Source organism: Centruroides vittatus, unplaced genomic scaffold (genome assembly GCF_030686945.1).
Source record: "Centruroides vittatus isolate TY-2023 unplaced genomic scaffold, ASM3068694v2 contig_355, whole genome shotgun sequence".
Lineage (NCBI taxonomy): Eukaryota > Metazoa > Arthropoda > Arachnida > Scorpiones > Buthidae > Centruroides > Centruroides vittatus.
Window position 1 is genome coordinate 2231230 of NW_027122178.1, and position 144179 is coordinate 2375408.

Consider the following 144179-nt stretch of genomic DNA (forward strand, 5'->3'; position numbering starts at 1 on the left):
TTTTAATTGAGGAATAAACAATTTATGAAATACTATATTATATTAAACGTTACTTGAATATGTAAAGAAACTTTTACTTTATTTTAAAATAAAGTTTTGTTTTAAAAATTCAAAATTTAAATTGTTTTAAGTGGATGAAATACAAATAATACAATAATTAACTATACAATTGGCATTCGAATAATAAAATATTCCTTAAATTGTTATTTATTTAAAGAAAAAAATAAAACTTTTATTGAATAAAAGAAAATTAAACTTCTTTTATACAGAAAAAAGTAGAAAATTGAACTTTTATTAAATAATCTTGTTTAAAATTGATTAATTTATATTTGTTTTTAGATTTTAAAGAATATTTATTATTCATCTGCCATATGTAATTTATTTTCTTTCTATACTCTGATATAGCTTTTAAAAAATGTTTATTTCAATGGATTGATTTTAAATTCAGTAATCCACATTTAATTCAAATTTCAATACTTTTCTTTAATTTAAATAGAGGATTTCATATAACAAAAATAGAAATATCGAAATAAATCCTATAACAATTAAATTTTCGTTTTTGTATAAACGAAGACAATTTTTTGTTGTTTCCAATTTAATACACCATAAATATTAATTTTGAAATATTTCATGTAAATGCAAATCAAAATGGATTTAGAATCAACTTAAATTACGTTTCTAGATTCATTAGTTGTCTTGGAACACTTTAACAAATGAAATGAAATTATTTAGTCTCTTAAAGCCTTATGTAGCTTATAGAATATTAGTCTTACGTCACAGCACCCCAGCTGAGAACTGTAACGTGATCGGCAGTGCGTATGGAACCAGTAGTTCCATACGCACTGCCGCACTTGGAGTTCGACTGGAACAATACAAGGTTCGCTCGATGCGGTGGTCTATCCGTTTAAGAATAGACCACCCGCCCGAGCAGTGGATGCTGTTACGTTACGGAAAAATGCAATTAATGATAACAAATTGACAGTTTTCATAGAGATATTCTCAACAATCTTCGTAACGTTAGAAAGCAATTTTGACCTAATTATTTTAGATATGTTTAAAAAGCTTGAACATATTTTGATAAATTTTACAAATAATTTTGACATTTTAATGCATTAATTATAAATTTAAATTAAAAATTACCATTTTACTTATTAATTAAAAATTGATTTGTGATTTAATTATAGCAACTCACTAATGGACTTCATTAACGAGGGTAAAATTTTTAAGGTTTTCTGTAGTTTATAGTTCCTTAGAAAAGATAAATTACTCCAAAATTATCTGCAAAAATTACTTGCATAATTTTACGTCTGCTGATTACTTTATACACAAAAAAAATATGATTTATTATCCTTTAATTGGCGATCCTAATTAATATTCTAGTTTTTTTTTAAATTAATATTTTTTTCAAGAATAAATTTCCATTTATCTTAAAACATTAAAAATATTATCAAATTATGATAAAATATTCGAAGTATTCCCCGTATTTATCAAATTTAATTTTAATGATATTTATTGACAATAAATTTTTACGAAAGTAGAAATATAACTATTAATTTCCTTTAGAAAATATAAAATTATAATAAATAAATTTTACTTTCTTTAATACTATTTTTATATTTATAAACAAGAATATATTTAATTGGTAGGTCATGGTTGAATGAATAAAATCATTGAACACTGATCACAGTTCGCATCTCATCTCGTGTTCAGTCAGATAAAGTTCGGGGGTTTTTTATACATAGACACGTATAAGACATCTAAATAGGGCCAAATTTTCCGTAGAAAGTCCTCCCGGGTGGCACCCCTTTGGCAGCTCTCCCACGTTCGTTGTGTTGCTTTATCCCATAAATGCAATCGAATTAATAGGAAGAAAACCAGTAGTTTAGAAGCACTATTTTAAATATTTTTGCTGTTTAAATTAATTGCATATTTTAATGAAACGTTCAAAAGAAACAAGTAAATAATTTAAACAAAGTCAATTTAATGTCATATGATCTTAAAAAATGTTTTAGATTAATTATTGAAGTTCGTTTCTTGGCATTCACTTAATTTCAGGAAGGTAACGAATAATAATATAAATGTTAGCTATAATAAATGTATTAAAAATATTCCCAATATCCATATTTATTGTAAAAGTTTAAAGTTTTGTTATAACTTAATGAGATGATAAAAAATACTCTTTAATTGCAAATGCTGCATATCTTTTTATAGAAAGTAAAAAAATGTAAAAAAATTAAAATAAGACAAATATTAAATTAATTATCGAAAAATAATTTTAATAATTGTATTTGATTTTACATTTATGTTTCTATGAATTCTATTAGAATATATTATTTTCCTAACAAATAGGCGTTACGTGGAAGACAAAGAGTGCATTTTCGTGTGTAAATCGATTTCCAAGAATATATATTCTTAGATAGATCATATTGAACATTTGGAAAAAAATATTCATTCTTTGGTAAGAGAATTTTTGTAGGAAGTTTTAGAAATAAAATGTTGTTGTGTTTTTCTATCGAAAATTTTTGTAAAGCATCTCATTTGAACTGTGTTTGAAACTAAATATTAAACTAATTTTCTTAATAAAATATATAAGAAAATAATAAACATTAGTATCAGTACAATATTTTTTGAATAAGTTATCTTATTGCAATTCTATATATCTTAAACATTCAATTATAATATTTGATACTGAGGATGATAACGAACATTTAAATTCTAAAAACGTTTGTTTTTATTCTATCCACAAATCCTATAACTAGTTGACATTGTCCCATAACAATTCTATAATTATTTCATATTGTATCTAATTACAATATTAACGAGTTATCCAATACACTATGTGTATACTCTACGTGTACTGTATATACAAGAAATCGGCGTATAACTCTACATATATAACTTCACATGTAGCCTATATATAGCCTATACCACAGTTTTGCGGATGCTAAATAACCAAATCTTTAACTAAAATCAAAAGTTAGGCAAATACCATCAACCTGAATACGGGTTTATCTGTAGATGCATGCTGGGAAAACTTGACAGAGTATAAATGTAACAGTGTTGAAAAAGTGTAATATCCACTGAAGAGGCAAAGAAATTTGTGAAATGCATTTGGATAATTCAGATAATAACGTATGGATAAAGAACAATAAAGTAAGGAATATTTGTTAATTTTCAGTGTCCATCTCAGTTCTTAGCTCATTCGAAATCGGATAAAAAAGAGTTAATTTTTTGAAACTCGTTTATTTTTAAAAATTTTACAATTTTTAAAGATTATTGTTTTTAACGTATACACTAACCGATCCCATTGCTTGATATTTATTATTTAATATTTAACTAGTTTGTTCTATGACACGTTTTTAGTATAAAATATTAATTAATATCGATTTAAATACCCTCAATCAGTGCTTGTCAATCAATAGGTCACATTCGATCCGTTGAAACACGAGGCCGCAATATTGAAATTAATACGCTTATATTTTCTTTTAAGTGTTCGATAGTAACGTATGAAATAAGGATTAAAAAGATATTTTCTAAGTTGTGTCTTCTTAATAATTTTGTAACAAATCAATAATTATTTCTTTTAAATTTTTCAAGTAGACGAACAAAGTGAGTTTATTTCTTTTAGGAATGTTTTAAAATAAATAAAATCCAAATAGTTTAATGTGTAATATGCACTCTACGAGGTCTGGCACATGGCAGACATTGCTGTACATTTTGTAGCAGCGCACGCTTCTGTATTATCCTCCGGTTTGTTTACACACACACTTTAATCAGTTTGAAGATGATACACACGATATATAATTATAAGGTTACTTGAAAAACCTGCTAAAACATTATTGAACACATCACTGACTAAAATCAACATTCATAATGTTTCGTATGCATTTATTTATTTTACATGTACTGTGTATATACGGTTCACAAAAGCTTTATATAACTTACTAGGAATACAATAAATCTATTTTTAGATACGTTGTTGTCGCACTGCTTGTACGAAAGAAAATACAGTATTTAGGCATGTTAGTGAACGCAAAACATGTAAAGCGAAGCGATCACTACCCGATTTTGTCGTCTGATTTTGACGTCACAAAACGTATTGTCTTCAATTTGTTAATTAATTAATGTTGAAGACAAAGTCTTTCGAAGCATTGATAGTTTTATTCACCTTCATGTTCCGGCGTAGGTTCTAAGACAACATGTTGCCTCAAACAACCAACTAGCAAACGCATTGTATGATACTCGTGCCAATGCATAACTAGCGAGTAGCGATATCTATCATCTCCATCAAGATTTCAGAAAACATGGAGGAAATCGTACCGAAATACTTATGATCGCGTTTTATCGAGATAGGAATATCTTTATAATAATACGGATAGTATATGGATAGGGTTTATAGTTAATTTTTATAATAACCAATTATAAATAAAACTTTATCTCACTGCGTACTGCAGTTGTTTTGATAGGAGTAAGCTTATATCAAATATGGCTGCTTGACCATCTACATTAATTAAAGCTACTTAATACTAAAGGTAACTTAACGCAATGAAATGATAATCATTTTGTAATTCACAAGGATGATTAGTTTTAACAGCACATTTCTTTATGAAGACAGTCGCATTTCCTTGAAAATACTGTATTACCTAAGTTTTTAGTGGAGAAAGGTATTCTACTGTTCGCTTTCTCTCCGCTTAACGAAACTGTATTCATTCAACGCAAGACACTGTAGATTATGAATAGTTTACGAATTACACTTTATGGCACAATTGCAAATTATTAGTTACTTTCCACAGGGTGCCGGATTAACTACTTTCTGCTATATTCGCTATTGTTAATCACTTAATTTACTGTTATCCGTTAATTAAATCGTTCTTGGTATCGATTAATACCATAACAAGTCTTGATGAATGTTATCTATTTTCTTAGATTATCAAAACATTTGACGTATTTTATATTCCGAATTTCATTTATTCAGAATTTATTCGTGTATAAATGCACATTTTGATGTCATCTTTGAGAAATCGTAAATAATGTTCTTGATATATCAAAAACATTATTTACGATTAGGGTCAAGGTAAATCAGATAAAGATTCACACAAATTTGTTTCACACATCCTTAAACTGAAAAATACAAAGATTATATATTTCCCGGAAAGGACAATTTATTCGATATTATAAAGAAGATTGATTACATTTTTCTTTTTTTTCCATTTTAAAATTGGGTTAACTTTTCTTTTTTTTCAAATTTGGAGGTTGGAAACACGCAAAGCGATAATTATGCTGTTTAAACGAACTTGATACTTTCTTCCATTTTTTAAATCGCATTTACTGAATAATGAAACCGAAAGAAAATTTCTCTAAACAACTTAACCACACCCCTTTCATAAAGTAGATCTATATTTAAACGACTCGGTAATTGTAAAAGCGTAAGAGAAATTACCATTTATTTTATTTTTACTGGTTTAGTGCTTGGAAGCAATTTTGTTCATTTATCTAAAAGTGACTTTTAATTTAAGTTTTAAAAATGAATTCCAATTACAGTCAAACCTTCCGTAATACCTGATAACAACGGCCTCTCCAAACGGCAGCCATTTTTCAACGAACATTAAACAAAAATTTATAAAGAACAATTTCCATGAACGGCCATCCGAACAAGGCACATCGATGAACAAGTGGATAAAATCGCTGGACAATGGCAGTTGGTTCGTGCATGACTTGTCTCCTGAAATTTTCCAGATTTTCTGACTTGTCTAATATCTAAGTAGGGGTCAGTTTTTCATAGTTTTCCCCATGAGGCACCCTTGAGTTATTCCATTTTTATATTCTCGTCAGTCTCTGTTGTTCAGAAGTTTGACTGTACATTAATTAATTAAAATTGGCGTAACGCTACAAAAAATTAACCTGTTAATTAGTTTAAAAACGTTCTTATTTTAAAATAATTTTCAAGTGATTTCTCAAACAGTCAAAAGAGATATCATATAATTTTATATAAAATGGACTAAAAGACTTGGTCCACATATCGGATATATAAAAAATTTTAAAAATAATATTAATATGAGTTAATGATAATGGATTCATAAACTTATTATCATTGTCTCCACGGTTTAAAATATTATTAATTCGGGACTTCAGTGCTTGTAATGCAAAGAATTTCAAGTGTTCCTGCATTCTGGTGTTCTATATAGAAGATAATTTGCAAGATATAATAATTATTATATAATTCTGTCTTGTACTTAGATTAACTTCCAAACAACGGCTACTCCCAACAACTGTCACTTTTATGTTCCTGTCGGTGTCCTCTGTTCAGAGGTTTGACTGTATAAATATGTTATAATTCTTTGACAAAAGTTTTTTCATAATGATAATAATTAACTTATTACAAGTACAACTCTCTATCAGATGTAAAATTTCAATAAATTTCTTTGCTTTTTCTTATTTATTTTAAATCTAATTAAGTATAATTTTTTACAATTTTTAAAGCATATTTTATATTTCTATTAATAAATCTAAACATCATGGGTTGCACAATACACAAACGAATTTTAACCAAACCTCTGAACAATGACGGAAACATAAAAAATGGCCACTGTTTAGAAGTTTATATTTGTTCCTAATTAATGTCTACTCCTTCGAATGTTAATGTAAGAAGGTTCGAAGCCCAAATTTTGAATAGTTTGAATGTAGATGTTTACACGCCTCCACACTCAATATTACACTTGTTGCTTGTACTGTATGTTGGGTGTCTAGTCGCTAGGTGGCAGCATCGAGCAGAAGTAAAGGAAAGGTGCAGGCAGCATCGACGAGTGAGTGACAGTTGCAATAGAACAACCCTCTAGTAAAGACTTCAATTGCGCCGCTCCAAATTGGTGTAAGTCGATCTCTTTCCTTCTCTATAATAAACGCATTTAATTTTCCCAAATTTTAATTTTCCACTTTTTAAAAATTATTTCTGATTTTCTGGGGTATTTTGAATTCTTATACTCTTTCTTTCTGGTATAATTAATTTCCTACTTTGCTGTTTCGCACCTGAAATTTCTATATCCTTGTTAAATTTAATCCAGTTTATCTTTATCGTTGTTAAATTATTGTATTTAAAGGAAACTCTAAGCGAGTTAAATTAACTATTTAACTATTAAGTTAACTATTTAAATTATAAAATATTTTGTAGACTCGTGCATGTATATATTTTATTAACATGTGTATTAATATTAAGGGTAACTTTAGATGCGCATTAAACTTTCTAGTTTTATTTTTCTTATTTTTTTCCTATTAATTAACTCTTGTCAGTTGTTTAACTCTGATAAGGTTATTCAAGAGATCTTTAACTACACTTCACACTGTTTTCCTTATCTGGTCGACTGAATTAACGTTTTTGTTGTTTATTTACTGCTTTTATTAACTGAAAAAAAATTACATTCTAAAATTAGAATATTTATAACTAATAAAAATAAACTAAAAATTAATTAATGTTTTTCCAGATATTTTTTACAAATATTACAAAATATTTTAATTAAAAGATTTTAAAATAGCTGTTTTATTCTGTCGCGAAACAAATTCTGTGTAATTATGTATATGAAAAATATAAAATTTAAATAAAATTTTAATGTATTTTTATGAAATATTAATAAATTAAAAACGCGCATGAATACGATACACGTAATTCTTAATAGAAGCATTATTATGTATGTTTCTATAGTAGATTATGATTAAAAAATGTTAAGGAATGAAGTTGTAGGATAATAAAGGATATTAAAGGAAGTCTATTTGGAGCGAAGCCAAATAACAAATCGGTGGGTGCCATGGAAATCGTTAGGTACTTTAACACAAACATTCCAACTACTTGATACAATATTTATAAAATCAATTTGCAACGAATTTAAGCAGAAGTAAATCATATTTAGTGCGTTAAAGTAAAATATATCTGAATTTACTACTTGTTCCTGATGTGTTTAACGTTCTTGTATAATTAATAAGACGCTTCTAGTATTTTAAAAAAGTACTAGATGAACGATACCTTATGAATTATACAGATATGGATCGCTCTAAATTCTACCAGTCTTTCTCTAGTTTATAATTAGTACCCTAATTCTATTAAATTATATTTATGACCAGGCCATTGAGAGCCTGTGTAGGGACCGTGGGTAGTAAAAATAACATTAATTTATAAAGATAGAACTACTACGGGCCCTAAGTTGTCTCCAGGTCTCCCTTCTGGACGATCCTGTTTATAACAAAAATTAATGTTTTTAAAACATAAAACATAAGTTTAGTATTTTAAAAATTATATCTTTAAAGGAATAAAATGTTATATCTCTGAAAATAACCTGAGCTGTGTTATTATATGCACTGTTTTTAATATATCTTTACGACTAGAGGGCAAAAGTGAGGTGTATTTTATTTTCAATCTCATAGGGATCGAGAGAACTTGATCGAGTATTTTCAGTTTTGCATTCAGTTATAATACGCATCCTTTGCAACTTAGAACATTTATTAAAATTCAAATTTATGTCGCGATATAACGCAATTCGAACTTGTTCAAAGGAAAGAATATAAGCGTGGATTTCTGGAAAAACATTTTAAATTACAAGGTATCTTTACGATGCTTTACACATAAGGAAGTAGTTATTTCTTCATAGAAACATTTCAAACTAACTCCCCGCGGCTTTAAACTTCATCTAAACATGTGACATTATAAGTAAACTGTCTGGTATTCTATATGGGCTTGTAGAAGCCAAATGGATCCTTAATGTTTTCTGCTTAAGTAAAGCTCATAACATGAAACATTATACTGTACTAATTCAAAATTTCTCAGCTTCCTGTTAACAGTGACATAGAGAAACTTGTTTGAATCGAACTTGTCCTTAAACGGAAAAAGTCTTTAAAAGAATCAAAAAAGAGTCTTCACAATAAACAAAGAAAAATCTTCAGAAGAAAGAAATCATGTGTAAATAAACAGATCTTCATTTATACTTAATGTTTATTATAAAGTATACAGAAACATTAATATAGATTTTATTTTCAATTAAAATAGCTGACGGTAATTATTCACATTAAAAATACATAGAAGAAATGTCTTCACACTTTACTCATGTCCAATCATCAGAAACAAATGTCTTTCAGGAAGTATGAAGATGTTTTAATTTCTTCTGTGTATTTTTAATGTAAATAACTACCGTCGACCTTTTTAATTGAGAGCATGTATTTTTAATCGTTCTCTTATACCAAATGGCTTTTTAAACTGTAATTCTACGGAGGCATCTCTAATAAGCCTCTAATTAAAAAAAAGATAGTCTCTGTAACAGAAGACTGTTTGTTCCTAGTGATCAGATATAACGGAAGTGTGAAGAAGTTTTAGTTTCTTCCATGTATTTTTAATATTCAGAGATTTTATTTATTATAAATTATATACAGTTACAGATCCAGAAATCTTTGAAGGGGAGTGCAGAAAAGAAACAATATGCCTTACAAAATTTATTTACTACCTGAGGTACCCGGCTTTACTTGAGTAAATCCTTTGAGGGGGTGCTGTTGTGCCCTGATTATTTACAGTATGATACGAAAATAATATATTTTACTATTTATTTTACTTTCCCAACTGTTATAACCTAACACGGGTTTACTTTCCCGGCTATTATAACATATTATAATCGTGTCACAATTGATCCTCCTGATTTTTTGAATTTCGACATTTTGGGACCTCTGAATCCAGAAAAGTCAAACAAGTGATACCCGGAATGTGTTTGTGTTGACGTCTATTTCATTTAATATTTCAGGATGAAATATATAGGATATAGAGGAGGATCATGTGTCTTATCTCGAGTGAGGGTCGGACTTAACGAAACTTTTACTCGTTATTGGCATTTACGATATTTTTAAAAACTGCTCTCTACCTTCATAGTTAAGCCTTTTCCGCCTTTTTTATAATAGTTACCGGTGATAACATGAAAGTTACTTTTTAATAACATCTCGTGTCAGATGGCATCACACAGAATTTTAACTTTGTGTTAATGTGTCTTAGTGTTTCTAAAACAAATATTTTTTGTCGAAAAAGTTATGCAATTTTTTGCTGAAATTTATGTTTATAGTGTTTATATTAATAACGGCAGATCCAAGCAGCAGGTTACGAATTCGCGTTGTATATTACTGCTTCATATTTTTACATGGTATAGAGAAGGGCTATTTTATGTTATAGCTTAGGGCTACAACAAGTCTACCCAGCTAACTTTTATAACACGTGAAAATAAATATTTTGAATACAGGTATTAATTTAAAATAAGTTGAGTCAGTTTTTTACAAAAAAAGACGAAATTTTTAATTCAATTAAATAATTTAATTAGTTTTTTAATTAATAAATTTAGCTTTATGTATTTACATTGATTACATATTAAGTTAATGATTTGTTATTTATGTTTAAAACTGTAATTATAAATTGATATTTTTTATATTTTTTTTAAGTTTTATTAATTTTAGATATAATTTGATAAATCTTTATATCTTATAGAATCTATCAGATAATCTTTGAAACCGTCAATTAATTGCATGTTCAGTTTTTAGTTACTTTTAATTCCTTCCCTCCCTGTGTACGAAAGTGTACTTTTGGCAAACCTCTTCGGTTGTACAGTACGTGTTAATTAGTTCATAGACTTCCTGACACCGAAAAATGACTAAAAAATTTATGCAAATATTTTTAACTGGAAGTTCGTTTTGATTGGTAATAAGTAGACTTATTTTTATGCCACTAAAACCATTAAAACGTCTTCGTAGACGATGTCACGATCCCCTCCCTCTCCATCGTGTAAGATGACACACTTTTTTGTGACCCCTCCCCTTAAATCATACACGTAATTAATGAACGACTCCTTTCAAGCGAAACGTTACTTGGTGTCATGGTAACTCAGTAACATAATGAACACTGTGTAACATATTTAGTGTAATAATAAATCGAACGAAAATCTGACAAAAAACACTGGCAAACATAGATCATGTTATTGACAAATAATTGTTAGTTTGTCAGATCGATTAATAATACAAAATTATTACAGAAAATATAAAAAAAAACAACTTTTATTCATATAAATATGACAAACAGTAAACGATCCTTAGTAGCTGTTGCAGATCATTCAGCATCTTCAGCTTTTTACCTTAACGGCTGTGACCCGAATAGAAACAGCTTATTTGGAGCCAAACAAGAAAGAAAATGACTCACACGGATACAATGCACACAATTTTCACAAGAAAATATATCTCGAGGACAAAATAAATTTTAAATAATATATTTGTTTAAATTTTGAGTCGAAAATTGTGAAAGATTGAAGAAATTCCAAATGGTGAGTACTGGATGTAAAAGTATTACGTCTCTATGATAAATAACTTACAATAAAGTTGTCTTAACGGGTTAGCATTTTTGAATATAAACTTGAAAGAATATATATATATTTTCCAACGTTAAATAACTGGCAAGAACTCTTGCTCGACTTTCTCGGCACTCGAACAGGAAGTTAAGAGGACCATTAGCAAGTCGGGTAATTTTCAATTATACTAGGAAATAAAATTTAAGTAATAACAAAAGCTTTAAAAATTAAGCTTTTGTTATTTTGATTTTAAAAAATCTCTATTAAAAACACTAAGACACTAGCTTAAAATTAAAATTATATGTGGCGCCATCAGTTATAAGATGTTATTAAAAATAACTTTTATATTAATTATTATAAAAAGGCGAAACAGGTTCACTTTGAAGGTAGAGAGGAGTTTTTTAAAAATATCGTAAATGCCAATAACGAGTAAAATTTTCATTAACTCCGACCTCACTCGAGATACGACACATAATCCCCCTGAATCAGTAACTATCAAAATTTAATAGCATCTATTTCCCTTATATAAAAGTTACCACGTCAAATTTCGTTTCTTAATCTTTATTTCATCTTGAGATATTAAATGAAATAAACGCCAACACAAACACATACGAATTTTTGTTTTGTTTTCTTTGTTTCACTTTTTTGGTTCAGAAATCTCAAAACGTCGAGATTTTCAAAAATTCAGAGGGTGAAATTTGACACGATCATAAGACTTTCCGTGTTACGTTATAACAGCTGAGAAGGTAAAAGTAATGCGACTTGCATTATCTGCAAAGCTTAATATCATTCCAGCCATCAGAAAGATTTGATAAGAGTAAAGATTCTTCTTTAGTAATTGTGCAGGGTTTCGAGAGGCGGAGCTGAATCCCCCTCCCCCGATTTCGAAAAAACTTAGAATCTGTAGTGGCTCTTACCCCCATAAAATTAATACAATTTATAGCAACTGAAAATAATGTTCGAGACTTTGTTATTTAAAGAATAAAAGAATTCTAAATATTCCATTTTTTTTCAAAAAACGTCGAAACAGGGACCCGCTCTAACCTCGTGCTCCATACAGCGTACTCTCTAGGCGGACCTGAGTACTGTACTGTATATGTATTTATTTTTATAATTTTGAAAATGATCATCCGAAGGGATTACATTTTTGGGCTGTACATTGAAAAAATTGTAGACCCACAACTTCCCACTGTCATCTGTCTATCTCTCTTTCCTTAATCTCCAGAACGGATTTAGATAGATGAAAGCCGAGACTAGATATAGAAATCTTAGGGGCAAGAGGCCTCAGTTAACTATATTCGTACTTTCGATGCAAAAAGAAAGCCATGTTATTTCAATTCAAAAATTTCGTTTGAAAGGTGTTAGATAGACACTATTGTTAACAGAAAAGTATGGTGTACAGGGGCGAGACAATATGAGGTGGAGAGCATGTATTTTAAATTAAATAAATTAAAAATATGATTAAAAATTATAGTCCGACATTGTGACGATTATTTAAGGTTCATAATTGTGTTATAATTCATAAGTGTTATTTAAGTTTATATTAAACGATTATCAATATTAATCTATTCCTACACTAAGCAGTTACGCACAACTTTTAAAATATATAAATTTTATAAACATGAGAGTTAACCAAGAATATATTGTGCTATTTAGAGAATGAGAATAAAAGTTAAACACAAATAATCACAATAACAAACTTTATTTTGTTATTCATTGCAAGAAAATTAGCCTGTAATGTATAAGAGATCAACTGTTTAATTAGAAAATACGTTTACCAATTGAACAGTTACTATGTTGTAAATTGTTGAAAAACTCAATGTCGCAAGGCTCAATTGCTGTAAAGTTAAATGCTGTAAGGCTCAAATGCTCAAATCAATTTTCAGTAGTACAAGTTTCAATCTTTATCAAAGAAATAAATGTCGGTATCATTTAATTACTATTTTCTATTTAAATTTTGGACGAGGATTTTATATTTTTTGCTTCAAAAAGTTGTTACTTATCAGTGTTTATATAAAATTATTCAGACAAGAATGGGTTTACAATTATAAAAGACAAAAATAGTTTTTAAATAACTGAAGTAAAATTAGAGGTATAAAAAGATATTAAATTAGTTTTAAAGATGGTAATTTACAGAATAATTAACATTATTTTGCATTATAAAAATAGAGAGCATAGCTATATTTTAAACTTAAAAATAGAACGATTCTATAAAACAAAATAAAAATAATATATAAATTGTGTGTAGATGGATTTACATTTATATATACTATATATAAATATAATAAAAGAATAATAAAATATTATATAAATATATACTATTATTATATTTAGGTACTAAAACTGAATACTATTTTAAGTCTTTTATATAAATGAAATTCGAATAAAAATATAAATATTTGTCGTTATAACTCACGAAATACATAAAACAAATTAGAAAATTATAAAATATTTTCATTCGATCTTCCGAATAAATATGTTATCAATACATCTAAAAAAGTTATTAATTTATTAGATTATGAAAGTGTTTAATTGTTCATTTATGGGATTATTGAATATATTCTATTAATGGATTTTAATTTCTATCCACTATCAGCTTTAGTTATTATATTAAACTGATAGCGAGATATGACTCCTATCCTCTCTATCTCATACCCCCTTGCTTTATAATCTCTAGAATGTAATAGAATCAATGCTCCATATAGAATTCCTGCCAAACTACGAAAGTCTTAATTTATGGAGTTCTGAGATATAAGGCAAACTACAGGCCAACAAAAAGAAACAAAATTCTGTATATATGTATGCACATACATACAGAATTTTGTTCCTTTTTGATGTTTTTAAAAACCATGGCACTACTTTGAAGGTTTGCTTTGGTTTCATGAGATACGACAACACAACACAAAGGCGATTTGCTAAGGGGATGTAATTCAGTAGGAATTCATTTAGGAAACTAACTCCCATTTAGATGTGACACGTAAAAATGCAGAATACTACACGCCGCCAAACCGTTGGTAGGATACGAACCCGCGATCGAGAACTTCGATGGTTTTATCGATTCGGCCATCGGTGAGCTGATTTAGATAGAAAACTAGTTCTTTCTTTTGAAAATGTTGGTATTTTTTCTTAATTTTCTTTTCATATTCTTATATATTTCATTGCAGAAATTTGCACAGACATATTTTCAATATCAAACATAACAAAAGTTTTTGTTTAAAAAATATTCTTGCCTTATTTTATTTTCTACTACGTACTTTTACGAGCATCTCAAAAAATCCAAAATTTTCAATTAGAGAGTTTAAAATAAGCCTTAATTAGCAGCATGTTGTGTAAATTTTATTTGAAGACATTCAATATGAATACGATAATAATATCGATGACAAATTGTTGATCTGTACCGTTTATCTATAGAAAAAACAAAGAATGGACTTAAGGGTTTGCCACGCGATAAGCCAGAATTGATTACTATTGAACCAAAAAGAGTAACCTTTAATTGGTTCTGTATCAGTAGAAATGCTCTGGAGAAGATAGATAAAGAACAAAGTTTCACCATAATTTCCAAGTTTGTTCTACATTCGAAGTCAAACACTTTGATCACTTGGTTTGCTTCGATCGATAAATGCTAAATAAACTTCGTTTGCTTTAAGATCGAATATAACCGAATTAAAATTTTAAAAATGTAAGTTTCTTTCTAAATATAGCTTTAAATAAAAAATTTTAAAAATTTATTAAGAAAATATTTCATGAATTACAACATATTAAATTATAGGGAATATTATTGCATAGTGCGCCCTGTTACGTACAGTACGTCTAAGAATACACTTCGTAGCTTCATTCGCACACTAGTGACTACATCCACAGTGATGCAGGGGTGTAGATTTTCGCGTTATAATTCCGGTCCCCTTCTAATATCGCTTCTAGTTATTGCTTATATGTGATCTGAATTTCCTTGCAGATAAACACTCGCCTTTATAGCATTCGAGTAATTCCTATGATAAAATTATGAGCTATGTGTGAATCATTCATTCATTCACTCGTATTACTTATCAGATTGAAGTGCATTCACTCGAATAAAGGGAGAATGTGAGTAATTTTACCAAATAACTTTCTTCTTTCTCCAAGGCATTTCTTGTTATTCGCATACCAAATTATTCTTGTTTTTCTCATTCAATTACTGAAGCTCACTAGTGGCCGAATAGATAAAAACCACCGAACACTAGTCATGGGTTCGCACCTCTTTAATCGGATGGCCACATCGAGTTTTCCAGGTTTTCTTCGGGTGTCTGAAATCAAAATAGGGACAATTTCCCGTAGAGATTCTTCTGGGGAGGCACCCTCTTGGCAGATCACTCTTGTGTTGCGTTAACTCAGTCAATTCCAATCCAATAACTGAAATTATTAATATGCTTAATAAGTTAAAAAATAAATAAATATAAAATTAAACTTTTTTATATTTGTCAAAATTTAATATTTAAAAAAAATTAAAATATAAATTCATATTTTATTATATTCTATATTATTTTTTATTTTATTTATGCAATTTTTTAGAATAAAAATTAATGCATTTTGAAAAGTACTTAATTTTTTTTTATTAAAAATAATTCTCAATAATTGAATTTCATATTATTATTGTTATTTTTATTTTTATTTTATTTTTTATTGTTAGAGTTTCTAGAGAAACATCCTAGAATTGTTCTATTCATTGGAAAAATAACGTTATATAAATTTAAATAAATATTCGTAAATATTTTATACGTATGAATAATATTCTAATAATTACTTAACTTAAATTATTTAGTTTAAATATTTTTTTAAATATCTATATCTATATTTAATGTTTTTTACTATCATCGACGTTATTATCGTCATTAAAGTCATGAATATTTCGTTGTAAACAAGACCAGGAATGAGGAAACTCACTGCATAATGGGTTTTACTCATTCTTGATGTTGAGGAAAACCCACTGCGTAATGGGTTTTCCTCATTCCTCAGGGAGACTTGAATCGAGTCGAAACAACACTGCCATTTCTCTCTGTTTATTTGCATCCTTTTCTGTCAAACCACATACTCTGGTGTTTCTTTTCATCTCCTTCCCACGTTTCACATGCGCTTCTAAAATTTTGAATATGTTCCTTATAAATTTATAAAAAAATTCCAAACAAACAACCTAAGTAAATATGATATCAAATACTTTTAAAGTTATATCAATACAATTTAATAAAAATATTTACTTTTAAAATATGTATTTTTTTTATTTAAATGTAAATTAAAATAAAAAAAATATTGACATTTGTAATGAGACTTTAGAACTTTAGCTTAGGTAATCAATATTATAATTACTTAATTGAAACTAGATTTTAATAAGATAACCGACTATTATATAAAACCATTATCATATTAAACAATATTAAAATATTGGATTTATATATCAAAATGCATTTTTCTCATTCCCTAAAAGGGTGTTGTCAATGATCAATGGTCATAATTCTCCAGTAAAAATTCCATTTGGTAGAAAATATATCCCTATTATTATTATCTTATAGCAGTTATGGCATTTTATATAATAATTATGAAATTTATCACGAAATTTTTAAATTTTCGACATGATTCTTTGATTCGTACTTTCGAATTAAAGATAATCATAGTATATTAAGTATTGATTTGGAAGATTTTATAATCAAGGTGTATTAATGAAGATTTAAAGAATTCCACCTTTGAATTAAGAATAATCAATGTATACGGGAAGGAAAATCAAGATTGCACTAAAAGTCATTTTGTAGAAAATATATTCCCATTATTATTTTCTAACACTTTTTTTTTTTTTTTTTTTTTTTTTTTGTAACTCTTTCCGCCCAGTGGGCACTAAGAGGGCCTCTTATAGCAAGCCTATTATGGGTTCGGCCAGGCCCACAATGGGGCGGCCGGGTGGTGAGGGACGGGGACCGACATATCCGGACGGACCACCCCCCGAAAAATTCCTGGGGATTTCTCGACCCGTCCGGATTCGATCCCGGGTCCCCCAGGGCGGTAGGCTGCTAACCTTGACCGCTCGGCCATCCGGCCAACACTTTAGTTTTATACACTTTATATGATGCTATGTCATTTAAGGGGTTTTATTCACCATCCTTTAAATTAAAATACAAATTAATATAACTCGTAATATCTAAATAAAAGTTCTTTATATTTTTATTTATAAATTAGATAATTTAATTTTATATTTTGATTTTAGATTTTCAGAAATAAATATTGAATACTAAAATATGATTTAAGTGTGATAGGATTTTATAAACAGGAAAAGCATAAATATTGAAAATATAAATATTCCTTGGAAGATGGAAAGGCTTTTTCACTTATATTTTCTATATAACTTTTTGAAAACGTTTAAAGTTATTTTTATAATTTTTTTTTGATGTAAACATTTTTTTATCTGTTTGATTTTCTCTACAATTCTTTTCCTTTTTCTTTCTTTGCCAAACACACGATGAGAGATTTTACATTAAATATTTCTCTATAAAATTCTTCTAGAAATTTGGTAGTTTTCAGAGAAATGTCAAAGTTTGGGAAAGATATTGAATATTTAATGAAATGGTTATGATTGGCTGTAGGATGTCTCTTAACACAGTGTAAAGATTGATGTTACGACATCAGTTGGATGGTAGAATATATTATTAAATGATATAATTAAAGTAACCCAACATATATTCTTAGATAACTTTTACAAATATCTACAAGAGCGATTTCTATCGCATTCTGTCAAGTTTTCTTCAATATTTCATACACATAAATGAGAAATTGCTACGAATCGCCATTAAATTCTTTAAATTGGTAAATATTTTATATGACACATTCTATTGGTCTGGGACCACCCAGGAATTTTTTTGGGTGATCTGTCTCTGATATGTCGGATCCGATCTTCCCATTTTAGGGCTGGTCGGTTCCACGATGAAAAAGGCCCTTCTAGTGCCTAAAAGACGGAAATAGTAAAAAGTCTCAAAGAAAAGTGATTTTTTTTCATAAATTTACTCCGTGTTCAGATTTCAATTATCGTAATTAAATTCTTATAAAATTTTTTGTTATTAAAATAAAATAAACTCATTGAATTAATTAATTTCTACTTTAAAATTATTTAGCTATATCTTGTTCAAGTTTTATAAAGTTATTTGTCACATATTTAATCGATAACGCAATAAATAATTTAACTAATCCTGCTTTAGTTCACTAAAAAAATAGTCCCTTTAGATAAAATTTTTAAAACAGTTCTTTAAAATTTAATTAAAGAACTTTTTTATGGTTATTTTTGAAATTTAAAAATATTTTTTTGTGTGTTTAAAAAGTATTAATGACTGTTCCAAACATGATAAATTCCCCCAAATAAAATCGCCTTTAATATAATTTGAGTGAAGATTTTATATTTATTTTCTTTTATAAATACGAATAATTGTTAAGAATTTTAACAAAAATTATTTTATTTTTTACTTTTTTAATTAATATATAGGAAAAATATAATTTTTAAAATATTCTCCATTGTTATTTTGTTGTTTTACACACAACTAGCGTAATAAATATGATTCATAGTTTGGAACCTTTTAGTTTGATTGATGTAATTTCGAGATTACATCTGAATATTTTTATTTAAAATGAATAAATAAATAAATTCATTTAATATACTACAATCATTCAAGATGTATAATGAATCGCGTTTCATTCGTTTACAATCTTCTATATCTTATTGGAACGTAGGAAACTTAATTGTATTTTTGATCTCTGTAGCGCAAGTAATGGTTGTTTAATTGCAGAATTTCGTGATGATAACATCTTTGTTTGATTTTATTTAACCTATTCTTCGTTTTTCTTCCTAACTACATATGTAATTTACCTATAAAATATGTAATTAATTTAAACACGCATCAATCATTTATCTATGTCTTTAGAACCTTCAATTTTCTTTCTCAGGTCAATGTCGTAAAACTGTTCAATTTACTAATTATTATTATTTCTTAACAGAATATTTAATATTGAATAATGTTAAATTAGTATTCTGTGAAGAATATCGAAATATAGTATTTTGACTATTTTTAATTTATTCAATATTTATTTTACTAATGTAGCAACTTCCATATGTGTGATCGATAACTTCCTCTGTAGGTAAATAATGGTATATTGAGTTCAAAGGATTTCGATATCAGAAGTCCTTCATATTCTTGTGATGACATAATATTGATTTCTGGAAAGGTTTAATGCGGGAAACCAAAGTTAAAATGTCAAATTAACTGCTTCAATCAGACTAAAAAGCAAAAGCAATAAATTGTATTTCCTGTGATCGTCACGGGTTCGTTCCTGTCCAATGGACTGGCCGCATGGTTTTCGGGTTTTCTTCACGCGTCTAACTTTTAAATTAGAGGTAATAGAGAACTTTTAAATATGTTATGTTTCCTTATTTCATCAATCTAATCCAATCTGTGATTTACTTAGTGCATTTCATTTCTATTTGTGATGGATTCAAATTCATATTTATTTCCATGCACTATAATCTCATGTATAATATTTTGAGTGGTTATTCATTTTATTATTATTTTAGGTAGTAAACTGTCAAAATTAGATTTTTCAAAATGTGACGATATAATTTAATTTCAGTATTTTTTAATATATATATATATTTAATCATTAATTCACTTTTCCTTCAGTTTCGACACGGGCTAAGTTAATATTGTCGTGGATTGCTTTTGAAAAATAACAACTTTAGGATGAGTATTCTCTTGTGTAGCTTTCTCTGGACAACTTTTCGAATAAATTCTCTAGATTTTTTTGAAATCATTCTCTTAGAGCATCCGTGAAAGATTTCTGAAAACACTAAGAAATCGATGTATATTTCATTATAAGAGAATATTTCAATAATTGTATGGCTTGGATACCAAAGTACAGCTCAAACCGTTAAGAACTCATAATAGTTGAGAGTACTCATAAAGACATTTTCCTACTTCTTTTCATTTGTTGTGATATTCGTTAAATCATCTAAATGACAGGATTACCATAGTTGATCAGAATCCTGAAATATTAATAAATATATTAATAAATTGCAATTTTTCCATCGAGCTTATTTTGGTTTTTGACAAATCTGTGTTATTCAGATTTAAATCTTTATTTTTAATGTTTCTCATTTCAACAGTTTATCGTCTTTTTTCTTTCAAACGCTTTTAATTAATTTTGTGCCGTGTTCTCAAATCTTGCAACTCAAATTTCATTCATTTCTAATTAAGAAAGAAGGTTGAAAGTCTGAGGACATAACTAAGTCCGATGACAATTCACTTGATCATATGATATTTTACGGGATGGCTCCACCGCCTTATTCACACTACTTCGAAACCCGGGAAACATAACCAAATATGGAATTTAATCATATATACATCTAAATGCATTGTAGTAATGTATATGACCGGGATGATCCTAATCTAATCACATCCCTAATCTCAGAAATATGATCAATAAAAGCGCTTTTAAAAACTTTTAAAATTATTTGAAATTTCTTAAGAAATTAAGCTAATATAACATAAATATAACTTGAAGTTGTAAGTTTTGATTGAAATCAGTAGTATTGATTGATTGATTAATTAATTAACATGAAGCACTTAAGCTATAGATCGACTACAATTATGTCCATTACGGGCGGATCTCATTGCCGAATGGGGTCATCCGGTATGAGCCTACTTCTTTCCACAATGAGGAAGAAACGATGCCCAACGTACTGCATACGATTTAAATCTCGATCCCGATTCACATTGAAAATTGATAGAACACTAATGTACTGTACTGTACATTATTAACGGAGAGTCGTATGCAAATTTATGATCTCCAAAAGATCACTAATTTGCATACGAAATTCGAATTTATTGGCTTTTTCATAAACAGATGTTTACAATTGACAGTAAGAAACTGTTTAGCGAAATTCAATAAATTCCAATCTAAATTTAATTTGTAATTATTAAATCAATATTATATTTACATGATGCAGCAAAGTTCTTTATTCTGAATTATTGCAAAAATATTTTAAGTTAAGTGTTTATTTCAAGATACTCACATGATACAAAGTTTCTTTCGACATTGATTTTTGAATTAAATGTAGAAAAGCTTAATCAAATATCTGCACTTTACCCAAAAAAATCTTTCATTGATTAAATAATTAACGTAAAGCACTCACTGCACGTTGTAACTATAGAACGGTCACAATTAGTCTAGAAAGGCTCAACTTTAAAGTTAATAAATAAAATACCATGACACCAGATACAATCCACGTATATTTAACCGAAATTAAAATAAAAAATGTTTTACTTAGACTTATTATGGTCGGTCTTTCTAACGGTCACGGATGTAATTGACATATAATAAAGTTGACAAGCATGGACAAATAAAGAGAATGGACACGAATACCCATGAAAATTTTACAAGTAGGCTATATCTTCTTCCACAAATGAACTTCTTAGGGCTTGTTCTCTAAATGGAAAGGGTTCAAACACACGCTACCTCTCTGGTTAACGAAAGAAGAAAACTTTCACGATTCCGCCATTATCCGTATCGAGTCAAATCTTACTATTTTACGTATAAATTTGAAGAAATGGTCCATTTAAAACGAATGAATCATAATCAGATCTATCACGAGAAATACATTGCACCAAAAATCTGAGAATCTTCGCTATTCCTATATTTTGCATTGCAACTACCTATTGGTAAGGTTAAATATTTCGTTCTTATTTATTTGTAGACTCAACTGTAGAGTATTAAGAGATGTCGTGGTCAATAAGGTAAATACAAATAAGCAAATGAAACACGAACAGATTTTAATTTGATTTTCAATCCTGTATTAGAAAAATATATTAAAAATTTTTAAGAGTTTTGCATAGAAGAAAAACTTTTAAACATAATTTCAGAAGTAAACACCTAAATTGCTGTTTACGTAAAACACTTCTATGATATCGATTAAATCTAGTGTTTTCTGTATGAAAATACTTGTACGTAATAATACTTGTACTCAATAATTTGTATATCAATGGGTTTTACTATGAAATTGCAGAAATTGTTTGTTATATAAGCTATTCTTTCCTACAAAAAGGACTTTTCAGTTGTTATTTTGGGATTATTCAATACGATAATCCAATATCAATTTTTTAAATTTAAATAAACTTTATTCTTTTTTACTGTCTACCAATTTTCCAAATAATATAAAGTAAACATTTCTTTGTAGTCGTCTTTGAAACGTCCAAAAATTAAGGGTACGTTTTCTGTGAAACTCTTCAAAACTCGAGATTACATTTTCTATGACTTCTATGACAATTTTCTATTTAACAGATCGTCCATAAAGTATGTAATGCTATTTTTGTACTTTTCAACTATTAACTACAGGGAATGGACTCTGTAACGATCCTTTACGCTGTCATACATACCCACCCCAAAGTTATGTAACGAATATCGTCGATCTATTTCTTAATTGTAGTAAGGATCAACATATAGCGGGGAATACCCAACGTAATATTATTTTATTAATAACATATACAGCATATAAAGCAGTGATGTAAACAGTACGGTTTACTATGCAACATTTCAGGAACAGAAATGAATCATTCTGTTACCTGAGAGTTCGGAACCCTCGAGACAACAAACGTAACGTAATACCAGGGACGTGTATAACGTATTGCTAGGGAGTGAGGGTGTTACAAAAACACACCCACTCCTTGTAACGCGTCGTCAAAATTACCTGAATATCCAGCCAAACACTCATATCTGTGTTACATATATGTTAATTTTGAGTTTATAAATTCCATAAAATGGGATTAAACATTGATAATGTTTCTTTTAAATATATTCATTATCTCGTTCAGACTCATGGGATTCATTTTTACAATGAGTCAGTATATAGTTTATGGGTAATTCAATTTACTCTCGAGGGTTCTGAACTCTATTAATATTACTGTAATATAGTTGAACTTCCATAATGGCCATATATCTCAGGAATCTTTTTCAATAAAAGTGCATACGTTATAACCTGCGAACGACGGCCAATTTTTGTTTTAGTCTGTGGCTGTTCAGAGGTTTAACTTGTACATTGTTAGTAATTGATTAATCTCTGTCTTGTATTATGTGTAATGAAAACAAAATTGTAACTTAGCACATATCTTCGGATATTATTTTGATTAAATAGGTTGAAAGCAATTTACACAAAAGAAACATTACCTTACGTTGTTGTAACTGAAATAATTATTACTTAAACTTGTTTAGTAATTAATAATCTGTCTGAAGATAAGAGATATCATATTGAAAGAATGTAAAATTTAATACATCGATGTACGTATAAATATATGTACATAAGATGTTTTAAGAAAAGTTGAATTGACAATGATAAAATTGAATTGAATTTTAATGAGATGGACAATCTGCCAAGAAGCGTGCTTTTCGGAGGAGTATTTTTCTATAGGAATCGGCCCCCAGTCTAGATGTTATAAAGTGAAGAAAACTTGGCAAATACCATGTAAACAGTCGCAGGTCAGGCACGAACCCGCGATCAGTGTTCTGATAAAATTGTTTATGATTTGAAGTATTAAATAAAACTTTATTTAGTGTTTTAGAATTCATTAGATGTATATATTATATTCATGTAAAGACATATTAATTTATGCAATTTTATGAAATGAGAATGTTTAATTCCACGATTCAAATTAAGTAATTAGCATGATTTGCAAAGTAAAAAGTTTTCAATTCGAATAAATATTTTCAATAATTTAAATGTAAATTAGACGCTTCATGTAAATTTGCCTATTAAATTTTCAACATTGACTTATAAATAAATTCAGCGAAAAATTCTTCTTTACTTGAAATACAGAAAGAAATTTTACAGTAACAATTGACAGGATTCAAAAATTCTTACTCGTTCTTTCTTTCCAAGTTTCCACTTCATTTATTTAATTCTTAAACCATTAACTCTTAGATTAAGGAAAAGATAAATTTACTTTGTATGGTTTTTACTGACGTAATTACTTTTCTCACTGATTTAAAACTTCCTGTCTTTCACAAAATCGTTATTTCTATAAAACATTCCTTTCGACGAATTGAAATTTTTTAATTCTGTAATCAAATTTGCAACTCAAATTCTTTCATAAAATTGATTATTGTTGTAGAAATTAAAATAAAAAATAAACAGAGATACGTCTTGTATAAAAAAATACATAAATATCATAGCCCTAAATAATTGTAAATACGTGAGATTCGATGCGTAAGGAAATTTTTAAAGTTCTAAAATAATGAAAGAAACCTTTTTCCTCTTTTTCAAAGTTTCTTCGAAAAGATTAATGTTACAGTCTATTAATTTTTAAATTTACAACAGTTTTCTAATTCTGTTTTTCATATAAATCTTTTCTTTATCTCTCCACTTATCACTGTTACATATAAATTTTATAAGATTATACATTTATAAATTATCCCGAGCGTTTCAGGATGCCAAGCCAGTTAAGACCTTAGCCTACCGCTCCGGAGGACCAAAGAACAAATTCGGGCATTTTTCTTGTGCAATCCGTTCCGGATATACAGAGCCCATCCCGCCGCTCCTTTAATGAGCCAGGCTGAACCCACGATAAGTACTCACCAGTGTATCATTGGTTGTGAGTTCGCACCTGATCAACGGGCTAACAAAATGGCATTTTTTAGGTTTTTTCACGTGTCTAACACACCTAAATAGGATAAAACTTCGGAGGAATTCCTACCTCGGCAGATAACTCTATTCCACTATGCTGAAGCGATCACGATCTATTAGTTGGAAGCTCATATAAATATAGTTAAGAATCATTTATAATTTATAATTAGCTTAAAGTAGAAAAAACACGAGTTTGAAAGTATGATGGCTTTTTATTAGGGAGAAAATTGTGCTTTGCAGATTATAACTTTTGTTTTATTTCGTTAATTTGTGATTAATTATTTATGACGCGATATTATTTTATAATTTATCTTTCTTAGAAAAAGATGAATTATTAATTGCGTGTTCTTTATGTACAAAGCTACTTTTATTATTTTAGTTTAATTACTTTATCAGCAATGGTCACGCTTTCTTCTTAATTATATTTTAAAAAATAAAGTAATTTTTAAAATTATTTTTAATAAAAATATTTTTTATATTAATTAAAATAATTTTTAATTATAAAATGTATTTTTCTTATTTCATTATGTAACTAAACTATTTTAAGATCGTTTCAATAAGAAAACGCAAAAATTACATTTCATTAAACTTTATGATGTGATAAAATATATTATTATATATAAACTACAGAATAATTAACATTATAACCCGTAATGAATTACCAGCTCTCAGTGTCTTTATCCACTAGAATGAATTGCTGTACACTAGTTTATGAGTATATTGGATTTTGTAAGTTGAACATTTGAAATGCGGTATTAAAGTTAATATCAAGAACAATCAGGCCGCCAAGAGGAAGATAAAGGAAACACTTTTCTTCAGCCCTATATTTCTATACGTTTAGGGACCCGTCGAAGTCTAACCGATAAGAAAAAAAAAATAAACTTTGTGTTTGAAGAAGAGAAGAAAAGGAAATAAACATTATTGCTGTACGAGAATGCAGTGTTTTGAAAGCATAATCTGTTAATTAGAGGAGAATGGAACAATGGGTAAAACCGGACGTAAAATATTGTAAAAATTAATAGTTTGGCAGAACTGTCATCTTGTATCATGATGTGTATTAGTCACATATATTGTTGATATATTTGTCAATAAGTTTTTAACTCGTTGTTTTTTGAATATTGTCTGAAAGTATTTATTTCAAGTGTCACAGGCAGTTTTTAATTTTCTTTATTGTGAACAATAATGTGTTGTGTACATTTATTTACAATGTGTCAAAATGTAGATAGGATAACTTCCAAAGCTGACTAGAATTAAAACATGGCGATTTGGAGTAACCGCGGACATTTTCTCAGGACTATCACGGATGCAATTTTATAGTATCCGAAATTGTCTCGTGGTTCACTTTACGGTATATTTACACGGTTTTTTCACGATACTCTAAATTTTTAGGTTGCCATGGTCTAGAGCAGATCCTGGCCATGGCGACCAAAATTTGCCCCAGGTATTGTCTGCTATAACACTGCATCATACACGGCACAGTTATCCAGTTTTTTTTTATTTTTTCGGAAAAATAGGTTCTATTTTTAATGACATATATCGTACAGTCAATAGAATTGAATATCAGTTGATATAAAAAGATCTAAGTTTTCTCTAACAAGTCTAGTGATACAGACTAAATTTTATCCGTGCCTGAATTTTCCATTCTCCCTTATATACAATAAATATGAGCAAAACGAGAATTTTTGTCATTCAGAAGAATTATTTGTAGAAAAATATATGCAAATTAGAAGCAATTTACAGTTCGAATATAAAAATATATTCATTCTAGTTACTTTTCTATGTCATTCGGTGTTATATTCAAATCTTTTCGTAATGACGAAAGAAAATTAGAAGTTTGATCAATCTATAAAGCAAGTTTTGCATTATTCAATGTAAACAGACATTTTTGATTTTTAAATTTGAATGAAAGTTAAATAAAAATTGTATGAATCGATGTACTCGTGGTTCAATCTACAAAGATCAGCAATAAAAATATATTATTTTCTTTAATCTTCCTTCCAACTTACAGTTTACAACAATTGAGTGCTGGAAATTTTTACAATATATTGATATAACTTACTTGAATATATTGTAATGTATTAAAGAAAATTACAAGAGAAAAACCGATATTTTTTTACCAAATTTCTAATGATTAATATTAAAAGTCTTTTCCAAAAAGCAGAATTCAATAAGAATGTACTTATTTTTAAAGACATACTGTTCAGCTACATTTAATATCTCATTAAATTCAATGGTAACAAACTAATCGATCGCGATTTTGTGATTAAAATCTCGTATATTCTGTTGTATCGATCTATCAGAATAATTCATTTCTTTTAAGAAAAACGCTGAAAATTTTTCTAATCATATTAATTTTAAAATTTAATCAAAATCTCTTCATTGTCACGTTTTTTATTTGTCATAGAGCACCAATGCCCGAATAGATAACACCATTTTTTCAGAATTACCTGACCAACGAGCTGGCCACATGGATTTTTCAGGTTTTCTAACCTAAATAAGGACCAATTTCCGTAGAATTACCTCCCAGAAGGCAGATCGTGCACGTGTTTCCTTGCCTTATTCCATGAATTCAATTCATTTCACTCATTCTTATAATATATTAATATGACTTTTCAATTTCTTATTACAATATTTTTTAAATTAAATATTACTTTAAATTTGTCACTAAGTAATTTATGTTAATAACTGTTGAAACAATTTTTCCTGTTTTTCATTTGACTTCTAAGCAATTATTTCACAATTGACAGATTCTTAAGTTACAAGTTATCCAACAAAAGCACTTAAAGATTCCTGAACTTTATTAATTTCTTTAATAAAGAAATTGTAGAAGTCACATAGAAACATTTTCATTCTCTAGATTTATTGAAATCTAAATTAATTACTTTTTTATTTTCTCCAATGCATCAAATTTATGAAATATGATAATTTGAACGGTTCCTTTAAGCTTTATAATTATTAAAATAATTGTATTTAACACTACAATATAATTTTTTCTTTCTATTTATTGATCTGATTCCTTGTTACGTTCCTTTATTACGTTGTCATATGAATCATATTTACAGAGAAAATATTTATCCTTGCCTTTAAGGAATACAAATTACTTGTAATTTAGTCATTTTTCTTCTTTGATCTACAGGTTTTTGATTTCTCATGTAACAGAAGGTTCATGTATGATGCAGAAAATATCCTCAAATAAAATAAAAATGTATTGATTTTATACACAAGCAACTTATTAAATATATATGCAATGGGTTTATTGCGTATTTATCTTTTATTCATATTTAATAATTAATTATTAATAAAAATTTAATAATTTTGAATGAAATTCCGACGTAAAAAGTTAAATTTACTTCATAAATTCAAACGTAACATGTTGCACGTAACACCCTGAAACGTGATCGAGGTTTTAAAATGATTATACAATTTAAAATATTTTAATAAATTAGCCATTTATTATATTTATCCAGTGGGAAAAAAAACGGTAATTACTTTACTACAACATTTAATTTTATTGTTTTAACAAAGAAAATAGGTTTCAATTCTTTCTTAAAACAGTTATTTGTGGTTTTCAGCGTATTAAATAAACAAATGAGTGCTGCAACATCTTGAAGTCTTTTTAAATTAATTAGCATCAAAAACTTAATTGAATTAAAAGAATTTAATTCAATTAATCGATTCTTATTTTAAATACTTTTTGCTTTTCACTTCCTCATTTTCCGTCAGCGTTCAATTAATCACTTATTATTTTTTTAAATTTAAATTATTTGAATAAAATAACTTGCTTACTCAATTAATTAAAATTTTAAATTTTATGATATTATATGATATCTTTTAATATTAAATTAATAAAAAATTAAGCCTCTTAAATTTTATTTTATTGGTTATTTGATAAGTATATTGCTTAATACAATTTAGCTAAATGGCAATTTCCTTTTAATGTTGACTCAATAAATTGTCTTCTCTGAATATGGATAAAATAACCGAACAGCAGTCGTTGGTTAACACCTGACCAAGTGGGGTTTCTGGGTTATCTTCACTGTATAACAACCTAAATAGGTGACAGTTTCCCGTATAAAATCTTCTAGGAAGCATTTCCCCTTGGCAGATCGCATATACTGCATGTTTGCATTGCTTCATTCGGTCAGCCACTCCACTTCTCTGAATACATTTCTTACTTATAAAATTAAACTATATCTTATAAATATATAATTCTTTAAAACAGCAAATTTAATTATTCTAAAAGATCAACTAGCTACATTTTCAAGTTAAAAAAATTGAACATTTTTAAAATAAATAAATAATTTTTATAAGGAAGCTTTTAAATAAATAAAAACTCACTAAAATTAATTTTATAAGTACTAATCAATATAAAATCTACGTTTTATTAATTTTAACATTCCAAATTTTCTGAAATCATCTTAAGTCTTTTTTTTTATTCGGATTTCTATGAAAGATTTAAATTTTTGGGCTTTCGGGATTTTTACTTGTTTTTTTATTAGATTAGAAGAAAATTATTGCAGTAATTCCATTGAATTGTGCTTATGTTGAACGATACGTGACGATAGCAAACTAGCTTTACTTCATCTTTAAAGATGGAATATTAAAGAAAATAATGAATATACATCATTATTTATCGTATAAAGAATGAAAATAAAAATGTCTTTAATGTTCTGAATTTAATTTTTTCTTCTATTTCTGTATTTAGTTATGCTTACTTTTACATCTATAGACAAATATCTATTAAGTATCAATTTACGCTATTGAATACTTACATACTGTGTGTAGTGTACAGTACATATATATAATTATTTACTAGTACAGTTTAACACGTGTTGAACTATAGAAACGAATGTTTTATATTATTTTTAATTTACTATGAAGTGTTTTCTTCATAAATTTTCAAAATAATATTCTTATTTACATCTTTTAAAAATATATGGATGAACTGTACAGATATAAAAATTAGAATACAAAATTTACACTGTACGTTACAAAAAATGATTAAGTCTGACCTCACATTAGATACGACACACGAGCTCCCTATATTTCTTCACTCTTTTTTACCTTTAACTACCAAAATTTAATAGTCTTGATGCCCCATATATATAGAAACAACTCTGAAAAATTTCGAAATATTTGATTCAGCCAATCCTAAGATATAAAGCAAAATATATCCTACTTATACACATACCCAGTCACATGCACAGTCTCACACCTACGCATACACACACGTACAGACAAACACACCCACACATATCAATGCAAATTTTAACAGATTCATATATATGTTTTATATACTATTCTTATTAAACTTATAATACAAGAGCTTATTTAAAAATAATGCAAATAAAATTTGCTGAGAAAAGTTTTTAGGTACCAGAGAGACTTTTAATCAATTTACATAATCTTAGGAAAAAAAAAAGATTTAAAAACAGAATGATTCTGTCAGTGTTAATTGTGTTCCTATGGTTATGGAGGATACGAGAAGATAGCAAAATTTATTTGTATTTAATCTTTAATTTGTAATATTTTTAAATGTATTTCATCCTTGAATTTTGAAATTTTAGAGTTGTTTTGATATGTATAATACTGTATTTTTATCGTGGATTTATAACAGTTTTCAATAGTCATTGCAGTAGTTCAAGATCAGTAAATCTCGATTTTTAATTTCATCATTTAAATTTGTAATTTTTCAAAAATTTAACAATTGTGTAAACTACGAAACATAAATTCACAATTTGTGACGAAATGGTTTTTCAATGTTAAAAATATATCAACTTACAGAAAAGATGAATCCTAAAGTCAAGTTTTATCTTCACTTCTACATCGTAAAGTTTCCTCATAAATCGTAAATTATAAAATTTTATTGTGAAATTAGAATATTTATTTTAAAAAAGTTTTGATTCGTAATAAATCATGGATTCAATAAAAAATTATAAAAAGGTTATCTGCGATTTTCTTTTCTGAGCACGTTATTTTGTGAATGATTAATTATAAAATGAACTTCAGTTCAAAATTTTCATTCAGTTTAGTATTTTATTTTAATGTAAACTGATATCTTGTGTAAGATGAATGATTTGTATTAGAACATTTTGTTTGAGATAAACAAAAATAATTTTTAAATTTATAATTATGATTTAATTAAAAATTTATATAAATTTGAAATTCTCAGCTGTAAAAGTTGCAGTATACTGTATAAGTCTAGATTGGATCACAACGCACATATAAGCTCTATTGCAAGATCTGATGTATTTCGGGAGAGAAATTGGTCCTGATTTACGTGTTAAAACACTGAAAATGCGTGTTGTGACAATGTGCTAAGCACCCCCTATGCTTCGGCACCACGGGACCGAAGTGTCGACATTGCGTCGGCGAAGACTGCAATGATAAATTCGTCAGGACCGACACCACTGTGTCTTCTAGGTAGACACAGAAACCTAAGTGGTCGCTAATTTCGTATTTCCTCCGCGCGAGTGGTCGCGTTGTAGGCGTTTGGATCCGATACGAGGGATGGCACAGATTGAGGAAGTGCACCAAACACAATTCTAACAATAACAAATTTCGTTTATTAAGCTAGTTCTACAAAAAGGTTGTTATCTCATAGTATGGGTTACGTCTGCGATATTAACTAGTTCGCGAGTTGGAGAGAGAGAGTTTACAGATAAGGTTCATAGATACCTGGTAAGGGATCTGAGGCGAATCGAAGGATTGATGGAATTTACCTTTGGATGGAGGTGTGCACTTTTTCAAGGAGTCACTTTAAATGGGTTCACTTATTCACGGTGTTCACTTTATGGAGTTTATTTGAATGGACTTCATTGAGGATCACAAAGGATGGAGGGAGGTCAATAAGGTATCCGATCGTTGAGGAAACTCTGATTAGGACAAACTTTCGATGGCGACGGATTCTCGGAAGAACGAACTGTCCCCTTTTTCGGCGGACGAACTCCTCGTCAGACGGACGAACTTCTCTCGTGGACCAACTGTTGTCGTCATCAGTCATTACCTTTTATTGGGGGTCCTCCTTTTCCCATTGCCCTTTTTTTTGGCAATGTTGCAGCGCCTATGTCCAATAACAATTTCTTGTCGCCAACTTCCCGGTGACGCATTCGATGTATCATCTTGAAAGGGAAGTGACTCCACAGAGGGATGAAATCATATCCTTTACAATTTTAACAATCGTGGGAAAAATTATAGCAAATTTTTAATTAAATTTTCAGCCGAAAAAATATTTTTTTTTTCTCAAGTTCGATCTCTCACATCGTCATATGATAAAATGACTAAAGTTGTTGCACCAAGTCAAGCGTTGGTTTATGGTCTTCTTAGAGCGGAAAATTAAATGTTATAAATTCATTAAATTAATTAATAAAACGCCATTAATTTCATAAATAATTTGAAATTTGTTTTTATGTAAGAAAGAAAACTACAAACGCTATAGCAAGAAGAGTGCATTTAAATATCTTTTCTCAACGCCAATTAAATTTTTATAATGGGAACTCAAATGAAACATATTGAAAATGTATAAATGCTCACAAGAGTAAAGTTAAGAGTAATGTATAAATGCTCACAAGATAAGTTTTCAATCCAGGTGCTTAATGTCATGTTATATGAATAGCGACACGAAAGTGGTAAAAAATTCTTCAGTAAAAACTTTACCACTTCCAGCTCAACGACCTACAGTTGTTCAAGTGGATAAATCCAATGAAAACTGGTAATTGGACCTGGGGTCGCATCACACTAACGAACTGGTCAGGTGGAGTTTTCCAGGTTCAACTTTCTCATAGAAAGTCTCTCCGGTAAGCACCCCTAGTAGATCGTCCATATGTTGTGTTGCCATTAAATTAATACAGTCCAATTCAAGCATAAGAGCGTTTGTGGTTTTATGAGAATTCTCTACAAAGTTTCGTTTTTTTACCTCTGTCTAATGTAAGTAATTCATTTCAAATGTATTGATAATAATTAATAAGAAAGAAAGAACTTTATTACGGAAACTCTATTTATTGTGCGAATACATTTCAAAATAAACGTAAACACTGTTCTTCAGATATTTTGGTTAAATATTATTTATAGCATACACGTAAAACATCATACACAAAACACATTAATAATTTTAATTATTAATGTACCGGTACCTGTATAATGTATAGTAATAATAACGTACCGATTAATCGTAATAAAATTACCCGTATTATAAACCCTGAGCAATACACTACACAGCGAAATGCTGTTCTATTCTAAGTTGTAAAAACCTGTTGGTCCTTGAATAGGGTGTTCAACAGTAATCGATTCTCTGTAGTGCTTTTCATATGTAGTGTGATACTGTTTCAAGATTACCAAATTTGCGACATATCCTCGATAAAGCAAACTTTTTAAGTGTCACCACCAATAAAATTGAGTACTTGTTGATTGCAGCAAGTGCCAGAAGTGTCATAGTAACGAGTTTTAGTTCTAATTTTTGTTTATACAAGAAATGTTTTCCTCATGTCTTGAGATATTATCTTATTAAATTTCGTTTTATTAGGCTGCTAAATCTTTCTGTAGACATCTTTACATAGGGATACTTTAATTAGCCTCCGATCATCCGCTACTTATATTTTTAAGAAAAAATTTTTGATTAGTTTGAAAAGTTTAAACTTATAATCCAAACGGAATTATTTTCCAATTTTGTACAGAATTTAAATCAACTTTGTTGTTTTTAATTAAAAATACAGAATACAAATTGAATTTCTTTGTGATATATACTCCAAATTTCTATTTTTATGATAATAATTCTCCTATTTCGATCAAGAAATTTTTGATAGTTTAAAAACAAATATTAAATTTTATTAAACTTGAACATGTTGTATTGCTTCTATTGTTAACAGTCACTTTCTATTGGGAATAGTTAGCTATCACACACTCACATTCGATCTCTCTTTCATACACACATACACTCAAACTCACATAAGATCTTTATAACAGTTTTCAATAGTCATTGCAGTAGTTCTAGATCGGTAAATCTTGATTTTTAATTTCATCATTTAAATTTCGAATTTTTCAAAAATTTAACTATTGTGTAAACTACGAAACATAGTTTCACAATTTGTGATGAAATGGTTTTTCAATGACCAAAATATATCAACTTATCAATATATCAACTACAGAAAAGATGAATCCTAAAGTCAAGTTTTATCTTCATTTTTCGAATGGACTAATATAATATATTATTTTCTGTTTAAAATAATAATGCAGTCGATCTACCATTAAGCGAATTAATTGAAGAAGAGGTGTCAATATTGTCGATTACTCGCAGTTTCCTGGATGACTAAATAACAACAATAAATAGAAAAATTATAAAATTACCCAATAAATTAGTATATAGGCTAAATAATAGAATTATCGCGTGTTTTTGATTTAAAATATAAAAATAAATTTAAAGTTGCTCCATTTAGAAAGATGGAAAGAAAATAGAGTCGTGATCGTATAGAAGGATTCAGAACAATTAATTATTCTGAGTTAGAAAAGGCTATTGTGTTTCTGAAAATGGGGGACGAAGAACAGAAAGAAGGGGTTGCTCTCATTTTAAACAAAAGATTTCTTGCTTAAATAGAGCTCAGAACTCCATAACTATGAACATTTCTTTCTAAAGCACTTTTAAGTGAGAGTGCGTTATGTTGAGGTTCTAATGTAATTTAATTCTATTAAAAATAGCTACGTTAAAGGTAATTACTCATATTTTATATATTAATGTCTTACATTTCAGATGTAGGATTAATGAATATAATAACCTTAGGAAATAGTAAATGGAAACAAAATTAAATAAAAGAGAAACGTAATGACAAAGATCAAAAAGATCTATTGGAAAATGTAGAAGAATGAATTTAAGAACACACAGGATATTGTTGAAAATTATAATTAAGTGAACTATGAATAGATTTTCCATTCAATCGCCGTCTCTTTGACATAAATTCTCTACTTTTATCAACTGTCGTCATTTCCGTTCTCAAATTTTCTCAAAGGTGAAGCCCGAAAGATGAGAAAGAATATGAAGTTTCCTTTCATTTAGGACGAACCAAGCGTGAAAATTAGTGAAGGATGGTCATGTGTTGGTGACACTGTCACTCGGTTGTATATAAGATACAACGCTGTTATCTTCGGGTTAGTAACAGCTATATTTAATGCTTTACGTATCACACTTATCTATTTTTCATTTAATGTATTAATTTTTTTTCTTAAGAATAAAAAAGTTCAGTTTTATGTAAATTATGATAAATGACTTGTCGTCATATTTTTCATCAATGTAAAACAATTAGGAATAATCTATAATTAATTAGTCTCTCTAGGAAGTTTCCTCTTAAAAATATCACAAGAAATTACAGCTCTTTTAAGCTTTCAAATTAATTGATTAATTAATTATTTTTTATTCATTCATATAATTGATGCAGAATATTGAGTTCGACAATTGAGAAAAATTCTTTAATTTAAATAATAATATTTAATTACTTATCCTTAGACCTAAATAACAACATAAAATTCTTTGATGAATTGATTAGTACAAGGGTTTCAAATTTTTTGAAGCTGCGATCCGTTTTACTTTCGGCTATTTAACAGAGGGAAAGTATGGCTATACGGCAAAAAATGAAACAACTAAACACTGGTCGATCGTGGATTTGTGCCTGGCTAATGATCTGGCCACGTAGAGTTTGATTTTTTTTTTCCACATTTATAACACCTATAATATCTAAGTAGGAGCCAATGGCGCGTTATTCTATGGGCAAAATGGGGCTGGGCATCCCATCAACAGGGGGTCTCAATCCGATCTTTAACAAGAAAATATTTCCGCCAAAAATTTCCCTCGAAGAAAAATCTCTGAAGTCAACAATGAATATGGGGCCCCAAATTCAAATTTGCCTGAGCCCCATGAAGCTATGAATACTTGAAGAAAACCCAGAAATCCTCACATGCTCAATCCGTTAGTGAAGCACGGCCAGTGTTCAAGAACAGTATTCAGTGATTTTATCCACTCGGCCACTGATGGACTCTATTTTCAAAGTGTGACGAAAGGTAATGATTTCTTGATCATGTTCTTAGAAACACAACGTAGCTATCCAACATTATTTTTATATTTACTTTAAACTGCGATAGGTTTGTTGCAGTTAATTCCATTTGTAAATAAAATATTAGAAAGTTTTGTTACGTTAAAACATTTATTTCTGTAATTAATTTATTAAAAGTTAACTTAATTATGATAATCTTCGGTATATTTTATTGTTGGTAGCTTCACTTTTTTCTACAATTAAATTAAACAGTATTTGTTATATATTTATTTGCTAATTCAGTTATTTACTGCGCTAAATTTCCTTCTTTCCACATAAAAAAACATTATAATTCAGCGAGAAGAATTAAGCTTTTACCTTTTATTTAAACAAATTTACTTTTTTAGTATTTATTTTATCATCGGTTATTAAATTACATCACATTTAACTTTATTTAAATTCCACTCGTTTGAAAAAATACTTTATTTCAATTCATTTTTATCTTTTCTTTTGAATTTTCTAAACGTATCGCATGATGTATTTAAAAGAAAACAAAAAAGTGTAACGTAAATTAAGGTGTGAATAGAAGGTGTAACGTGGTTAAGAATTTTTTTCTGAAATCAAGTTCCTTTTATAGAAGAGGTTATTTGTAGCGGTGAAAAAAAAACAAATATTGATTTATTATATACAAATAGGCTGTTTTATACACTCTTCATAGAAAGAAAAAATTTAACTGAATCGTTTTAATTACTTTGCTAAAGACATGGTATTTCGTTGTCGATTCACGTAATTGTATATTGTCTAACATTCATTAAATTGCTGTAATTACGTTGCTTTTTACACGCACAATCACATAATTACAGGAGTCATGCTCTCCAACTCCATAAATATTCATAGTTTTATAAAATGAAATGCTCTATCCAAATCGTGACATAAGCTAGATTTATTATATGTAATTATTATTTTATACATGCCCTCAATATTGAGCCTACGCTTCACTCCTGCAAACCATCGTATTAGCATATTATTGTGCTATGTATGTATTATCTTTTTATCGGATATTATTGTTTTTAATTTGGTTTTATTTCATTTAAGTCGCTCAAATCTTATTTTTTTAAATTATAATTTAAAAATATTACATATTGTTTCAAACAATGTTGTACTCAATTGAATTTTACTGAAAGATTGGTACAGTATATGTATCAGACAGTATGTGAACTTTCCGGATAGAACCCTATCAAGTAGTTCAAGTGTAAATAGTGTAAATTAAATATTGTATCTATTTTGAGAGAAATAACCCCATATTACTCGTGTTGAGGATGTCACATGGTACAAAATCGTAGTCATTCACTAAATACTTCATATCGCGGAATACCATCAAACATTTTGTGTTGGTACATGAATATTTCGGAACTAAAGCACTCTAGACTTGAACTCGAGACTCTGTTATGTATTAGAAAAAATAGTTTTAATGGGAAATACTTTTAAAACTATTTTTTTCTAATATATGATGAGAGATTTAAGAATAATTGTCATAGCTTTATATTACTTTACGGTTCTATTATTTGATCCTATATTTAAAAATTCTCTTTGCACTTCATACTATTGTTTTTACATAGATGTATACATACATACATATCTTCCAGCTAATTTCCCAGAAGGGGTACACGGCAGGCAAAAGGACTTACACATATAGACTCATTCATTTATCAAATTTCTCTAGACACTTTTCCGTCTCCATATTTTTTTTCGCTTCTTCCATCTTCAGCTCTCTCCTAGCACACTTATCACACTTGGCTCTTAACCTTTCGCTCCTTCAAATGTTCATCCAATTCCAACCAATTGTTTTTATTTGTAGTTAAATAGAATACAGGATATTTTACTATACCATTTGAGGTTTATGTGCTTTAAAATTCTCTACCAAAACTTATATTAATCGGCTCTTTTATATCCGAACTTCTGTTTAAAAGACGTGAATGACTTGTACCCAATTGTTTTACACAATATTAATATCAGATTGTTGCATTCCATCAACTGAAAATCGAGGTTTTATTCATTTCTTTATCAGAAATTGTTGAATTAGAATAGATATTATTGAAACTTCTGATGTCAGATCTATCTTTCGAAAAATAATTGTTCAGAAAAACTTGTTTTTGTAGTCTTTGTTAATTAAAGAGAGTAACAATCAAAGCAGAAGAATTCAATTCCTTCTGTTTTATTGCTTCCTATAATAGTAAACTGTAAAAACTGTTCCTATAATAGTAATAGACTGTAAATACTAAAAATAGAAACTTGAATAGCCCAGACTGCCTTAATCTTATGCTATGCTCAATGTGCTTAAACTAATTAGTTTAGACACATTGGGCACAGTATAAATTAATTACTTCTTAAATTGAAAAATGATTAAGTCCAGTAATCACAATAAGAAACTAAAAATTAATTAACTTTCAAAGTAAATTGCAGTTTAATACTTTAATTAATGATTTATAATTAGAGAAAAAATTTCTTAAAACTAATTCAAAATTTGTAAAAATATACAAGAAAGAACGTTCGTAATTGAGTTGGAAAATATAATTTTACACAAAAATATCGATAATTTTAAAAAATAACATCAGATTTCTAAAAACGTAATTGAGAAACTTCAGAATTACTTTTTTGAATTTCTTTTTTATACATAATCACTATAATTTTGTATTGTTTCCAATATTCAGCGAATAATTCTGTTCGAGTAAGATACGCGAATTGCTGCAGGTGATGCGAAAAAGTGCAGATGATGAAGGGAATGCGATTTTCAAATTAAAAATAAATAAATAAATAAAAACATTTTTAGTAATACGTCGAATTATGTTCGATTAATCTATAAATTAGTCTTTAATACTACATTTAATTTGTATAATATGCTACAGGATGTGGCATATTTAAGCTTAAACAAAATAATTTCTTTAAAGAATAATGCATTAAATATATTACTTTTGGTTATTTTTTCAATTTTAAGAATTTATGAAGCTCCGAAACAAAATATGCGGTTTTATGCATTTTTTTACGTCCTAAACATGATACGAAACTGATTTTTCCATGTAAAAACTGCAATTTGAAGATGTTTTTAAACTTAAATTTTCTTCATTTTCGATGGAAAATGTCTTAAAAGTATTAAAATTACACAACCAAAGATTTATTTTACATGATAATGCTAACATTAAATGTTGAAATCATCTTTATTTTATTATACGATAAAAAGGACGTAAATATGCTTTATGATATAATATATTGGATAATTTTCATTTTATTTTAGATTATTAAAGTGAAAAAATTAAATAAATCCTAACTATAAATAAGAAAAGAAAAAGAAAATTAAGCATACAGCATGGCCCAAAAGCCAGTTTTGGATTGCAAGTTCCAGTTAAACCAGTCAAAATAAGAATCATAGACTAAGTTTTTATTTTAAAAAATTGGTAGAAACATGATTAAATAATATAATAAAATATTTTATGGAAGACAGCAAGTAAGTATTTACAGTGGAAAGCTGACTTAGGGCCTCCCTGTAAAACTAGAAGCGTACTACACCAAAGTATTTTTCTATTTAGGCAAGTTTACACTTTATTCAGATTCCATTTTACTGTGTTGTAAATTTATAAGAATACAATTTAAATAATTTTCATCGAATTCTTAATTACTTTATAACCAAATTATACTAAAAGGATGAGATAAAGCTTATCTAATCCCCTGACAAGTACTCACTTATACTTTGCTATCTTATCATTCAATTAAGCATACATTATTTGTATAAAGTATAAATATCTCTCAAATTTCTAATTGTTCAATGGGGATTTGTCACTCAATCTTTACACGTCTCGTTGCCGGATTATTAGCTTAGAATTATTTATTTATTAAATTAATTTATTATTATTTTTAATGAAATTTTATCAGAAAAAGAATTGCTATTTATTATTTCTGGAATAGAAGGCAATTTTATTGCTTTCATAATCATTTATATTAGTGAATGGAGAGAAATTAATTCAAGAACGGATTGGTGGCATAAGGCAATTCAACATATGGGCAGCCTGCCAAGGAGGCACTGAAACTAATTGATATATAGGTTAGACAAGTGAAAAATCCCCCGTTGGTGAGGAACGAACCCGCGACTAACTGCCGATGTTCTGTAGTCTTACCCACACGGCCACTGATGCGAAGAAATCAATCTCTTAATGATATTGTGTGAAAGAATGAGTCTAGTTTACAGCTAAGTAGATCACTTAGATTGATTGTAATTTCTTCACTTAATTTTCTTTGAAGTAAAGATGCCATCCAATCTTATTTTCTTAGATTTTACGGTCAAAGAATATAAATGGTCCTATTTCTAGTAAAGAAATTCGGTGATGGATGATACTTGATGTCGATATTACTTACAGTTTCTTTTAAAATTTAAATTTATGTACAGAATTTTCGAATTCTTTTAATATACACTAGTGTTATTTATAAGTTAGAAATTAGTAAATGATATTTAGTTTGAAGTTTTTTATTTTTGTACCAAAGTTTGCAAATTAAAATTCAAAAGCTTTTTGCTTATTAATCAATAATTTTAAGCTAGGTTTTGTAATTTCGAAGTTAGCAGTTAATTTTGCGAGAGTAAAGATAGATTTTGTGTATTTCCACGAGTACTTTGCAAGAATAAACATCGGTTGTCCACTTTAAAAGGCATTTTGCAAGTCATTCTCAAGAGCAAGAATAAAAATCAATTCTGGAGTTCTAAGAGCGTTTTACGAACAAAGATCAATTTAAAATTCATTTAATTCGATTTAAATTTAATAAATGTACACATGGATAAACACTTGTTAAATTAAAATGCATAATAATATGATAATATGACTTACAAAAGTAAAGTTTTTACGTCGTCTGTAATATCTATGAGTTTAAGAACTTTTAATTTTATAATGAAATTGCAATTCGATGATATTTATTAGCTTGATATACATAAAAATCGTATAAAAGCTAGTTTGAAATGCAATAAACCCTCGATTTAGGGGACAAATTAGGGGAAGAGAGTGTTTGCTATTGTCAACAATTCGTTAATTAAATATATGTTATTATAAAAGTATATATTAATAATGAACTTACAATGCAGAAACTGTGTCAAAAGTTATTATAATGTATAACTAAGTATAATTATGTATAAATAAAATATTATAATACACATTAAGTAATTTTTATTTACTGATTCATTGACTCATCGACTTATTAATCCTATCTTTTCCATGCTCTATTCACGATTTTAAAAAATCGTTTAGAATTTTTCCTCTATTAAATCCGAAGTTCATAGACCCTCGAGTGTACTCTATAATAATAAATTTTTGATTTTCTTTTTTATAATCACAGCGGTAATGTTAACGTTCTTAAATATTTTATTTACAAAGATAATTTATTAGATATTACACAGAGGCCGAGTGGATGAAACCACTGAATCTTTGGTAGTCGTGGGTTCACGCCTCATCTACGTACTAGCCGTTTGCTGTTCTCTGGGTTTTCTTCACGTGTCTAACACATAAATTGGGGTCAGAAACTCCTCCGACTAGTCGAATATCCCATGTGTTACATTGCCTCGTTCCATCAATTCCATTCCCACACGGGACGTAATATATTTTATTTTTAAATATAGAAAAATTCAATGAAAGATTTTTAAAAATTCTAATTTTTTAAAATTGTAACATGGTTAAAAATGAAATTATAACTTTAAATGTTCTTATAAATTTTAGCAGTAAAAATAATTGTTTTACTGATTTACATATTTATTATGATTAAAATAACTTGAATTTTATTTAAATTGCTATATTTATATATTTTTCTCCTGCATTAAAAGTTGAATCTATTTTTAATTAAATTATAAAGTTACTCAGTAGAATTTTACTTTGATAAATGACAGTTTATTAATGATTCTTGACGTGGAGTATCACTACAGAATTATCTTTAACTTCATTTATTTTCCGAATATTTATTAACACGTCATACTTTGTTGAAAGAAATAATTATCTTTATAATTTTTTTAAAAAAAACCAATTCAGTAAAACTTTTACTTACAGAAAAGAAAATTGTGTATTATAGAGTTTTAAACTAGATTTATTTTTATATAATTAATTAATGAAATGAATGATTTAATGATGTATGGAGAAGAACTACAGATTTGATTTATAATTGTATGTCTAAATTTCAGTTATTGAAGGTTCGACTGTACAGTCGAACCTTCAGTAACAGCCACCTCTAAACAACGGCCATTTATTCAGAAGCTTTTAAGAAAAATGCATACAAAATCACCTCCAAACAACGGCCACTTTGGATCAACAACCTGTTTTTACCCCCGACACTGACCGTTGTTTACAGGTTAACTGTATTTAACTTCGGTCTCTAAACAGCGGCCATATTCTCAGGACAATTCCAGAACAAAATAATCTTTTTGCATGCAAAATAATATTTAAATAACGGACATTTTATGTTATACAGGAGTTTGACTGTTTTAGTTTCGATTCCATGTGAATGCACGAATATGGCGAAATCGAGCTTAGTAATGAAAATAAAAAAGTTTCTTTAAAGTTGTTGATGCAATGAAACTATTCGATAAAAATAAAAGAAATCGGCGGCTCCAGATAAAAATATTTTTGCAAAAAAAAATAATAAATAAAATAAACAGCCTTTTTAGTTTTCAGATTAATTTAATTTAATTTAATTTTTTCAAAAGTTTTAACGTTATTTTGTGATAAATTTAATGAAATTGTGCTAATTGTAACGCAACGAATTCATGTTAATTGTATTAAGTTTTAATGCAAATTAGTGATATAACTTTTTATTATTATTAAAAATCCTTTAGGCAATTAAGATAGAATAAAATTCAATTTAATAGTTTATTGATATTCTATATTCTTCTATTCTTAGACTTAACATCGACATGTTTACTTTTGGAAATCCATAAATGGCCCCAGAGAATTCTTATCAAATAAACTGTGATTATCAGAAATATAATCATTACAAAATCTGGAATTATGTTTTCGATATTGTATAATTAGTCATTTAATCGGTAATTAATTCGGTAGAATTTTATAAATTGATTTTTCATGTAGCTCATTTAAATCTGTATTAATTTATTAAAAATTAATTTGTATCATTTTAAATACGCTATTTGTTATATTTGATGATAAAATTTAAAAAGTTTTATGGCAATAAACTCCAGTTTTATTCTTGAATTTATCCGTGGCTGAGTGGATAAACCACTAAACACTAGTCGTGGGTTTATTTTCGGGCTTTTTTTCACGTATCTGACATTTAAATAAGGGTCAGTTTTTCTAATAAAAGAGTTCTGAAATGTCCCCTATTGGTAGATCTCTCGTGTGTTCCGTTGTCTTATCCCATGAATCAATCAATTAATGTTAAATTTCAATGTTGTATAAGTTCATTTAATGTTACATTCGAATAAAGTAATTATTTGAAGATATTTGTGATTATCAGAGAAAATCTCAGAGATGAATTAGTGGCTTTTCCTAATCAGTCTTAATAATCAGTCTAAATTAATGATCATTAATTTAGACTGATTACAAAGCTACTAGTCATAGACAATTTTCATTGAGTAAAGTTTCTTATAATCGGTAACAAGCTGCAAGTAATGTACAGTACTTGCTACCAGCCACAAGTATAAGTCTTATAGCTTGTGATTTTTATGCAACAAGGCTCTGGTCGTAACAGATAGATGGTTCCGTGGTAAGGAATAATGGAGAGAAAAAACAATATGGATCATAAGAAATCATTATCAATACAGTAGAGAGTCGTTAATCGGAATCAATTGGGGACTGGGGTTGTTCAGATTAGTGATTTGTTCCGATTACCGGTTATGTACGAAAAAATATATTAACCTGTTCGATGTTCAAATTTTTCTCCGATGCGTGTCGCTTCGTGTTGAATTTTCGTCGGTTTTAAGCCTAACGAAAATTTTTATAATAATAATCGAGGCTATCGTATCGTTAAAAATTATTTCTTCATTTTGTACAAACAAAGTAAATATATTGAAGAATATAAAAACATGAAAATTATACTTTAGAAGTAAATCTAGTATCAAAAACGTTCGATTCAGCACGACACAGTCCAACTGAAAATCGTTCCGATTACCGGTGATTCCGATTACCTGGGTTCCGATTAACGACTCTCTACTGTATTAGCTATATATGAACTTATAATTTTATACTTGCAAAAACTCTTAGAATTAAATTGTGTTATGTCTTCTGAGTGTGCTACTTAAGATAATTCTCCCTGTGGGCACTAAGAGGCCTTTCTCTTTTAGCAAGCCCATTATATTACGTATTAATTCTTTTTACTTCTATGTCCTTAATATTTTTTTCTTTATATTGTCTTGTTTAATATATATGCTATTTGTAAACAAGGTCCAAGTAGACAATATAGATTCGCCCACAATGGGGTGGTCAGGTTATGAAGGACTGAACCCGACGTATTTGGACTGATCACACACAAAAATTTCTGAGACTTTTGATCCGTCGGGAATCGACCCCGGATAGGGTGCCATTTTAACCAGTCGGTCATCCGACCATCGTGATAAGAATAGTAGTAGAAATTAGAAGTACAGTAATGTGCTTACTCCAGCTGATTGTTACCCACAAAGGTGCCGCGTAAATAAAATCACTGAACATTAGTTGGTTACGGGTTTACGCCTGACCAACGGGCTGGTTTTTAGGGTTTTCTTAACATGTCTAACACTATACAGGGATCAGTTTCCCATAGAAAATCCTTCATAGAGGTAACCTCTTTGGCAAATCACCCAAGTATGCATTACCTACTCCAATTAATTGTTATAGAGGTAGGTATTAGAATACGAAAACAACCGTATTTTCAATTATACTTTAAAATATTTGAAAATTAATTTGTATAAATACAAACATGTAAGTAAATTAAAATGACATTTATAACGCGCATTTACGATTTTTGTCTTTAATATTCACTTACTTGTAGGAAATCAATATTGAAACATTATAGAATGAATTGAAAAGAGTCACAAAGGTGTTTATTTATATATTTGTGTATAAATTTTACATTAAAATATAAGAAAGTGCGTAAATTCTTTTAAAATTTTGTTTCAAAAATATACCTTGACTTAAGCATTAACTTCTTTCTTCTTTTAATTATTTTTTCCATTCTGTTATAAGACTTTCTCATATATATTTCTGTTTATTATATTGAATAATATATATTTATATATTATTAATATAGTATATAGATATATATTATTTAATATAGTGAACAGAAATATTTATAAATAGTTTCTAACGTTACACAATCTTTCTTGCAATTAGAATTTACTATTTTCTAATAGATTTTTTCGATTTTACCCGACTTTATAGCTCCTCTAACGTTATTATAATACAAAATTCACGTTCTTATTTAGTCTCACTTCATAAATATGAAGCTTCTATTTAATCTTGCTCACTTCCTTTCTACCACTTCCTTTGCCTTCACTTCCAATTCCAGTTTCTTTTTTTATGCTGTTCTTCCTTCTTAATTTGCTTCAATTTTTCCAGCTGAGTATCATCGAAAATTCTTTATTTATACTCTTTCTTGCAGCATTAACTACATCTCCTGAAATCATACTTAATGATAGTTTTAACAATATTCTTGTTCTGCTCTATCTTTATTTCAGACATTTAGAGATCCCATTTTTATTTTTGCTTAGAGATTTATAGATCCACATTCTTTATTTTGACAAGTAATCGTATTGTACTCTTTAATTACTATATTTTCCAGCTTATGTTAATTGATAGTCGTTCATATTGTATTCTCGCCATTGAATTTTTATTCTGTTTTTAGCATCTGAAAAATGTTATCAGAAACTCAGCATTTTTTCTATAATTGTCTACTATCTTAAAACAAAACTTCTCTATCACATCCCGCATTATCACCGATATCACATTATATTTTACTTATATCTGATCAGATATTTTTTCAATCTGTAGATATATCCTTCTTTTATCTCTCCATTAGTTCTGTCATCTTTTATATCAGAGAAGATTGATCGGTGTACTTTTCTATTTGCTTCCAGTAAAATAATTAAACGAAAGCTGTTTCTTCTAAGTTTGACAAGCTTGTCAGACAAGATTTGTAATATTCAAACTAACAGGGGAGATTTTCTTGTTTCTATTGGAAACTCCCATTTTTCAGGTGTTAGACAAGTGAAGAAAACCCGAAAACTTCTCGCGATCAGACCGTTAGTGAGGCGGGAACTAATGACTAATTGTTCACTGGTTTTATCCACTTGGCCACTGGTGAGTGAATTGAAAATGGTAGAGTATTATTTGCACTTATCCATATCAGAGTTAAAGGAAGAGATTCAAGATAAATAATGAAATAACGAATTCAAAGTAAATGTTTAAAATGTTTCCATAAAATATGAAAAATAGTCCATATTTCACTGCACGTTTTCTAAACTTTTATTAAAATATATCCAAAAAACAAATTATTGTTAGATATATACTAAACGTCAGAATCATTTTGCATAATGAGCATATTCGAAGTCAACTGAAATGATGTAACATGTAGGTTATCAGCCAGTTTCTACAACTCTAAGTAAAAAGTAATCTACCGGAAGGATGTTTTCTATAGGCAAAAATAAGATTTTCGATAAAGTTTTTCAGAAGTTATAAGATGGGTTCAAAAGAAACAAGAGAAAATGGAAAACAGAAATAGAAATTCGATAGATAGAAAGATGTGGAAGAGTACATGTAAAGACGTTCAATAAAGATAATTTGAAATGTTCTATAATTTTAATTAATAAGTAAGCCTATAATATGAGAAAAATGTGCTAAAGGGTTAAGATGTAGAATTAAAATTGAGGAGTTCGAAAACTTATTACTATACATTAAAAATCCTAGAATCCTAGTAGTTAGTGCCTTTTAAATGCAAATTACAGTAATCATTGAATTACAAGAAATGCTACTAGATAAGATTTACAGTAAATTAATTGAAAATGTTTTAAAACCGAAACTGAACCAAAATCGCCATCGGACACGAAGAAAGCAAATTTCTTGCAGCACTCGTTAGCAAAAGAATGTTCTGCAGTATTAAGGTGTAATTTAAACGATCTTAAATAAAACAGTGAAAGGTTATATTAAATACTATTAAATATGAATATAAATATTATAAACAATACAAATAATAAATATAAATATCATATTTAAGTTCTGAGAATTTTATAATACCTTGCCTTTCATAATGCCTTGTAACTTGGCATTATGAAAACTCAAATGTATTACTTAAATTAACGAGAGAATGCTTTAAGTATAAAAAATGAACGTATTAGATTTAATCCAAATCATTTATATCCATTAGAAAAGTTTTTGTGATGAAAACACTAACATTTTTTACCTCTGTATCTATAATTGCCATTATGAATCAAATTTATTTGTAGTAATCGTAGAACACTTATCGTTTTTTTAAAATGACTGCGAGTATTTTTTGCAATTTTATTTCATTTTAAGAGAATAGAACATATTTATTTTAAAATTATATTTGTATTAATTGTGCCTTTTTTGTGAACATTACTCATTTCTGAATCTTGCACTAACGTTGCAGCATCAAATCTTTTATTATTTTAAACATTTTAAAATGAAATTATCGCAGACATCGAGATTCAGTAACATTTTCTTGTTTCGTCAATATTAACAATGTTTTTAAGCAATAAATATCTTAAAAGTTACTGTTCTCGCTACAGTTTTCATGTTCGTGATTTATCACTTGTGACAGCACTAAACGAGTGTCAAAGAATAGTTGTCATTCGTTTCATTGTAAGATTTGTAAAACATTTCTATATCTTTCTTGTTTAAATCTCTTTAGTTATGCTTGTGATCTCTAACAGATACCGGTATAAATTAAATGCCCTTTTCTATAGAAAAATCATTTTCCAGAAATTCGGAAACGAAAGAAGATAGAATCAAACGGTTTATTGCGATAGAATCTTATTTAATTCTTCTATTAATGTGCAGTTCAAAATTTTGTAAATCGAATTTGTTAATACTGGTATTTAATAAATTTTCAGCAATATTAAAAATTCGTAAAAAATTAACGAATTCGATTTACAAAATTTTGAACTGCACATTAATAGAAGAATTAAATAAGATTCTATCGCAAAAAATCGTTTGATTCTAATTGCTAGTTTTCGAATTTTTCGTAAAGGATTTTCCATTTTCTGGCGGTAAAAAGCATTACATTTTTTCTGCCATTTGCTGGAGATCGCGCTTATAACCACACAATCAACCTTAATAATAAACTGTCAAATTCTGGAGTTTTCCTCATTAAGAAAATCTTTTTGCGGAGCATTACTGACGGCCGAATGGCCGAAGCGATCAAGACAACCTATTTCTCTGGGAAATCCGGAATCGGAACGGGGCAAGCAACTCAAGAATTTTTTGGGAAACGGTCTGTCCTGCATATTTCGGATTTTTTCCCTCACCATACGGCTATAATGAGTATAATTTAAAATATCTTCTTAGTGCTCACAAGCCCAGGGGTTCGGCCAGGCTCCCAATAGAGCGGTCGCGTAGTGAGAAACTGTACCCGACATATCCGAATGAAGCTCTTGTTGAAAAATTCCTATAAATTTTCGACTGCATATTCGATTCCGGGTCCCAGAGTGGTTCGCTAATCCTAACCGCTTGCCTATCCGGCTCTCTAAAACTTGAGATTATGAAAATTTGTTTAATCGTAATTGATTCAGGAAGACGAAGAAATTAAACATTGCTAAAACAAGAGTTTTCATTATTTCCTTGCTTAGTGCAGCAACTTCTTTACACAAAACAATATTGCAATTTAAGATTTTTTAAATTGCATATGCGTGATTCGAATGGGAATTCATTAAACATCTCGTGATTTTTGCGATCAACTGATCGCAAAAATCACGAGATGTTTAATGAATTCCCACGCTAATACGTCTTATCAGACTGTTAGCGTGGAAGTGACATCTTGATCTTAACTACTGAAAACTGAAAAGACTATAGGTGAGAAAGTGAATCTATTTAAACATACAAAACATAAATTATTATACACTGCTGGTCAAAAGTTAAGCACAGAACACAAGAAGCTAAATAAAAGCCTAAATATTATAAAAGCTTAATAAAAATGTGTGTGTAGGTATAACTTAGTATGAAAACTAACATTTACCCCTTACAATTATGCAAAATGTACGTAAATATGCAAATGAAGAACACTGGAAAAATAAGGCATCTTTCCAGAGAGCGCTATTTTGCTGAAAGGATATTGTATACATTAAAGAACAATTACGGTGCAACCAGTACATAATCATGTCCCATAGGAGACGTTTACAGGATTTAGAAAGGTGGAGCGCTGCTGGAAGATTGGAGATCAATAATTGAAGTGGATATATTCTTTAACGTCCATCATTCTGTTAGTTCAAAACTTTGGAGACAATTCCAAACAACAAGAACGATTGTGAGAAGATCTGATTCAGGTCGTCCACGAGTGACAACATCTCGGAATAATCGTTCTATACGCCTAAAGAAACGCAGTAGAGCATCCGCGTCATCTCTGCGTACTACCCTTGTTTTATCTATAGGAAGGCATGTATCTATACCAACTGTTACCAAAAGATTTCACTAGACTGGACTTTACCCGGTCGATTCACAGTATGTGTGCCTTTTAACCTCCAGACATAGACAGACTTGCTTGAAATGGTGTCAGGAACATGTAGGCTGGACTCGAGAACAATGAGCTCATGTTCTGCTCACAGACAAGTTTAGTTTCATCCTGGAATCTGACAGCAGGCGTATATTGATTTGGAGGGAGGTTGAATCCCGTTAAAAAACCACAAAACCAGACTGTCTTTCTACTACCACTAATAGTGGAAAGACTGCCTGGGCTGAATTTTCATTAGGTGGACGCACCGACCTCCAGTGCTTGATGAGGGTATCATTACTTCTTACAGGTATCGGAAAGAGATATTGGACAACTAAGTCGAAACCTTAAGCTGGTGCATTCGGACATGATTTCATTTTAATGGACGATAATGCTCGTCCACATATAGCAAAACTAGTCGACCAATAGTTTTATGAAGAAGAAATAGAACGAATGGATTTGCCTGCGTATTCTCCAAAGCTCTGGCCCATAGAATATCTACTGGAATCTCTAGAGAGACGTGTTTCAGCTGTCATAACTCCTTCACAAACCCTCGGTGATCTCCAAACCATTCTTTTGCGTGAATGGCAATCGCTGCCTTCTCAAGTTTTTGCAATTTCTTATTGAAGGTATGAGTCAATGCTGTCAAGCTTGCTTTGATGCTAGAGGAGAACCCATTCCACATTGACCTGAAATTTGTATTAAAACTTTTTTTTTTGTATTCACATTTATTGTTACTTGTATTCATCTTTTATTCTTTCTGTTAACATTCACTCATTTTTCCAAATGTATGCAATGTAGGTATGTATAACCCTATGAAAGTTTTATACATTTGTTGAAGTAGTTTCGAAAATAGCCATTTTTACGATTTGCGCTTAACCTTTGACGGCCAATGTATTACAATTTTAATTGCCATCTATACATAAAAATAATATTTGAAAATTGAATTAGATATAGACTATATACAGGGTGAAGCAAAGTCTATAACACTCATTTTCCTCGTGCGATGTTGGGAAAATCGACTTCCCGTGTGCGAAGATAGTAAATATAGTAATTGGGTGGGATCTTCTACGTTTTGGTAAGGGTGGCGTTTGTGGCCGCCATCTTGAATGCCGCTCACAATTGAGGCAAAACTGATGTGTCCATTTTTTTCTGGGGAGATTCCATGCTTAATCAATTAAAATATGACATGATCTCCTTCCCGTTGGAAAATTATGAGCAGCATTCAAGATTGCAGCCGCGAAAACCACTCTTACCAAAAGGTAGAAGATCCCACTCAATTACTACCTTGGCTCGTGAGAAGTCAATTTTGTCAACAATGCTCGATAAAAGAGTGTTCTAGACTTTTATCTCATTTTGTATATTGCATTTGGTAGTAAAGTCGGGAACTCGTGAAATCATTTACGTATTATTATTATTATTAAAATATTTTTACAAGTATATGGAATTAAATAAAAATATTTTAAAGCATTTTTACGAAATAAAAATTTTTAAAAATATTTCTTTATATCTTTTAGCTGAAAAGCAAATTACAGTAAAGTATATTTTTATAGTCTATTCTTATAAAACACAAACATATTTTTATCAGTCATATTATATAACAAAAACTACATAAATTTTAACTTTTTTATTCATTTAAAACCTGATTATTATTTATTTCTCGTATTTAAAATATTTTCGTCGTTATATACAGTATTTTACATACATTTTTATTCTGTTTCTTGCATTTATTACGTTATAAAAGAGCCCGAAAAATTTCATATAATAAATTCCTACATCGTTTTATTTTATAAATAAAGAAAAAAGCACAAAACAACTACTATTAAACAAATGTAAATGCTAAAAAATTTCAGGCAATAACATTACTTTTTCATATATAAAAAGGCCATAAAAAAAGTCATTTTTAAATTATATAATGAAGCTGCAACAGATTTTTCTCTAGAGGTGGATTAATAAATAGTTTTTAACTGTATTATTATAGTGCCAGATAAACATTTAAACACACACAAGATCACTCCAATTAATGCATTGTAAAGGGCGAGCCAAAACTCGCCATACAAAACACATACCACCTGAAAGTGTGCGTGAGCTTAACATCAAACGTGTTAACATGCATTTATACAGTATGTGAATTCAATTAAATATCACTCTTATAGCTCACATTCTATGACTTAAGTGACTATAAAATAAACTCGTCATCTGTGTATGGAGACTTGAATCGAACAAAGGGTTGATGGTATAAGGCAATGCAGCATTGTGAGCTTACATACTATACAACTTAAAACTTTCTCACAAAATTTGATCCCATAGCATGTTTATTTTGTAAGAAAGTTTTAAATTATTCAGTATCTAGGCACTTAATGTCAAATAGTTCCATACTTCTAATCAAATTTTTATTGAAATGAAGATAGCAGTGCTTAAAAATATTGTTCCATTCTATACAATGAACCGCCACAATTATTCACATTGTTTCGTAACGCTATAATATCGAATTTAGCAATACGATTAATTAATTATTTACTAAATAATTATATATATATTTTAATAATACTTTATATATTTTAATACTTATCTTAGTTATTTGAATAGAGAAAATTTAAATGAATCGATATACGTTCTTGGTAGAAAATCCACTAATGAAATAGGTCAGAGAAAAGGCGCCATTGAACTTTAGGAATAGCTGAAATGATATTTATCGTAGATTTTTGGAGGTCAACATCACGGATGTTTGGCGCCTTTCCATCTCATATTTTTCTCTATCTTGTCTGCTGATAGGTCTACTATTGTCTTAGGTAACGTCATATTGTGATATATTGAGACAGACAGTTATATAATGCAAGAGAGAAATAAAAAAAGGTTGTATAATAAAACCTTAAATGAAAAATATTTGAAATAATATTTCTCATCTTATAATAATAATAATGAATATAAAAATATAATAAATAATAATAATAATAAATATTCTGAGATGATGCTTCTGAAGATGTGAGTTGATCATTATCTTACAGCATTCCTGTATTTTTAATAATTATTGTATAAATTTTTTCTGTAAAATCTGAAAGATTTATCAAATTCCTTGATTTATTAACATTCCATCTGCGTAACGACCACTCTCCTTTCACTAATGATCGTGACCTTCCTCTTTATTCATTGTTATACTAAAATAAATATCGATACAATTATGGCATCTTAAATAAAGTATTTGGGTATAAATCAATTTCAAAGTAGTATAGATTTTAAATACAAGATATTCGCGCCAAAACTGCATCAATAAAATAAAATTTATTAATGTAAAAACAGGGAAGATTGTAGTATTAGTAGTAATAATAGTAGGAGCAGTTGGTTGTAGTAGCACTCATAAGCGTAGTAATAGTAAAGAAATTGCACTTATTTGTAAAGTAACTGTAGAAAAGTTGCATTCATAGGTGTAGTAGTAGTAGTAACAATAGAGAGATTACACTCATGATGAATTCTAGACAGGTTACATACGTGTGAATAGTAGAGAGATTACACTCACAAGTATAACTAAATGGAAGGGTATAAATAGAGAGAGAAAGTGAAAGGAAAAATATGTTGACGCGCAACGCTTAGATACAGAAAAATCTTTACAAATTACATATAGAATAACATCAAAAGCAGGAGTATAGTGCTAAGTACTAAGTATTACTGGGTAGAAGCAGGATCAGAAAATCTCGACACAGCTTCATTAGAAGAATTGGATATGAGATGAATGGTTTCTACAAGGACTGAGGAAAAAACAATATTAATGCAGATACCTTAAAATTGCATATTAGTACTTTCACTTCTATTAATCCAAAATATTACACAATTAAAATTCTAACCTAAATTGTTCTATATAGATTTGTCTGCACGCAAACATACCATTAGAAAAATTTTTCTTGTCTTAATTATTGTATTTTCTATTATCGATTTTCGGCGTCTGAAGTAATTAATTTATATTATTACCGTTTAATAAATCCGTTTATTATACAGGAATTTTCTTGATTATTTTAAAATATAAAAATTTCCAGACAGTATCAAGTTTATATAATGAATATCAGCTCGAAATTGTAATCATCCATATTCATATAAATAAAAGAAATTAAAGTTTAAAAATTAATCATGCTTACTTCCTTAAAACATAGAAAATTTAACAGGAATAAAAATAATATATTATCTGTTAGAAATTATATAAATAATTAATGCATGGAATGAACTTATCTAATTAAATTAGATAGATAAATTTATTTTACGTATTAATAACATTAATAACATTTTAAAATAAATTATGAACGATAAACTGAGTGTAGGATTAACTATTTTTAATATTGTTAAAAAATTGATTATAATTACAGTTAAACCCTGATATAGCGTTCTAAATACCAATATTTATGAATGAATTTTGTCTGTGTTGAGATTCTTCAATTTAACACCATACCCGATTTAGCGCCAATTTCACGGCTAAAAAAATAATAACACTAAATTCTAAAGATCCATTCAACGGTATGTGTTAGAAGAGTTAATTTCATTAATTATTTAGGTGATTGATTTATTATTTTTATATAAACTAACTTATTTTCTGCTCCTTTACTATGCAATAAAACCTAACAAATGTCCATCTCATACCTATGTTTTTAATATCTGGAGATTCCTTGCTTAATTTTGCGAAAAATCCTAGAAAATTGATGTTAATCCTCACTTATTATCCGATTGAGCTAATCATTGTTTCATATTAATTAATAGATAGGGTGCCCAATAGTTACTTTTCTCAAGCAATTCATTAATTAATTCAGCAGTTTTTGAGTGAAACGTAGCGTTGTAATTTGTGCACTGAATGACTGAGATATCATTTTTAGCAATTTTTATAAATAATCAAATACTGTCAAACCTCTAAACAAAGGTTACTGACGGGAACATAAAAAATGACCGTCGTTTAGAAATTATTTTATATTCACCTTTATTTAAAATATGAGAGAAAATGTTTCTGAAATAATGGCCGCTGTTTAGAGATAGCCGTCATTGACGGTTCGATTGTTTTTGAATAAGCCAGAAATTTAATTTTTATAATGATTAACTGAATAAAATAAAATTGCCATTGAATTAATTAAAAGGGGCCGGTTTATTTTATTGACTGTTTACATGAAACTTTTACGTATTAACTGTATTAATTTTTAAAGCAATAGTTTGTTTGGACATATACCTTTAAATGTGAAAAGAAATTAATACAGTGTCAAGGTCGGGTGTTATAATCGATATCGAGCCCGGCTTTGAGTTGTTTGTTAGAGTGCCGACGGATATAAAAAACAACGCTATAACTCCATTTACACGTAGGACTAGAATGATACGTCGGCATCTTTTAAGCATCTTCACGACACAAACGACCAAATTCTTCTATCACACGTGGTGGGTTCCGAATTTTAGTCGGTCAGCACACACAACTCGAATAAGAAATGATTGAGATAGAAGGGAGGAAAGAGAGATTCTGGCAGAAAAAATCAAGGCAGATAACTTACATCAAGCTTCTTCAATAAAAGAAGTAAATCACAGAAGATACATCTGTGAGAGAAAATCAAGAAGGGCGGAACTGATTTAAAAATTGGTTTCACGAGTGTTTCTTTGAGAAAACACTCTCCGAGAATATTTTCTAATCTGAGAGGGTGATAAATGCATTTGATTGGTCAATTTATATATATAAAAGCAATAATAATTTATGCATTATTTATACCTTAGTTGTGAGAGAGAGATTTATATCTTAGTTGTGTGTTGCTAACTTTTTTTTGTAGTTTGTTTATTTTTCTGGAGAAAACACGTATTTTACATTTTTATTCACAAAGGCAACATATCTGACAACTAAGCTTTATACTGTGTATACCGTATTGTATATTTTATTTCACCATTACGTTATATTTTTATTGAATCAAGGACATTAAAATGAAAGAAAAATGAACGATAATAACTTCTAATTTATCTGATTAAAATTCAGAAGATCGTTTATAATCGAAGTAAAGTAAATAATGGTTTAAGCTGTCCTTCCTTCTCCTTCCAAAAAGTTTCCTTTCGGTCTTAATACATGTATATGAATATGCTAAGATAATAGACGACTAAATCCATAAAATCTAATGTCAAATCTGAGCAAAGTATTGGTGAATAATTATTCAATAAAACATGTCCAAAACGGAACCTGCCTAAACAGAAAAAATATTTGGTACCATGCTATTCTGGTTTTATTACACATCTCATAATATAGTATAATAACAAAACAGAGTATTAGCATAATATCATTCAGAGATTTATACATGCGACACCTTGCAAATTTAATTAAAATTTTTTGATACAATATATTTTTGTTCTTATAATCATAATAATTAACAAAAAATGAATTATTCTTGGTGTTATGTTAATTTTACGATAATTACAACTAGAGACACTTAAAACTATAACTTGGTGATTTTCTTTATATGTCTAATACTTAAACGGAGCTAGTTTCCGACTGATAATCCCGATGAAAGGCATCCACCACCTGGCAGATCGCTCATGTGTTGCACTGCTTTATCAATTTAATCTTAATATCATCCCATACAAATAATTAGCTGTATAGATCAATGCCATTATCTCTGTATAACTACCTAATAAAATGACAGTCTCTGATTCCATTGCCAGCAAATCTAGGTCGTTGCCTGCAATTATTACGTAACACAATCGAAATTGTGTTTTATTTTATAGCTATTCCAATAAAACTGTAGTGTTGCTTTTAACAATAGTGCTATTGAAGTACTTTAGTAAATTGTTGTTTTTTAGGGGTTAAAATGAACGATTTTCTTTTTAAAAATAATATATTTTTAACAATCTCTCGTCGTTAATACTAATTTATAATAATGCATTCTTTAATCTACGTTTTCCTCCAAATTTTTATTTTTTATTTTTTTATTCTTAGATCAATAGAAACTTTCCGAATTCTCTGTTGATCTTAAACAAGTAAAACAGAACAACGAAAACAAATTTGAAATTAGATCGAAAAGTTTTATTTATTTTTTATTAAAATATCATGATTTTTTCAACTGAAATACTTGAATTTTATTGATTCTTGTGTCTTTAAAATTTTATTTTTACATTTTCTAGTTTAAAGAAAAAGTGGAAATTTTCCTATTAAGTTTTGTAATTTTAAGCAATTTAAGCTAATTTATAATTAACATTTTTATATTTAATTCCTAGTTTATCTTCAATTTTTTCCATTTTATAATAGTTAATTAAATTCTTTTACAGGAATTTAAATCTAAAATGTTTCAAATGCCTCTACGAAAAATGCATTTATATTATAAACAAATTAACTTCTTTTATATTCAAGTTTCGATGTAGTGCTACCCCGGTAAAGAGAAAACGGGTTTTTCCCATAAATATTAGATAATCTTTTATTATTAATGAATTGCTGAATGTATGATTTTGTATTACAAGCGCCATTGGTATTACGCTTGAACAGACCGCGTGATTTCAAACCTGAACCCAAATTTTCGTAAACCTCATTATTACGTAAAATATCTCGCTGTTTTGGATAATTCAGTTTAGCGCCATCTTCGATTTAGTGACATATTCAAACCTGACTATGGCGACACGCTATAAAAGTAGTTTTGCAATTGCAAAATATCAAGATGCGTTAAAATGGGGTGTGATCTTATTCGATTTTATAATTTTACACAAAGTGAAATGAAATAGTAGGAAATCTAAAAATATTTCAGACTTTATCAGTATAATTTATAACAATTTTTTAAAAATATAATTATACGTTATACGGCATTAAATTACGTGAAATAAATCATAATAATTGATGAGAAACAGCAATATCGACATTTTTGTCAATACAAATTTATCTTTACAATTTCTTTTTATAAGTAAATGAAAAGAAATTCAAAATAATTCTTACGATAAGATAAATTTGTAACTATTGATACAAATGAGAGACAATTACAAATGAATTTTTAATGAGAGTAATTAATTAATAATTTATTACTCATTAACGTTCAACTATTTATAAGGTATTCAGTAATTGAAATATTTGAAATATTTCAATATATTCATGAAATATTAAAATGTATTCTATATATTTAGTATTGCTTCATAAATTCTAAATATATATATTGTTATTCAGGTATTCAGTAAAATTCATTTCTGTACAGGGCGAATGAAAATTTCCACGCAAACCATTACCAATTAAAGGGATATACTTGTGATGTGTGTGTTGTGTTTATCGTTGCCACCTTTCAATTTCCAATGCAAACGTGGGATCGTACCTGTTGGGTTCGGGCAACATTCTCTCATACTAATGCAGGCGAAAACTTTTCAAGGAATGTCTTATGATAGTACATTATTTTATAAATGAAATAATGTAATGTAATGTAATGTAATGTACATACTGTATGTGATTAACAGAAACACGTGTAGACTATAGAGGATAGAGAAATATTTACAGGGGAGTGCAGAAAGGACAACATGCCTTATGCCTTATAAAATGCCTTTGCTCGGGAAAATATCTGAGAAGGGAGGTGCGGATAATATCCTGGCCATTCCATAAACGTGCCGTTGGGCATGAATAAGAAATAATTCACATATTGTACAACACAAACGACTAATTATACTCTTAGTAATACTAAGAGTATAATTAGTCTTGACATCTGTTCTTATTTGGTAAGGACACTCTGTCCTTCAGTTGCAGTGTCCTTCTTTTATCCTTATTTTGGGTAAAATGTCCTTCCTAACAAAAAAACAATGTTGCGGGTAATATCGACTGCTAGTGTTTCTAATGTTATCAGGTTATCACCTATTATTTCTCAACCATAACATAAAGAAGTTTATGAAAGCAGCTTTTCTAGGAGGCATACATACATATATAATCTGTACACATAAGGAGAATTTTAATTCACTTTAAACGTAGTGCTTCAAAAAACATTAACACTAACATGGAAGTGGTACAATCGGGTTTTGACCTTATTCAAAAGTCAAAACCCGATTGTAGAGTTTTCAAAAAATAAAAATAAGAAAAGTACGGCTCCACTACCGCTATAATAGTGACTGAGCACCATTTCCATGTGTGTTTCCATTTTTTGAAGGGCCCTAGGTGAAGATTTAAAGCTCTTTTTGATAATTTATTTTAAATCAAACTTTCTTTTCTTTCAGTATTTTTAGTGATTAATTTAACTAATTTAATAAAAGAAGTTTTTTAAATGGCTTCTCCTAAATAATAACTGTCGAAAGTTAATATAGTTAGAAAAATTTGTGTATATGATGATTTATTAAAGATAAGAAGTCTTTATTCTCTTATGTAAAAATTATTCACACTTGATTAATGATAATCTTTTTTTTATTATTTCTTTTGCAGGAGATACATCAAAAACCGTTTTTCATGTGATCAATGAAGTTTGATAAACAACATGTCACTACATATTGCTAACAGTTTGCAGCTCAGCAATTACGCAGTTTTCGCTGCTCTACTAAAAAATCACACATTCTTCAATGATTATCTGAACTTTGACGATTTCAATGGAACTGATTCCAACGATTATCCGGATACAACCGATTACGTTACTAGTCTTCCCGCTTTCAGAGCTTTCTTTTGCTGTCTCTATGTTATAATATTCTTGTTGGGAATATGTGGCAATGTGTTGGTGTGTTACGTTGTCTTTCGCAATAAATCCATGCAGACTGTTACCAACTTCTTCATAACTAATCTCGGTCTATCTGATATTCTTCTGTGCACCTTCGCTGTACCTTTCACTCCACTTTACATATTCATGCAGGAATGGGTGTTCGGTACTGTATTATGTCGTTTGGTACCGTACGCTCAAGGTGTGAGTGTGTATATTTCCGCTTTTACTTTAATGTCTATTGCTATTGATAGATTTTTTGTAATTATTTATCCATTTAAACCCCGACTCAAACTCAACATCTGCTACATGATCATCGTCTCTATTTGGATTACTGGTGCCTTACTTACTCTTCCATATGGTATCTTCATGAACATGGTGTTAGCAGATAATGGCAAATGGTACTGTGACGAAGTATGGAATTCAGAATCTAATCGTAGAGCGTTCGGTTTTTCCACTAGCATTCTTCAGTTTGTAGTACCGTTCATCATCATCACCTTCTGCTACATGCGTGTTTGTGGAAAGCTCAGAAGAAGAGCCAAGTTCAAACCGGGTGCTAAGTCTCAAAAGAAGGAAGAAATGGAGAGAGAGAGAACCAGAAGAACTAATCGGATGCTGATAGCCATGGTTGTCATCTTCGGAGCCTCGTGGCTACCCATCAACATGTATAACCTTATAGTTGACTTTTACATTCCCGCTTCAAATTGGAAATATCTGAGCGCTTTCTTTTTCCTTTCTCACGCAGCAGCCATGAGTTCCACTTGTTATAACCCCTTTCTGTACGCTTGGTTGAACGAAAATTTCCGCAAGGAATTTAAAACTGTTCTTCCTTGTTTCACTACTCCTGTTGCCTCTGGAAGAATTCATACTATAAAACAAGATAGAACCTGTAACGGACATGAAACGGCATTAGAAACACTTTTACCAAAAAATTCGATGAAAGATATCAAATTACATGAGGATAAAGTGGTTTCAGTTAAGTACATAACCGAAGCAGAAGCGGTACGATTTCCTCTTAAACAAGATTCTCTAAACAATTAATTTTAAGTACTCGAATATTATTTTCACTTTCTACAAAACTTATTAAAATTGCTCAGAATACTCCCTCCTTCTATTGATACAGTTAAGAAGCACAATCTAAAACAGTATAAAAAATATATATATTTGTCTAGGAAATTTCTGCTTATTTTAATGTAAAGAAATTTTTAGTTTCCATATTTTTTTCTTAAATTGCATATATAATATATAAAATATATATATTAATATAAAGATTTTCATAAAAATTATTTTTGAAAAATTCATTAACCCTATTTTATGTAACGTTCATAAATGTAAAATGTTGTCCTCCCCACATTATAAATGCACAAAATATTAACATATTTATGAAAGACAACTTTAAAATTACCATAAAATCTATAGAAAATTAACATATATTACCTCGAAAATAGGTAATTTTGCTCATTTTTTATATACAAATACGTAGATTTGAGTATTATCCTTAATATAAAACATGAAAAATAGTTATGTGATGAATATTGACATGTAAAAATAAAACATTTTTCTTGATTATATAGAACTAAATATAAGATAATTTTGACATTAATAAAGTATATTCTCTTATGAAATTCAATCAATGGTGCGTATATGTATGTTGTATATATTGTAATAAATATAAATGAAATTATGTATGTGAAATTTAAAGCAGAGATGAAATATTTGCATTAATCAAATGAAAGATGTGCCTGATAAATATAATTTCGCTTGTGAATTTCTTTAGCAATGTAACTTGTAATGAAATTTGTAACAATTTAACAATGTGCTGGATTGAAATATTGGATTTTAATTTTTCCCTCCCCGCTCTACTTCGTGTGGTTTACGAAAATTTCCCATAGTAAATCTATGGGAAAGGTGGGGCTCCGTAGTCTTCACGAATAGAGCGATTAGTTTATATTTTATTATTAAATATATAACATTTTAACAATGAAAAATTTTATGTAATAGTGAAAAGTTCGTTATTTATGTTTAAATAAAAAATTCAGTAGTTATGATTTTTAGTTTTTCTTTATATTATGACTCATGAAATATTTCAATAAAACAAATTTCAAGTCAAAATTTGTTCAAGAAAATAAATATAAGACGAATATATATATAAGAATAATTGTTTATATACATTAAGAAGTAAATAGGTATATTTACTTTGATGAAAGGAAAATTTTGAGAAACAGAGTGGGGTCCAAACGTCAGTTAACTGAATTATACGGAATTGTAAGAGTAGCAGTTAACTAGGATAACTGACTTTTGGAACACACTACAAGCGCAATTTCTCATTAAACTTAAATATATTGTTTATATATTTTAATGTTTCCTATATTATTTATACAGTTTGAAGTAAGGTGCCTATACAAAAAGTATGTTTTATATAAAAAGATATAATAAAGCTCTACACTGTACTGTTCTGTACATCTTACATTGCTCTACTGCATTTAGATATTGTTAATTACACTTAGAAATATGCTATTGTTTTCAATACTTAATAAATAGCGCGTAATTACGAATGCTTGGTAAAAATCTTGGCAATTCACGATTGTAGAAAACAAAGTAAACCATTAGAGAAAATGTTATTCATTGTTCCTAAAAATAAGAAAATTGTTTACCTGTCAATACTGTAGTCCTAATTGAAGAACTTGAAGAGAATTATGCACGTGTGAGAACAATCAAAAATAATATTAGATATATTAAAGCACTTTCTATGAAAGTTTCTAATAATACACAATTAAGATTTTACAAATAGCTCCAATAAAAATTTCATTTTAAAATATTTTAAGATATATTAAAACTGTGCTAAGACGTTTTTGTTTATAATTCTGTAAACATAATAGCATTGTGATATGAATAAAATAATACAACAACATAAATTAGGAAAACCACTATTTGAGGAGCGACCAGTGGCCGAGCGGATAAAACACTGAATACTGGTAATTAGTCGCAGGTTCGCGCTTTGACAGATGACTGACCACGTAGAGATTGTCAGTTTTTTCAAGGGGTCTAACACGTAAATTACGAGGCACTTCTCCCTTGCGAATTGTCCATGTGTTACGTTGCCTTTCAAACCATCAATTCATTATTGGAAGAGTTAATTTTGGCTCCTCGAACAACATGGAGTCGTTGTTTTACTGTTATACGATAGTTTTCTTCCTCGGCATATTTCTTTTTCAATATTTTTATTCTTTTATGAATGATTCAATATCTAAAGCCAGAGTTCTTTATTTCTTGAAGTGATCAATGTAATGATAAAATAATATTTTCCTCGAAAGTTACATGTCATTGCTGATTTACTGTAGACAGCAAAACTAAATTTTGAATACTTACGAACTGAAGTAACTACTTTTGTTTTAAGGGTACACGGCAGAAAACGTCTATGGAATTCGATCGATGAGATAAGGCAATGCAATACGTGGACAATTTGTAAAGAAGAGTGCTTTCCGGGAAAATTTTCTACGAAAAATTGGCTCTTATTTTTGTATTAGACACGTGAAGATAAAGCAGAATACTTTTCATGTTGGTGAGGCGCGAATACGCGATCTGACAGAGTTCAATTTTATGTACTTGATCATTGTTGGGATGAAAATCTGCATTTGAGACAATGAGAAACATGACAGAGAGGGAAAGAATTTAATTTTTGACTTAGGGACTACGCTCAAAAAAGTAGTCCCGAACAGATTGAACCTCGGGTCGAACTCACGTAGAAACTCGGTTACTCTACTTGACCATGTAACTACGTTACATTAAAATCATGTTAACTTTTACATTTAAATCGCTCACCGAGATTTTTAAAATACTCTTAGAGAAATGCATATTGTCATTTTATCATTGCAATTTTATTTAAAACTTCTTCGTGATTTTCATTATTTTTTCTTATTCAATTTTCAAACCAATTTTATTTTCCAGTTTTATAAAGCAAATATAATCAATCAGATAAATATTTTGCATGTTATTCCTCTTTAATATTTAATAGGATTCACATTCTTTTAAAAAATTTATTTAAAATCATATTAAAATAGTTTCGAGTACGTCTATCTTTATTATCCACACATCAAGGAAATAATGTTTTCTAAAAAGTAGATTACGTAATGTATCTACAAAACGAAATAACATAAAAGCAGATAGCAGAAAGAATATGTGAAATTTAATTTTATGTAAATGTAAGAAAATAAATCTGCATAAATGTAAATTTAATAATTTAAAACCAATGAAAAATTATAAAGAAGAATTTCCTGAAACATTTATCTTTATATAGATTATACAGCTTTCCAAAAATGACATCTTTCTTTTCTCTTCAGTGTCCTGCCAGTAACGAGAGAATTAAAATGCTGAATACTGGTAGTTGGTGACCAACGACTTTCCACGTGTAGTACCATGTGCAATACCAGAATAGGGCCAATTTTTCCATTAGACCTCCCTGGGGCACTCTCTTATCACATCGTCCATATGTTGAGTTGCCTCATTCCATTAATCCTAGTCCGAACTCTGTTGCCAGCAAGTCTTCAGAGCACATTCTTCTCCTTCAGACTCTTGAGTTTAGATCCTTGCAACTATTTTGTTCTTTAGATCATCAATCAGTTTTATTCTCCTCCTTCTTTCTGCCTGCCAACATTTTCTCTAAAGCTTTCATAAATAGATCCTCGTATCATATGTGACCGATCCAGTTGGCTTTATTCTCGACCTATTATCTATTAGCCTATCTTTTGTTCTCATTCACTCTTTCCAGAACTTCATTATTCCCCAAAATAATAATTTGGAGTATCTTTTTCATTGTTTCTAATAAAATTTTCTTTTGAAACTGTTATTAATATTGAAGGATGCATTACAATAAAGAAATTTTGAAAAAATTGTGGTATTTTTTGTTATTTTTCCTATACTAAGAGCTTGTAGCGCTAAATATAAAATGTATATACTTTTTGTTATTCATTTTCATTCATATAAAAAAATATAGAAACTAATGTATCTTTTTTTACTTACACGTTCTAACGTATAATAATTATAATTTACATGTATGAAAATATTGAAATTTATGTTACTGAATGGCAACATCTACAAAATTTGACTACTTTCTTCGCTTAAACATTTTAAAAAACACTGCAAAGTGCTCTAAAGTAGTATTTTCTCGGAAGAACGGAGTTCAAATCACATAATTATCGACTTCTAGTAAGAAGTTATTTAGTGAAATCGTACCATGTAACCATGTGTAACTTGATTATAAGAAAAGACGTTTACTTGAAATGACACAATAACAACATATATGAACGTATTCATATAATCTTCAAACATATGAAGTTGCACAGTTGTAGGGGGTTCGAATCCAGGTTTGGTCTATTTGCCCCTCATATAAATGTTTCTATTTCATACCAGCCCTAGCTCAATATTACCCCTTTTTACACCTTTGGTGGTCTTTCATTATAACCTTAGGAGATAGAAGTTTTTAGAACAGGCGTCGTTGCTTCGATCCGTAACGTCATGATTGTACTTAAACTATAATGACATAATCACTGAAATTCTGAGAATATCTACATTTAGATTATGTATAAATATAATCTATTGTAATTAATTTTATCTCTTTATTAAGTTCATTAATGTCACAAAAATAATTTTTCTATTGAATTATGTTATAAGATTTCTTCTTAATCTGATCATTTGAAAGTTCTTCTTATTCTACATCTCTATAGCTTAATTGAAAGGCTCGTTTTGCTTTAATGAGATAAGACAACGTAACACGTAGCATCCGTTTGGAATTGATATGCCTAGGGGAATGCCTCCCGAAAAACCTTTTACGGGAAAGTGGTCCTATTAAAGTGTTATACACGTGAAGAAAATACAGAAAGCTCTACAGACCAACTCGTTGGTGAGACTTTATTGAAAGATATTTTTATATGTAATTTATGGACATATTTCATCTCCAAATAGTTAATGTCGTATCTGGCGAGTAAATTTGAGAAATGGGTAATTTCTAGTAATCCAAATGTCATAAATCAGTTCGTGAACCAAGTTTTAAGGTGACATTATTCTTAATCTATAAAACTTTGTGTGAAAAAAATCGATCGTTTACAAATAAAAATGTAAAATGAAAAAAAAAAATTATTACATGTTTATGTTGAAGTTTGATTTACAACTGCAGATTTATCCAGATTTATAGATTTTAGAAATAACTTGATAACGTTGTAAATCAGGTTTAATAATATATATCATAAATCTATTTGCATATAACTTATTTTATGCATAGATATGAAAGTTAGATAAAATCTGATAAGCAATATTTTATTCGATAGTGAAAAATTTTAGCTAGTTTTAACAGAGATTTAAATGTAGAAAATAGCACTATAAAGTATAGTTTTATGTGTGATAAGTGAACAATAGACAGGTGGTCAGACATGTTTGAAAATTACATATAAATTGATAAAGTAATTCAATAAGAATATTAATTAATAGAACAGATATCATAGAAGTCTTTATAATAATTAAACTAGAAATTCCGAAAGCAGAATATATTATTATTAGAAGATAAATACATTACATTACAGTTGTAATTATATTAATTAAAAGCTTTACGAAAAGTATAAAGTGGAACAGTGTAGTGAAAGGCAATACAAATTCTGATAAGAATAATGAATGATAGGAAATTATAAAACTACTGACTTTACCTGATAAAAAATTATACATAAGGAATGGTAATATCAAGCTTGTTATAAAAAATAAGCGTGTTCCGTTTACATTTGTAGAGACAGTAACAGAGAAACGTAAATCAGTATCTGAATTTATGAATTTAAAAGAGAAACGATTAGAAATGGAATGAAAAAAAATCATTAATTTAATTTTATACCCGAATAAGATATCTCTAGTGATGGTAGATGGTAGAAGACAAGGAAACAAATGGACCATCTTCCGAGGGAGGAATTTATGAGAAACTGGTCTCTATTTAGGTGCAGAAACGTGAAGAATGTGAAGAAAACAGTTCGCGCCTCACCAGCTCGTTGGGGGGGCCCCGATCCCGTGACCATCTACAGTGGTTTTATCTACTCAACTATTAATAAGTTATGTTTCTAGTTCTAAATATTTAAAAAGAAAAAAAAATACACATTTCAAGCGTAAGAAAGTAAATCCATTTATTTGAATATAACAAAGTTCATCATAAGATGCTATAAAAATTTCATTTGCATATAAATTACACATTGTTTGAAAACCAAAATAATTTCGAGTTGAATTTAGCAAAATGATAAATGATACGAAAGTTAATAGATTTCATTCTTTTCTAATGTTATTTTGTATTTTAATTATTTTAATATTTAGTATAGAATTTATCGAAACTAATTGAGATTTATATCCGGGTAGTGATGGTCGATCTATCCGGGAAGGACCACACCCCAAAAAATTTCTAGGGTTGAAGCATAAGTATATCATAAATATAGTTAAACATGTTATATATTAAGAGTCATGTCTTTCCTGATGCTTTATTTAAATTAATTTATGTATAATTATATTAAAGATATTATTATTTTAATTATATAATATAGAATCAGTAAATCTGTAAGGATACATTTAAACTGTTGTATCTCATAACGTTAGCTATTTATAATTGAAGTTATCGATTGATTTAACCGTTTGGGAATTAGGAATAATGTTTAATTATTCAAAAATTTCGCTAATATTTTAAGAATTTCTTTCTTATTCAGAAGAAACAGGTCAGTTAATCATTATAAAACCCTGCACAAAATTATGAGTTGTTTAAGAAGTGATGTGTATAATGATAATTCGAAAATTATTTGATACATAATATGGCTTTAAGAACAAAGTTTTGTTATTTAAAGAGAATGGAAGTGTTATGTACGAAAGAATGGAAGTGTACGAAAAGATGAGAAAATCAACTTAGGTAGTGTCAAAGGTGAACTATTTAATGTCGAAAATAGATGAGATACCGACAACAAAAGAGCAATGTGTGATATCATCTATAGCATATCAATCACTCTTCGAAGATTATCAATGTCATCTCATATGATACTGATCAATAACAACTAGCCATTACGTCTTTCTCAGATGTGTTTTTTACTCTTTATGTAATAACGAAATTAGATAATTTTATTAGGAATATAATAACAAATAAAAATTGAAAGCTTATAATTTTATTTTTCTTAGAATAAATTATATTAAATTCTGTACTTTTTGTTATTTTTTTCAACGAAAATATAGTAAAATAGTTGTTGATAATTAGCTATAATACTCAACTTTTATAGATTTTATAATAATTTAAAACACTAAATATGGTTCAAAACTTACAAAATGAATATCTATAAATATTCAAGTTGTGTTCTTTTTCCCTACAGAAGTCATTTTTCTTCCTTTAGAGCATTTTAGAATCGAATCTTCTACACTTCCAACGAATTCACCCTAATGGAGGCCATTACGAGACGTTCGATTTGAATGATTTTCAAAGTCTTTTCGATCGATAGAAAATTCGCTGTTTTCAACTTGTATTTTATTAAGAAGTTCGTAATCTTTTTTATATTCAAATTCTTATCATTATTATTGATTTCTTCTCCTAATATTTTTTAAATTAAATTTTTAAATTGCCATCTAGCAAGATTAACATCCTAGATTGGTTCTAACAAGACCCAAGACAATTAATTACTTTAACTAGTAATAAAATAACAATGGATTTGTTTTCATTCGGGAAATATAGAATGAAAATTTGCCGTCTACTTAATCTACCGGATAATGTGTTTCAGGTCTGCTTTCTATGCATAAGATAATTAAGACTGTTATGCATGAAAGTAAACAGGTAATGCCTACAGTAAGCATTTTTTGTGTTTTTCTGCTATTTAAATAGGCATAAATCCATACTTACACAACTAGAAACGAATATATACGCATAAACATCCTAACACGTGGGCAGCGCGTGTGAGGATGTTTATGTGTGTTTACGTATGGCATCTAGACAGACAGATAAAAATACATAAAAGTAGAAACAAAACAGTACAGAAATACAAACATATTAATTTTAAAAACATAAAAAAATAAAATGGAAAATGTTCATTTACAAAAGAATATTACAAATAAATTACTTGTTATCCTCTAATATATAACATAAAGGAATAAACATATATGAAACAGGCAATTATTTATTGTGACCGACATTTATTAGGCTGCAATTTTTATTTATATTTTTAATTTATTTTATTTAAAATATATGCTATCCACCTCAGATTAGTAGTGGCTTGCCCCTGCACATTATACTTTTCCTTTAACAATAAAGTAGTGCCAGTAATCTATCTATCTCCGTTTAGAAAAAAAATTTTTAATTGAAATAACGTGACTTTTAGTCCAAACTGGGAGTTCGTATATAGTTAATTGGGGCCTCCTGAACCTAAGGTTTCCATATCTGGTTTCCTCTTTCGTCTATCTGCTCTGTAATTAAGAAAAACAAGAGGACGGACGACAGTGGGAATTTATAGGTCTACAATTTTTTCAAATTGCAGCCCAATAATATGGGGTGAAATCTTTCTGAATAACGACCAATAACGGAAACATAACAAATGGCCGTTGTTAGGAAGTGGCAGTTGTTTAAAGGGTTATTATAAAAAAAAGATTAACATTAAATTTACAGTTTATAATATTTAAATACAAGGGAAGAAATAATTTTAAAAATTAGAAACATTTGAAAAGTGTGTTTTATAAAAAAAAAAACTTTTTCTTTAACTCTGATTGGTCAACGAGTCACAACCTAATTACAAGTATGACATTAATCGGGTATCTTCTAATGAATTTTATAGATGAGAAAATCCTCCAATTTCTAATAATAGACTATTTGTTTGATAGGTGTAATTTAAAACAAGCATTAAAACGGATTTAAAGAGTAAAATTCTCGATAAAGGAAAAACCATAAAATCGTTAGACACACGTGATTCTTTCGACTTCATTCTTTGTAATGACGAGAAAGATTTACAAAAGAATAACGATAGTACTAAATAAAAATAGTCAATATTCTCACCAATAATGTAATTTATTCAACAATTTTAACACAAAATTTTATTTTAACATAAGTTTATTAGTTTTTTTAACTTATTTAATTAATTTTATAATTAAATTCGATGCCGATGGGTCAAAAGATTGAAGAGTTAATGGGTGGTTTAATTAGGGGTGAGTGAGGAGGTTTTACGGAATTTTATGTGGGTCCTATAGAGGTTATAGAGAGTATTATGAAAAATTTGATAATAATGGATTAAGGGGTTTAGTAAAGGGAAAGAAATCATAGGGAGAGATGGGGTGGCGTTGTTTTACAAGAGCCTATATTTTATGCATGATCCCGACAGAGTAACTATGGGAAAAAATTGATGCAGATGGGTCAAAGAGTTTAGAAGTATATAGAGAACTGACAAACATACATTCTATTATATATAGGTGGATAATGCATGTCGAAATTGTTATTTAGGAATTCTAAGAATTTTAATTCGAAACTAATATAAATGCAATTAATACCTAAACAGCATAAAGTATGAAATTATGTTTATATTAATTATAAATTAAAAATTACAAATAAATTCAATTAATATATATTATTTGATCACAGTGTTTACAGTTATTTACTTTATATATTTGAAAGTTAAGTAAGTAAATATAATTAACGTATGAAATTTTATTATTGGAATTTATATTATTATCACTATTATCTATTTATTTATTATTAAAGCAAATTAAATAACATGATAATCTATAAATAAAAATAATATCTGGAAACTATAAATTTTAATTTTCTTTATTTTTTAATATTCAGACGCCTAGGAGATCAATAAATATAGAAATTAAATTGTTCTATATTAATTGTGAGTTACTTTTCTTGGTCATTAAGGGAAGAGGAGTAGAATTAAAGTGACTTTCCTTACTTAATGAGAAATCACTTTGAACAGTAACATCAATCATCAATTGAATTGCTAGAGAGCAACGTAAGAAAGTAAAGACAGCACTTAGTGAGTGAAGGAGAAAGCATGAATGACCTAAATTTAACAATATCTGTGAAAGTAAAGAAATGCTATTGCCTTAATACCAAAAATTGATTTTTGTTCAACTTGTTTAATTTATAAAATGATTTCCTTTTACTACGTATTTAAATTTTATATTTTTATTTTTATTAAAAATAGAAAATTGCAATTTTTATTTATATAATTTACTTATGATTTCTTTGATTAAAGGAGTGTAAATAATTTGAAAACTTTTTAAAGCTGTCATTTACGTACTAATAATTGTATAACATAATTTTTATTGACTAGATTAGCCTTAATAACTTAAATGAATGGATGTCAAATGTAATACATAAATCCGTAGAAACATTCTGATATAATTTTTTTAGATTTTTCTTTTTGCAAGAATGCCGATATCTGCAAAACTGAGGTTTAGAAAAAATATTTACAATAATTTTTCTAAACTTCAGTTTTGAAGTAGCTTTCTCTATTTTGTAAAAGTACTTTAAATTGGGCTGTAATTCCTTCTTTACCTACATGATGTCTTTTATTAGGAGGTTCGTACAGAACTCTATAAAAGTCAGATCTCTCTTCTTATACTCGATTACTTGAAATATACTTACTGTTTTACAAATACAAAATTCAGTCTTCAAATGGAAAAACAACATCATTTTCTCTAGTTTTCTAATAAAACTCCAAACACCTTGAAATTACCACTTATAAAACCACTTGGTTGACGGATTTTATACCAAAGTGTTTTCATTTTAGTCTAAAATCCATCAACCAACCAACTCCAACATCCCTGGCTATCATTTACAAGCCTTCATAAATTATAGCCTTAACTTTTGCCTCTCAATATCATCAGATATCTCAAATATTTGTTTCTCTGTTTAAACAGTTGAATTCGTATTTAGTAATTAAAATCTGACCAAAGACTAATTTTAAAAAAAACGGTTTTAGATGTTGTAAGGTATGGAATCGCCAAGACGCGCGATTCCCACATGTTTGTTATAACGAACTGTCATAACGGAAAAGTCGTTAGGATCGGCCGTTGGAAACGACCGTTAGGAACTTCCGTGGGAAGAACCGTTAAGTTTCGAATCGTCAACCATCGGACGATTGGCCGGCGGGAAGTGACCGTTGGCGGCCGTTGCGGGAACATTCAAATTTGATTGGAGCAGGGTTCGAACGCCGTCGACTATTTAAGTTCGTATCACGATCGGCTGGGATGGTGTGATCGTATCGGAGGTGATCGGATCGGATCGGATCAAGGGAGATCGTCGTTATCGAGGTGCTAACTAACTCTCTCGTTGGAAGTTACGTGTTTGTGTATGAACTTGTTCCTGACTCGGAGGTTTTGTTAATTACAAGTCCGTTTGTTCGTAAGGAGTTCTTTCGACGAATTTGTACGGGAATAGTCGGTTGTTGTTGGAATTAGTGTTGTGCATATTTAATTGTAACTCTAATTTGGATTATTTTGTACATTTACTGTAAATATAAAATTTGTGTTTTCCGTCAAACCGACTGAGTGGTTATTTTGAACATTACTGGCGCAGTCGACAGGATATTTTGGATACTTTGGATTACGTTGGATTATCCTGGATTATACTCCAAAGAATCGGAAGAACTGAGCTACGACAGAGAAGCAGACGGACGGACAGAACATCACCAGCAATTAGACCCAGGTAAATTTTTTGTTTCTCGCTAGCACACAGAGATGCCTAGACGCGCGAAATCGCGGCAGCTAGAGGCTAGGGACTGGGAGGATGACGAGCCGAGTTCGTCGCGCAGGACAAGCGGGTCAGGAGACGACCTCGAAGCAGTGAAGCTGCGGATCGAGCTCGCGAAAATTGAGGCGAGAAGAGCAGAAATCGAGGCGGCGAGCAAAGAAAAGGCAGAGGCGGAAGTGACAAAAAGAGCAGAGATCGAGTCCGAGGTGAAAAGAGCAGAGATCGAGTCCGAGGTGAGGAGAGCAGAGATAGAGTTAGAACGGCGTAAGTTACGGCTGGGGATTACCGGAAAATTAGACGATACGAAAGCGGCAGGAACAGCAAACACGATCCGAAGGACTTAAAGTCGAGGGGAACCGCGACTTCGGGGATAGAATTAGCTTGTCGGGAAACAAGCCGCAGGGGGGATTGGATAGGCCAAGGGAAACTGACCGGCCGAAAAGAGGGTGTCCTGATAGGCGGGTAGACGACGAGGCCAAACGCATGCGACCCAAGGCAGCGGACCGCGTGGTGGTGGATGTGAGAGCATCCAAACTCTCTTGCCCACCGGGGAGCGGGGAAGCAAAGGATCGGGTCAAGGCAATGCGGGGAGAAGGAAGGCCCACGTACGTAGCCGGATCGAGGACGGGAACCGCTGGGGTCAGGGTGGCCAAAGTCCCCATGCTAAGAGTAGAAAGTAGGCGCAACTCACAGGTAGACCGGGACATTAAGGAGCCTAGTGGAGTCGCGGCAAGACGAGAGGAGGCAGTTCATAATATCCAACCCGAAGTCGGGAGGTCGCTGAAGGAAGCTGAGACAGTAAGCGGCAGAAATGGTCCCCCAGTTAAGGACGTTTCGGGAACGGAAGCGTCGGGGTTAAGGGAGTCATGGGTCCCTAAAGCGGTGACGGGAACGAAGGAGGAAAGCCAACTCGTTGGAGCCTTCGGTCACCAGGTAGAGGCAGGCGTAGCGTCAGTGCCGCTTGGATTGTGGGAGGAAGGACGCGAAGAAACGCCAGGATCGGCACGGGTGACGTGTGCGATCACCAATAGGTTAGGGAAAGCGACAGACGCTCTCTTAACGGAAAGGGACTTCCGAGCGCTGGTAGAAGCGAGAGAGAAAGCGGATTCCGAGGCAAGAAAAAGGGAATTAGCTGAGGAGCAGAGTATATTAAGTGCGGTAGCGGGGATGTTCGTGGAAGCGAGCGAGGCGGTTAAACGAGAGCCGCCCGACGACAAAAACCGGGGGATGGTCATAGGACCGCTTGACCAGACACAAGAGCGGCAGCGCACGGCCCAGTGTGAGCGGAGGGCGCAGTCTGAGCAAAATAAAGCAGGGGACGCGACTCCTATTGCGAGGAGATATTCCGGTAGCGAATCGGATAGCCGAAGCGAACGACCCGCCGCGAACAGGAAACTGGAGGGCGAGGACGCTGATGAAGGGAGGCCGGGAGTCAGAGCAGTAAAGAATGGGGTAGCTGGGACGCCTCAGGGTCAAAATTGTGGCGTCGGGGAAATAATCGACTTGGGAGATATCGGCCGGGAACCCGCGACTCAGTTGGCGCAACACGCCGATGACCAAAGACGAGCGATCGGGGAAACTAGCGAACCGCTGCTAGGGTTACCGAATGCGACACGGGATAAGCCTCTGGATGCTACGAAGGAGTGTCATTCCGTGGACGACTTGGCCGGATTGATTGGGCAACAGGCGAACGTGATCTTGGCGACCGTCACTCGGGTTCAAAGAAAACACAGCGGTGAAGAGACCCGGAGGTCTCGGGCCACGGCGGGCGCGGCCAGTGGCCAATCGGAACCACCCACACACGTGCTAAGTCCGGAGGGAGGCATATCGCCGGTCCGGAAAACGACGGACAACGGGCACAACCGAGCTCGCGGTAAGAAACCCAAATTCCGTGAGAAGGGCCGAGCGACATCTGGTGGCCAACAAAACCGGATGGCGCGCGGAAGGCGACGGGGACGACCTCCTCGTAGGGGGGCCCGCGCGGATAGGTCTCGGGGATCCAAGGGGTCCTACACCATCGCGAGGCATCTCTGTGCGCGGGTTATAGCGAGTTTGCCCGGTTGTACCGGAGGTAAGGGTCAGTCCGCACCAACGGACATGTGTAAAATTGCTGAGTGTTGTTGGATCAAACAGGCTTGGGCTAAGCTCAGTTTGATCCTTGGCCGCGGAGGTGTAAGGTATGGAATCGCCAAGACGCGCGATTCCCACCTGTTTGTTATAACGAACTGTCATAACGGAAAAGTCGTTAGGATCGGCCGTTGGAAACGACCGTTAGGAACTTCCGTGGGAAGAACCGTTAAGTTTCGAATCGTCAACCATCGGACGATTGGCCGGCGGGAAGTGACCGTTGGCGGCCGTTGCGGGAACATTCAAATTTGATTGGAGCAGGGTTCGAACGCCGTCGACTATTTAAGTTCGTATCACGATCGGCTGGGATGGTGTGATCGTATCGGAGGTGATCGGATCGGATCGGATCAAGGGAGATCGTCGTTATCGAGGTGCTAACTAACTCTCTCGTTGGAAGTTACGTGTTTGTGTATGAACTTGTTCCTGACTCGGAGGTTTTGTTAATTACAAGTCCGTTTGTTCGTAAGGAGTTCTTTCGACGAATTTGTACGGGAATAGTCGGTTGTTGTTGGAATTAGTGTTGTGCATATTTAATTGTAACTCTAATTTGGAATATTTTGTACATTTACTGTAAATATAAAATTTGTGTTTTTCGTCAAACCGACTGAGTGGTTATTTTGAACATTACTGATGTTATCCACTTAATCAGATTAGATATAACAGAATGTTAGTCATATTTTATTTGTCATTAAACAATATGGTAGAGAATGAAGACCGTCAGCGTGAGGATAAAAATTATATTTATGCCTAAGAACTCTTGGAATATGGATGAAGATTAGCATTGGGATAATCTTTATCCAAAAACAATGATTATGCTCATGAGTAAAGACTGTAAGGAAGAGTAAAGATTGTTCTTGGATAGAGACTGTTATGATGTGAGTAATTAAGCTCATGAATGAATACAGTCAGAATAAGGATGTTTATGTTCGTGAATAAAGATTGTCAAGATGCGGATGAAGGATTATGGATGTGGATAAAGACTATCAGGATGAGGATGTGATTTTATTGTTAGAGCATAAATGTGCTAAAATTTGAACTGAATGTAAGTTTATACAATGTAAATCATTTTATGCCTTCTTAATTGAAATAATATCTTCCTTCCAAAAGCTAGATCTATAAAAATTATAACAATAATTCTGAGCTGCACTTTCTTACATCTCTAGCTTTGTTTACATTCTCTTCTGATATCATCGATTAAATTAAACTCGACTCATTAATTAATTTTCGAAAAGAAACGTTAAACAAATACAAGGTTCTTTAAATATTTGTCTTTAAATTTGTATTTATTTTATTACTAGATATCAAATTTCTTCAGTAAATAATTAAATTGAACTTGTTTAATTACTTAACTGTTTTGTCATAGTAATGCATAGTTAAAAATACTTTTATCAAAGTAAAAAAAGTAAATTTCGTAAATGAAAATCACACAAGTGTATAATAAAGTTCATAAAACTTCATAAAAAATATTAAATTTTCAAGGTGTTTAAATTTTTGAATTTCCTACTTGTCTTTTGTATTTTTACGAAACACCTCAAGAAAATTGACCTGACATTCGTCATAAATTAAGTTTTTATTTATTTATTTATTTATTTAGACATACTGGGAAGAACCCATGATGCGGGGAATACAAAAATCATTACATATACATTACAAAATAAACCAATATAATAATACAATTCATAAGTTATTACAGAGAAAAATAAAATATACAAAAATGAAACAAAAATTATACAAAGCGATATCAAAAAATTATTTAAACAAAATATCCATATATAAAAAAGAAACAAAATTGTGGGGAGAACTATCCGAACAAAAAAACAACATTATATAAGGAAATTAATTACACCCACCTATAAAACAAAAAAGGATTAAGTTATCACGTCCAAAAGTGGATAGTCTCCCGAAAATACTTTGCCACGAACACGCTTTTAAGGGAAGAAAGCAAATGCCACTTTTGGGCAAAATCGAATATTCCAATATGCAAAACCAAACAAAATGTACACCACACTCTGTACAAAGGATCACAATAAGGTCCAAAAAATTCTCAAACTGAATAATAGGAATACCGAAAATAGTTTCACGAATTTTTTTCTAAGTTAGTACACCTAGCTATCACATGAAAAGCATCCAATAGCTGATCACCTTGACAATATATGCAAATTTCTATGCAATGATTCTATAAAACAGAAAAGGATTAAGTTATCACGACCAAAAGTGGATAGTCTCCCCAAATTAAGTTAAATACATAAAATACAATACTAACTTTATTTATTTGATTTTGTTTATGAAAAATTTACATTTCGACTGAAGTAACATCTCTAACGATTATGACAAGCTTAATACTTGTACATTCAGTTAACATGTTTTCATTTTAAAGTATTGTAGGAAAACCAAACATCTGAGGCAAAACTTGAACAACGTATGCAACCGATTGTATCGATACAGTCGCTTTCATAAAGTTCGCACTTTACCAACTGTATGGCCACATGAGTTGTACACTTGAATTGGACTAGCTTCCTGTATAAAGTCCTTCTGGGAGACACCTTCTTGTCAGATGGCCTTGTGTTGTGCTGCCTTGTCCATTAATCCTACAATCTGCTAGTCGGTTCCTTAAGCTTTTTGTGTCAGATGGTCGGCTTTCCAACCATACTTTTAAAGTAAAAGCCCGTTAATGAGTGTATCGTACAGTCGGTTCCATAAAATTATTTTTGTTACTGTCGTAAACAATAACAATCCGATTAAATTAGAATCCTGATGTATAATCTCATACTTTTACGACAGATATAAGTTTCTATTGATATTATGAGTATTAGATGCCATATTTAAACCCACCATTTTATTGGTCTCCTCTTTGTGGCCTTATATAATTTAAATAATTTTGAAAAACATAATATTAATTCTGTAAGAATAAGATGGTTCGCTTTGTTACGAATTTTCAGAAACCGGTGAAAATTGGATTGGATTGGATTGAAGGAATAAGGAAATGCAACACATGGGCGATCTATGAAAGTGTCACCTGTCAGGAGGACTTTCTGTGAGAAAATGGCCCCAGTTATGTAGTAGACACGAGAAGAAAGCCCGGAAAATACCAGCTCGATGGTAAAACGCGAACCCATGACCGAGTTCAATGATTTTATCCACCCAGCAGCTGATGATCCTGAAATCGATTAGGATTTAAAAGGATAATTTCCTGTAAAATGGAATACAATATTATGGGACTTCGTTAGCCTGATTTAAGTAACTTTATTTAAAAAAAAGTAAAGCCTAACTTTTAAGACAATCAGGCTTTATTACATTAAACACAACGTATTGTTTAATTATCATAGCTGAAAATTGGGCTTTAAATAAATTTATCAATTGAAAATCCATTTAAAATAAGTTAGTAATATACATTTACAATAACTTTATGTGTAAAAGCAAATATTGTATGTAAAACATAGTGATTATAATGGTGATAAATTCAATCACACCTATGAACAACTCTCTTAACCAAAGACAACATAAAAATTGGCGGTTGTTTGGAAGTTATTTTGTATGCATTTAAAAACAATATAAAAAAATACAGTTCCTGGAAACATGGTGGCCGTTATTCGGGGATTCACTGTATTCGGAAAGATCAAATAAATACTCTTGGAAAACAGTTGATATCTATTATTAAGAAAAACAATATTATGATCTTATACTGAATTATATCATATTTGATTTATTATCTTCGTTTCTTGCATGCAAACATTATTGTTTGAATACAAATAATAAATTGCTTCAGCAAGTTTTGTTGTATTCGATTTTATTTATTCTTTTCACATTTTTATGACTTGTTATTTTTGAATTTATGAATCGAAATAAATTAATAAAATTACATAAACTTTTATGTATAATTACAAAAATAATTACATGAACATAAACCAGTTGATTATTAATGAACCAAGACACAAGAGCATATTAAAGAAAAGACGAGAAGAGGAAGTGAAGAAGGATGCTGCGAGGTGTGAAGAAAAGTGAAAGTGACAAAAAACCTTATGGCCATAAAATTCAATTGATGTCGACAATAAGTATATTATTTAATTTTCTCAATGATAAAATTTTTCTTAAATATTTAAATTTTGCTCGAACATCACTTTGGTAAATCAATATATATATCAACTAAAATATTTATTATAGAAGTGAGTATTAATTATGTTTTTATTTATATTTATGAAAAATAATTTATTCATAAATTTATTAATTTCACTTTTTCAAAAATTAAGAATTGAATAATATTTTTAAAATATTTCTATATTAACAGGTAGCTTATAATATAAATTCTTGTTTCAGCACAAAGAACAACCTTTTATATACAGTTCAAAATGATCTATACAAGTTGCCCTGAAAAAGTAATGACAGTAAAGAATATTTTACATTTCTATCAGAATATAATTCAAAAATACATCTTATCAAGCATGAGCATCTTTTCCATAGAGATATCATCTCTTGTAATGTACCCAACTATAAGTTACAGCAAAAGCTTAAAGAATATAGAAATTATTTATAATTATATAAACCTTAATTTATCAGTGATGATGCTGATGAATATAAATTCATATAATAGTAATTCGTTATGAAACGTTATGTCAGAATAATTTAAATATATACTAAAGTTATTTAAAAATTGTATTATGTTATTACATATATTAATTAAAAATATATAAACATATTTCTAATTAATTCAAAATTTACGTTGCATCCCATAAGTTATTTTACTATTAAAATTTGCTAAAAATTACGTAACTTAACGAGTTTTCTTGAAACAAAATACTTCTGATTATTTACAAAATGAATATTTAATTTACAAAAGTATTTGGATTAAAAAAATTTATAATTTAACAAGTTTTATTTTATTTTTTTCTTAAGAATGTCCTTGAAACTCGAGGCGTGTATACACAGATCTATAGTTACTAATTTCTATAAAATAACTTATTATTAAACTCATCGAGTATTTAAATTAAATTTCACCGTTCAAACAATTTTATATTAAAGCAATAATTTCCAATAAACGATTTTTAATATTAAAAACAACGCAATTATTTATTTAGAAACGGCTATCGTGTCATCTTCAATTAAGATACGTCATAATTATCTGAAATTTGTTATCAGATAATTTTATACGAGATCTAAAGTAAGAATTTAACTTTCTAAACTTATTAATAATTAAAATTTTTAATTATTTTAGAGTATAAGTATTATGAATTATATAATATAAAGTCTACGTTAATGATGAATGATAAATATAAATTATTTTAAACTATAATTTAATGATTTTAGACATAGCTTACATTTATAATTTATATTTTGTGCAATTATATTAATATATGTTTATAAAAACATTATTTTATTTTATTATTTAACTTATGACTTCGAAAGATTAATTTTATTTGGAATGATTCTGCCCTTGTGATGTTGCTTTGCTGTCGAACAGTGAAGTTATACCTTAAAGCTGTCTTCCCCGCATATGTTTCTCTATTTCTTGTTAAACAATCAATGGGATAACTTTTGTTATAGATTTTATTATAAAGAATTGTGTATCATATATATTTTTACGTATATATTATACATTACGCATCAGAAATCAAATAAAATATATAAAATTATTATAATTTAGCATATTTTTATCAACGTATTATATTTTGTAACATTATAAGACTTTATATGTATATTCAAATTTTATAATTTTTATTTAATAAAATTTATTAATATATTAAATTAAAGAATTTTCATTAAAAACTACATCTATAATTATTTGAATTTAAACTATTTATATATTAAATTTATTAATTTTTTTAATACTAACGTTTTTATTAAATAAATCTAATTTCTAAATTTTCATAAAAATAATTTATTGTGTATTTTCTTGGAAATTATTTTATTATAACACCGTAGTAAAAGTTTATTTTTCAAAAATATCAACAGAGTGACATCGAAAAATTCTACCCTATATACGATATACTTTTTTATATAAATATACATGAAATGAGAACAGAATTTCACTCTTCAATAGTAAAAAATAATGACTCTGCTGAATTACATAGCAACGAATCCTCTGTAAGCTGAAAGATGTTTACCTAACATTATTTTACATATTCTAGAGTTGGAGTATTTTATGTATTTATCTATTCTGTGAATATAAAGTCATTTTTCTGAAAGAAATCCATGCTTAAAGATATAAAGTTATAAGAAGCAGATGAAATTCTAATACGCGTTTTTGTTTTTTTATCATTATATCTATCGATTATTTGTCTGCTTTTAAAGTAAGTTTTGATGTAATTATATATACTGTAATTAGGAAACAATACTTATATTTCTATAAACCATGAATAAACTGTTGGACAGAGAAGATAATATTTCAAGAAGTATTCCTGTATTTTCATTCAAAAAAGTTGTTTTTTTGGATTTAAAGATTCAATTATCTCTTTTTAAATTATAAGAACCTTCTAATAAGAGATACTTTTGTTATAAAATAAAAATTGAATTTAATTAGAAAGCATATATTATTACTGTAGTAGTTAAGATGCAATTATTTAAACTTATTCTGATTATTAATGCATCAGATGTTTGTTTGGTTTCTAAACAACAGAGATAATTTCTAGAACATTTTAATAATATATATATATATAAATATCATAAAAATATATTTAATTACTATTTGCATCAAACTTATTAATTATAATTTTAGAGACATTACTTATCATGAGATAAACAAAGTTCACTATTGAAGAGATCAAATATCACAGATGCATAATTTCGATAAATTCAGTTCTAGTTATATGATCTATCTATAATTGATAATATGTATTGCGGTATATATATAATTAAATTAACTATTTATACAACCTAAATATATTCATATACGTTTAAAATTTCAATCATTAAACATTTAATTACATGAAGGTAAAAAATGCTTTTATCTTCATGTAATTAAATGTTTCAGGAAGGTAAAAGCATTTTTTACCTTCTTGAAATTATCCATCCGCGAGACATGAGCAGTGATCTTAGAATAAAAGACAATAAAAACAAAACAAAATAAAACAAAAAAATTGTTTTGCAAATTAAATACGAACACAACGTTTTAAGTTATAGTTTTGAATTTTATTAAAGTATTCATTGCAGATAATTTAACAAAGCAATTTTACAATTGAAAGTACTTACGCACGAAGCAATACAATAAAATAATGCTTCTCGAACACAAATGCAAAAACAATCACAATAAAATATTCTTCATGCATACAATCACAGAAGTTGTATTGATCTCTGTTTATTCTTTTACGGTAAAGAATAAACAAAGATTTACAGATACGTAGTCTTGAGTAAGGAGCACGGAATATCTGTAAAGGAACTAAGATTAATATAGGGCCTAATTCTTATTATTCCAGACCTATGGAACATCCTGTATAAAAGTATTTCAGGTTCAAGACTTGTGGAACAACGGCAAATATTCATGTATTTGTCGAATTTAATCAGTCATGAGTAATTTAATTTTTCAATGTTACTTTGATGTTCTCTCCAAACCTAAATTGTGTTGTAGTTCTTGTATAATCGATATCTACTTTTGTACGAAGCAACGATACATTCAATAGTTGTAATTTAAAGCCTTTCTATTCGTACATTAGCGCAAATAGGAAATTCATAAAATGGTTTCCGGTAATAATAATTAATGTACACAAACAAAATATATTCTACAGATATTTCTGTAATATGTCAGACAAATGGCTATTATGCAAAATTAATGTTTCAGAAGTGAGCAAGCTTTAGATATTAACAACGTATACATTATTAATAAATATATCTGTTAAAGATTAATAAATATTTTTAAATTAAAATATTTTTAAAAAACATATTTATTAAAAATTTAAAATTTTACATATCTCTTTAAATAAAAAATTTACGTTTAATGCATATAAAAATATAAATTTTGAATGCAAAGTAAGAACTTTTGATATTTAAACTTTAAATCTAAAAAATTTAAATAATGAAAAACAAATAAATGATTTTAATTTATTAATTTAAGGCAACTTTCTTCAAAAATAACTAAATTTTAATTTTCAAATTCTTTTATATTTTTAATTTAAAGTAATTAGAAACGTAATTTAATTAATAAAGTTCTGCAGAAAAATAAATTAAAGATTTTTTTTAAATGAATTTCATGTAAAATTAGAAGTTCTAAGGAATATTTTGCTTACTGTATGGGTAGATAATTGAACAATGCAGTGATTAATGTATTGTTACTTACGTAATTCGAATGGAAACAATAAAACGAGTGCATTTACGTACAATAATTAAATTACCTACGAGTTATCTTTATTGTATTAAATTACAACTATACTAATTCAGCTTAAGAATTAATTCATTTATGAGTTTAATGAATGAATAATATCTTTTACAAAAGATAAGAATGTTATTATTTACAAAGAACATTTCTCGAATTGTTAAGAGTAACTTTTCACTTAACTTACCATGTAATAAATGATTTTTCTTTGTTTATTTTTTAAGGAAAATTGCATGTGTTATATTATGTATACCATAAAAAAATTGAAAAATTACTTTTTTATTAATGAAATTAATTCAATAAACAAATTAGTTATTTTAATTTTACAATAGAAAAAAATATTTAAAAATGGAAATATTTTGGTTTGATGGAATAAGGAAACGAAACATATGGGGGGGTTTGCCAGGGAGGAAGTAGTTACCGGAAAAAGTCTCTATGGGAAACTAGCTCCTATTTAGGTGTTAGACACGCGAAGACAACCTAGAAAACTCCAACTAGCCAAGTTGGTAAGGGGCGACCAACTACCAGTTTGCAGAGATTTTATCCATATAGCGATTAGCGGACTCGTTTATTCTAGAGGAGGTGTAAAATATTTTTTGTTTTCTTTTTTTTCAACCGGCCCAATTTAATTCAGTTGTCCATCACGTTTCTACATTGTTAAGGTTCCTGACCGTGAGCTAAACCCGAACTTTGAAGTAGATAAGTCACCAACCGCTTTTCTAATAGCTTTTAAGTCCATGCATTTTTCATTATCACTTAAGCACTTTTTTGATTGAAAGCTGTTAGTTAGTCCCAAACTTTTACATCTTTAGATACATACTCTCCTGTTTTGTTTCAGTGTTTTTTCAATAAACTATTTTAACAGAAAGTGCAAATAATAACTCCTTTTATGATTCGCACTTCCTGCAAATTCAAAGTTAATGTTCTACAAGTACGTGGTTTGCAAAATTGCTGAAGTTTTTAATTTACGTTTATGATCCTAGCACAAAATGTTGTAGTTTTAAACTGATTACAGCTTACAGAAATTTATTTTCTGAACAATGAGCCATTTATAAAGTGCATTTTTCCAATTTTGATTTTTTTTGCATTGATAAAAGCCTGCAACTAAGAAACTAAAATCAATATTAAAAAAATAAATAAATAAAGACTCCGATGACGTCATTTGAATTTTACTTTCCGACTGTCATATATTGATATAATACAGGCAAAGTATGACAATCGGTCAAAAAATGACCCCAAGATTTCTACATTTTTGGAGTTAAGACACCTTTAAACGTCGAGAAATGCAAAAAAAAATTTAGGGATAATTTCTGTATGTATGGATCTTTGCGTGTGTGTATGTGAGGAAAGAACGATTTTGTTTATTCTGTTTGAAGCTTAATAACTCCTGTTTTTATTTTATTTTATTTTATTTTTTGGTCAAATATTTTTGAAATTTTTACGAAGGTTTGTTTATTAGATGGATTGATGCTACTAAATTTTGGGGGTCGAGGGGGTTGAGAGATAAACGGGGTCGTGTGTATCTAGAGTAAGGTCAGACTTAATGACGATTTTACGCGTTATTTGCATTTACAAATTTTTCTAAAACTTATCATTGCCCTTAAAATTAAGCTTTTTGCCATTTGATAATATTTAAAAAGATAAAAAAATTTTAAAACAAAATATAACAGATGACGCCACCAAAAGTTGCCAGGAAAGTTAAGAAACTCGTTGCTGTATTTTTATCTTCTTATGCCTCTTTTGAGACCAGTCATATTAACATTGAACTGTTCTTGGCGACATTTTACCATTTGCTTAAAATGAGTATTATAAAATGAAAGAGCTTACACGACATCGAAGTAAACTTTTAACGCTGGAATCATTTACATCTTGGAAAGTCTATTTCAACAAAATAAATTTCGTCAAAATTGGACTACTGGGGCCTAAAGTTTTTAATAAAATGTGCTAAATGAAGATCAAACATACTGTATTAAGATGTAGTTCTGCACTACCCTTAATTCGCAAACACAGAAGATTCGTTTGCAAGTATTAATTAGTGTTTTACGAGGATACACTATTTAGGTTGGTGCTTTACCGAGATTTCACGCAACATAAATTTTAAACGACGCTTTTTATTGTTTATTAACAAGAATAAAGTTTCAAATAAATTTGATAATTTATCTACAATCGAACCTCTAATAACTGCAACCACCCAACAACGTTCATTTTTTGTTTCCGTCAGTGGTCGTTGTACAGATGATTGACTGTATCTTATAAAGTTTACACTTAGAAAGTAATCTAATTGAAAAGTAGATTTATGATTTAGTGTTTTATTTTAATTGAAATGAAAATTCTAAAAGAGTCTGTTATTATGAGCTAATTAGTTTTTGGAAAAAACCCGTCGTAAATCGAATTCTAATTGGCCTTGGACTCAATGTTCGAAATTGAGTTTGTATGTCTGGAAATAACTTATTTATTACAGACTTATTTATTTTTTGTTATTGTGGTATAACACCACAATAACAAAAATATGCCACTTATTATAGAATTTCATACAATCGTAAGAAAATATATTAGTCAGAAATTGATCTGTATGTGTATACTGTACAGTGCATATATTTAAACTGTATATCATATAGTATATGGCATATAAATGATATATTATATATATATTAGCCTAAGTAGCCTATATAGTGGTATACAGTAGTACATTTAGGTATATGATGTTTCAGAAAAAGTAATACAAAACGATAATTATATCCTGCTGTTGTTATGTGTTATCCAGTCTCCGGATTGAAAGTAACGAATGATTGGCAAAGAGAAAATAAAGATTAATTACTCTGTTGATTGTGCCTTTTTTTGAGTCCTCCCTGTGATGGAATAAGATGAATGGGAAAACAACACACATATATGACCCCAAATGAGACAAGTTACCAGCTTGTTAATCCAACTAAATATAATTTATCCATCGTCCGCTTAGCCACTCTAATCCTGTGTTTACTTAAAGTAAATCACATAACAACTCATTGACAAGAGATTTGAAATTTCATTTGACTCGTGTTACTCACAAATTCACATATTTTCTTTACATTTATATGTATATAATCTAAAAAAAATACTTTTATTTACTATACTACTGACAATAATTTCATATACTAGTATTTCGAGTAAGAACAGAATTATTATTTATTAAGGAATAGCTTATTTTATGTCTAAATCAGTAAAAAAAATATCTTAATATTTACGTACAAATTAAAACGTATCAAACAGTTACGTTTTAATCTGCGAGTCATTAAGTATTAAACATTGAATGGTTTGTGTATTTTTCATGTTACCAACCAAAACTTGAAAAAGTAATTATGTGTATCTGGGATAGAATTTGATACTTGTTTGTCCTGTATTGAAACATTATTCTTCACTTTTAATCCTCTTCTCGTATGTCTTATTGTCACAAAAAAGATTAAACGAGCTCCTAATTAACGTGGATGAGTTTTTTTTTCTTTCTTGTTTATTTTTAAGAATAGACTCAATATAAAATAAGACTAAGACCGCTCTTATTCCTTAATAATCTAGCTAGCTTAACGATACTATTCATTTTCATTTACTATCAAAACCCAGTTGCGAATCACTCACATATTGCAGACATCTCTTGATACATTGTTAGTCTATTATAATGATTGCCTTGGTAAGACACAGTTCATTCCTACGGGGTTTAATATTGACCTTTATACTATATGTTGAATATGAATTATATGTCTCTTCGGTAACTTATATTGAGATTTATAAATAAGAAGTTATTATCTAAGTATGTTTCCATCGTAAGAATTCTTGAAGATGAGAAAATAGCCTAATTATTATTACTATAATGTTTCGTCTAAATCACATATTCAATAATTATGTAATATAGGAAAGATCAACTACAGAATTTACACTTATATATATGTCTGCTTATCTGTTTTCTGCACACTTCTAGACCCTATGAGGGATCTTCATCAAAGTTTTCAGTTACTCTCTAGGATCCTGCGGAAAATAAAATTTGCCATAAAACCTCGACACTATTCCTATACATTCCCTTGACACGTCCTATTAAATATAATAATAAAGGGACTAAAATAACCAAACTTTTAATATTATTTTGATTTTAAGGTTTGTTTTCATTACTTTTCGTCCGAATAATGAAAAAGCATATCTTCCAGTATTCAAAAAGTAAACAAAAAATCGTTAATGTCTCCATCTTAAGTTAGGTATGCAAGAAGAGATTTTACTATTGAAGAATTTATTTTACTCTTAATATTTATTCAAATTGACAACATACTGTTCTACAAAGTATAGAGATTTTTATAACAAATACGTTAGGTACTATGAATCTAACTTATTAAAAAATGATTTTTCGATATAGAATCGGTGATAATCTTCCATCCTGGATATTGTTTAGGGGGACAGATGATATTTCATAAAGATTGATAATTCTCATTTTCATCCATTCTCTTCTACTCATCTTATGCCTTCGGGTTCTTACTGCATTACTTTATAATACTTTATTCGACAATATTTTCAATCAACTTCCTAACAAACTGAAAGTCATATATTGCGTTTGATAATGAAAGAATCAAAAGTGTATTATGGGATATCTAGAGCTGCATATGTTGCATTTAATCATGATAAATTGCTTAGAATTTTTTATCGCTACATTATTAAACTTTTTCCGTTTGTAACTGTCAAAGAACGACGACGTAAGGTCAAATACAGTCGAACTTCCAACAATATACACCTCCCAATTACGGCCTTCTCTAAACAGTGGCCATTTTTTACGAACGTTTTTCAAGAACAAAAATTCAAACAAAGTAACCTCCAAACAACGGCCATATTTATGTTCTCATCAGTGATAGTTGTTCAGAAGTTTGATTGTATAAAGTTTTATTGATTAAACAACTTGTATCCTTTATTAAATAATATTCTTTCATTTAGGTTAAAAAAATAACGTTATTATTGATTATATTCTTCTTGGGATTTTCTAAAGTTAAATTTCTGATAGAAATTAGTGTTTTTTTCTTCCTGAAATATACTATTAATAAATCAAAAGTCAATTTTTGATGAGAATTAAGGTTCTGGAATTCATTCTAAAAAGAAGTAGAAAATTGATGTTGGAATTCTGCTAAACATAGATGATTAACAGAAGCTTCTGCTACATCTAGTTCTTCACTCCTATTCCACCAGTGCCGAGAGTGGATAGAACCACTGAATATTAATAGTTGGTCGCAATTTCGCGCCTCCCTAATGAGCTGGCCACATGGAATTTTACAGATTTTCTTTTCGTATGTACTACGTAAATAGGAACTAGTTTTCCATACCAGTTTCCAATAATAAAATATAATAAAATAAAATAATTAAAAGATAATAAATAATGTGTAATATTTAAACAGGGTTCAATGTTCCACAAAAGTCTTCCCCCTCTTGGCGGTTCGTCCATGAGGAGTATTATTTTGTTGATCATTCCAATCCGTTTCTAAACAATAACGAAACTAGAAAAGGTATTAGGGGGCCCGAATTAGCCCGAACACGCAAACCTGCATTCACTTCTGCACCACTGTTGATGTAGCCAATATCGCTGTTGGTGAACACAGTTATTATATATACATGTGTATAAGCTCATTTATCACAATCCTGTACTTATTTGAATTTTATTTTACTTCTTATTTAAAAGGTAAAGGCCAGGGCCTCCCTCATTACTCTACACCTCCTAAAGGCAAATCGTAGCTTTCATAGAATACAAAATGCTTACAGTTGAAATATTCATTTTGTATGTTCGTTTTTCTGCATTTTTATAACATAATCTGCTTATAGCCCGCCTTAAAATGCTATTACATTACACACAAAGTAAGTTTGTATCGATTTCGCCAAATTCAACTTAAAAAATTTAATTTAAATAATTAATAATCATGAAATCTAATGTTTGATCATATGTTTAATAATTGATTATCCGAAAAGAATTTTCGAAATTACTAATTCCGAATGGTAAAGAGATAAAGTACGTAAGTCGAAAATTTTGCATAATAAATTAATTTCTGAAAGGAATGTTTTTCCTATGTTTTGTTGCGTTCAAATATTAAAAAGATGACCACTCATTTTTATAGTGTCAAAATTTTAGATAGGAATTCTTCATTATTAGTTCTTAAAGTGGCTATTTTTATATTTTAAAATATCAAAACGAATAAACAATACCTTTACAGTTCATAAAATATAAAGTGTTTTTTCTCTTCATTTCAATTTTTAAAGAAATTTTGCTTAATAATCATTTATCTAATAGAGACAGCATTACATATATAGGTTCAATAAACACATAAATTTGAAAGGAGACAAGAAAATCCAGCAGAAAATGCTCATTGTCTATTGTTAATGTTCCTTCAAGACGTAATTATATCATTAATGTTCTACAGTAATGTATTATTCTGTAAAGAGAGAAAATAAAAATAAATAAAACGAAGTAATTTTAAAGAGAGATTGAAGTTATCTAATGGAAAGATCGTTTATTGCGTTACAAATATTGCTTATATCGTCGAAACATATTATGCAAAGTATTTAATGAGAAAACTTTCGAATATTAAATTAAATACAATCAAACCTCTGAACAACAGCTACTGCAGGAATACAAAAGCTGTTTTTTGGAGGTTGTTGGGTGCAATTTGAAAAAACTGTAGACATACAAATTCCCACTGTTGTCCATCCGTCCGTCTGTCTTTCCTTAATCTCGAAAATGAAGTCAAATAGATGAAAGAAGAGAGATCAGATATGAAAATGTTAGTGCATGAGGCCCCAATTAACTATATAAGAACTAGTGATCGAGAGAGGAAGCCATGTTATTTCAATTCAAATATTTTCCCCTGAAAGGTGTTAGATAGATGACCAGCACGACTCTATTGTTAAAGGAAAGATATGATGTACAGGGGCAAGCGACTACTAATTTGAGGTGAAGAGCATATATTTCAAATAAAATAAATTTAAAATATTATTTAAAATTGTAGCCCGGCATTGTGACGATGTCACAATAAATATTGCTCGTTTTTTATGCATTTTTGTTAAAAAATATTTCCGAAAAAATGGTCGCTATTGGGTTGGTTGGAATAGTTTGATGGAATAAGACATAATACATGGGCAATATACCAAGAAGAGAGGATTTTCTATAGTAAACTGGCCCATATTTAGATGTTAAACACGTGGAAATAACCTGGCAAATATCACGTGGAGTTCGATCGTCCGGGTTCGTATCTGTACAAGTGCTTAGTGGTTTTATCTTCTCGACCACTACTGGGTACCGTTGTTGGGAAGTGACCGTTATTAGAGGTTCAACTGTAGTAAACATTGTTCAGATATATAATAAAGTCATGATAAGAAAGTAAGGACAATCTGTGGCTGCGCCGGGAGGTGGACGGAGTCTCGTTCCTCTTTTTCTCGGCTCACAGGTCAGTGAGACCTGCCTACGTCAAGATGGCGGTTCGGATGGGTTACGCGTTACGCGTCACGCGAGTGGAGGAAGTGGATGGGTCCGACGATAGAGCGGCGGCAGCGATACTCGAATAAAGGACATTACAACTTATAATAACAACAACAACGACTTATTAACGTTAAATCTACAGATATAGTTAGGGCGAACTACTGTCGCCTACGTTCGGATACGCGGAGGGAGAGTTTACATGAATTTGGGTCATACCTCGTGATCCGGGTCGGTCTTTCCTCTAGGTCAAGTATTCCTTTGTTCGCCATCGGGTTTCCTTGGGACTTCGGACACACACACTTTGTCTAATTGACACTACGTAACCGACCCCTTTTTCCGCTCTCGTCGCCCTTTTATCGTCTCGGTCACGTTTCTCGGTTTCACCAACCAGCATTATTCGAATGTTGTTCCTCATGATTCATGTTTTCTCCGTGGGAACCAAACAATAAAATATTTTATTATTAGCGTGTTGGTTCCGGCGGGTTCGAATTTTCACAAATCCATTTTCTTGTAAGCTCTTAAATAATCATGACAAATAAATTTATTTATCTTATTTTTCCAATCTTTTTGTAAATTAAATTTTCTAAAATTTAGGAATTTAGATATAAGAAATTCTTAGATAAATATAAAAATATATTTATATAAGAATTTAAAAGTAAAACTTTTTCCTGAGAATCGAAATAGGGATATTATGTTTACCAAATTTGGTTGACATTTGCTTAATAATTCTATGTACAGAGAGCTTTTAACAACAAAACTTTAATTTACGATCATTTTGTATTAAAGATATATATTCGAATTTTTTAAAAAAAATTTTGATTCGGTATTAATAATTCAGCTTTTTCTACAGATAATATTGATTTATTGTTTCCTCGGCAAGATTGTATTGATGACTCATTACTATCATGTGATTTAGGATTCCCTCATTTACAAATGTAGTGATTATATAGTGATAAATATCACTATTAACTGTAACGGTAATTTATATTAATATAGATATATATTACTATATAATTATTTGTAAATGTTGCTAGCCTGAACCAGAAGGTAGCAAGATCCATCACTTCTATCCGCATACGTGTGTACAGTATATATAAATTACAATTGTCATATATTATAGAGACATTTCAATACATGTAAAAATATAAAATACTGTTAATAATATCATTTTAATATTATTTTATTCGCATTATAGGTTCGAACCCATGCGGATTTTGTTTTTTCTTTTACAGAATTGTTTATCTTACACTACCTTTAGCGTTATTATTATTAATGTTATTCCACACGTTTAAAGATTAAAAAACGTGACGCGATTTCCTGTTTAGCGAAAATAAAGTCTCTACAGATTTAGGTCTTTTATATGGTTAAATTATATTTTTATTTGTTCATATTTATTTTCATATATTTTTGCTTATGTTACATACTATGTCACCACAAGCGAACAAGCATTAGATGTAACTGGGGATGAACAAAAAAGACAAATCTGATATGAAAATAGGATAGCATAGTCGCAGCCTTTTCTCAATTGTTAATATCATGGACAATTTCCTCACGCGCTCGTGTTTGTTACACTTTAAATATAACAATACCATCAAATCTGAAAAATTTTATTAAATGTCATAAAAGAATTAAATCTAGAAACTGCGTTTAGCCAAATAGCGTTTCGCGTTCCTCACGTTATTTCGTTATTTTTTAATCTTGTTTTATAAGCTTTAACGTGAGGAATAATAATAGCAATTATAATACTAATGATACCACCAGATAAAATAATTTTGTTACACTAAAAAAAAAAAACAAAAAAAACTAAATTTAGTAGGTTCAGACCCACATCGTTTAGCTTCAACACCCAGCTATCACCATTACAAAATAAAACCAAAACTTCCAAAGACGTAAATAAGTTAAACACTCAATTTTCAGAGGCTGTTTTATCGGAAATGGGTTCTATTATTTGGACGAAGAGCTGTTTGTATTTAGGGCTACATGTTCACCAAGTTTCGTTTAAATAGGAATGTCTGGCCGCCTCTTTGTTAGCTAGTAGTCACGACATCATTTAACCAGATAGTTAAAACATCGTTTAAATCCTCGCTTCTAATTGCCCACCCATATATTCTAAACTGCAAGGCTCTCATATTATGGCTTTTATTTAATATATTATTTTATAATAAATTGTTTAATCCTCCGTTAATAAGTAATTAGTGAAAAAAATATCTAAGAATTTCCGAAAATTTTAAGGATGCCTTTAAAAATGTTTGAAAAATCTTTAAACGTAAAAAAATATAAATTTTATAAAAATAAATTATTTATCTTCATATTTTTTTAAATAAACACTTTTTCTTTATTCAAAATTATATAAAATGCTTTACTATTAAATCTTTTCAAATTTTCTTACACTTAAAAGTATTTACTGAAAAAACATTTTTAAGTTTTATTATTAAATTGAATAAAACATTCGACATTCTTCTTGGAACTTATTTTTACATTTAATTAAACGCGTCATTGTAAATTTGGTTCATTCTATAAGTTAATAATATTAAGTTATTCAAATATTAAAATGTCATCGTGTAATAGAATTATTTATAAAATCTCGTCTTTATTCATTATTAATTTATTATTACTTTTTTTAAATTTATAAAGACTAAGATATTGTTTAATATTCTATATAACAAATGAAATCCATTTTAGAAGTTTCAATGTTATAAAAATCTTTAAATGTAAAATGGTTTATATTATTTTTATTTTTGAATTTTTTTAAATAGGTTTTTGCTGAACACGTCTTAGTTTAGGAAAATGTCATCTTTAAGATTAAAAGTATGAGGTTTATACTGTCCTCAGCCCATACTATTATGAGAAAACCACAATTGGATTGTAACGTTTTGCACACGATGGAGAATTACCCTGCCATTACAAATTTCATACAGTAAGTTACTTCCATTTTAATATTAATGTATTCTGATGTATCCTACTGTATTACCGGACTTCTGGATTAAATGATGCCGGATAAACGAACACTAATTGTAATAGCTTGGAATTTCAGAAGTGTTCTCTTTAGTTACAGAAAGTTTTAAATGTTTATACGATAAAATAAAATTTATTAATGAAGTTTGTCTTTATTTTAAATTATTAAACTTAATTACATCTTTATTATAGATTTATTTTATTAAAACACTTACGTTTCTCTAATATTTGCAGAGAGAATCCGTGTATCTTATTTACTGGCGTTTTACGAGAATGGCGTTAGTTTGGAGAGTGCTTTATCGAGGTTTGATTATATTTGAAATTTAACGAGTGGTTTTGGCTTTTTCTTAGAAGTTTCTTAGTAATATAAAATATCGTATCACTAATTATTTAGAAATAAAAAGTAAAAATGGAAAAATACTCCTTGTTATATACACGTAACTCGAGAAAAATTAAAAAGTTAAGTGCTATAAACAGTACAATAACCTTCAGAAAAGAGAAGATTAATTGCATTTTTTTAGTTATTTAAGTAATAAAAATATTTATACTGCACTTTTTATTTTCATAAAAACATTCATTTTAAAATTACTTTTTATAATTTAAATTCATAATTTCCTACTGGATACTAGGTAAATTCACATTTATCTAGTATCCAGTATCTTCAGAACTTATTTCTAATATTATTTCTTATATTTTAAATCCCTTCTACACCCTTATTTCGTTTCCTATTTCAATTTTAAGATGAAATAATTGAAAATAGCACTTATAACTATTATTGTTTATTTCAATATTCCAATATTCAGGGAGCTGGATAACTAGGAAATAAGACTTTGACATAAGATTTAGAATGGGAAGAGCAAAAGCAGTAACTCTACTTACCTTTTTTTTGTTTTCAAGGAATAGTTCTGACAATTTAGCTAGTTTTTGCTGAAATTTGAAGGCAGGGGACACCATTATTGAATTTCAATTTAAGTTTATAAATAATTACGCAATTTAATAATGTTAACATCTTATCAGAGACCAGTTTCCTGTAGAAAGGCATTTCAAAAGGCATCTCTGTCAGATAGTTCATGTGTTGAATTACCTTATACCTTATAATCAATCCAATCCTCGTTCTTTTTCTACTCCCATCTTCTTTTCTCTCCTATAACTCACTCTCCATTATTACAAGAGGCTTTTACAATAATTTAGCAAGTAATTACAAACGGTATTTCAGGAAGATTTGAACAGTACCTTCGGTTGTAATTACTTACAAGACATAAATATCACTTTATTTTCGAAATATTTTTTATATATTAATTTTCTAATATTTCTTGATATGTTCTTCATTTAATATTCGATAATCCCCAACAAAATCCTTTTATCGATAACATACATCAGCAAAGAATTATGACTGATGTTAGGTCTTAAACGATTTTTTCAGAAATAATAGAGATCATCTTCGATATACACATCTCTTGACACAAATTGCAGGTTACTTTATTTTCTCTAGAAAGTGATTTCTTTCATTTTGTTTTAATATCGAACATGCTTTTTAATTTTTTTCTTCCTTTGTGATTTTAGAAATTAACTTAAAAAATTCTTCTCGATTTTTTCACAAAGCGGAATGATTGACAAAAACACGCAAAAAATTCCAATATATTTTTCACTAAATATAGAATTTGTCATTAAAAAATTGCTATGACATTTCTCGCAATAACTAATGTAAAATGTGTGTAAGAAAGTAAATAAATCCACAATTTGGTCTACAATAATAGCTCTCGCCCATTGGGTTCAAGATCTACTCGTTGAAAATCTACTTCTAATTAATACTTTGGTAGCTTTATTCAATTATATATATAATGTAATTAAATAAAGCCATCAAACTATCTGTTTTAATGAATTTTAATAAAATAATAATATTAAATTCTAAAACTAAATTTTCAAGAAAAATGTGTAACTTTTTAATGCAACAATCGTAAAATATTTTATTAACTTAATTAATTAAATTAAAAAGTTTGTTTAAAAGCTTATTTTTTAAGTTCGTTAAGAAAATATTTAAAGAATTTTTATAGCATTATAACTAATTTTATTTTACTTTTTTATAAATTGTAGAATAATGTAAGAAACAAGCTGCAAGAATTAATTACATTCTTTACATATCCAATCCAAAAACTTTAATTTTTATTCTCAAGAAAATGATCGTAAAAGTAACAATAAAAATTTATTTTAATGCTTACATATTTATTACATAATTTTATACATTAAATATTGAAATAATTTAAAGTTTTTACTATTTTCTAATGAAGTTGCTATGATTTAAAGATTCACTCTTTCATTGAAAATATAAATACTTAATAATGCATATAGCGTATAACATGCGAAATAATTAGCTTAATTTTATGCAATAATTGTAAATCCTAGTGTCTTCTTGCCGGAGCCAGGTGAAGGGGAAACCGTAGGTATATTTGATTTACGCACCAATATACAGAGAGAGCCTTGAAATTTAGTCATTTATGTAAAGAAAAAGAACTGATATAAATTAAAGTTTCTTTCATAAATGGCAAAAATTCTGTTTTTAAAACGTTTCAGCGATTTTATTTGTATAATTTTAAGAGTTAAAGCGAATGGTAGGTCCTCACAGCTCTGAATCAATTCGCTCTAGTCCTGCTTATTAGTGAATGACGAAATGAAGGATTATAAGTTTGAAAAAATAAACGATTTTTCGAAGATACGTTGGGCCCGGCTATCCTATTGTGGATCTAAACGAACCCACGATGATTATAAAGGTGCCTGAGAGTGGAAAGAGTTTTAAAAAATGCATTAATTGGCATATTCCATTGTTAATCATACAAATTTGAGATAATTTTATTATTTTAAGCGACTTTATTACTTTTCCAGCTCTGTTATATATAACAGAAGAAAAACATGACAATCGGTCAAAAATTGACCCTCAAGATTTTTACATTTGCTGACTCGGGACCTATGATTTTGTTCACCCTGTTTTGGATAAAGGTTTGTGTATTAAGGGATTGATACTATTAAATTTTGACGGTTAAAGGTCAAGGAGTGGGGAGATAATGAGGATCGTGTGTATCTCCAGCAGGGTCGGATTTTATGACGATTTTACTCTTTATTAGCATATATATATATATTATAAAACCCATCCCTATACTCAAAATTAAGCCTTTTGCCATATTATAATAATTAAAAATATAAAAAGTTTTTAATAAAATATCAACAGATGGAAGCCACACAAACAGTTTTTTATGATGCCAAGAAAGTTAAGCAACTCGTTGCTGTTTTTGCTAATGAAAATGGAAGAAAAAATATTTTTATTTAACTTGGCACTCTTACGTCTATTAAGAAACGTCTGTAGTTACAAAACATTTGGTTTGGATTGCTTCAACTGTTAGCCCAGATACAAAAATAGAAAATATTTCACTTTCAAGTTGTATTATTTTTAATTATTTTGAAGTAATTTAGTTTTTTATTGGAAAACTTTAGAAGATATTTTACTAAATCAAATATAAATTTTCTTTTCCAATTCTTCGAAATTTATTTCTAAAATATCAAGAAATTAGAAATTTTAGTAAAATGTTTACATTGTTTCGCTTAGTTTTATCAATTATTAGTAACAATTGATGCGCACGTGCATATCAATTACTGGTAAAACATGAGACGGTAGATTAGAATATGCACGGGCACACAAATCCTACCTTAATTATTAAATTAAGATGGAATTACAGATAAACTAAGCATTTTAATATATATATATATATATATAAAGTAGTTTTATTCGTTATTTTTTATTTTGAAACAACTAACGAGTAAGTAAGTACCAAAACAAATGCTTGTTTGGGAAAGAATAATTGGCTAATTTATATTTTTATGTCGTTAAAATTATTTTTAGAAAATAGTAATGCTTTTACTCAGTCTATATATAAAAATTTTAAATGATAATATAATAAAAAAATCAATTTTAATTTAACTAATAATCGTAATTTCAGTATAGATGTATGCAATGTACTCTTTAAAAAAATCATTGCGTTGTTAACCCCATCGATCCAAATGAATCATTACATTTATAAAGCCCCACTAGTGAATGCATGGATAAAACTGCCGAATATTGGCACGCACCAACTTGTTAATCATTGGTTCGTACTCTACAAACGAGATGGCCAAGTGGAGTTTTCCGGGTGATTTTCATGTGTCTAACAACCTAAATAGAAAACAACTTCCCACACATGTTTTCCCAGGAAGCAGAGTGCCTCCCGGAAGGACATAGTGTGGGAAGCTGGCAGGTAGCTCAAGTGTAATGTACCACATACATCAAACCAGCCAACCAATCAAACATTTACGTCTTCCAGTTTAAAAATATATTTATAATAATATTAAATTTATGAAGTCTCTTGAATGTAATAGTTATAAATTTTTAACAATAATACAAACATACTGTACGTAGATATGAAACTTATTAATGTCCAGAATTGATATTTCTGCCTAGAATTTTCACCTAAACAGGTGCAGAAATATGAAGATGCAAGAGTTTGTCTATTGGAGTCAAAGAAAATTGCTACTAACAAGTGAACCACGAAAGATTTATTCTTTCCTTGACTTACAAGAAGGAAAGACGTTGTTTATTCAATCCAATATGAATTGACTCATTAATATATCAAGACATGTCCTAAACTATTTCTTCATTATAAATTACAAAAAAAAAACTAATTTAAGCTCACTCCAGAAAAAGAAAAAATATATTGAATTTCCTAAATTCATCCTTCCACGTTTTCCCTGTGCTATCTTTGGATACGTAGTTATAACAACTGTTGCAAAAGCAACAAAAAATAAAATTATTATTTACAAAAGAAAATGGAAAGTTTTGAAAAGATATCGAAGAAATATTTAATATTAAATCTTACAAAATTTTATTATTATTCTTCTATACATTGTCATTTTTCATTTTGATTACTTCTCCGAAACGTAATTGCAATCACTTCCTTTACTCATTCCTGTAATTAATTTATAAATTTATAACTATTCCTACATTTTTCAATAAAATATAATTCTTTTCTCTTAAATATTTAAATAAATTTATAATTTATATGTACAGAGAAAAGTTACGAACACTTCTATCAATTCTTATCAAATTGAATTAAATTACTCGCGCCAACTTCTAACAAATGAATAAAATAATAAAATTCGTAATATACTTCAAAATTACTTTTCCATATTTTAAATGTTTTTAGTTTTTTAATAAAAATTTATTTTATTACTTTAAAAAGAAAAAACAAAATATTTCCTTAAACACGTAAAAATATAATAAATTGAAGCATACGTTTATAAAAGAATATGTTTATTTAGATGTATTTAAATTCAAAAATAAAAAATATTAATAATTTGTTGATTTAAATTAATAATAAATTATATAATTTTAAAAAAATGATATGAATTATAATCATTTTAAGTATGCAAACTGTACTTCCAATAATTTGATTGCTCATTGTTACTGAATGGAGACGAGGAGGGTGTGTATAGAATGTATTCCCTTATTTACATGTCCCTATTCGTTCCAACTATATAAATATATATAGTAATTATATATTTGATAATATTAATACTTTATTTTATTTTTTATCTATTTTTTTAAGTAAAAGTAAAATTTACAGAATTAGGATTAAACATCTATATCAGGGATGCCCAAACTTTTTGCCGCAAGGGCCAGCTTGGAGTTTAAATACATTGCGGTGGGCCACGTGAATATGTAAATTAAAAGATCTCATTATGACTAAGGCAGCATTGAATTTTATTTTTTACAGTTAATTACAGATACACCAATACTAAACAAACACGGCAAAATTATACATAATCAGAAAATTATTTCATGCAACTTTGAATGGGAATGATGGAACTGTGCATTTTGCTGAAGAATTTCTTTAAAGTTGGGATTAAAATCTGAAACACCAATTATAAGCAATAATTTCAAATGATCATCCGATAAATTTCCCCTGTACTTTCATTTCAGTTACTTTATCCTGGAAAAAGTTTGTTCGCACAAATAGGTAGTCCCAAACATAGAAATAAATTTACAAGCCAATTGCTTTAAATTTGGAAACGCTTTTGCATTCAAAAATTTGTAAAAATCAACCATGTTTCCTACCTTGTATTTATTCTTGATTTGATCGTTAGCTTGAAGAGTAATAATTTCTATTTGAAACTGACTTGAAACGTCGACAACGTTGCATTCAAATGGATTTTGAAACAGAAGAATTTCCTTTGAATTCATCTCAAGATCAGAAAATCGCTTTTGAAATCGTTTGCACCAGACATGTTTCTTCAATTGTCACACCTTGGAGTCGATTCCAGTCCAAGTTATACTTTGTCAATGTTTTTTGGGCAGAACTCGCCAACAGCTTCCATCATACACTCTTTAACGGTGCTTTTATCCATAAAGAGTTTTCTTTCTTTCGCCAGCATATAAGCAACTTTCAAAATCAGTATTTTTCAAAAACCTTCGCGGGCCGAATAAAATTACCTGCCGAGCCGAATCTGGTTCGCGGGTTGTAGTTTGGACACCTCGGATCTATATTATTAGTTTGATTATCTTTATGAATAACAATAAAATTTGAGATATAATTACTTTATTATTCTTTTATACCATAATAATTTTAAGTCTAACTAACAATCGACTGGATAAAACCACTGAACACTCATATATATAACTGATAGTCGGTCGTTGGTTCACATCTTGCACGTGGAGTTTTCTGGGTTTTATTCACGTTCCTAACACCAAAACAGAGGTCAGTTTCCAGTAAAACGTCTTCCTTGGAGTTTTCCTTTGATAGTTTGTCTAATACTATCAAACCAAGTAATCAACACAATAAAAAATTATGGAATGTTTGATACAATTCACGATTTTTAAAATAATTCTGGTTAAAATAAAATTTCTTTTATAATTTTGATTACGAGTATAATTTAGATTGTGCAATATATTAATAATTATATTCAATCCGAAAATGTTTTCTTTTTTCGTGTAAATAGTCTGTACACGTTACTTCTAACAAATTGTTAGATGACACGTGATACATCCAAAGTTTCTTTTTCCATCTGTTGATGACATCTAGATTGTTTTGGAATACTGTATATAAATGATAAAAGGAACAACAATAAAAACAATTTATGATAATGTTAAAGTAAGGCAAAAAATAAAATAAAAGTAAGGGAAAAATGATTGATAACATAAGTAAAAAGTGTCTCAGATTTCTTGATTGTATCCGAAAAAATTGAAAATAAAAATGACTTAACCTTAAAAATTATTTTTAACAATAATTTTCTAGTATTTTAACATCTATCCGTTTAAAAAATGTATGCATGTGTATATGGAATATATAAAGTGTCCACTTAAAAATTTAAGGTAAAGTGAGGGAAAAATACATTAGTCTGGAACATTTGTAGGAGTGTAGAACTGGGAGAGTTTCTTAAATGAGAGGTATATAAATGAGAGGTCACTGTAATTGACAATGGTAATAAGTGATTACAATATTATAGCAAAGCAATAACAATTTCCTATGTAACAATGGTACTGTTTAAAACAATATTTACTATCTTGTAGAACAACCTTTTGCCTGGATACATGCGACAATATTAGCTAGCAGGAGACATATTAAGCACTTTATTCTATCCCGCGACAGATCTGCTCACAGAAGTTTCAACTTCCACTGCAGATTCCTCATGCTCGTAGATGACCGAAGCTGGAATCCCATCTGGTCCCACAAATGCTTGATGGGCATCACTTGGAGGCATCACTAATAAGTAAATGTGTAATCGTGCTGCAATTTACTTACCTATCTGACGATGAGACACAGCTACAGTGTAAGCCTAGTTTTGCAATGATAGAAGAATTTTATCTTTGTGCGTAAATAATTTTTTTTCAATGGGTGTAGGAATATAAAAACGATACAAAGTTTAATCATTATTAATTTAAAAAAAGTAAAATTAAACATTTAATAACGTAAACATAATAAAGGGTTACTAACATATTGATTTTTAAAAAAATATTTTATAAGTGTTATTAAAAAGGCTAAATTCGCTTTGTTTATTCTCAAAAATAAGTTTTTAATCTGAAAATATTTTAAAAACAGGAGAAATAAAAAAACAAATTAAAAAGTAGTTATTTATTAAGTAAATATTTAAAATTCACTCCGGATGTATTATTATTATTATTGAAACATCAAAGTAAATTAGAGAATGTTCCTAATCGCTTAATGTTTATATAAACAAATTAATAAATTATTAGCTCTTTGACATTAAAATAATAAATATGAAATATAAATTTCAGTAGATTTATTCGCTTCAGATACATTTTCGAATTATTAGTTAATAAGATTTAAATTAATGGGTTTTAAAATAATATTTATAAAATGGACTTTAAACTTTTTAATTGAAAATTTATTCAATTAATAAATGTTGACTTATTTCAAAACCTTATCTTCTTTTAATTATCACAACTGGGTACATAGGTAGACACTGGGCATCTTTAACATTATTCTCTATTCAGGAATATCTTACACATCGATACATGTTTCGGGCATATGCCCCTCTATTTTTTCTTTAAGACATTTACTAAATGTCTTAAAGAAAAAATAAGATATTCCTGAATAAAGAGTGCTGTTAAAGATGCCTAGCGTCTACCTATGCACCCAGTTGTGAAGTAAAGAATAATTAATAAATATTATTAAAAATACAACCATAATTCACTCATCTTTAGGAATTTTTTAAGTTTAGAAGTTTGATGGTTTGATGGAAGATAACGCAACACACGAGCAATTGGTCATGAGGATGTCACTCGAAAGGACTTTCAATAGGAAACAGATCCCATTTAAGTGCTATACACATGAAAAAAACACGGAAAACGCCACGTGATCAACACATTGATCAAGCGGGAACCATGACAGTTGTGTTCTAATTAGCTATTGGTAGGCTTCCTAAACTTACAAGATCTACCAGTGACATAAAACTACTAAACTGGCACACTTGGTCTCGAGTTCGCGTCTCACCAACGGGCGACTAGCCCGTTGGTGAGTGCAGTTTTCCGGAATTTTTTCACGTGTGTAAAGCTGCGTTTAGACATACCCACATAACGTATTGTACGTGACATTATTATGTTCAAGGGAGCCGTTTTCGGGGCGATGGCGTTGTTAGGTTGGAATGGATCGACGTCGATTTTGACGGAAGGAATCATACTAAAAGATGAGATAATCAAAATCGTCCCATCATTTCGTGTTCACGCAACAGCGAAAAATTGGAGAAAGGTAAGTAGAAGGATGAAAGAAGAACTAATTAACAAAAAAGGACACTGGGTGCTAAGTAAACCTTGCAAGATTCCATGTGTATAGAGTCGTTTTTAAAACGCTTCTATTTAACTTTCTTTGCATGTCTTCAAATCTTGCATCTCAAATTTCATTGAAATCTAATTAGGATTGATGTCCTCAAATTTTAATGATGTTTGAGCGGGTAGCTCTACGCGCACTCTACTCCGAAACCTGATAATTATAACCAAATGCTAAACTTAATCATGTTAAGCGTATGATTAAACACATCACTACAGTACATTTACACATGTAAATGTGCTGTAGTGATGTATATGGTGGGGTGCCCTCACCCCCACCATCCCCACCTCCAATTTTTCGAATTTCATAAAATCTAAAAAACTCTATGCTGATAAAGGCATTATTTTTGTTTTAAACCATACAACATTCGATGCATGTCTGTATTTTAAAATCGGATAAACATTGATTTGCTCTGTATAAATAAAATCCTACAACCTTAAATATATGATGTTCTTCTAATCAATATTCAAATAAATCACGTCTTGAAAAAAATTCTTTTTTGTTTCGATTTTTAAAAGGACAGAACAAGGTAAATATTCTACTGAAATACATGTTATATTTTTGTTGTGACTAGAAACAATTTTATTTTTATATTAAATAAATTTTAAATATTTATGTATAAATATTCTATTGAATTGATTTTAGTTTGTCTAACGGTTTAAAAAAACGAAAAATAAAGTAAAATAATTAAAATTTATACAAAGTTTGCAGTTTATAATAAAAAAAATTCTACAGAAAGTTAAATTTATAATGATTTTTCCACTTTAAGCTTAAAAATGTCTTAAATATTTGCTTGATTAATTAATTTAAATTCTATTTTTATTTTAAAAAAATCATTTATTTTTCTCAAAAGCATGAAAAATTGATTTTAAAAATCGAATTAAAAAATTTTTTTCAAAAAAAATTGATTTAATTATTTGCAAATTTAATTAAATATTTTTGATTTTTCTTTTAAAAATCGCATTTTTCCGATTATAAATATTTTAATCTGTTGAAAAATATTTTTCTTCAATAAATATTTTCCAATTGTGTAACCAGAAAAACACGTTAGTAAACGTTAAAATTCTTTAAATTTAATTAAGAGTAAAAATTATTTATATTATAAACATTTTAAACTAATACAACTGAATTTTTTTTCTATTTTAAGGACATTTTTAATGCAATTGTCTGGAATATAATCAAGTTTTAGACTTTAAAATCTTTTTTAGAAAGCCTCTTTAATTGTTAATTGATTCGTAAAATTGTTTAAAGTGTAACAACAATAAACTTTTAAAAACAAATCTTCCGCTAAAAAATAAAAGGAGAATACGTCTTGAATTTATCCACTTCTATGTCAATTTTTAAATATAATTTCTTAAAATTTTATTAGAAATGTTCCTTTAAAATTTTAGTTGAACTTTCGAAAGTTTAATTATTTTTCTATAAATATTAACTCTTAAAAGTTAATATATATCATTTATACACCAATTTAAATTATTTATACACCCCATCAGCCGCATGGATAAAACCACTGATCACTGGTAGGAAGGGTCGTGGGTTCGTGCCTTTTCAACAGGCTGAATAAGTGGAATTTTCCAGATTTTCTTCGCCTGTCTAATACTAAATTAAGGGTCAATTTTTCATTGAAAAGCCTTCTTATTTTAATAGAACTTAAACATCTGCAAATAATTTTAATTATGAATTAAAGACATTTATAAATAATATAACCTTTTTAAATTATTTAAAATCACCTTTGAGAGGGTTTAAGTTGTTTAAACCAGTTTAAAAAGATGTTTGACTGCTGGTGTCGTCTAAATTTGACATATTTATGTGGAATGAACTTAATTATTCGACATAAAATGATTTTTTATTGGGCTGTTAGCCGGTGTCAATTAAAAAAATTGAAATTAGGAGGACTGTCTAGTAGGCCTTACTGTAAATGCGCAACTCGATGTATTTTATCGAAATTATCTATAAATTTTTATAAATTTAAGGGATTTTATTAATTTCTAAGCACAGTTTTACCAACTTTGTCTTGAAAGTTCGTAAAATTCAGTTACAGTACGTTTTGAAAAATGTACTTAAGACACACGAGCTAACAGGTGAATTTTGTTCATTTAATAAATTATTTTACTTAGAGACATAAAAATTGTAATTTTTTGACATTTTAATAATTTAAAAATACAGTTTTGGCTTTTAAGAATACAAATTTCTTTAAAATATTGAAGATAAAGCAATTACTTTTGCATTAAATAAGCGATTCTTTGTCTTGTAATTTCTTACCTTCAGTTTAAATTATCAAAATCTAACAAATTTAACAAAAATTAAATTAAAATTTTCTGAAAAATTTTACAGATTTTCTTAATTCTTTTAACATTAAAATGTCTAATTAATTTTATGACAATGCAAATAACATTTTCAATTATAAGAGATTAGAGTAAAAGAAGATAAAAATGCATTTAAAATGAGTACTTAATAAGTCTAAATCAATCATTTCTCTTTAAATGTTTAATCACCTCTTATATTTTTAATAAATATATTAAAAATATAATAAATTATCATGAAATGATTATTTTAAAAATTATTATTTTTTAAAATCTTTCTCATATAATCTTATTATATGAGAATTAATTATTCATTCTCAGATAATAATCCATAAAATTGTATTTTTTAAATAAATTTTATCAGAAAATAATTAAAAATTTTAAGATTAATGCTTATTAATACAGAAAACTATAAATATTTTAAATTTAATTAAATTAATGTAAATTATTGTTTAAATAATTCAAAATTAGAGCGTAGTGAATTGTGATTAGTTATAAAAAAAATTAAATGAGTTTGTAAGTTAAATACTAAAAAAAAATTCAGTTTGTGGAAAGTCGAGTCATTAACAAACACGTAAAATAATTTATTACCACTTTCGAAGTTTAGCACATTATGCTAATTATCGTGCAGTATTCGAAGAAATCTTTGTTGACATTTTCATTATTTTACTTTGATGGTCATAAAAGTAATTTGTAGAAGAGAAAAACAGGTGTCTAAAATCAATATTTTCTTTCTTCTAAATGCCAAATAACTGAAGAAAAACATTTAAAAAGAAGATAAAATTTGATAGAAATAACTTTAAAAATTAATAATTATAATACATTTTTTGACTAAACTACATATTTGCCAAAATTGCAAACTTTTAACGCCCATTTGACTCATCTTGCATACGTTTTAAACATATATTTGCATAAATGCTAGGAAGAAGAGATGAGTGATGAAGGTCGATGCGTGAACTGAACTTTTATAAAACATGAAGAAAATAATTACATTTGAGCCACTATTGCTACTAAAAGGATACTATTTTGAAGATAAAATGTATATAAATTTGATGGTTTTATTGGATTTTTGAGTTTATTATCGACACAATTATAATTTATAATTTTTCTGTTTTTAAGCATTGTTAATAGAATTTATTTCTATGAATTAGTGTGTAATTAACGACATTAATGATTAGTTAATTATTTTCAAATTTATTTTATTAAAAATTGTTTAACTCGATTAATTAAAATTCATTGAGTAAATGGATTTTAGACGATGGAAAGTATTAAAATAATTCGCGCACATTTACTAAGTTTTCGGTTAAAAAAAAATGTATAATATATTTCTTGTTTGTTACGATTCGTATTGTAGGCTACAGAATTATCAGAAACTAGTGTTAAAAGTTCTCTACAATTTACAAGAGAAATATATAGAAAAAATTTAAGTTTACATTCTCTTATTCCAATAATTTTCTATCCGATAAATTTTTTTTTTTTGTTAGAATTTTCAAAATTTGATACGAAAATATCATTAAGAAAAGTTTCATTAAGATCATGAAGTCGCAGTACAAAAAACAATTTTTTTTTTGTGAATTTAAGCAATCTTGTATAATATCAATACTTTAATTAAAGAAAATTATTATTATTTTTAAGTATTGTTTTATACAGATGTATTTAATTTATAATTTATACAATTTGATTTAATAAACTGTAAATTAGCTTTTAGATGAATTGTCTTTATTTAGTTAACTAGTGGAATGAACTGTCTCACTAGTGACGGTTCCCACCTGATAAAATCATTAAACGATCAACTACATTATTCAGTAATTTCATCCACTTGGAACCTAGTGAGCTGATTCATAAGGCACATGAAGGGATTTTTGTCTCCTCCCAAGATAGCATCTTTCCCGATTCACTCTATCCCTCCTAAGAGCAAAGCTTCTTATAATTCCACTATTTGCTAAGAAAGTGCGCCACGCGTTGGTGTACAGGTTCTCTGAATCAATTATGTGCCGGAAAAGCGAAAGTGATTAACGTTGGGCATGCGTTCTAATTTTTAAAGAAAAGAAAACCAGGAAACCAGAATTTTTTCTCACAAAAATTATTCAAAGGAAAAGTAGTACAGTTATACATATTTAAATACGCTATAAAGTAAGAAACATATTAATGTATGATGTAGCTATGGTTCTAAAGTTTTCGTTGTCAGCAACCACCGATCTTGAACCGCTATGTTTGTTTACCTGACTACACTTCGCATTTTACTCCGACAGTCGGGATAAAGTATCTAATTTTATTATTAAAAATGGAACTTACAGTAATCTCTATGCCGATGCATAATTTTGAAATACCTTCCGTAATTTGGTATTTTCATCCAAAACACACAAATAAATAAACTGCACCTGGCATTTCCATCAAAAGAATCTTCCCAGATTTCATTCGTAAGTTAGAACCCTCGATGATAACAATTCTTCTTTATTATTTATGCTACAACAAGGATTTTACAAATAAAATGCATAGGGCGTCAAATTCTGTACTAAATTACCTTTTCTGCAAAGTGTTAGTATAGTTAACGAAGTCATTATGAAGCTATTTATAATTTGTCGAAGAACTACAGGTGGCCTTTATAGGAAATCCCGAATCAATCATGGACACCTTGGTATTCAATGATGGCCACATTTAACAACGTTTTAGATTAAATTGTATTACAAAACTTTCAACATAACTTATAGCTACAGTTATTTAAAGCAGATAAACTTATAAAGACATTTGAATTCTGATATGTAATAAAGAAGAAAGTAATTTCTGTTTACAGCATTATTTGCAAAAATATTGGTAGGCAGATTCTGACATAATCTGCAGAACGATGTTCATACATCCAAACTTCGCAAACACAGCAGTGTCGCTGGTATTATATTTGCAGGAAGGACACGTTATTTACTTGTCATTAACAATAGATAGCCCTTGAAATTGCATCGGTTTTGTTCTTTGACGATTTTCATTTCTCTGACCGCTTATGATACGCCACCTGTTTTCTCTTTTGCATTCTCTTCTGTTCCATTGCTCTCTTCTTTCCTGCTGTTTCTCTTCTTTTTCTCTTTCTCTCTTCTGTCGGTATTTTTCTGTTTTCTTTCTTTTTCTTTTTGTTTTACAGTAGTTATTGTTATTGGCTGAAATCGGCTTGTACGACTATCACACGGGATCTTGCAAGTTAAAATTGAACATTCCTCCGAACTTTTTATCAAATAAACTAACGGCCTGAGTGTCCATCATACAAACTTCGTTCTTAGAGCTAACGACCCAAAATTTCTATTATCCATTTCTGATCGTTTGCACTGACATCGCATCAAAGGAATTTTATAAATTATGAATTATTAGATCATTAAAATTAATGTACGGAGAATTTTTCGTGCTTTAAAGAGGCAAACGATACAAAAGCTCTTCACTTAGTTGAGAATTAACATCTACGGCATGTAACCGGATGAACTGTAGCTGAAATGACAATTCTTGATTATGAATTTGTAGTCATTATCGGGGTTCTATCTTGCTTATTTTTACCTTGCAACGTACTACAAAAATTAGGAGCAGAAACTAATACACTGTACACAACAGATGCATCTTATTTTTTATATAAGCTCAATACCAGACAATGAGAAATTTTTGTTTCTCGTTGTCATTAGCCCAACCCCTTCAATAAATATACAGATCAACGCCGATAAAAATAGTATTTTCGGACGAAAATAAAGGATACAAAGAACTGTTAAAGGTAAAATCACATTTATAACATTTATATATATAATAATAAATGTAATAAATTCGAAAATTTGTTTTAACTGCATTATGTAAAAAATCTATATCAACTGGAGGATCCTTTCTGAAATGTTATTTACGTTACTTTAACATTCAAAATAGTGTTCGGAATGACATTATCTGTTATCTCCTGGAATATAAAAATAGTCCCTGACTTAACGTTTACGAATATTTATATTTTAAGATAATGATTTTTATAAATATAAATATATCTAAAAATGAAAAATATTTCGTGTCTGAGATGTTACGAAGCTAATTTTCTTGAATATCTTAGCTATTTTTATACTTACTCATACAAAAACGTATATACTGAATCTCTTCTTGATATGTATGCTTCGACATAGTATGAAATTTAAACCGTGCTTCTCATTAAATTAGCTTCTTCTTTCCTGTCCTCGTTTAACTTGTGGTGCTGAGAGGAGCTAAAAAGCCAAACGTGTTGCTGTGTTTCAATTGTGTTGTTTATAAGCATATGTATATCTTGCTTATTTTTACCTTGCAACGTACTACAAAAATTAGGAGCAGAAACTAATACACTGTACACAACAGATGCATCTTATTTTTTATATAAGCTCAATACCAGACAATGAGAAATGACTCCTCGTTTCTGGTATTTCTCTGTGTTTTGGAATGTTGAGAATGTCATCTATCCACCTTTCTCTAGCTCTAAATTTTCTGTCTTTCAGTGAAGGTAATATGGTAACTTGTCGATAGTTATTCTTAACTAGTGACCGAACCATTTCATTTGTTGTTTTTCTACAAAATTTAACAACGGCTCAGTTAATAACTATGTTCTTATTTCGCCATATCTTAATTTTCTGCGATGGTGATTTGATTTAGTCAAGGTCTGACATCGTTTGCATGTGGATCGGAAGATGATTTTTACTGAAATAATGTTTAAATCCATTTGTGAGTTACTAATAGTGAAGGTTGAGCAAGTATTTTATTTTTCTGTCAGCATCTTAGTTGGATTTCTCTGTCCAACCTCCCATCTTTAATGAAACACTCTCTCAAGTATACTGTATAAATTCACTATCCTGTTTCAAAATGTGGCGTTTTACACTTACATTTAATGATTCACGGATTCTAGCTATACACAATAGACCAGTTTTTTTAATGTTTATATACTTATATTTCGCAAGGTTTTAGGTTAAGAATTGAAATGTACCTTTAACTCTTCATCATTTCTTGCACACATAGCCTGCATCAGCAAACAACAGTTTATTTACTTTCCTCTTCTATTTTATTGTCTTGTCTTGTTATATAGTTGATGTAGCGTAGGAGGAGCAAGCACTGCCATATCTTACTCCAGTTGTTACTTCAAATTATTGTGAGAATTCTGCTCTGGTTTTTATTGTACAAATATATTTATAATTTGAATTTCTCTATACTTTTCAGGTGTTCACTCACAAAATACCTCTGCAAAATTCTACAATTTTTTATAAGTACCCAGTCGAATCCTTTTTTCTCGATCTACTCGTTTAAAGGCTATATTCATATTTCTTTTATACAAAATATTCTATATACAATTTCAAAAATTTCCTCACTGTAAAACTGCAACCGTGCGTCCTCGATTACGCCTGAATTCCATCTGTGCCTCAGACGGTTGAATTTCGACAATCTTCGTTCGATTATCCTGGCATATATTTTTCTAGCATAACTGAGCAATAATAATTCTCTATACTTCATACGGCCTTTCTTACGACCTTTGTGAATCACTGTCTTTCGCATCCCTGCAAGAGGCAATGATCCACAAAGGGGACTGTAAGAGGCAGTGATCATATTAGTTTGGTATGATTACTGCGTCGTGTAGTCGTTCGGCGCACCTTTTGTTCCCATCTTCCTGGATTACTCTTTATAACCATGCAACCTACTATTACAAGCTACCTTAATGATATCTGTGGGTTTTCCGGTAATCCCGTTGATCGGGTGCGAACCCGCGACAAGCTATCAGTATTCAGTAGTTTTTGTCCATTCGGCTATTGATGGACATTCATGTATCATCAATTTAAAGTATTATTTAAATATAAAGAAAATTGTTTATTATCATTATGAGTAATTAAGTCACTAATTAACTTAATTAATTACCACGCAGTAATTTTTATTTCTAGTAAGAATTACAGGTAGCAATTAAAAATATATTTATCATCATGCTTAAAGATTAATAGTGGCAGTTTTAAACATTTTAAAATTAGCAATAAATATAGAATGTCCCAAAAATCAGTTAACTATTGTAAATATTAAATTGTCTCTTTATTCAAATGTTAAATTTCAGTATTTTCAATGCTGTAAAAGAAAAGCACATTGTTTTAAACTTAATTTACGACTCATATTCTTAAGTATACCTGGAGCATGAAAAATGAAACACAATTATCCGACTTTTGGCCCACGAATATGTTTAAAAAAAACTTATTTTCAAAATATACGTCTTAAAAATTGAATATTTTTTCCTATGGAATTTTGATTTTTTAAACGTTTCAATTTATAAATTGAAAACGAAGCGAAATATTTAAATTAATTTATTTATTAAATATTGACAATTTATTTGTGAAAGATCAAACAGTTCGTTTTTACACTAAATCTGTTTTTGTATTGTTTTGATTTTATATCATAACGATATTTTTATCACAAAACTTATAAGAGTAAATTGAATTACTTTGATTGATTCCTAACACCTGAGAGGAAGGAAGAACATTTTTTTTTAAATTTTCTAGAAATGTATATATCTTTCTTTATTTTTTAAACTATTTCTGATATCAGTTATAAAAATATTAATTTAGCATTATATCCAAGCAAAGTAGAGCATCATCCTTTAGGAAACGCTCTTATTTCCTTTAGACTAGTAGCTAGATATCATCCCTATCCTTACAGGACAATCCAGACATCACCCTTAGGAAGCATCATTCATAGCCAGATATTATCCTTACAAGAGTGTTCAGCTATCATCCCTATTCTTAGAAGAGTGTCCAGAGAGCATCCTTACAGATGATCAAAAATACTCTTATAAGTAAAATCTTTTGTAAATAAATAAATTTTTCAATAATCTAAAGGAGTAAAATTAGTAGGCGGAATATTAGTAGGAGACTCCTTGACCTTCTCTGAATGTATCTCTGGAGAAAGAAAATTCACTAAATGTAATACTAAATTGTCTAATAATCCTTAGTAAAAAATATTGAAAGTTACATATTTGTAAATAAAAACTATATCTTTCCATCGTAAAATTTTCAGTATCAAAATTAGATTTTTCAGCTTTTAAAATTAATTATATACTGTAATTTTTACAAATTAAACTTAGAATTAGAGCTTATTGTAATACAATAAGCTCTAATGTCTTTCTATAAAAAATTATAGATACATGATTTTAATTATGAATGTAAAATATAATATTTAAAACAATTAAATTAATTAGTATTTTAATAACTGAAAGAAACGAATGTTTACCTCCTTTCTCCTCAATAAATTCGTGTTTGTTATTAACTTCAAATACTTTTCTAATTAATTATTTGAATAATCTTTTTAAAAACAAGCGAATTTTTACGTTTCTAACCTAATACATTTTCTATTGTAAATATTCTATTTTAAATTCTTTCCAACAGTTTATTGAAATGATAAGCCATTTGAATATAAGTGATAATTATTTATCTGTCAACAGAAAATTAATATGTATTTGAGTGTATTGTACCAATAAATGATGGGTGTTTTTTATTGTTTAGTGTTCAATTTGTGTTTTGTAATCATTGTATATATGTAAATATCAGATGTAGTCTCATTTATTGCTTCTTTTAATATTAGTTTATATTATTGTTAAAACCCAGGACGAATATACAATTGAATGTCCTGTGAAATAGAAGAAGCAATCTAAAAAAAATATCTTGTTTTTTTCTCATGCCTTGGATACAAGAAAATCATACGTCGTATGACTTTATTGTGTTTCTAAGGTTCTTTTATTAACTGTTCTAGTTATATTTTTATTATATTATTATTTAACTTATTGTTTTATATTATATTTGTATTATTATATTACTTATTATTATATTTTTAGTTTTTTTTTCACTGTAGAAAAAAACATCAACACGAAAATTAAAGAAAAATTTTTGTAACTTACAAGAACAAGATGGAAGAGAAAGTGAGATTATTTATGACGTATACAACTATAAATCTCTATGTGATCCTCCATCTTGTTCTTATAAAACAAATCCTAACAATAAACCAATCGATTTTTTTTCAGATAACACCAAAATATAAGTCAATAAATAGTGTTAAATTAGTTTTAAATTAAATTTTAGAACATAATTACAGTAAAAAATTGAGTTATCTAAAAATAACATTATACGTTACTTACTTTAATAAGTAGTTTCTATGCGGAAATTTTACAGACGTTCAACTCTAATGGAGAAAATGATCATCATTTAACAAATTCGTGTGATGACATTGCTACAATTACCAGATGATTCGAATAATATTGCTAAAGACCCTTTAAAATAAGTTCCTAACTCGGTCGAAAATCAATTTAAATATACCTGAAAAAGTAAATATTCTTTTTTTATTCATATAAATAAAAAATAAAATTAATTAACATATATTAAATATAATTAGTTTATTTACAAACGTGAAAATCAATATTTGGAGACGTAGAAATTAAATTTAGATAGGAATTAAGCGCAATTGTAAATTGAAATCAAGTCATGTTGCTGTAGATATTCGTGTAAACAATCTGAACGTTATAAACGTTAATTGGACAACTACAAACACAGATATGTATTTAATTTTACTCATGAAATATTTATTTAATACTCGAATATTGTATATTAATGCCTTACATTTGTAGTAATTTGAGAGGATGATTCGAAGAATATAGGTCTAAAAATCATGTTATATAATATCTTCTGCTATCTTTAAATGGAATCTTAAATGATTCGAGGACATTTTAAGGTTATTTTTTTACGTATTTGAAGATATTTTTCCAAAATTATTGATTATAGATTTACTTCTGGTTCACTTTGTTTGCCAAATTTTGTGAGTTGCTGATTTTATTTTTTAGTTTTGATTTTTAAAGAATCGATTTATGATTTGAACTCCATATTTTACTTATAAACACTTTATTTTCTAAGAAACGGCAATAATAATAGTTGAGGAAATTAAACTTACATATAAAATTCTCTAGGACCATGTAGGCTACCATGAAACTTATAAGCATGGAAAATTTCGTGCAAGGTTTTACAAATGCGTAGAAAACGGATAAGCAAACAACAACACACTTTTTATTATATATAGGTAAGAGGACTTTTCTTTTCAACAAATAATAATAAATTTAAAGGCATAAGACCTTCAGCTGTATCTTCGTAGCGTAAGGCTATAAGTTGTTGCTTGTTTATCTTGTATGTAAATATAGATTTGTACGAGATATCTGCCAGCTTTGTACTTTATAATGTACATTAAATTATAAAATACATTAAAATACATAAAATAACTAGTTAATTAAAAAAACCTGGATAATTTCCAAATCAACTTAAGACGGAAAATTTACGTTGATGTGTCTAACATCTTGTTCATTTTAGTTTGAAAATTTATAATATTAATGTTGTTAAAATGAAATAAAGATAAAATATCAGTAATTTGAGAAAAGAAAATTTGAAATAAATATTTTTAATTAATTTATGTTTTTATTTTTAAATATATCATTCATATTCTAATGTAATTAAGTATTCTATTTGTTCATAATTCCTTTCTTTGCCAATAAAAAAATCGATTAATTCGTCAAACAGGAAATAATTTCATTAGCAAAACTCGTAGATAAACTAACAAAAATGGTTTATACTCGAAAACAGTTAATGAATAATTACAACTCTTGCAGCAAAAATAGAATAAATGCGATGTCGTCTACCGAATCGTAATTCTCTGTTAAATATAAGATAATAAATAAAAAAATTTGTAAAAATTCATTTAGACAGACGATTTAAAGTGGGGAGAAAGTATTTAAAATGCAAATATTTGCATTTTAAACAGCTTTTTCCCACTTTGAATTTCATTGATACATAATTTTATTTAAAAATTTATCTTACGCTTTGATTCTAAATAAATAAAAAAAAACCTAATTAACATCATTTTGATTAGTAATTTGAGGCAGAAAGTAGAGGAAATTTACGTAAAAACAGTAAGGTAAACCAATTGGATTGATGGGAGAGAACAACTCAACACGGGGAGGATTTTCTATAGGTAATTGGCACCTATTTACGTTAGACACGTGAAGAAAACCGGAAAAACTCCATGTGGCCAGTCTGTTTAGTCAGACACGAACCCGTGACTAGTGTTTACTGATTTTATCCTCTCGGCAACTAATGGGCTAATTCGATTAAACCGAGATACACTTTAAGAATTATTTAAAGAATAGTTTGGAATAGATATCAGTGAAATGTCTTTTGGGACATCCTTAATTTAAAGAGTATATTTCTAAGTAGATTTAAAAATTGCTGTATCAATGGTAAAATATAATCATCTTAATTAACATTAATATATTCATCTCTACTGCGATTTTCTTTAATTTACAATGATTCATGAGGTAAAACTAGTAGGGATTTTGAAAGTAATAGTTAACTTTGTTGATTACTTATTTATTTTGATATACGAGCCACTGATCAAAGTAATCACCAAATTTTTCAAACTTTTTCCATTTTAAGAGACTTTCTATCTTCTTTAATTGAGTACAAAACTTATTTTGTTGGAGGTTTTCGCGTTATAAGTCAAGAAACAACTTTTATTTTCGTTTTTTATGGGATTTTCGACCTGCTGATGACAATCAAATTTTCCGTATTCCAATCTTTTTTCCCCTTTTTGTAGCCAAAAATTTACTTTAACCATTAAATAAAACAAGTGTAATCAGATTTATTGGTAATAATTTAATTAACCTATCAGGGTGGATAAAAATGTAATTATTTTTGTAGTAAACAGTAAGTTTATCATTAAAAATGAATGAGGAGATGATATGTTTAAGATGTTATTTTCAAGATTTTATTTGTTCTGGTTATCGTAATGTATATATCGGCTACACTTTACAGTTACCTCGCGACAAGAAACGAAATAAGCTCATGCATACAGATAAGGGGGAAACAAAACCTAGGTTTTCCTGATGCAGATGACGAGCATCTAAATGCAGTTCAAACGATGAGTTTGTTGTAGTTAATTCCAGAATTGTTTCTGCATCAACACACGAAAGACAATCTACCCAACTGAATATAAATTACTGATAAAATCGGGAACAAATCGAAGGATAAAACCGTGTATTTCTTACCACGTATAGTTGATATCACAACATAACCTACGCTATTCGATTTCTGTAAGAATATAGCGCAATAAATTCGTGTATGTTCTATTAAACTTTACACGAATTTGCTGTGTATATGAGTTAAATATATGTATTTGTCATCTGTGTTTTCCATATTTGTAAATAAGACACGTAAATGTCTCGATTTGTATCAAGTCGGTAGAAAGTGCCTCGTTTCGTCCATCGATATACTTCGTGTTACGAATAAATAACATAGTTTACGGTTTAAATTTTACATAAACGATAAATAATATTTAATTTATACAACTATCTCTTTCTTCTTGATTAATATAATTTAGGTTATTGAGGTTCTAAAATAAATTAATCTCGTCTATATGGATTGATGGTATAATGCTCAAAACACAACCGATTTGTCAAAGAGGATTGCAAATCTAGAGGACTTTCCATGGGAAACTGGCCCCTATTTAGATGTTAACATTATTTAAGCACCCTATGTTTCTGATTTTTGCGGAATGAATAGTTACTAATACAATACAACACGATTTCTTTGTATTTATAGTATTATCATTCGTAGTATCTGTGAATTTATAGTATAGTATGCATCAGAGTAATAGTCTTTATGTATTTTCCTACATAATGTTAACAAAATTTCTAAATGCCTTCCAGAAAATTTTTTTAGATTTTTTTAATGTCTTAGATTTATTTTAGAGCTTCTATTTATCCATTTTTTTCAAGCTTCCTTGCGACGTGACTTAATCAGCTTCTGTCTGAATCTTCTATTATAGTAACACGCTTCATTTTAATTTAGTTTAATCTCCTGTCTACGCTCAAATTCCTTGATATATTTACATTTTCATAAAAAGATACTCTTAGAATATATCTCTATTGACTGGGATTTGGACAATGCTTATTTAAAGCATACCTTTGTAAATTCCTAAAATAAATAATAATAGGTCTTGAAAAGTCAATGAATAAACTAATCTGAAAAAACTTTGAATTGTTTTTTAAATTACTTTCTTGAAAAGTTTCAAAGTGTTGGGCACTTAATAAATCAAAGGATCGACGTAAAAAAAGCTCATTGGCTTTTACAATTGTCAACTGCAGTATTTATTAAATTTTATAGACTATGTTTTAGATATGATAATCGGATACAAACTGAAAAATTATTCTTTTCGTGTGCAATTCACAGCTGTTATGGATCCTTAAACACGGGTTACTTTCATTGCATCTCTCTTTTTTAAATCTATGATTTATTACAAATCTATTACATCCAGAATTTGAAACTGTGTTAAAGTTGTCGGAAGGGATATCAATCATTCAAGTGAAATACATAGAGATCTTTTTCCGTATCTAAATATAATTTTTTTCTTCAATTTAAAAATGTTACTAAAATGTTAATCCATATAACAGAATGAAAGAAAACAAAAGATAACAGAAAATGCATATTCTGTTCATTTCGTTTATCTGGTCGAGTGTTGATCGAACAACGGGCAAGCCACTGGAGTTCTCTGGATTTTTTCACGCATCTAACACGTAAATAGAAATCAGTTTCCCCAAAAAAAGTCCTCTAGAGTGGCAATCCTCGGGAAAATTGCTCATGCCTTGTATTATCATTTAGAAAATCGTTCTGGGAGGCACGTTTCTTAGCAGATTGCACGTGTTGGGTGTTTTCATTATACCAATCCAATCAGATTAGGCGAGACTGTTAAGAGGTCACCCTACCTTTCTGAATTGAATCCGTGAGGTCGAAACACCTAATATTTTTTGGAGTGGTCTGTCTGGGATACGTTCGGCTCCGTCACTCATATCCGGATACCACACGAAAAAGCACTCTCTTAATGAGGACTGTCAGAAAAATGCATTGTTATGAACTAAATGAATAATAGAAATAATACAAACCGCACTTTCTACGTTGAGTGGCCACGAAGATTTTTACAGACGTTCTTACGGCAGGGCTGGCGAGATTAATCTGGCCTTCATCACGTGTTTTTCTTTATATTTTTTAAATCAAATTTTATTATTTAAAAAATGATACAATTTTAATAGCTTTTATACTACAGGTCTCATAAAACTAAGTGACTTTACCTCCCTCGTCATCCGAAAAGTCCTGATTATTGATACCAATTTCAGTTATATCGCTATTGCTAATTTTTATTGTTAATGAATTACTTTCTAAATCCGTAAAAATAAAAATAAAAATTCTACAATTATTTTAATTTTGTGATTTTATAAAATTAAAATTTAATATTTTAAAAAATAAATTTCACTTCACTTTAGTCTAAGTGATCAATCGTAAAATATATATAAAATGTCTTATTCATTTAAGATAATAATGAATTTTGTAAGTTTTTATTATTAATTATATATTGATTTTTTTAATCATGTGAATGTTGCATTATCTCTTAAAAATTTCATATTACTGAAAGATTTCTTTACAAACGTAAAAAACTATTCAATTTTAAATTACACGTTTTGAAATTCAATTACAATTTATTTTAATGATATTCTTATTAAAAAAACAAAAAATATAATTATAAATTTATTTTTTAAATGTTTATTTATCTAAACCGATAATAAAAGCTTTTAAAATCGGTTGAAATAATTCTTTATCGCTGTAAATTTGTTAAATATTACTTACTGATGTAATTAATTTGCAAATAATTAGAAATAATTACATAAAAATAAATAAAATATAACGTATAATTACCAAATATTCATATTAAAAATTCATATTTTTAATAATAAATATGAATATTTGGTAATTTACTTAACAAAGAACAAATTATTAACAAATTATTATTTTCTTTATAAAGCGGTACAGTACATAACAGCGTGTTGTTATATCGAAGGTTGACTAAACAGATCGATACATTTAACATTAACAAGTGGGCATTGCATATGTATGAAGGGAATTACAGACATCTATCGAATCGAACAATTTGTTTAGAGTTAGACAAGTTAAATTGATTTGATTGATGGAAGTGGTTACAAATTTAACTCGTGGCATATCTATCTAACATTATTAACATACGCAATGTGATTCTAATTACAGGAAACAATTCAATAATCGCTGAAATATTTCCTATAATTTATGTTTCTCATATTGTACCTTTAATTTTTTATGCTCTTCGTGCTCGTGTTTTGTTTTAATATTTATTTTCTTTAGTCAAAAATGATTTTCCCCCTTTAACAATTCAATAGAAACCTTATATTTCAACAATTCTATCCTCTTATATTTTATATTCTAGAAATCGGATTTCCTACAGCTCATAATCCCCAATGGCAATATGAAGAAGTGTTATATAATTCTCTAATTTAAAGCCAACAAGAAAAAAGAATTTAAGATGATTTATTTAAAAAAGTTTCCAAGAATCTTCCTACTAAAAACGTATCTTTTTTATGAAAAAAATTATATGAGGATGTTGAATTGCTTATAGAACAGCTGCTTTTGATAACTCGGAATTAATAAAGTGTATTGAATAATAAATGAATTCCGGAATTAAATTATAAATTTTCGAATCGAAGAAATTTGAGATAAACTTTTGCAGAATTAAATCAAGCTTAATGAAGTATACAAGAAATTTCTGAAAGAAGTTAACTGTATTTGATGTAATTGAGGAGTATAAAATTATAAAAATGAAAGAAAAATGAGTTGATAGGAATTAAAGAATCGGCATTAAAAGATCTTTAACTTTTTCTTATCTCAGTTGAATTCAAAATTTTAATTTTAATATCGAATTTATAATCTTTCTTTGTGTTTTATTCAATGTTAAAAGTATGTAATTATTTTTGAGTTGTTTTTTCGTAATTTAAAGGTGAGAAATATGTGACATTTCGTGACCTATAACGCTCGTGATGAAATATTAAATAGTAAATTTAATTTCGATATATGCTTCTTCAACAAAAGAAACAATTTATGCAACAGGCTTTACGAGATTCTTTTGAAATGAGGATGTAAACTTTCTTTTTCATTTTCTTAACTTTTCGTCCTTAAGGTAGTAAGACGGACTTTCTTTCTGGCTCGTATATTCGGCCAAGCTCACTATGAGTCGACACTTGGTGTTATATATCCGGGACAGACCACCTCAAAAAATTCCTGAGATGAAATTTCAATTGAAACAGACTTGATTTAGTTTAAAAAGACTTATAACGTATATAAATATACAAAACTTTAAAAAACATGTATAATTTTAAATAATTCAGAAATAAAATTGTATAAAAGTTATATTTTTTAAATATAATTAAACTTTTTGTAATGGTTCTAATACAATTCTTATTAAAATTTATGTTGAATAGTTAAATAAAAATATGTATTACTTATTTTTCAAGTATAAAACACATTTAAGAATTTTAGGACTAAATTAATTTATACACACCGACGAAATAGTTCTTATTCCAACAGACCATTCTACATCCTCCTGCGCCTTCTTCAGAATTGAATAAAATTTAATTTATCCTTAATTATTGTTCTCATTTATTATTTATTGTTATCAATTATTTGAACAAACATTATTTATTGTTTATAAAATAATTTTAATTAATTATTGCATTAAGTACTGATAATACGATAGTGTTATGATACTAATACAATTACAAAAGCGAATATTATATAACTGATAATTAATGCAAGATATATAATTTATTTATTAATGGAATTTAATAATTAAATATTTATTAATATTTAAATTATTATTATTATTATTATTATTTCATTTAATGTCACACACAAAAAGGATTTTGATCTGTTAAAGGGCAGAAACAGTTTTGTAGATCGAAAATGATTTCTCTGTCATTGATCTAAAGTTGTTCTTCAAGATATAAATTTCATAAGAGCTTTAATTCATTTACTTCACTTCATTTAACTCGCAACAAGAAAATAATTTTTACGTAATATTAGAGACTGAACAAGTAAATAATTTAAAGTAAAATACTGTAAATTGGATAGAGATAGATAACCTAAATAAATAGGACTTAACATTAGTTTATCTAACTCTATCCAATTTATAGTCGTGGGCTAAAAGCATTGTTTATTATTATTAAAATACTGTAATTATAATTACTTTTATACGGATTTTGAACTATAAATAAGCAGAATATGTTATATTCATAGGAAAATTAAAGAAAAGATACTGCAGAAATTATAAGCATTAATAAATTTTTAGCAATATGTGTATTGTTACACTATTACAGATATCAGGAGTTGTCCTTATTACATTAAAACCTGTGTAAACCGAAATCGAACCGTACCGTATTGTTTTCCGTTTTAGACAGGTTTTACTGGGTATTTCTGTTATCCCTTCTGTTAGTTATCTCTTGGAGTTATTTAGATAGTAGAATTAGAACTGAAGTTTATGACACTATTATTTTTATGATTCAACACCACATCACAAGGAATTTACTCCTTTGGAACCCTTTAGAGAGTTCCCTCTTCATTTCTATTACGGACAGAGAAATATTTGAAGATGAATCAATAGACTATAACATTTATTCTTCGTTAATGGCTTATGTAATGTTATTTTAAATAATTAATATAAATGTAGAAGGATGATCAAGTAATATGTTATTAAATAAAATTTTGTTTCGGCATATAATTTTTCTTTTACTCTTGAATTAAAAATTAATATTAAGTAAATAATGGTCTCAAATGTTTTATTTTAATGTCTGAGCATATATAAATTTAATTTATCATTATATACAATTGTTTATCTATTTATAATAACGTTACTCAAACTATCCATATTAATTTCGTTATAAATATATAATTATACTTGTATAATAAATTAATATTAATTTCTATATGTAATTGATCATTTTCATTTGTTCAGAAAAATATATCTGCTAATCGAAATAAATTAGTGATCAAAATATACAGGGTGGTCAAAAATTGATTAAACCGAGATATACATTTTTTCTAAGATTATTTTAAGAGCAGTTAAAACCGGTTTGGGATAATGCCTGCTTTTTTCATGTAAAGTCGAACCTCCAATAAAGGCCACCTCTAAACGACGGCCATTTTTTAGGAAGGTCTCTTTTCATAATGCATACGAAATAACCTTTAAATAACGGCCAGGTTTTTACGCTTCCATCAGTAACCGTTGTTCAGAAATTTGACTATTGGGTTAACTGACTTTCGGCCACCCGTATTTTTTACTTAATAATAGAACAATAATTTATAAATTTTATATAATGTATTTCTTTTAATTAGTCTTAACTAATTAAAATTTATTTATATATTTGATCACGTTTGAAGTAAAATGTAATAATTGTAACAATTAACGTTCATTTTATTAAAAACAAATTGTGAATTATACTTTTATAATTATATATTGTAAATTGTATTTTTATAATTAATAAAATTATACAAATATTACTATAATTTCGTGCGAAACATTAAGAAAAACATTTAGGCTAATGCATTATGTTTATGCAAATGAGAATGTTTTTCTTTAAACTGATTTTTAACAACGAGTTTTATTAATATTATAATACTAGAAATCCAAAGAAGGCAATTCGAACGAAAGTACAATTGACGTTTTATATTTTATGCCGATTTTTTTATTTCCTTCTTATATAAAAGTGTAAAATGTCAATGCAATATCGATAAATCTTATTTTTCAAAATATAATTAAAGTCATAGTCACTTTTTAAAAATGATTTCTTCTAAACTAAATTAATTTTACTCCATTTTAATACTTGTCATCTTATAGCTTGGCCTTCATCTTGTTCGAGATGAAGGATTGCGTTGGATTGATGGAATATGGCAACGCAATACTTGAGCAATCTGACAAGGGGAGAACTTTATACGGTAAACTGGCTCTATTTATATGTCAGACGCTTGAAGAAAACTTAGAAAATTCACGCTCTCATCCCGTTGGTGAAGCGCGAACCCGCGACTGGGTGTTCGGTGTTCTATCCACTCGGATGACGGTGAGTGATCAGGATGAAAACCATGTAATAGATACAAGAGGGCTTGTTTTTTAACATTCTTCTAAAATACTGTACTTAAAATTTTAATTATTCGAACCAAAAAGCTTCTTGTCTCGAAAATTGTTGAAACTAATATCTCAAATACTTTAGTAGAGATAACGGAGACTTATCACACTGCTACTGGTAACATCAAATTGGCACTTCTATCATCAGAATGCAACTTTATTACCGGTATGCATTTCGGTACACAAGACCCCCATCAGACACATAAAAATAAGGAGATATTTCTTCAATAGTTATTCCACCCACACTGCACAGTACTATGAAGATTACATTATAAACAGGCCTACAATATCTTATTGTAGTCCTGTTAGGGTTTTCTGTATCGAAATGCATACCGGTAATAAAGTTGAATTCTGATGATAGAAGTGTCATTTTGATGTTACCGGTAGCAATGTGATAAGTTTCTACTATCTCTGCTATAGATATTAATTTCAAGAGCTTCTATTTAAATAAATTTTTCTGTCAGATAAGATTCATGTTAAAATCTGATTTTGGCATGAATCTTTTGAAAACGATAAATAATTAAATGGCTAATTTCATATTTACAACCGTTTTAATTTAATTGTTATACGAAAGATGTTTACAATCTGTGTGTTATATTATTATTCTTATCAGATGGTAGGATGAGAATTAAGTTCTTGTAGTAATCAGGTTTTATGAGAGCTTCTTTTAATTGATGCTCCTCACTTAAGGGACAAAAAACGTTGAAAATATTTATGTTAAATCATAAACGAATATTTCTTATCCTCTATTTACTTTGAAAATGTTCAAAAATTTTTAAAAATTGATAATTTAAATAAACCAATTTTTATAGAAAATGTATTATAAATTTAGAATTACTACAGTCAAAGTGTTGTTAACGCTTTATAAAACGAGATGAAACCAAAATGGTAATTACTTAATTAAGCGAAATAGAGCTGAATTATCTTATTTTTACATATTTATTAACAAATTAATAGCAAGAAAATACAACTTAATTAACTAAAATTATATATTCTGTAATAACATGATGAAATTAATTATTATAATTAAATTTAGATTTGTGCTAGCCATCATCAGTGTTGATGACTTTTTCAGTGACCTGCTTCAGTCCTGAAAACGTATTTTTGTGAAACGTCCATTATTCAATAATTTTAAAGGTTTTTTAAGTTATAATATTAACTATGGTATCATTAAAACTAATATTATTGCTCTTAATAATGGCTGGAGTCGAAACTAATCCTGGCCCGATTCAGCACTCGCCAGTTCACACAAGTCAAACTGATATGCAAAAAAGGGGGCGTGGAAGACCGAGGAAGGAACACGCACAGAGTTCTGAAGAAACAAGCCAGCTAGAGGATCTTATTAGCGAAGAATATACTCCAGAGGAAGAAATTGGAAATAACAAAAATATTACGGGTAAATCTAGAATTGAGGATTATTTTACAACATCGGAGCACCGTAGCATTGACCAGATAAGTGACAGTGATTCGAGATACTCGTTAAAATCCATCTATAATCTAATTCATGAGAAGTTTGAACTGTTGAATCAGGAAATTCATTCAATTAGGCATGATATTAGCTGTATACAAAGAGATAATATGAAAATTAAAGAAGAAATGGATACGATTGTACAAAAAATTCAGCAATGTGAAGATAAAACAAAGTTTTGCGCAAACCTAAAAGGTATGTTTGAGTTTGAGTTGGATAAACTTAGCAATGAAAATACTAATAGAAATCTGGTTATTACTAATTTCCCATTTAATACTGATGATAAGCTGCGAGAAATTAAAAAATTTATTAAGGTAGATCTTGACCTAAAGGACATAGAAATAGAAGGCTTAATTCAATTAGGAAAGAGTGGTTCAGATTATCAAATGATAAAATTAATAACAGAATCGGTTAAAGATAGAAACTCAATACTTAAAAGTTCTGGACTATGAGACCAAATATAAGACAAGAGATAAGAAAAACTATCTTTAGAACAGATCTATGTTATAGATCAAGAGCTAGGAAAAAACTATTACTTAATAAAATTAAATTAGAATTCTCAACTAATACCAAAGTGAGAATCAGGGATGACTATTTTATTAAAGATGATCTTGTATACACGTTGGATATGAACACGAATGAATTTATAGTTATTAACTCTTTTTTAGGTCAAGATACCAAAGATTCACAAAGAAAGTAGTAACAACAACAACAACTATGCAGCCTGATATACAGGAAAACAATTTAATTAAGAATAAAAACTGTAAAAAAATCGAGAATGAACGATCCTCGGATAAATATAATTATATTCAAAATAATAATATTGGGATTGATATGGTGACAAACTGTCTTCAGATTAGTTTTTGGAACTGTCAGGGCCTTAAAGGAAAAATTCATAAGCTATCAACAAAAAAACTAATAAATTCTAATACAATTGGTTTCATGAAAACGTGGATAGAAAATTTAAATTTAATTGATAAAAACCATGTTGAACAAGAGAATATCTTGATTTCTAGTGACGCTCATCGATTAAGTAAATTTGGTCGACCTTCGGGAGGCATACTTCTCATTATGAAGAGAAACGTTGGTGAAATCATATATCAAAATATAACAATGTACTATATAATAGCTATAATTAGATTAAATAATCAACTCAAATCCGTGTGGAACGAATCTTACTTAGGAATTATGTGATATATCTCCCTCCATCGGTTAATAAGAAATCAATATTCATGAAAATACAACACTGTATTGATAGATGGGCCTTTTTGATACAAGTCTGGTTGCTCGGAGAAGACTTCAATTCTCGAATTGGAGAGATGATAGATACAAAACTATATATAAGTTATGAAAATATATACAACAGCAGACAGTCTAAAGATACAATCTTAAATAGTGAAGGTAAAGCTATAGTAGAATTTGTTTACGAAAACCAGCTTATTATACTTAATGGCAGAATGAGAGGTGATGTTCCAGCAGAATACACATACATATCACAAAATAGGAAGTCAATCGTAGATTTCATGATATGTTCCGAGAAGTTAATCGAACATTGTCAGACCTTAACAGTTCTTGTTGAAGACACATCGGATCATTTTCCAGTAAAACTCACATTATTAACTAAAAAGGATATAAGAAGCAACATTATTAAAAAAGGTTATATATCAGAATTCAGCAAAAAATGTGAATCCAGAATTGATAAGCAAAAATGGTTAAAAAGAGCTGATTTTATAACAGCTGAAGTACTTAGACTGGAGGAAAAAAATAAACCGATTGTCAATTACCAAAGACTAGTTTCTAAAATGGTAGAATGTTGTGTCATGCGACGTAATCACGCGTTCAAATTGAAAACTAAAAATCAATGGTTTGACAACTCTTGTTATCACCACAAACTTAAAAAGCAAAAAGATCTTAAAATTTTTAGGAAATATAATACTCCTGAAGCATTATCAAACTATGTGAAAAGCAAATTTAGATTTGTGATATTCTTTTTGATCAATCAAATTTTATCAATTACTTGAACTAAATTAAACTAAATAATGCTTTATATTATTAAAAATATAATAATTCAATTTACTTCAAGTAAGGTGCCCACCGGTGATTGTGTTTATAAAACCACTGAACACTAGTAGTTGGTCATAGGTTCGGGCCTCACCAACGAGCTAGTAGTTGACATGCCTGAATATCGTTAGATCTGAGTGAGTCATAATTCCGAGAAACTCTTAAATGAGAAAATTTAAGAATTTATTATTCTTCAAAAATTCCTTAGAAACTTTGAAGAGTAGTAAACAGGCATATAGGCACGTAGGCAAGTAGAGGTTTGTTGGGCCCTCTACAGATTTCAGCTGAAGCCTGCTGCGAATAAGCAAAAAGACGACCGGAAGACCGAGGCGATTAAGGTGTCAGCTATTACAATTCAAGAAATGAGATTCTCCCTAAAGAAAATAATGACTACGGGCCCGGTAGCAAAGAATAATTCAAAGTTCTCTTTAGGTAAATATAAAATATAACACATGGCCGACGGTAATACATTGTATAAGTATATAAAAAAACAACGTTTAACAAATTACTTTGCTTTTCGTTTATTCTTCCGTCGTTCGCTACCAGTTGACCAGTCCACATTTCCACAAGTACGAAGGCGACCTTTCTTTATAGGCTACTGCCGACGTAACAAAATGTAAAATAGGTAAAACGTCCTCTGGAGCTATCGCCACTTTCCGTAAAAATTACAATTTAGGTAAATATAAAATATAACACATGGCCGACGGTAATACATTGTATAAGTATATAAAAAAACAACGTTTAACAAATTACTTTACCTAAATTTTTATATTTACCTAAATTGTAATTTTTACGGAAAGTGGCGATAGCTCCAGAGGACGTTTTACCTATTTTACATTTTGTTACGTCGGCAGTAGCCTATAAAGAAAGGTCGCCTTCGTACTTGTGGAAATGTGGACTGGTCAACTGGTAGCGAACGACGGAAGAATAAACGAAAAGCAAAGTAATTTGTTAAACGTTGTTTTTTTATATACTTATTCAAAGTTCTCTAATAATTTCATATCATAAAGTGTCAAAGTCCTGTAAAAAGTGTGTATTAAAAAGTGACAAAAAAATAACACGAATACTAGAAATTTTTGTTTATTTTAAAATATAATTAACAGAAAATATATTTTAAATATATTATTAACATTTCTATTTTTTAATAAATTACATTTATATTTAATTATCATCCAAGTGATCCTGAAAATCTCTGTTTAAAAAAAGAGGTTCTAGTTTAATGTAATTTTTATTGAACAGCGACTAAATGTTAAATAATTATTTATTTATTTATTTATTTTTACTAGACTTTTAGATTTCTTTCTTGCATTTTTTAAATGTTTTCTAAAACCAAATTTCTTCACCCTTTTAGCTTAATTTCTCGAACGAGAACTCTCTAAATTTTATAAACTTTATAAAAACTTATTATTGTATAAGTTTACAAACGAATAGTTTATCTTATTTTGTTAAAAAGTTTCAACTTTATATATTTTTATATGGGCTGGTCCATAAATTACGCAACATTACTTTTTAACCACTATTTCAGTCGCTCGTAACTGTTTGTGATGCTTTCGCACATACTCACCCCTAAAGTTACGTAATGCTTGTCCTCGATCGACCTCTTAATTGTACAAAGAAATAATACACAGTACGGGGTAATGAAGGTTACATTATTGTATTAATTACACGTGTAATGTACAAAGCAGTGATATAAACGATATAGTTCGCTGTGCAACATTTCAAGAATAATAATAAATCATTCTGTTACCCGAGGGTTACGTAACGTCATGTACCAAAACAATTCCCATACATTACCAACTACTTCAGGACATCTCGTACATTCCAATAATTTTCGGACATTACGTAACAGAATAATTCATTACGTAATATTCGGGAGATCCTAGAATTACGTAAGATTTTGTAAAACACCCACCAGTTGTTGAGATGGTAATAATCACCTGCATAACCACCTACTCACTCGCTCATATCCGCGTTACATAATTTATGGGCAGCTCCTACCAAGTAGGCGTATTTAAACAGTCTTATGGGCGTTAAAATTATCCATATTTTAAACTTCTAAATAACATATATTTTTCTGTAGATATTTTTAAATTGCTTAATTGTTTTATTTCCCGTGTAGTATCTGGCGATGTAGGTTTAATTTCACGAGGCATCTGCTGCCATCTGTTGTTGCATTTCTTTACGAAAAGTTTTAATGTATAAGATTTATAAAAAAAAATTAAAATTTAATTAATATCTCTAACAATTATATTATTTTTTATTACAAATTAAAGTTTTCATCTAATTTATACTTTCTTTAACTGAAAACTAAACCATAAAGCAACATAAGTTTCACAATTTGTAGATCTCTTATAGATCGTTAAAAAAATCATATATTTAAGTTAAATCTATATAAGAAACGAGCAATTATTTATTGTGACATCGTCACAATGCCGGGCTACAATTTTAATCATATATTTAATTTATTTAACTTAAAATATATGCTCACCATCTCAAATTAGTACTGTAGTGTCTTGTCCCTGTATATCATACTTTTCCTTTAACAATAGAGTCGTGCCGGTCATCCATCTAACACCTTTCAGAGGAAAAGTTTTGAATTGAAATAAACATAACTTCGAGTTTGCATCGGAAGTTCGTATACAGTTAATGGGGGCTCTTCCTGCCCTAAAGTTTCCATATCTGGTCTCCTCTTTTATCTATCTCACTCCTTTCTCTAGATTCTGGAACGACGGACAGACGGACGGAAGACAGTGGGAATTTGTCTACAATTTTTTCAAATTGAACATTAATAATTCGTCCTGAGTTTTTCTCTACTTCTCTAACACTTAAATGGTAGCCAGTTTCTCATAGAACGTCATCCCGGGAGATATCCCAATTGGAAGATCGACCATATGCTGCGTTGTCTTATCTCATCAGTTCAAAATTTAAATTCAGCAATTAAAAGTTGAAAATAGCAATTAGTGGTCAGTTGTGCATGATTGTCCCGATACCACAAAAGCATCGATTTTGATATCGGTATGTATCGATACCGGCCAGTATCGGCATCCGTATCGAAACTGAAAATCTTACTGGCTGTCGCTTTTCAGTCTGTCGCGTCGCCTTTCAGTTGTTTTTACTGCTGAGAAGGTACAGTACTCAGTACAATGAAGAGTGAGTAGGAACCAAAGCAGCAATAAATATTTTGTTGCTCACTCCAGGGAATTGAATTCCGGATGTCTGGTTCAGATGTCAGTGAGTGTATTAGTCAGTATTTTATTTTGAGGCGTTGTATTCAGACATCATAATAGTGTAAACTATTATGATGTCTGAATACCACAACTGCAGGACCGGTAGCGGTGACAGAGATATGCAAATGATTTACCTACGCACAGGTCGTCGTATTTTGTTGTGTGGCAAAACCGCCACATCGAAATCTGCACTCCGTTCTCTTTTGTTTACTAACAAGTAAGACTAATTTTCAGTCTATTATTGATTGCTGTACATCAATATAGGTAACATCAGTGCACTCCTAAATTAACAAAGTATAACATGTAAATAAAATTTTTAGTAAAGGTTTGTCTGTTGTTTTATATACTAGACACTTAGACACCGGAGAAGAAAGAAATAATAATGTCGGATATGTCTTATAAAAAGCAGTTTATACTTAAAACTAAATATAATAATCTTGAACCCGATTCTCTAAATAGTTATTGTATGTTAAATAGATTACGAACTACCCTTTAACTCTAGAATGGGGTGAGGGCCTTCCAGATTTATCTTATAAAATTTAATCAAAAGAAGTTATTCTGTATTTTAAATATGTTAATGGTCTTATTATATCAGACGAGGTTTCTTTCAAATTCGCTTCAATTATTCTTATTTTATTCGTTTTCTTTTCTGTAACTGTCTCGAAAATTACTTTTACATTGCGTTATTAATTCACCTTCAATCTTTATCTGTATTTTTCAATTTTTATTATAATTTATTATATTCCTATTCTTTTCTGATATTCTATGTTGTATTTTTGCAGTAGACTTTCGATTGTACGGGATCGTATTAACCGTGATGCCAAAAATATCTTTGGATGAATCATTAACTTATCATAATTCACTTCATGCTTTTCAAGCTATTGGCCTAAAGGGAAAAAAGAGAATGATCGCACTTTACTGAAGTGTCTGGTTGATTAGAAGTAACTACATAAGAAGCGCTGTTCTTTACGTTCTTTTGAAATTTTACCCATTTTACCAATAAAATTCCATTTATTACAATTTTAAGCAATATTTGCGGATTTAAGCAGTATTGGATTAACCGGGACGTCATTATTTCCGTAAAATGAAAAGGCTAGTGTATTTTAATGTTAGGGACTTATAAGAGCAGAACTCTCACGGAGGTCATGCGTTATTTGAAATTTATGTAAACGTTAATAAATTAATAAAAACTATCATTAATATGAAATTCCGGGAGAGGTCCGAATTCCACACTAAACTTAGTTTAAAAGGTTTCCACTTGGAAAAAGAATTTCGTAAGATAAACACAACGTAAAGAAAAAATATAATAGATGTAATAAGTGTCCGAGAACCCGAGTTTACGTGTCGAACCGGGAAGACGAACTTTGGCTTGGATGTTAGATTAAGGCAAAATTACGGCAAACTCGAAGTGCTAGAAAATATTTTGATCAATAAATAATTATCGCGAGATGTCTTATAGAAATTTTTGACAGAAAGGAAAATAAAACTTTTAGAAATACGAGTAAAAGTTCCAGAATTCGTTTAAACATTTCGTCGTCCGAGATTGAGATGCGGTGTCGGGTTAACATCTAGATTCGATCTTTTTCGCTCCCCAAAAGAGTCTCCTTCCACCTGGCGACAAAGAAGAGACGAATCGGGGAGGAAAGAGAAGGATTATAAATCAATTAAATTATTCGGTCTGCGACTAAAATTTATATAAACCCGTATCTCAAAGTCATAGCACGCGTCTCCAACCTTTCATATCAAAACTGCAACCGCATATAGTCAATATATTTCTATTTGCTCGCATCAGTCTATCAATTCCAATCCGGCCTTATCACCCAGGGACTCGGAAGAAAAATAGAGAACCGCCGAGCGACAGGGAAGTCGATATTTGAAGAAATAAGTGACCTCATTCATCCATTTCGTCAGCCACATCATTCCAGGCCCAGCGCCGACCGGACTTCGCAGTGAACTTATAAACAGTTGATCTCAAGAAAAATACATTTTCGTGGAATGATCGGTAGGAGTAGAAGTATTAACATAACTATCTATGTAAGCAACATTTTTTGGGGACAATAAACGGGAAATTTTGTAGTGGTGTTTGAGTCTAAACCCATTGGCACCCACAAGATTGGTTCATACTCGCAAACCCTTCCTGGGTTCGGTTAGGCCTACTGACAAATTAGGTATTGGGCGGCAACAACGAATGACGTACGTCCTTACATTAGTATTATGTTTTATACAATTATATACGGAGAGTAATAATAAGTAAAGTTGTGGCATAAGGATAGTGTAAGCAGACTTGACAGAAAGACTCAACATGTGAATAAAGTGCACATTAGACAGACTACAACTACAGGAAGTTTTGAATGAAGCAATGTCACTATGATAATAAATTGGAAAAATAAGCGTCGTCACAGAAAAATACTTCGAGCTTTATTTTGCGCCTTAAAGTCGTTTCACCTACATTAATTAGAACATCTTTAAACAGTATCAGCAAAGGAAGTTTGAAGCACAAAGCAAAGCTCGAAGTCTTTTTCTATGACGATGCTTATTTTTCCGATTTATTATATAGTGACTTGCTTCATCCAAAACTTCTTTGGTAATTGTAGTTACGTAATGTGTACTTTATTCACATGTTGGGTCTTACTGTCAAATCTGCTTACACTATTCTTATGCCGCAACTTTAAAAGGTTTCTTTTATTTAGATGTTTTCGCTGAGATTTACTTTTTTAAACCTGGTTTCACTACTTTTTTAAGTGGGATTTCAAGCACAAATAACTTCATGAGAGAATATTTTTTGTGCTAGCTCTATATTCATCTGTCACATGATAGTCTGCAGCTTTTTCTCAGTGTCCGAGAGAATAAATATTGCAGATTGGGCAAAAGGTTTACGAATTAATAATGGAGTGATGTCAAGGTAAAAGTATTAATTAATAGGTTAAAAGTAATCGCAAAACGTCGTGTCACGTGATATACAATCGGCCAATCAAATGTTAATATTTAAAAAATGGGCTATAATTTTATAGATACGCAATATTTTTGAATAAAACCTTTAAAAGGACCACAAAAAATAATTATCTCTCGAAAGAGCTGTTAAGCATATGCAAACTTATAGATTTTCCGGTAGCTTGGTGTCACTAAAATCTATCCCGTTGTAGATCTAGTAGAAAAATGCTTATTTTGGTATTGTGTAAGTCCAAAACGATTCAACGAATTTATTTAAAACACAAGGCTTCCGTAGTTCTCATCGCAGACACTAAATATTTTAAATTTCTTTCAAATTAGTTTGTGGGATTGGAGATATTAACGATTAAATTCAGCACTTTAACATTACGCCGTATGGCTGTATTTTTGATAAAGCCCATAAGATAAATTTTTTATAATCATTCTGTACTTCTTAATATCTGTGAGTAAGAATTAAATGTAGATTATTCAAACAATTTCTAACATAATACACTTAAAAAATCAATGCAAAGCATCAGCCTATCGCTCTGAAAAATCCAGGATTGAGTCCTGATATGTAAGATAAATTTAATGAAAACAATTACTAGTATCATTAATTCTTCATTATACAGAAAGACTGCGTTTTTCGAAATAATACATTCATAAAATAGTAAATGGATTGATTATTCATACAATACATATATTTTATTACTATGTCTTACAAAGAAATTATTATCGTATAAAATAAATATCGTTTGCAAACATTATTCGTATCTTTAAAACAAAATTAATATCATTTAAATTCAACTGAATGTTAATGAAGTAATTAAGTAAGAATTGTAAAACATTTTCAAAATAAACTCTTTCACAATTACAGTTATCGCTAGAGGTATTGAACTGTTATGAATTGTAAAATTAAATTTAAGGAAAATCATTCTCAAGGTCTTGTTGATTTTTTATACTGTAAATGATTTTTCTACAAATCACTTTTGAATTAGGATAATTTATCAAAGATTTTGAATTTTCACTTTATTTTTGAATTCTTTATATCAAATAGCTGCATGGGCCCAGCGTTGCTCGGGTTTTAAGTGGATAGGAGTTTGTGAAGTCGGGTTGAAAGAAGGTGATAAAAGACAATGGTCTTTTAGGCTAACTAGAATGTACATTTATTGACCTGATTATTTACAATAATGAAACTTTAATTTATGTTAACTCTTGCTCCGGATTAAGTTAAGAAAGGGTGTTTTGGGAACCCCTACGGTATTTTTTCTAGGTGTCGAATAATGTTCATGGCAAATTTTTGCGGATACGTTGAACGGTGTAGTACGTATATTCTGGCTTTATAAATCTATATATATAGATTTCATCATGATATAAGTCGTATTTACTTGTTTTACGTAATATACATAATATAGGTCGTATTTACTTGTTTACGTAATATTTCTTCTGTAATACACAAAATAAAATATACCAAATTATAATTAATGGAAATATTCTAATCATTACTGTAAGAATTTCGTAATGACTTTTGCAAATATGTAAAACAACAAATAATATAATTATTAATCTTAAAAATTTGAATAAAATTTTAACCTGGCTTTGTTAAGAGAATAGATTATTTGAACTTATGATTGTGTTTGAAAAAAAGGCGATATCCTGTAAATACCCTTAAGAATGCCTATTAGAAGCTGAATGGATAAAAGCCACTAGATACTGGTAGCTTCTGTAGTTGGTCCGAAAAACTCAACGTGGCAGCATGTTGATGTAGTGCGAACCTGCCAACATGTTGCCACGTAAGGTTTTTCGTATTTCTAATGTCTAATACCCAATTAAACATCAGTTTCCTTTAGAATATCTTTTCAGAAAACACCCGTTTTGGTAGTTCGTATATATATTGAGTTACCTTATCTCATCAAAATCAGGCCGAACCCTTTAAAGACTATTGATTCATTAGTTTTAATTATTACACTTTCATTTTGTGTAAGTGTTCTTCCGTTACTCGTGAAAAGGTTCTTCCTGATGCACATATGTATTTATAAAATACAGTATATTTTAGATCCATTTTAAGAATATGTAAACTAGATTTTCCGATAGCTTGGTGTCGCTAAAATCTCTCTCGTTGTAAAACTAGTAGAAGAAAATGCTGATTTATATAAAATAATTATACCAAGATACTACGATATTCTAATTTTTCTTCGTTTTACACATAGTTTGAATATTTTTACCTAATGAATAAGCTTGTAACGTTTACATATGCCTATATTGACCCATATATATCATTTTTTATTTTCCCAGTTCTGTTATAGACCTATATATGTCGTAGGTAAATTGGAAAATCCGGCTCATTATAGAGCGCCATCATTTTGCAACGAGCCTGGCAAATTGAAAAATCATCTTCTATTTGCTATTCAGCCTGACATTTCTCAGGCGTTTGGCAATCTGCTCACAGAGCTTTCGGCAATTAAGAAAATGAACTTCAGTTTGTTCAATTAGTCTTGTCGATTCTAGGCTTCTTGTAATACGCCGAAGACACGGAAGGCTTATTAGACAAACAGTGGACATATGTCTAAGAAAGATAATTATTTTAAAGTTCTTTACAACAATAAACATAATACAACAAAATAATGACAGAAAATGAATAATATAAATTAATAAATAAATTATTCGTTATTCTTGGTTATTTTTATTACATTTTTATAATTTTAATTTAAAAATATTAATTAATTACAATGTATTTGTGACATGACAATGAATGATATAAAGTAACAGTGTTATATTGAAAATTAATAAATAATAGCGAGATTGAGGCCGAAGTTTTAAACGCGAAAACGTGTACGTCGGACGTTCAGCGCCGCTTTCCTGTAAGCCTAGAAGTTTGACAATGCGTTTGGAATGTCGAATGTTCCACTGACTTTCCAAACACCATTGTCAAACTTCTAGGCTTAAAGGAAAGCGGCGCTGAACGTCCGACGTACACGTTTTCGCGTTTAAAACTTCGGCCTCAACCTCGCTAATTTAATAATTAAATTTTATGAAAATAATATTAAATTGCTAGAAGACTGTTTTGTTTAAAATTAATTGTTAAAAAACTAGTATAATAATTAGGAAAAGTAAAAAATACTGATTTACAATTTTCTCTTGGGGCGAAAACGTTCCATTTATTTATTTATTTGCACACGATGAACTGCTGTGACGTTTTGATGTCACAATTGGTTTAGCTTCTTACGCGCGCATCTTTTTGTTTGACATTATTTTTCTTTCATACTATACACTTACAACTGGAAAATCCTTCTCCCCAATATAGATTCTTTCACCAGAGATTCACGTAGAGATTCATATTTTCTGGGATGTATTCCAGAATTTGCGTCCCAGAGTTCTGGAAATAACTTCTACTGAACAACTCTTTGCTCCAATTTGATAAACATTATTTTTTGCATCAAGAATTTTCCCTGTTACATTTTGGCAGTCTAATGGCCCTCGGTCAACCTTTGAAACGTTCAATAAAATAAAGTCCCCAACTTCAACAGGTTTAGTTTTTTCGTATTAATTTATATCATTATTTGCTGCTTTTTCCTGGCCTCCGTATGATTGTTGTCGTTCCTCTGCAATTTTTCCTTGTCTTTTGCAAGTGTCGTGTCGTAAACATAAACGTCACTAATGTCTTTAATGTCTCCAATGTTCTGAGCACAATTCTTTTGAACTCTCATCGCATACGACAAACATAATGTTACATGTGATTCATAAGATCGCAACCGTTACACGCACGTTAGCAAACCTGGGCGAAACGATGTTTTCAAGGTGTGTTTGAAGACATGACCAATGGCGATAACACAAAAAGGAGAAAAGGACATTACACCTCAGAGAAGTCACCATTACAATAAGTCTAGGATCGATCAGGTTATTTGAATAAACTGCAGTTTACTTTCTTAATCGTCTAAAGCTCTGTGGGCTGATTGCAAAACGCCTAAGAAATGTCAGGCTGAACAGCAAATAGAAGATGATTTTCCAATTTGCCAGGCTCATTGTAAAATGACGGCGCTCGTTACAATGAGCGGGATTTTCTAATTCGCCTACGATGTATATAACAAAGGACAAGTATGGCGAAAGATCAAAAATGACTCCCCTCCCCAAGATTCTTACATTTCTCGGGATCTTGAAACGTCTAGAAATGCAAAAAAGTTCGACAGTGTTTTCTGTATGTATGAATGTTCGTATGTGTGTATGGGAGGCACGATTTTGTTCACCCTATTTGAAGCTTAATAACTCTTATGCTTTTTGTCGAAAATTTTTGAAAGTTTGCAGGGAGGTTAGATTTTTATGGGGATTGATGATATTAAAGTTTGGTGGTTGAAGGTGAACGAGGTGGAAAGATAATGGGGTAATGTTTTACATCTCGAGTGGGATCGGATTTAATGATGATTTCACTCGTTATTAGCATTTACAATTTTTTCTTAAACTCGTCCGTACCCTCCAAATTAAGAGTTTGTAATTTTATAATAATTAAAAGTATAAGCATTTTAAAAATAAAATATCATAAGAGATGGCGCCACCAAATGTCGTCGGAAAAGTTAAAAAATCTAGTAACGATTTGCTTATTACAATTTTTATTTTTAACATACAATCAGAAAGATGTTCTTCCCAATTAATCTCTGTTTTCTATTTTATAGAACACCAGTACATTTTTGATAATGTCTGAATGTTCCTGTATGATAAAACTTTAAAAACAAACTTCGGTTGATTTGAAAAACAGAACAATAAGCTGTTAACGTACCAATAATTTTCTATATTTACAGATAAAAAGTATAAGCGATTTTCTATAACTGAGAATTTCTATAATAGAGACTATAGGGCACTGTATAGTTTTCTGTATTGTATATAAGCATATACAATACAGAAAATTGTTAACATTTTTTATATATTGTATGTTTATATTTTATACGGTATGTTCTACACTCTATATTATATTCCATATGTTTAGATTGTAGAGAACACAAAATTATATGGAGCGAAAGCGAATAAATTACAAACATGTAGAACATGAAAGTTCTACATATATTGATTTGTGCAGTATTGAGTAATTTCGAGTGTTTAACATTAGATGAGAAATGTGAAAAACGATCCTTTATCGAACACGTAATTGTGAAGTTTTTTATTTTCTTAATGATAAAATTTTTCTAAAGATTCATAAGTGAGAACATCATTATTTCACAGCTTCATAGTGAGTTTGGGTATAAATAAGAAACACAATAGTTAAAAAAGCAGTCCCCGAAAGATCTCCTAAAGCAGTTAAAATTGGAATTGCAGAATTATCGGGATCGATTTTCCACCTCCACATTAAATGTACCATTACGTGAGCAATGTATAATAATATGATCATCTATAAAAATTAAAAGTCAAAATTTTAAGATATTCCTGTCCAAAAATTAATTATGTGAATTTAAAAAATTTTAAAGCATTACCTGTATAAGAGTAGTAACTAAATAAATAGGAAGGAAAACACAGTTAAGACTTGTATTGCCGTGCTTAATAAAATGAATACTGTAAGAAAATATTAAATGTCCGGGAATTACCATTAACAAGAGAATTCTAGCTGTGCGTGAATTTTCATCTGAAAAAAGGAAAATTATTAATGCCTTTTTAAAATGTATTTTAGCTATTTGTTAGAAGAAGAATTTGTTAGTAAAAGAATTTGTTAGTAGAAGAATTTGTTAGTAAAAAACTTCTGTTTGGTCATTACTTTTCTCCATAATTCCTTTGAATGTTAGCTCAAGAGATAGTTTAAAGCTACAGTACACAGTCGACAAATTATTGAAATATTTTGTTGTCGTTACGATGTATTAATGAAGTTCAGATTGAGGTGTGTACACGATAAAACTGTATTTTCACAGTTGCAGAAATTGACTACAACGATGCAGTAATATTTGTGTTACGACTAGAATTAGTCTACAGAAATTAGAACAATGTGACGCACAATCTATGACTGTACAGTACAAAGCGTTCTCTGTACTGCCGTCGGATTGGACATTTCCAGTGTTGCCAACTGTAATGGCATGTTCTTATGCACAAAGATGTTATATATTTATAAAGAGTTTATTATAGAGATGTTTATAACATTACTGCAAGGATATTCTTGCTAACTCTGATTATTCCTACACTAGAGTTCATTCCGTGCAGTTCTCGTAGCCCGTTTTCTACGGGTTTCGGCAGAACAAATAACAATCACACCTACAACGTCCATGATGCAAATCAATATATATTGGGTTACCTGGCAACGTTTCTTTGTTACGCGTACACACAGGCCTATGAGGCAAACTATTTTCTTTCAACTGTTGCCGTGCATTTGCTAGCCAGAGAGGTAACGACAAAAAGATTTTCGAGAATTTGTCGACTTTGAGTAGTCTGAAGTTTAAAAGAATATAAAATATCATAGAAAATGAAAAATCTTTTTTAAAAATTTAAACTTTTTTCATAACATTCAGTACTAAAATATATCTATCTTTAATAATAACAGAGAGTGCCCAGCAAACCATTAAACATATACAAAACACCTTTTTCCGTTGCCGAGATATATTTAATTCAGAAAGAAACGTTTTCGGCCTCATCCATAGGCCATCATCAGGTCGAAAGACGATATTGGAACGCTTACGTTCCATGAATGGAATGCAAAATTCAAACTAAACATTTTTACAACGGAACAAAATAACGGAAAATAAACTTACGTGTTGGTGAATACCTCAGTTATTCACCCACATTAGTAATAACTGCAGAGAACTTTGGCAATAACTGCAGAGAAAGTTGAGATATATAGGAGCAGGCTGAAAGAAGGGTGTTTGAATGCAAGGGATGCTGAAAGCCTACCATCGGCATGGAAGTTCATGGTTAAGAAGTTTGCAAGAAACTTGAACTAATGGGACTTATCACTTTTATTTATGTTAGTGTTATCTGAAGATTTATGTTATTTTATTAATTTGTTACTGTTATCTTTGTTTATTTTTCTATTATCTTACTCTAAGTTTATTTTCCGTTATTTTGTTCCGTTGTAAAAACGTTTAGTTTGAATTTTGTATTCCATTCATGGAACGTAAGCGTTCCAATTTCGTCTTTCGACCTGATGATGGCCTATAGATGAGGCCGTAAACGTTTCTTTCTGAATTAAATATATCTCGGCAACGAAAAAAGGTGTTTTGTATCTATCCTTATTTGACATAAACAGACAAAGCCATACTAAAATTGTTTTAAGTTTATTGCCTATTTACATAATTAATTAGCTAAGTTCTAGCGATTTAATTATAAATAAATAAATTTAACTCACCTTTTCCGAAAAATGCTGTGCATGGGAGTATACATATTTTATTACTTTCTTTAGGCAACTTCCCTAATTTGGCTCTTTGGTGAAAATAAGTAGAAATGCGACTTGCTTGTACGGCAACTAAATTTCCAGCAATACCTAATTATTAGATAAATTACCTCAATTAAATCAAAATTACGTATTACTTAGTAAAATATAAAATAAATATTTAAATTACCGTTTATAATAGGTTGAAAGACGGCCATTCCCTCGTAATGTTTAACAGCATATTGCAAAATAAAACCTCCTCCACTAAAAAATCAATTTTAATTAAAAATGATGAAATATTATATTCTTGTTGCATATCTATTTTTTATAGAATTATTATAAAAGTTTATCGTGTAATATATGTATAATACGTATAACAATAAATAGTATAGAAGTTTATAATGAAGTGTGGAGTTTATGATTAGCAACTAATGGTAGGTTTTGTTTAATTAAAAAATTAAATTATAAATGATGTTTTTTTTTTAATTTTGGATGGCCTAAAAGTCAGTCAAGCGAGATATGCTTTAAGATTATATCACTTTCTTCTGACTTCCTTTTTTTTTTTTTTTTTTTTTTTTTTTTTTTTTTTTTTTTTTTTTGTTGCAAGAGACCTCGAAAAATTTAAATTGGGTTCCTTCGAAATCCGTACTGAATAGAAGCATGATAGGACTGATCTTAGACACGTATTCGTAGGCCTATACTAGAAATCTTGCTTTTTTTTATAATTGTTACAGTACTGAAAACATGTGATGGTTCTGTATGCATTGTAAAAAGCAGTGGCTTAGCGTCATTTAAAATATGGAAGATATATATATATATATATATATTCACTCCTCTGAAATTATTCTAATTTATACTGATTATTGATATGATAATATTGTTACTGTAATATTATCTGTCCATAGTCAGCGGATTTGTTGTAAAAGCAAACTCTGGCAATATAATTTATTCGTATAATCTCCACTAAGTAACTTGCCACTTGATTGAGTATTTTTAAAGCATATCAGTAGCCGAGTGAAGAAAATCACTGAAAAGATGTAGTCACGGATTCGCGCATGACCGAAAGACTGGCCAGATAAAGTTTTCCGGATTTTCTTCACCTAGAGGCCTGTTTCCATAAAAAGTCCTTATGAGAGGCACTTTCCCTTGGCAGATCACTCATGTGATGTGCTGTCGTATCCAACTGAACTAAATCTGAGCATTTTAAAAGCACCAACATTAGTTAAAAATAGAACAACATAAAATAACATTTCTAAATAGAACAAATCTGTATAAAAATTTTTGGTTGTTTTAGGTCCATCGCTATTACCGATCACTATACGTTCCCTCAGTTATAAAGCAGCCATTTCATGATACGGCTTGAAAACTCAAAGAAAATTTTTATTGTCCTGGCTTTATAACTGAAGGATTTTTTAACCGATTGCGATCGGTTAAAAGACACCCTAAAGATTTTTATATTTCTGGAAAAATTCGGAGGTTTTTTCCTGTGTATATGGATGTGTGGGTCTGTGGTGTGTCGTTGTTGGATTTTATATTATGTACCTTATGAGGAATTTTTATACCAAACGTATTTAAAATTTGTTGTTGAAGTTCGTGAGTATTGCTTATTTAGCAGTTTTTTCCTAACCAAATATGACTTTATTTAGATTATTGGATATGTAATGGAAAAACAAAATCGGTCATAATATAGATAGAATATTTCGTAAAATCATTAATATTCTACCTGGTAATTCCAGCAGCAATGAGGACTGGTGACCAACCAGTTAATATTAGACGTCTAGTACAGATATTTTTTCTAGCAAAATAAATCCAAAGTGGCACCAGCAACAACAAAATTCCAATTGCAACACCCGAGATAATGGAAAAATCTACAATAAAATAATATTAACAATATTTTTTATAGGACTTCAATTTAAGTAAATAAAAGAAAATTACTATTTTAAATGTGGAATAAACCCTATTAAATTTAAAGAAAATTTTATAGTAACAGTACTTATGTTACTATACTTCTCCAATTACCTGGAGTTTCGTAAATTTTTTCAGAAATAATTGCTAGAACACCCAAAGTAGTTATATCTCCAAGAGAAGCAGCCACTGGTGTTGCTATGTTATCTGGATTGATGTTATATAGATGTGATACAAAGACGACTGTTGTAGTAATTGTACCTGCATAAAATTCAATTATACACCCATTGACATAAAAGTTACGTCCCCAAATAGACTTGTTCAATTACTGCAAAATTCTGCATATGGGTAGATCTCGGGCAGATGTATAAATGATTACAATTGTGGCTTGATTGCATGCCAGATAATGTAACCAGACCGCCTTAAAGTTGATACTCAATATCCTATAAAAAGACTTTCAGAGGATCAACTTGTTTAAAATTTTCAGTTACTTCTTGTTTGAAGATGTTGGAATGCAAGGAATGTCTGTACGACGCATTTAAACACAATATGCCAGGGGTGGGCAAGCAAGAGTTCAGTGGGAGCCGAAATGTAGGTTTTGCAAAATGCATGGGAGCCGCAGTTCTGTACTGTCGTGGAGGATAGTATGGTAAGGCGCGCGATTTTATTATATAATATAAATATAATATAAAACAAATATTAAATTTTTTTAATAAACATATTTTCACAAAATTATAAAAATAAAATTGTAAAAATAATAATAAAAAACAGAAATTAACACTTTCAGCAAGAGCAGCATGCGGCTCTCGGAACCGCATTTGCCCATGTCTGCAATGTGCAGAGTTGACAGAATTAGAGAAAGACCAAGTCATCGCGCAATTTCGCCGAATTTCCAGCTATCTGAGCTATTCGACCTGACTGTGTGCAGATGTTGGAGGCATTGGATATACCAAAGCGCACGTATACGACAGCCGGGCTCTGGACGCCCCAGACACCAAGAAATGTGATATTGATCTGATCGTGAAATTCGTACAGCTGCAACAGTGTCTTTACCCACCAACCATTGTATGCAGACAGGTGAAAGCCTCGCTTACATGCGAAACATCAGCAGTTGCAACTTTGAATGCACAGCAACCTTTGTATGCCCTGTAACTAACACCATTGCAATTATCAAAATTGCTGCTTAGAGTGTGTATAATGATTGGTGAGCATTTCAATCTCGTCTTTATTATTGAGCTGCACAGTATCTGCAGTGCTGGCCTACTGGCTTAGAAAGCTGTTATGACAGTCATTCACTCTAGCTCCAGTTTGTGGTTCAAGCATTTTGTGGTGCATTGACGGCACAGCGGTACATTACGAAAATCGAGTTGCCATTGATAGTAAGGCTACAAATAATCATTTTCTATTAAGATAATGCTCGGCCGCCACAGTTAGGATTTTTCAAGAATGGAATAGAATTTCCTGTTGTTGAAAAATAAATGCGGGGACAACCTAAATTGAAATATGAGAACAGCAAATTAATTTTCCATGCCTGCCTCAAATCGGCAAGTTTTTCGCTTTTCGCCTTATTTTAAAATGGTTTAAGTACAGCTGCATCTCATCTTTCGCAGATTAATTGTGAAAAAATACATTACACAGCATGATAAAACTACCATTCTTCAGCAAAACCTAAAAAAATGTAGAGATGCAACAAGTATCCAAAGACTACTTTAGATTCGAAAGCTGCTGGTTCAGGCATGCATACAAGGTGAAGTAGAATTTTACTACGATTTATGTAATGCTATTGTTTCCTCAAATATACCATTAACAAAACTTAATGCAGTAATAGCATTTGTAGATCTTTTTGGAAAAAATACTGCGGTAGACACATACCTGCTAAATCAAGAAAACGAAAAAACTATGTTTACCAATTGTATAGAAACTGTATGGACGAAATAAATTGGAAATAATTACATAAGGCTTGGCGTAAATTCATGCCACCGGTACATCGCCGATTTAATAATTGGTATATTAAATGAAGATTCCACTACTAATTTGATGAAGATTCCACTACTAGCCTTTTTAATTAGTTTCAAGCAGTTAGCTGAGACAAATAACAATACAATTACGAGATGTATTCACGACGAATTAATAAATGTGGAGAGCGGAATCCCATGGGGCGCCATCTGCCGACGAGAGGAGACGAAAGAGGCCGGTAGAGGGAGTCGAGTAATGAGAGGAAGGCGGTTGAAAAAGACGCGAAAAAGACGGAAGACGAAAAGAAGTCTTACATAAATATCTTTTTACCAAATCCTGTGCCAAATGATAAAATATTACTAATGCTTTCTGATGCAGCTGCTTTATGTTGAAAGCATATTTCAGACTAAAACTATTATACGACAATTTAATTCACTGCCCATGTCTAGCACATGGAGTGAATCGAATTGCTGAAACTATTAAAATGTAATTTCCGTTGGTGAATGAATTAAGTACGGAAAAAAGATTTTTTTTTTTAATCTCGTTTGAGAGTTTAACAATTCCGAAAAAAATTATCAAATATACCAATTATTTCTGAGCCTATCGTGACGAGATGGGGTGCATGGATAGACGCA

General features: G+C 29.3%; 2 protein-coding genes across 4 annotated transcripts in view; one reads left to right on the forward strand and one right to left on the reverse strand.

Moving 5' to 3' along the window:
* The first annotated feature begins 6797 nt into the window (after window positions 1-6797).
* On the forward strand, window positions 6798-61354 carry LOC136974734 (prolactin-releasing peptide receptor-like). 2 transcript variants are annotated; one of them, XM_067269680.1, is made up of 2 exons: window positions 6798-6868; window positions 59080-61354. In XM_067269680.1, exon 2 carries the CDS (start codon window positions 59132-59134, stop codon window positions 60383-60385), a length of 1254 nt encoding a protein of 417 aa, XP_067125781.1. In that variant the 5' UTR covers window positions 6798-6868; window positions 59080-59131; the 3' UTR covers window positions 60386-61354. The 2 variants fall into 2 exon arrangements, with proteins under 2 accessions (XP_067125781.1, XP_067125782.1); XM_067269681.1 differs by lacking the exon at window positions 6798-6868 and adding an exon at window positions 52202-52501.
* A 76114-nt stretch (window positions 61355-137468) lies between these two features.
* LOC136974761 (solute carrier family 41 member 1-like) overlaps window positions 137469-144179 on the reverse strand; it is a 16009-nt gene continuing 9298 nt past the window's right edge. For both annotated transcript variants that reach the window (XM_067269703.1, XM_067269704.1), the window contains 6 exons: window positions 141703-141849; window positions 141407-141551; window positions 139874-139947; window positions 139660-139794; window positions 137807-137955; window positions 137469-137724 (listed from right to left, as the gene is read on the reverse strand). In XM_067269703.1, the coding sequence (XP_067125804.1) occupies window positions 137548-137724; window positions 137807-137955; window positions 139660-139794; window positions 139874-139947; window positions 141407-141551; window positions 141703-141849 (827 nt within the window). In that variant the 3' untranslated portion in view covers window positions 137469-137547. The remainder of the gene's footprint in view (window positions 137725-137806; window positions 137956-139659; window positions 139795-139873; window positions 139948-141406; window positions 141552-141702; window positions 141850-144179) is intronic.

Coding starts and splice junctions, on each gene's coding strand:
- LOC136974734 (XM_067269680.1), top strand. CDS start 59,132: ATGTCACTACATATTGCTAACAGTTTGCAGCTCAGCAATTACGCAGTT.